At 35.7% G+C, this 114,197-nt stretch overlaps 10 protein-coding genes, 2 long non-coding RNA genes and 3 pseudogenes across 15 annotated transcripts; 8 read left to right on the top strand and 7 right to left on the bottom strand.

Moving 5' to 3' along the window:
- The first annotated feature begins 6,696 nt into the window (after positions 1 to 6,696).
- On the top strand, positions 6,697 to 9,558 carry LOC147550609 (3-ketoacyl-CoA synthase 11 pseudogene; annotated as a pseudogene). The gene is made up of 2 exons (XR_015238921.1): positions 6,697 to 7,258; positions 7,476 to 9,558. The product of XR_015238921.1 is annotated as a 3-ketoacyl-CoA synthase 11 pseudogene (transcript).
- A 168-nt stretch (positions 9,559 to 9,726) lies between these two features.
- On the bottom strand, positions 9,727 to 11,755 carry LOC147550608 (putative histone H2A variant 3). Its single transcript, XM_086672526.1, has 2 exons — positions 11,531 to 11,755; positions 9,727 to 10,253 (listed from the first exon to the last, which is right to left on the bottom strand). The coding sequence occupies exons 1-2, from the start codon at positions 11,627 to 11,629 to the stop codon at positions 9,957 to 9,959; spliced, it is 396 nt and encodes a 131-aa protein (XP_086528652.1). The 5' UTR covers positions 11,630 to 11,755; the 3' UTR covers positions 9,727 to 9,956.
- A 676-nt stretch (positions 11,756 to 12,431) lies between these two features.
- On the top strand, positions 12,432 to 16,570 carry LOC147550607 (26S proteasome regulatory subunit 8 homolog A). Of its 2 annotated transcripts, XR_015238922.1 has the most exons (10): positions 12,494 to 12,745; positions 13,092 to 13,189; positions 14,266 to 14,490; positions 14,585 to 14,647; positions 14,754 to 14,917; positions 15,071 to 15,227; positions 15,346 to 15,444; positions 15,898 to 16,008; positions 16,115 to 16,318; positions 16,368 to 16,570. XR_015238922.1 is itself a non-coding variant. In XM_086672525.1 (9 exons), exons 1-9 carry the CDS (start codon positions 12,589 to 12,591, stop codon positions 16,253 to 16,255), a joined length of 1,215 nt encoding a protein of 404 aa, XP_086528651.1. In that variant the 5' UTR covers positions 12,432 to 12,588; the 3' UTR covers positions 16,256 to 16,570. The 2 variants fall into 2 exon arrangements, 1 of the variants encoding a protein (XP_086528651.1); XM_086672525.1 differs by having other exon boundaries at positions 12,432 to 12,745; positions 16,115 to 16,570.
- An 18,137-nt stretch (positions 16,571 to 34,707) lies between these two features.
- LOC147550606 (26S proteasome regulatory subunit 8 homolog B-like) lies at positions 34,708 to 36,859 on the top strand (annotated as a pseudogene). Its single transcript, XR_015238923.1, has 7 exons — positions 34,708 to 34,901; positions 34,996 to 35,058; positions 35,167 to 35,330; positions 35,538 to 35,693; positions 35,812 to 35,910; positions 36,392 to 36,502; positions 36,608 to 36,859. The product of XR_015238923.1 is annotated as a 26S proteasome regulatory subunit 8 homolog B-like (transcript).
- Positions 36,860 to 39,494: 2,635 nt separating this feature from the next.
- LOC147550605 (uncharacterized) lies at positions 39,495 to 42,001 on the top strand. The gene is made up of 3 exons (XR_015238839.1): positions 39,495 to 39,821; positions 40,641 to 40,706; positions 41,774 to 42,001. It is a non-coding gene; the product is annotated as an uncharacterized LOC147550605 (long non-coding RNA).
- Positions 42,002 to 42,599: 598 nt separating this feature from the next.
- Positions 42,600 to 44,941, bottom strand: LOC147550604 (uncharacterized; annotated as a pseudogene).
- Positions 44,942 to 58,659: 13,718 nt separating this feature from the next.
- On the bottom strand, positions 58,660 to 59,744 carry LOC147550603 (uncharacterized). The gene has a single exon (XM_086668477.1). The coding sequence runs from the start codon at positions 59,742 to 59,744 to the stop codon at positions 58,848 to 58,850; it is 897 nt and encodes a 298-aa protein (XP_086524603.1). The 3' UTR covers positions 58,660 to 58,847.
- A 989-nt stretch (positions 59,745 to 60,733) lies between these two features.
- Positions 60,734 to 64,176, bottom strand: LOC147550601 (EG45-like domain containing protein). Its single transcript, XM_086672524.1, has 3 exons — positions 61,441 to 64,176; positions 61,042 to 61,345; positions 60,734 to 60,890 (listed from the first exon to the last, which is right to left on the bottom strand). The coding sequence occupies exons 1-3, from the start codon at positions 61,568 to 61,570 to the stop codon at positions 60,884 to 60,886; spliced, it is 441 nt and encodes a 146-aa protein (XP_086528650.1). The 5' UTR covers positions 61,571 to 64,176; the 3' UTR covers positions 60,734 to 60,883.
- On the bottom strand, positions 62,592 to 64,175 carry LOC147550602 (uncharacterized). The gene has a single exon (XM_086672523.1). The coding sequence runs from the start codon at positions 64,173 to 64,175 to the stop codon at positions 62,769 to 62,771; it is 1,407 nt and encodes a 468-aa protein (XP_086528649.1). The 3' UTR covers positions 62,592 to 62,768.
- Positions 64,177 to 65,174: 998 nt separating the features above from the next.
- LOC147550600 (potassium channel AKT1-like) lies at positions 65,175 to 70,558 on the bottom strand. Its single transcript, XM_086666541.1, has 11 exons — positions 70,073 to 70,558; positions 69,463 to 69,828; positions 69,245 to 69,302; positions 68,820 to 69,137; positions 68,074 to 68,319; positions 67,890 to 67,988; positions 67,695 to 67,727; positions 67,423 to 67,608; positions 67,107 to 67,301; positions 66,901 to 66,976; positions 65,175 to 66,345 (listed from the first exon to the last, which is right to left on the bottom strand). The coding sequence occupies exons 1-11, from the start codon at positions 70,249 to 70,251 to the stop codon at positions 65,486 to 65,488; spliced, it is 2,616 nt and encodes an 871-aa protein (XP_086522667.1). The 5' UTR covers positions 70,252 to 70,558; the 3' UTR covers positions 65,175 to 65,485.
- A 15,922-nt stretch (positions 70,559 to 86,480) lies between these two features.
- Positions 86,481 to 89,528, top strand: LOC147550598 (cytochrome b-c1 complex subunit 7-2, mitochondrial-like). The gene is made up of 4 exons (XM_086668964.1): positions 86,481 to 86,729; positions 86,840 to 86,997; positions 87,985 to 88,032; positions 89,196 to 89,528. The coding sequence occupies exons 1-4, from the start codon at positions 86,633 to 86,635 to the stop codon at positions 89,262 to 89,264; spliced, it is 372 nt and encodes a 123-aa protein (XP_086525090.1). The 5' UTR covers positions 86,481 to 86,632; the 3' UTR covers positions 89,265 to 89,528.
- On the bottom strand, positions 86,756 to 88,626 carry LOC147550599 (uncharacterized). The gene is made up of 2 exons (XR_015237555.1): positions 87,364 to 88,626; positions 86,756 to 87,158 (listed from the first exon to the last, which is right to left on the bottom strand). It is a non-coding gene; the product is annotated as an uncharacterized LOC147550599 (long non-coding RNA).
- A 2,525-nt stretch (positions 89,529 to 92,053) lies between the features above and the next one.
- On the top strand, positions 92,054 to 92,413 carry LOC147550597 (uncharacterized). Its single transcript, XM_086668476.1, has one exon. It carries the CDS (start codon positions 92,054 to 92,056, stop codon positions 92,411 to 92,413), a length of 360 nt encoding a protein of 119 aa, XP_086524602.1.
- Positions 92,414 to 105,831: 13,418 nt separating this feature from the next.
- On the top strand, positions 105,832 to 107,996 carry LOC147550596 (BIIDXI-like protein At5g11420). Its single transcript, XM_086670312.1, has 3 exons — positions 105,832 to 105,991; positions 106,646 to 107,143; positions 107,261 to 107,996. Exons 1-3 carry the CDS (start codon positions 105,898 to 105,900, stop codon positions 107,785 to 107,787), a joined length of 1,119 nt encoding a protein of 372 aa, XP_086526438.1. The 5' UTR covers positions 105,832 to 105,897; the 3' UTR covers positions 107,788 to 107,996.
- A 1,106-nt stretch (positions 107,997 to 109,102) lies between these two features.
- LOC147550595 (GTP-binding nuclear protein Ran-B1-like) lies at positions 109,103 to 112,119 on the top strand. The gene is made up of 8 exons (XM_086669551.1): positions 109,103 to 109,738; positions 109,843 to 109,912; positions 110,023 to 110,079; positions 110,168 to 110,285; positions 110,971 to 111,060; positions 111,200 to 111,379; positions 111,460 to 111,537; positions 111,853 to 112,119. The coding sequence occupies exons 1-8, from the start codon at positions 109,736 to 109,738 to the stop codon at positions 111,920 to 111,922; spliced, it is 666 nt and encodes a 221-aa protein (XP_086525677.1). The 5' UTR covers positions 109,103 to 109,735; the 3' UTR covers positions 111,923 to 112,119.
- Positions 112,120 to 114,197: the final 2,078 nt, after the last annotated feature.

Genomic DNA, 114,197 nt, shown 5'->3' with positions numbered 1-114,197 from the left:
TAAATAGGGAGGAAGAGAGAGATAATTAATGGTGGTGATGGTAGTAGAAGGTGGTGGACGGAGGAGCAGAGAGATTTGAAAAAAAAATTAAAGCTCGTTCGTAATGGAAGTTTACCACCGACCTTATACCGGCATGAAAAAGATATAGTCGACTAAAATCTCTATAATAATTAGAAAATGGATTGGTTTTTTGAAAAGTCCTTACATCCCGAAAAATACTCTTATTTTTCTAAAACGCTGGCTAAAATGAGGGGCAGCATAATCCAAATAAGACCAAATAAATAACTAGAGAGAATTGCAATCAACAACCCTTAATTGAGGTGATTATTAAATTGGTAAATTGGTTTCTACCATCTAGAGTTTACGTAATCTTTTTTAAATGTCGGTTTTACATCGGGGTGGGAATTTGTTCGGACGGACTGCCCACAGACACTTCCCCGTCGGACCAGACGGTTAAGACACCTAATCTCCTACCTGTGAGAAATGGCGGGTGGACTCGGACAAACAATTCACAAAATTTGAGTTTCTTTTTCTGTCTATGCTCAGCAAAAGTTACGGGCTTTTTTATTTCGGACATTCATGCGTCAGGCAAACATGGCCAAAACCCAATCGGTAGTGCCCATTACTACGCAAGAACTCCTTTATCCGGCCCATGCTCAGGACAAGGACCTGGGAAAAGGTTGAGAAGGTTTGGGGCAATCCACCAAAAATTGAACTCTCCCGACTCCCGGTGTGGAACTGGGCGTCACAAACCAACAGTTCCCAAAAGTGAAAGCTCCCCACCTGACTCTTGATACTAAAATTTATTGCGCCATGCACGTGGAAGACTTTGATGCGACTTATTAGTTCATTTTGCCCCTCAACAAGTTATGACTTATGAGTTGTGACTTCCTCAGCCAATTAAACGGTCGGACCCGAACAGTAGGCCTGACAACGTCTTGTCTATGTGTCCGTCCATTAATTTTAATTTGTCGCTCAAATAGTGTTCGTCTCGGACATCGAACTTCCACAAACTCAATCGGCTTCAGACGGTCGTGGGCAGATTCGGGTTGGCGCGCTTTTTTCTCAACCCTAGCTTTACATATGGCGTCAGATTAGGGGTGGAAAAACGGTCCGGGAACCCGGGATCCGGCCCGATCCGCCCTGACCGTTTAGACCCGCTGCTCGGTTGCTACCCGAGCCGGGCATACCCGGCCCGATGGCTCGGGCTTATAGGGTCGGGACTCGGTCAGGGACTCAAATCCGAGTCCCGGCCCGATAAACCCGCCCGATACCCGAGCCCGATGCCCGCCCAATACCCGAGTCCGTGTGTGAGTTGAGTCCCGACCCTTTACCTCTTATAAAAGACCCACAAAACAGAAACCCTAAGAAAGAAACCTAAATTCCTTTCTCTCCTCATCTCTCTTTCCGCCTCTCTAGTTCTCTCTGTCTCTCTCCGCCTCTCTCTGTCTCTCTCCGCCTCCTCTCTAACTCAAATAGATAAACAACTTTCAGATTTATAATAATGGAAGAACCATTAAACCCTCATCCCAAAACTCCATTAAACCTATGTTATATGTTGTTTCTTGTTTTCTATGATGTTATAGGTTGTAAAATAGATCTTGATTTAAGATGGATGATGATGATATGTAATGAGATGTAATTTTTTCTGTGATTGATGATGATTATTTTGTTTTTTGTTGTGGTTGTTTTTTTATTCATAGCTTGTTTTACAACAAAATCTCCCCATCATTTTGAGATTTAAAGTTAACAAATTACAGTATGTTTCTTGGTGGATGTTCAGTCTCATTTTTCATGTCTTATGATTTTTGTAACCTGGGAGAGTTAAGAGTGCTTGGTACCACAATAAAATAAATGAATGAATGAAAACATGATGATTGAAAATAGAGATGGATGATGGCAAGAGTGACTATAAAGAAAATGGGTGGTTGATGAGAGATGAGCCAATGTAGGGGTGGGATTTTGGCCCGGAAACCCGGAACCCGCCCACGACCGTCCGAATCCGAAGGGTCCGTGACCGTCCGTTGCCCGAATCGGTCAGTACCCGCCCGACCGAAAGATCTTAAGCGGACGGACGCGAGCATAGGTCTTTACCCGGTGGCCCGACCGAGTCCGCCCGCTTATATCGTCCGCCCGACCGAACTCGTCCACACTAGTCCGTTTATCCTACCCGTTATACCCACCCGCCTATATGATTGATTTTAAGCCTTTAGATTTGTAGAGTTAGCTACAACCATTAGATTTCAAGAGTAAAAATAAATAACCTTAGAAATCACTTTTCTTAATTTTGTCTCCGTCGTTCTACTTCTCTAGTCTCTATCTCCTCCAAAATCTCAATATCTCATCAATAACCCGAGAATCCACAATAAACAGGTCGTAATCCATGAGAAGAAGTATAGAAACCGATCATAATCCATGAGAAATCTCAATGCTTATCTTGCGATTTTGAATTCATTTACTTTTTAGAATTGTAAAGTGGGAGTTTTAGAAAGTTGTATTTAGCGACTAAACATTTTAAATTTCGAATAAAAGTTTCTTTATTTGTTCATTAGTGACCGGTGTCCGCCCGACCGATACCCCGTTTGCCCGACGATCAAAAGTCACGGACGGACACTTTGTTGGAGAAAAACCGAAATGTCCGCCCATTTTGTCCGGATGTCCGAGTGGACACTTAGGATTCGTGTCCGTTCCGCCCGGACCGGTTGAGTTAATGTCCGTTTCCCGCCCGTCCGGACCGATTCCCACCCCTAAGCCAATGTGATTATTGAAGAAAATTGGTGATTAAAGAGATGGGTAACTTTTCTTGTGAATGAACTTGGAACTTAGGGTTTTTGGAACTTAGGGTTTTTCTTATTTTTTTTTTAAATATTTTTGTAAGTAAAATTACCCGAGCCCGTCCGACCCGAGTCCGACAGAGCCCACTCGGGCAGGCGGGCTCGGACGGGCTACGGGCCCTGATATGGAGACTTTTGTCCGACCCGATCCGCCCGACACTTACACGCGGGCTAGGCATACTCGTGCCCGATCCGCCCGAGCCCGACTCTATATTGCCCGAGCCCGTCCGAACCCGCCCGATTCCCACCCCTACGTCAGATAATGATCCCTAAACTGTAGAGTTAAAAATGAGATTGGACCAATCGATGGGCAGGTGGTTCGTTTATTATACTTCATCATATCTCAAAAAGTTTTTCCGGGGTCAACACTTGGTTGCCCAAGTGACTGATGGTGTCGATGTAAACTCTAAAATCCTAGAAGTGCGAAGTTCGATTGCTAAAGAAATTGGAGCCTATCGTTATCGAATTTTTATTATTAAAATCTCTAGAAATATTCCTTACACTCGGGGGCATGTCACACGTATAGAACAAGTTAGGGAACACATGTGTCCCATGTGATCCGATCTAGCAAAAGTTGTTTAATCGACAAATCTCACATGTCCCAATAGTGAAAAGGTCATGTATGGAAGATGGGTATTAATGTGGATCACTTTTTTATTGTACTAAAAATGTCAGATATCTTTAAAAATCGACAACGGCCATAAAACATGGTAACCGTCGAGTCAATTATAACGATAAAATTTTAGGTGCAACATAAAAGCCAAAAGTTATACAACCCCCTTGGGGTAGCTTTAAGTCTTTATATACTCCTAGTCTTTTTTTTATGGCAGTTCATCGAGCTCATCCAATCTTCATGTTGTATTTACAATGTTGCATCGTACTTCTAATTTTTTTTTAATCTTCTCTTAGAACTTTCTTCTTTTTATTTATTTCTTAAAACTCTATTGAATTGACTTGCAAGTAGGGAATTCTTGACCGACTATTTGATGTTGAGTTACCTTCTCTCCATTCTCTAGGTTTCTCTCTTCTCCTCTTCTTTAACTCCAGAGAAGGGGGCAACGGAAGAAGAAAGAAAATAACCTGGTCTATATTCATAACCTATTTTCTTTAAGTGTTAGATAATTGTCTGCGGTAGTTGCACAGTTTATTAAAAATGTCGTGCTAGACAAATTCACAAAAACAAAATACCAAAACTTGACACGAAAATAAAGATCTTGAATATTTCGACACTTTTCAGGTTTTATAAAAGGGTGCTGCTAAAGGCCACGGCCAAATTGTTGTAGGCCCCCGGATTAAGCACAATTGTGCGAGGTCCCATGTGTAATCGGGGGAGTCTACAACATTTGGGTCTGGGGCCTTTAGCCCCTCCCTTTATAAAAAGATAAATGAAAGGACGATACTAGACAATGACAAGTGACTATGTTGGCCCACTACAACCCATGAACAGGTAATCTGTGCTGTTTTGGGAGGGTTCATGTGACCCACAGGCCCCAAGTAAGGAACCCTTCTGAAAGTTCGTTGTTTAAACATTCACAAGAACTGTGGTTACCTGTCAAAATTTGACAGTTCACTAGAAAAAAGCAAATGGTAGAATATGGCATATGGTCCATAGGCCAGTTTGGATTCCTCACTTTGGCTCAATTATCCCACAATGGTCAGTTTCCAATTATTCATTAACTTTCTGCTATCTATTCAATGTATAAGTGAAAGACAATTATAACCTATTTATAACAATAGTGTATTACTCTATCATTTTTCTACTTTGAGATGTTGTTACTGCTATTCTTTAAACTGCATTTGTGCCTAAAAATGTATTGATTTTACACCAAATGCATTTTCATTCCTTTCATTTTCAAGGTGGATTTTGACATTCACCCCCTATATAACATCAATATTTGTACTACACTTCTGTTTTTTTTGTAACTTTTGATTTACATTCTCTGCGTAGACGGAAAACATAAAAACATAAAAACACCGTTATGTTATGTTGATCTGTGTGAAACACACGTTTCGATTAGGACTAAAAATTTTAAGGGTGGAAATAAAGTAAACATGGTGAACCGAGTCTGCCAAAGGTGACTTGGACAATTAAAAGGTGTTTGGTGAAGTCAAACTAATGGTGGCTTTGATTGTTAGCTTAAGAAACTCAACTCTTTCCCATTACTAATACTTTGCATTATTCATTTCTTTATTTTATCAACATCATCATTTTCAATTCTAACTGATATAAGGAAGAAAGCAACCATCAATGTAGACTATAAGATACATCATTTTGTGGGGGAAAAGAAAAAGAAAAAAAATGTGATAAAATGTGTTTTCAACAAAAGAATTAAAAAAGTGGTAGAACGTGTTTATATATAGTTCCACCCGCATGTGACCAGTTCGCTATCTTAACTCTACAACTAATTTTCATGTGAGAAGGTTATCATTTTCTCTTCCACTTTATTCTTCGACTTATTTGTAGTCTCTCTTTTCTTTTTCATTAGTTGGGCTTTTAACAAAATATTAAAAAATATGGCAATAAAAATATGTTTTTTTGGTTTGACGTGGTACTGTAAGAGTCATTATATTTACAACACGTTGATACATTATAAATATAATATGGAATACATCATGGATTGAATGAACACTATAGCCGTTATCATTGAGACAATTTGACTTTAGACATTTAAGGCCATTTTATGGACTTTTAGCGTTATCCCAGGATCTTGAAAATCCATCTTAGAGAGTCTGAAAGCTCACTTGTTCTTACATTTATTTTATTTATCATCTTAGTTATATATAATAAATCTCGATAATAATCTATCTATATCAAAATCCGATCTCATGGCCTTATGGGTTTAAAAATGGGTGTCTTATCACTACACCAAATAGCGTTAGATTGTATTTTGTACAACCATTAAATGAATTTGAACTTTTTTATGTACTTTTTCTTGGGGTGAGTTGGGGACAGAATGTTGGTGGGGCTAAGGAAACCAATCATAGAAGGTGCATAGACACTAAATTAGAACAAATCCACCCTGTTTTTAAGGCAAAATATTGGACATAATCCCAACGTGATTACTCTCTATTTTATTATTTTCTCTCTTCTATCCTTTCACGTTTCTCCTTCCAATGTTTTTCACCTATTCAACCCCTTAGAGGTATTTGTTAATGGTTGGCATCATATCAAATCATGTTTGATATATGATACTAAGCTACTAGTACTTTATTTTAAAATTTATAGATTTTTGATATATGATTGGAGAGATGCATTTGTGAAAAAAAAAAAAAATTGAAACTAAAGTATTAGAATTTGACCTCTCTAGTTTTTCGGTTGAGTTTAGCTTCATTGTAATCGGTGGCCTTTTGGGGCATTTAAATGAAATTTTAATTCCAAAAAAAAAAATCACAATATTCGCATACAAGTATACAATTAAAGTGAACTTCATTTACTCATGAGACCTTATGTTCCGACCACAACTACCAACCTCACTACCAGAAGTTGAAGCACGTATAATCTCAATATTGACGAACTGCTTAACCTTGCAATTTTGATGAATTCTAGATAGGTGTGGTGTTGTGGTAAGAACAACCCATATAATTGCACTGGTTAAAAAACAAAATAGACATTTTTTGAAAAATAATGTATTTCTTTGTCTCAGACCCAAATTTACAAAGTGGTAACCATTCCAACTGATGACTGATGAGAGACTGTATCAACAATTCACTATAGTCATTACAAATGGTATCGTATCTAAAACATCTGATGGCTGGAACAAAATGGAGACCACATAGTGGGGGCCTTATATTTGACCCCATATATCCTCCAACAAAATATTAATATTTATATAATAAGAGTAGGTGGTAATCCATTAACTTCATTTTCTAAAACTTTACACAACAATTCCTCAACAATTTAGTCATCATCTGTTTTTCCATTCAATTGACAACTTGATGATTGTATTTAAACTTCCCTCAAAAAATTTGGGCGCCAATTTATAATTCTAAATGATTAAAAAAGAGTTGGGCATCTAAAACAATTTAGTAATTAGTAATTAACATTACTAGGAAAACCAAATACTTTAATTTGTTTCTTAATATTGGATTAGAATTTATAAACATCAAAATTAATAATTATGCAAAATAAACAAAAATCATCAGAACCGTTGATTTAAGTGATAAAACTTTTGTTCTGATTTTAGTCAAAATTAGCCATCCCACCGTCCATTTCTACCAATCCTTGTTTATCGCTTCTTAAATCACTGGCTGGTTTTACATATTTTACTCCGCACTTATAAATACCTCAAAAATTTTCTAATCAATTTCTCTCTCTAAAGGAAGACAGCCCCATTTGAAACCCAAAAGGTTTCTCTGTTTGGGTCTCTCTTATCCGGCGAGATTAACGCTACTCTTGTTTTGTGTGACCGGATTTGTGGATTAAGGTCAGTTTCTCTATCTGGGTATTCTTTCAATTTGATTTTAATTCAATGGGTTTTACTGAAAATGCTTCAAATTTTTGAAGTTTGGGTTTTTTTAATCTCTTCTTTCTGTTCAAGTTGTTTATTTAGTTTAGATCTGTGAAAAAAAGGGTTTTTTAGAGTTAAGATTATAGAGAGAGAGAGAAAAAAGTTCCAACTTTGTGTGGTATTGATTTTGCAGGGTTGTTCTTGTTCTTTTGGATCTTCTCAACTTTTTTCCTTCATCTTTGGATTTTGATTATGACTCAATGTTGTTGAAGATTCATTATTTTTGATCTCAGAAACCATAAATCCTTACTAAAACAAGAAAACCCACTCTGAATATCATCATTAATCATTCTATTTCATCTCATTTTGTCATAAATTCCTGGAAAAATGACAGACCCAAAACCAGATACACCATTGATTGATCCAAAATCTTCCAGAAAGCTTCCTGATTTTAAACAATCTGTTAAACTGAAATATGTCAAACTTGGGTATCATTGTCTTATCACTCATGGGATGTATTTGTTTCTCTCTCCTCTGGTAGTTCTAATTGCAGCTCAAATTTCAACATTCTCCATTAAAGACCTTCATGATCTTTGGGATCACCTTCGTTTCAATCTCATTTCTGTGATCCTCTGTTCAACCTTACTTGTTTTCTTATCTACCCTTTATTTCCTTACTAGACCTCGATCCGTTTACCTTGTCGATTTCTCTTGTTACAAACCCGAGGATGATAGGAAATGTACTAGACAGATCTTCATGGAGAGATCAGAGTTGACAGGTTCTTTTACTAAAGAGAATCTTGAGTTTCAACGTAAAATTCTCGAAAGATCGGGTCTTGGTGAATCGACTTATCTTCCTCCTGCTGTTCTTCGAGTTCCTCCAAATCCGTCAATGGCTGAAGCTAGAAAAGAAGCTGAAATTGTGATGTTTGGTGCACTTGATCAACTATTTATGAAAACTTCGATTAAACCAAAAGATATTGGAATTCTTATTGTGAATTGTAGTTTGTTTAATCCCACACCATCTTTATCTGCCATGGTTATTAATCGATACAAGCTTAGAGGTAATATAGTAAGTCATAATCTAGGTGGAATGGGTTGTAGTGCTGGTTTGATCTCCATTGATCTAGCCAAAGATCTTCTTCAAGTTCATCCAAATTCTTATGCTTTAGTGATAAGCATGGAGAATATCACTTTGAATTGGTATTTCGGGAATGAAAGATCGATGCTTGTTTCCAATTGTCTATTCAGAATGGGAGGAGCTGCGATTTTGTTATCGAATAAGAACTCTGAAAAGAGAAGAGCTAAGTACCGTTTGGTTCATACAGTTCGAACCCACAAAGGAGCAGATGATAAATGCTTTTCTTGTGTTACTCAAGAAGAGGATCCAAACGGAAAGATCGGTGTTTCTCTATCGAAGGATCTAATGGCTGTTGCAGGAGATGCTTTAAAAACCAACATCACTACTTTGGGGCCTCTTGTGCTTCCCATGTCTGAACAATTACTTTTCTTTGCTACTTTGGTTGGGAAGAAACTCTTTAAGATGAAGATCAAGCCATATATCCCGGACTTCAAATTAGCTTTCGAACATTTCTGTATTCACGCAGGAGGAAGAGCCGTTTTGGATGAATTGGAGAAGAATTTGCAGTTATCTGAGTGGCATATGGAGCCATCAAGGATGACCCTTTACCGATTTGGAAACACTTCAAGTAGTTCACTTTGGTATGAATTGGCTTATACAGAAGCTAAGGGAAGGATGAAGAAAGGTGACAGAACTTGGCAGATAGCTTTTGGTTCTGGTTTTAAGTGTAATAGTGCAGTTTGGAAAGCTCTAAGGACCATAAACCCGGCGAAGGAGAAGAACCCATGGATGGATGAGATAGACCACTTCCCTGTTGATGTTCCAAGGATCGCGAGAATCTAATCTCCGACGTAATTCTTCCACCATTATTAAGCTGTTTGGGTGATTGATCTCTTGACTCCCTCTCTCTCTATACCTGAATATCGAAATCTTATTTCTATCGTATGAAACTAGTACATGAGTTGTAGTAGTTATTAGATAGAGAGATGGTCTTAGGAACTATCAGCTTTGAAGGAGGTAAGTTTCTTGTTTTTAGAGTAGAAATTGTTGGATTATGTTAGGGTTGACGATTCATGGTGGTAATTTTATTTACTAATTGCATTCAGTGTTTTTTCCGGGCGAATTTCTGTATTTGGGAATTTGAAATTGGACTCATTGTGCACAAATTTGATGATTTATTCAGACTCTTTTGTTCACTTTGGAATTGAATGATTATTTGATCCAACTTGTTTATTATATATATGACTATGACTCTGGTCTTTCTGCATATTCAGGACTAAATTGATAACATCATCACAAATTATAGAAAACCCGAAGTTCAAAACAGAAGCAGAAAACTGAACAAAACCAAAGCAATAATCCCAGAAAAACAATAATTCAAAACCTTCCCATTATTACCATAGAAAAATCTGTTAGGTTTCCTAATGAATAAAAAATGGATAAGAGGAAAAACTATACGGTTTTTCTCTCTTATTCGCCTGAAAGTGTATTAAACTACAAGAGATTAAATAAAAGAAAGAAACCCTTTACCCGACACCCCACAAGTTCTCCATAGAAGCTTAGAAAGTGCGGTGGGTGTATTAATACCTGCAAACTACTCTTTGGTGGATTTGTTGATGAGTGATTTATGGATGTGAGGAATAACACCTCCACCGGCTATGGTTCCTTTGATCAATGTATCAAGTTCTTCATCTCCACGGATAGCAAGTTGTAAATGTCTTGGTGTAATTCGTTTGACTTTAAGATCTTTACTGGCATTACCTGCAAGTTCTAAGACTTCTGCAGTTAGATACTCTAAAATGGCTGCCGAATAAACAGCTGCTGTAGCTCCAACTCTTCCATTTGCTGCAATCCGTGACTTCAGGAAACGGTGGATACGACCTACTGGAAACTGCACGAAATTGTATATGAGAAGTTGTAAGTTTCATAGAAATATAATCACGGGAAAGTTTTTATTCTAAGCATAATTGGCACAATCCATACTGCTGATTTTAAATTTTCAGAAAATAACTGACGCTACTTATATGGATTTTAATATCAAATATAAAGAAACTAATGAGTACATTTAGTAATCTAAACCACATAAAGCAATTCATCAATCTCATAGTGGTCAGAGAAAAGGATTGAAAACTTTGGGAGTGAAGGATTTGGTTTTATCGACGACCGTCACTCTTAAGCGAAGAAATTCTCGTTACTCTACCGTTTTCTGATCTACAAAAAGTTCAAGCCTTCTTGTAGATGCAAAAAAAAAAAAGTTCTGCAACAAGCCGACAACTTATGGTATATTCTGAAATTCGTGAATAAGGTTAAGGCCTAAGGGACGACGAACAAACATATGAAACCTCAATCAAACTCTCAAATCCGCAAGCTACATTCTACATTCATGAATGAGTACACCACTAAACCTCTTAATGACATTAGCGCTACCACCTAAAGAAGCCAAGTTAGCATTAGAAATACAAGTTGAACTCAAGATAGGGAAACCAACGGGATTACTAGTACTAGCCTTTGCCTTTGTCAGCCAAAGCCATGTTCGGGCCAGTGCCATGGCATGTTAGATCAAGACCTTGCATGACGAGCAAACCAAGGCCCTTGCTTTCTCGGCCTAGGTCCTGCCTCGCTCGATCAAGGCCTTGCCATGCTTAACCAAGACATTGTCGTTGCGTTTTATGTCTAATATTATTTTTTTCTTTTGTACCCATCGAAGACCCTTTATGGACTCAGGGACTGGGTTGTTCTCTTTTACAAACTAACTACATAATGGGTTTTCTTTCAACAAAAAAAAAAACTACATAATGGGTTTCCCATTAACAAACTAGATTGAATTTCAGGGAGGTTAGGCATAACTAATATGTTAATAAGTTAGGGAAAAAAAGACAAGTTTTACAAGCTTTAGTTAAAGATTGAATAGCTACCAAGATTAGGTAATACTAAAGATATGATCACCCAAAGATAGAATATATCAGATACAAGAGATAAGAGAAATCAAAGACCAGTTATTCAGTCAAAATTCTGATAACCCATATCTTCAATTGCTTTGAAAGGTGAATTGGTCAAGAAAATCAATTATAAGCTAACATCTATAATAATCTAGATCCTCAAGTATAATCAATCAAGCAATCAATCTGAAAGAAAGAAAGAAATAAAAGAGAGAAGAAAAAATGGAACCTGAAGACCAGCGCGAGAAGAACGAGAGATGGGTTTCTTCTTATCCTTATCTTTATTTGCTTTTGCAGTGATCAAACCTTTCGCTCCTTTCCCTGACATCTTTCCCTCCAAAAAGATTTCTCAGATTAAGAGATAAAGAGAGAGAAACTTATAATCGCGGAATTGGTTCCTGAGCAGGAAGAGGGGTAGTGAGAGAAAGAGACTTAAATAGTTGGTTGGAGATACAAGGAAGAAAATCTCATCTTTCCATTTATTTTTTGGAAGTACGGGTTAATTCTATTTTGGTCCCCTAAATATAACCGACCCACCAAACCGCCCCATAAAGACTACCATGGATTTTTTTTTCTTTGTACCCTTCCGTTTGAAAGTACTAAGATACCCGACCCGATCTTTCTTTCCGAGAAGGGATCATCAACTCACACCTAGTAGTTCGACTTCCATTTAAGTTGAAGTGTCGACCCTAACATTTAGAAGGTCTCAGTTAAAAATGTGGACCCTGAATGTTAGAAAAAGATAAATAAAATTCGTTAGAGTAGTACTTAAGGAAGGATTTTGAACTCTTGGACTTCTTCCACATGATTTTAATTCTTCACCGCTAAACTACAACTTAAATCATGTTGCAAATCGATTTAGAGTATGAATTCCAAAATATGAGGACCTCGATGAAAATAAGAAGTGAACTTTATCGCACGAAATTTTAGTTTAGGATTTTGAAAATTAGTTACCCTTAAGGGAACGTTTTAGTGAGTTGGTCATATTTAGGGGCCAAAACAAAATTAACCTTTCTTTAGTTGTTTTCCGTCGAGATCTATAATAGGAAAGCACTAGATCCAAGCCCATGTCGGAGCCCAAGCCCAACTTTGCTCTCCACCATATCCAACGGTTGATAATCAATCACCTCACCCGTATGGGCGCACTACCGTACCGTAACCCGGTATCCAGCCCGGCCCTCTGGTTTACTCTAACAGAGGCGGTGAGCAAGAAGCGTTCCGCTATAGAACCGAATCGAACCCCCAATCAACAAGAAACCTCTCTAACTTTCTCTCTCTAAAGTTTTAATGGCGACAGCAGTAGTGGAGAAGACGATGGTGAAGCAAGGTGAAGGTCTTAGACAGTACTACTCTCAACATATTCATGATCTTCAACTTCAAGTTCGTCAGAAGACTCATAACCTCAATCGTCTTGAAGCTCAACGTAACGATCTCAATTCTAGAGGTGATATTATACCCCATAAAACCTAACCCTAAATTTGTTTTTTTTTTTACTTAGGGTCTCTTTGATTCAGCTGAGGTCAATGAATTGTGACTCGAATATTGAAATCCCTTTGTGATTTCCCTTTCTATCCCCCTTTTATGACTTGGATAAAATTGGGTTTTTTTCGTAGTTCAATAGATTTATAGGGTTTCAGATGGAAAAGATGTATTTTTGTTGAACCTAGGTTACTTAGTAGTCATGTTGTTTACGTCTTCCCCTTTGGTTATGTCTAATTAGGTTACAATTTTTTTTTTGTTTGTGCCAAATTTGATTGAAATCTGATGCTGGTTGTTGTGACATTGAGCAGTGAGGATGCTCAGAGAAGAATTGCAACTACTTCAGGAGCCTGGATCATATGTAGGAGAAGTAGTTAAAGTGATGGGGAAGTCGAAGGTCTTAGTTAAGGTAAAGTAGATGAGTTTTAGTTATCATTATTTTGCACTTCTTTTGTGCTATCTATTGCTCCAAATTGTTCTTGTTGATTGTGGATCACACTTGGTGGCAGTATGGCACTGCTTAAGAGGGTCTAGTTTCTTTATGTTCTTTGAGTTTGTTATGAATTTGGTAGTCTTTATGTTCCGCTTTTTCACTTGTACCGCGTGGGCCTCTAGTATGAATCTCTATTTTTGTGCATATCGCTTGCCATTTATGTCCTCAAGTGTTGTGCTGGCGGCAGGCAACAAAAACTGTCGTCTGGAGCCTGGATGGCGAATGCAGTTTTTGTATTGAACCTCGAATGTGTTGTTAAATGTGAGTAATGATTGTAATTTATATAGATAGAGGTATTGGAGTAAATGAAAACCAATGAAAATAATGCACACGTAGGAAGGAGAAAATACATCTGGGTTGCCTTATCCACGAGCCATGGTGCTTGTTATGTGAGGCCAGAGTCTCATTGCCTCGCCTCGCCTTGCACCTCAAAAGGAAGTGTTCCATGTACATTAAGCATAACAACTCTGTGATCTGATGTTTGTTGAGGCCTGAGAGCATCTTGAACATCTTGGCTGGGAAGAAGTCAGTCTGGCACTCTGGCTAGGATCAAACAGTAATGGATTTCCTAAACTGTTAATGCTTTCTTATTACTTTCCCCGCACCCATGAAATACAGCAAGTCTATCTTTCTGATACACATTAACTACTGAGTTTTTCTGGTGTGGATGTGGAGTAAGCATGACGGTCTAGTTGAACAAATACGATGATAGGATTACTATCAGCTTCATGGTTGTGGTCTTTCTATTTTCTTGGCTCCCATAGAAAATCTCGATATCCTTTGGATTGGGTCATACTCATTAGAAGGCCTACTTTTGTAAATTTTATAAGCTAAGCCAACACAAAAGGACATTTAATCACGTTAATTTTGGATCAAATGTAACGATTATTAAATTTTACTCTTCTTCATTTATTAATATCTATGTTTTTTGTGGAGTTCATTCTTTTGTCTTTTGGTTAATTTGCATGGGGTTCCTTGCTTTTGTCATGTAGGTTCATCCCGAAGGGAAGTATGTAGTTGATATTGATAAAAGCATCGATATCACAAAGATTACACCATCGACCAGAGTTGCTCTTCGTAATGACAGCTATGTGCTTCACTTGATTTTGCCCAGCAAAGTAGATCCTTTGGTCAACCTCATGAAAGTTGAGAAAGTTCCAGACTCTACTTATGACATGATTGGTGGTCTTGATCAACAAATTAAAGAGATAAAAGAGGTGTTTGTTCCTACGAGTTCTATCTTATGATCTACTCTTCATAATCTCCTTACGAATTTGTGCTTAAGTGAGCCCTCTTTCTTATGATCTCCAGGTTATTGAGCTGCCAATCAAGCATCCTGAGTTATTTGAGAGTCTTGGAATAGCTCAACCGAAGGTAATTAATTGCCCATGGATGTATTCTGTCTGTGATGTTTACCATCTTCATAATCGTTGAGTTTCTTACTTATTGTGATTTCTTCTTTTTCTTTAAACTATACTAGGGAGTCCTGCTTTACGGGCCACCTGGTACAGGGAAAACACTGCTTGCCAGGGCAGTTGCTCATCATACTGATTGCACCTTCATCAGAGTTTCTGGTTCTGAGTTGGTCCAGAAGTACATTGGAGAAGGTTCTAGGATGGTTAGAGAGCTTTTTGTTATGGCAAGGTATTTCCTTAATATTAAGTCGAAACTTGACAAAATTACCGTACGATGCACTTAAATCTTTAATTTGTATTTATCTTGATATGATGACAGAGAAGATTCATTTGTGATTTAGTGTTGCCGTTTATTTAATATATGCTTCGTCATCTTTCACAGGGAACATGCTCCTTCTATCATTTTTATGGATGAAATTGATAGTATTGGATCTGCTCGTATGGAATCTGGCACTGGTAATGGTGACAGCGAAGTGCAGAGAACCATGCTTGAGCTTCTCAATCAGCTGGATGGATTTGAAGCATCAAACAAGATCAAAGTATTTATATTAGTTCTTAAGTTCTTAAATTGGTGGCATTGTTTATTAAAGAACAATATATAAGCTGGAGATTCTATAGAGTAATGTGCTTACTACTTAACACTTGTTACCTTTGCAGGTGCTCATGGCTACAAATCGGATTGATATTTTAGATCAAGCTCTACTCAGGCCTGGACGTATTGACAGGAAGATTGAGTTTCCAAATCCGAATGCGGAGGTATTCCCCACATTTTCCATAATACGTGGTCTTTTTGAAACATATACCGAGTCACAACTATTCTTTGATTGCTGCCGATGTTTTTCAAACTATTCTGAAGCCTCGAGACATTTTGCTTTGGTAGAGGGAATAGTTTCCCTGGTCCAGGCTCAAAACCAGATATATAGTTTTCCCACCTTAAAACTGCTTATTATGTACAAAGCACACAAGTAATGACTAAATAGAGAAAAGGAACAGTGAAACAACAATCATTTAAGGCAATATGGAGGCATTATCGATCATCACCGTCCCCTTGAACACTTACTTAAATATTGATTGCCCTACACATTTCATCACTCCTTGCTGTTTTCACAGACTCACCCCCTGCTTGTATTGTCCGGTTAGACCCTTACAGTATTGCTCTCTCTAGGTTCGGCGCTTTGCTAATTAAGGGTGTTTTTCTGCATTTATCAGTCTCGTTGGGATATTTTGAAAATTCACTCAAGGAGAATGAACCTGATGCGTGGAATTGATTTGAAAAAGATAGCAGAAAAGATGAATGGTGCATCTGGTGCAGAGCTCAAGGTTCGTTTTAGCGCGTTTCTAATCGCTTAAATCAGGTCTCAACATTTATAAAGCTCTCATCCCTTTAATGTGTCTAACTAACAATTTCCGATGTTCCTAATTGCAGGCTGTGTGCACAGAAGCAGGAATGTTTGCCCTAAGGGAGAGGAGAGTTCATGTAACCCAAGAAGATTTCGAAATGGCAGTAGGAAAGGTGATGAAGAAAGAAACCGAGAAGAACATGTCACTAAGGAAGTTGTGGAAGTAGACAGACTCTTTGAATTGCTTTCATTGTTTTGTCTTCTTTCGTTCTTCAAGTTCTTTAAATCGGGTTCAAGCATGGAATCAATATAAGTCGGTCTTCTCGAAATGTCTACTAGAAAGACCTTTGAATTGCATTAATGCTACAGTTCCATTACGATTGGACCAAGAAAAGCTTTATTTAATTGAAACCAAGTATTGTATGTTTTAGAGCTTCATTAGTGAACTAATCTATATGTTAAATACCTAAATCTGGTACGATTAACTCGACAGTAAGATATGATGTAATCATGAATTGGTTGAAAAAGATTAGTTTGAAGAACTATGGGCTTCTAATTCATTCACTATACCTAAATCTAGTCAGTTGATTTAAATTCTTGACCATCTTCAAATTATTTGATTGTGATGTGGTTGGAATTTAGACATATTTCTTAGTGTTCACACTTGCAATTATATTGCCATGTGCAAGTGACTAATTTTTCTTTCCTATATGGTTTACAAGGTCTAAATGGCATGATGTTGATCTTAATTGTCCTAAAGAGAATGGTTATGAATAATGGATTCATAAATAGACTTGTTATCTAATATTCCATATACCAGAATATTCTATTATTCAATATTTTGGGTAGAGATGGGTAGATTGTTCTCCCAAAAGTAGTCTGCTATATTTGTTTTAGTTTGATCACATTGTGGAGACCTAATGTTTTTTAGGTTTTAAAATGAGTACTGCCCGTAACATTGATTGTATCTCATCCAGAAGCTTAGTAAGCTTAGTTTCAACAGATTGTCGAGATCTGATGCTTTTTAGGTTTTGAATAGCCTTTCTCATCGAGAGGACGAGAAGTATATCGTTAGGTATTATTTTCCTCCTCTAATTGTCTACCTTATCAGAATCCTATTGATATATTTCTTGCCCACATTAAGGTGAGAAATAAACTCTCTAATTATTCAAAGAAAAAAAAGAACATGGAAGCTAGGAATGAAGAATATATTATATATACACAAGGTAAAAATAAAGAATTGTTCATCTATCAGATGTTGTATGCAATCCGATCAAACTCCAATCTTAAGGAGTGGATAAAATTATTTGTGAAGTATATTTAAAATTTATTTCCTTCTTTTCTTCCAAATCCACCTTTTTAATCAAATTAAACTCTGCACATTAAATATCAAACCCGATCAACTCCTACACTTATCATTGGAGTGATTATCAAGTTGGTTCTCACTCTCGAAGTTGTTAGAAAAAATAACTTAATTAACTTGTATGAAGATAAACTATGTGAATGTCAAAGCAGAGACACCAAGATAATTTAACGTGGCAAAAAACCCCTCCAAGATAGAAAGTAAAAAAAATCACGGGACCTAGTCTAGAAATCTTCCACTATAATAATAATAATGGGTTACACAATTCTACCCTAAAACAATAGGGTATTAACCAATTCTTCAAGATGTGTAAAAACACTCTTGGATACACCAAAAACTATGGTGGATAAACTGAACAAAGAAACAAAGAAATAAAAATCTCTTACTCCTTAGGATTTGAACAAATCCTAGATTACCAAAGGCTGAAGAAGATAACCACAAACAGAATTGCTTCAGAAGATTAATAATCTTATTTTCTTCAAACCAAGGAATGAAACTTCGGTTTCGGTGGAAATTTCGGTCGGTCCAAAAGTGGAAACGTTTCGATCTGTGTGGAAATTTTACAAATTTGCAAAATTGTTAATATCCTTATTAACGTCTGTTTAGTGTCTTATATGAAATAAAATAGTTAAGTTAGGGCCCTAAGTTGAAACCTTTTACCCTTAATAACCCTAAAACAAGTAAGTTAGGGGTTAATCTCCAATAAAACAGTTAACTTAGGGTGTAAATTGCATTATATTTTAACTATTCTGTTAGTTTCGGGGCTATATTCAATTAAGAAATTGTTTAGGAGTTAACTAAAAAAGATAATTTAAAATAAAAATAAAAATCAGATTTTGTAGATTCTAAAAAAGCCCCTCAAGAGTATTACTGGCACCCCAGCAGGGCAATGGGATTGTGGGGGAGCGGGTGCCCATAATCTGTTGCGGGGGTGCCTTTAGATATTCTTTTAAAGAGTTAGAAACCCTAGTCTTATACCATATAACATACTTGTCTTATTATGTCAATATTGCTCTTAGCTAACCTCATATGTCAGCCCTCTTCGTATTAAAACTTAATCGGATTATTTTGTACTTTTGTAGATTTGTAATGGAAATGAAGGGAGTGCAGGCAAACATGAATCACTTCAGCAGTTGCTTGAAGTTTCTATGGTTAATGGGCTAGTATATTACTGATTAGGGCACCCATTAGATCCTGGACTTTATATTGGACCAACAGTCTTATCTCCCTCAATTTCGCAATCTTAGCCGTTGATTTCGTGCAAAGTCCTTGTTGGTCTTTTCCCAGAAGGCCAAAAACCCTAAACTACACTATTTATTAGTTCATTTCCAAACTCTAGATTTCTTTCACCTAAAAAAAAACCCTAAATCGACATCTTCTATGGCTACTCCACCTAGTTATCCCAGAATTGTCTGGGAACTCGACTGTTTCATAAATACTACACGCGTTAGATCAATTTGTTTAATTGCAAATAGAGTACTGTATGTTCATTCTGTTATGTTTCAACAAGAGTTCCCCGAATGGGGGTTTGAATTTCAACGAACATCACTGAAAGAGGTGGTTTTACTGAACCGAAATATGAGTTAGAGATCCGGACTCAGCCTCACCGATTCTTTTACCATCAACACTTCCATGATGGCAGCAAAAACTATACTGGTGTTACGAAGAAGAACAAAAAAAATATTCCCCGTGGAAGTGTTTACATGGAACCCCCATGTCGTTTTTATGGAGCCACAAATCCGGTTGGACCTTTCGGAATGGTGGTTCCCATCGGGCCGCCGCTTCCCATCCAGGGTGATAATGATTTCAACTATGGTAAGGAAGAAGATGAAGCTCCACGGGAGTTACAGCTTGGGGGTCATACTAATGGTTCCAGCCAGAACAATCCTAATGATGAGAATCAGGTTCATTCTAATGCGTCTAACCAGAACAACAACACTACCAATGGCAATGAGGATCCTCCTCGTCAAGATCCACTTCCTACTGGCGGTGAAAACGTTCATGTCGAACAAGATGTTGATGTTCAAACTAATGCTTCCAACCAGAACAACAGTACTACCGATCTGGTTCATAACCAGAACAACAACACTACCAATGGCAATGAGGATCCTCGTCAAGATCCACCCCTACTGGCGGTGAAAACGTTCATGTCGAACAGGAGATTGGTGTTCATTCTAATGCTTCTAACCAGAACAACACTAGTACTGATGAGATACCCGTTCATTCTAATGATTCTAACCAGAACAACACAACCAATGATAATGAATTCAACAGTTTTTATCTCTGTAAGATATAACCCAGAAGAAAGAGCTTCAAGTATTTCCAGAACACACTTCTGGCATGATATATTATCATTCTCAGACCCAGTCTCGACGTGGTACCCATTCTGACGAATGTCTTTGAAACTCAGCAGATTCTTCAGAGATCTGGTCGAGTACAAAGCATCCTCAGTACACGGGGCAATATTATAGTAGCTCTTCCGGAGCCTTCTATAAGGCTTGATGAGCCAGCGATAGTAATCGCATTTGCCTCACATAATTTTAAGGTCGAGAAATATTTTGTATTTCGAAGTATCGAATTTGTGGTCCCACTGTCTACTAGACAGATATCTTCATCACCTTTAGATATGTTTCTTCTGGAATCCGTACCTTTCATATTATAATATAAGATTCAAACCACAACTATTTATATTTATAACATAAACAAAACTATTACAGGTACATATAATATACTATCTAATATCTAACAGACAAAAGTTATTTTACATTATAATATAGCAGTATACTAGTTAAAAGAGTTAATACATTAAATATTAAACATATCATCAGTTTGATTTTCTCCTTCAGGGAGATAATCTCCAACACACAATGGTGGATCAAGTTCCATGTGGTTCATCTCTAGTGCAGCTTTAGATTTCAGAGATTCTTGGTATAGGTCCACCAAATGTCTCGCCGTACGTACGACAGGTACGGGACCAATGACCTTCCATACCACAACATTAACAAGCTTCTTCACGAGCTTTGGGAGGGGTATTATTTTTACCCTTTACTTTATCAGGCTTTCTCGCTGCATAATTCTTTGAATTTTCTCCCTTTTCCCACTTCCGGTGGTAAGGGGTTTGCATGTTTCTCTCCCATTTGTTCGTGCGGGATTCACGTTGGTGGTTTCTTCCGGAACCACGTTTTCCTTTGTAATTTTGTTTCCTACCATGATCATTTGACAATATCGCATGTGCTTCAGGCACAGGTACGGACCCAGTGGGTCGAGATTCATGGTTATGCAATAACAACTGGTTATTCTGTTCATCGACCAAAAGACAAGTCAGTAACTGGGAGAATTTAAAGAAACGTCGCTCTCGGTACTGTGACTGCAGGACAATATCTGAGGCATGGAACGTACTTAATGTTTTAGTCTGGAAATAATTTTACAAAGGCTGGAATTATAAGCAGAAATGGAAGAAAAATCTTGTAGTCGAAGATTTATAAAATCATTTCGAGCTTTTGGAAGGATGACCATCTTCAGGTGATCATATCTATCTTTTAAGGTATTCCATAAAGTCAAGGGATGTTCCACATACAAATACTCTGACTTCAGGTCATCATGTATGTGACGTCTCAAAAAGCTTAAAGCATGAGCCCGTAACATTTCATCTGCATTATTCCCTTCTTCAATAGTGTTTAGGAGATTTTTGTATTTTAGATTCAGTCTAGTTTCGATTGCCCATTCCATGTAATTCTTACCTGTTATATCTAGAGCTGCAAATTCAAGTCTAACAAGTTTAGACATTATGAAATATGAATGAAAATATTATACCTTTCACCAGACCGAGTAGCGGCTTAGTTTGTTTGATATTCTATCGATGTTGACTTCGACAACGGAGCAGAGTAACGGCTTATTTCAACTGGCTAGAGACTCGTGCTGATAACGTGTTGTAAATTGTCGGTCTATTTGCTTCAATTTGTATCGATATTTACATACAACTTAATGGAATTAAAGGAAGAGAAATAGATAGAGATATTAAGATATACTAAAACAAAAGAGATAAACTTGAACCAAACTTTATTAGATGAATTCTTTCCAAACCTTTTCCATCTCTTACCAATTCATTTCTTACGAACTCATACCAACACTACACCATGTAGATCTATTTATAGGGTGGGAGAAGTAATAGGAAGTTGACACATAACCTATGTGTTGTTAGTTGCATGGTGTGTTGTCACTTAACCACATACACTTGTCATATGGAGCTACCATAAGGTGACACTACATCAAGGTGGTATTGTAGAAATGGTAGGTGGCTATAAATATAAGTTGGATAAGAAAAGGTATATTAAAGGCACCCAAGTCCCCTTGCATAGCCCAATGATTATATGGGCAGCCACATACCATATAACATACTTGTCTTATTCTGTCAATATTGCTCTTAGCTAATCTCATATGTCAGCCCTCTTCTTATTAAAACTTAATCGGATTATTTTGTACTTTTGTAGATTTGTAATGGAAATGAAGGGAGCGCAGGCAAACATGAATCACTTCAGCAGTTGCTTGAAGTTTCTATGGTTAATGGGCTAGTATATTACTGATTAGGGCACCCATTACATCCTTATATTGGACCAACAGTCTTATCTCCCTCAATTTCGCAATCTTAGCCCTTGATTTCGTGCAAAGTCCTTGTTGGTCTTTTCCCAGAAGGCCAAAAACCCTAAACTATACTATTTATTAGTTCATTTCCAAACTCTAGATTTCTTTCACCTAAAAAAAACCCTAAATCGACATCTTCTATGGCTTTTCCACCTAGTTATCCCAGAATTGTCTGGGAACTCTATTGTTTCATAAATACTACACGCGTTAGATCAATTTGTTTAATTGCAAATAGAGTACTGTATGTTCATTCTGTTATGTTTCAACAAGAGTTCCCCGAATGGGGGTTTAAGTTTCTACGAACATCACTGAAAGAGGTGATTTTACTGAACCGAAATATGAGTTAGAGATCCGGACTCAGCCTCACCGATTCTTTTACTATCAGCACTTCCATGATGGCAGCAAAAACTATGCTGGTGTTACGAAGAAGAACAAAAAAAAGTTTCCCCGAATGTCTCGCCGTACGTACGACAGGTACGGGACTTATGACCTTCCATACCACAAAGGTAACAAGCTTCTTCACGAGCTTTGGGAGGGGTATTATTTTTACCCTTTACTTTATCAGGCTTTCACGCTGCATAATTCTTTGAATTTTCTCCCTTTTCCCACTTCCGGTGGTAAGGGGTTTGCATGTTTCTCTCCCATTTGTTCGTGCGGGATCCACGTTGGTGGTTTCTTCCGGAACCACGTTTCCCTTTGTAATTTTGTTTCCTACCATGATCATTTGACAATATCGCATGTGCTTCAGGCACAGGTACGGACCCAGTGGGTCGAGATTCATGGTTATGCAATAACAACTGGTTATTCTGTTCATTGACCAAAAGACAAGTCAGTAACTGGGAGAATTTAGAGAAACGTCGCTCTCGGTATTGTGACTGCAGGACAATATCTGAGGCATGGAACGTACTTAATGTTTTAGTCTGGAAACAATTTTACAAAGGCTGGAATTATAAGCAGAAATGGAAGAAAAATCTTGTAGTCGAAGATTTATAAAATCATTTCGAGCTTTTGGAAGGATGACCATCTTCAGGTGATCATATCTATCTTTTAAGATATTCCATAAAGTCAAGGGATGTTCCACATACAAATACTCTGACTTCAGGTCATCATGTATGTGACGTCTCAAAAAGCGTAAAGCATGAGCCTGTAACATTTCATCTGCATTATTCCCTTCTTCAATAGTGTTTAGGAGATTTTTGTATTTTAGATTCAGTCTAGTTTCGATTGCCCATTCCATGTAATTCTTACCTGTTATATCTAGAGCTGCAAATTCAAGTCTAACAAGTTTAGACATTATGAAATATGAATGAAAATATTATACCTTTCACCAGACCGAGTAGCGGCTTAGTTTGTTTGATATTCTATCGATGTTGACTTCGACAACGGAGAAGAGTAACGACTTATTTCAACTGGCTAGAGACTCGTGCTGATAACGTGTTGTAAATTGTCGGTCTATTTGCTTCAATTTGTATCGATATTTACATACAACTTAATGGAATTAAAGGAAGAGAAATAGATAGAGATATTAAGATATACTAAAACAAAAGAGATAAACTTGAACCAAACTTTATTAGATGAATTCTTTCCAAACCTTTTCCATCTCTTACCAATTCATTTCTTACAAACTCATACCAACACTACACCATGTAGATCTATTTATAGGGTGGGAGAAGTAATAGGAAGTTGACACATAACCTATGTGTTGTTAGTTGCATGGTGTGTTGTCACTTAACCACATACACTTGTCATATGGAGCTACCATAAGGTGACACTACATCAAGGTGGTATTGTAGAAATGGTGGGTGGCTATAAATATAAGTTGGATAAGAAAAGGTATATTAAAGGCACCCAAGTCCCCTTGCATAGCCCAATGATTATATGGGCAGCCACATACCATATAACATACTTGTCTTATTCTGTCAATATTGCTCTTAGCTAACCTCATATGTCAGCCCTCTTCTTATTAAAACTTAATCGGATTATTTTGTACTTTTTTAGATTTGTAATGGAAATGAAGGGAGCGCAGGCAAACATGAATCACTTCAGCAGTTGCTTGAAGTTTCTATGGTTAATGGGCTAGTATATTACTGATTAGGGCACCCATTACATCCTGGACTTTATATTGGACCAACAGTCTTATCTCCCTCAATTTTGCAATCTTAGCTGTTGATTTCGTGCAAAGTCCTTGTTGGTCTTTTCCGAGAAGGCCAAAAACCCAAAACTACACTATTTATTAGTTCATTTCCAAACTCTAGATTTCTTTCACCTAAAAAAAAAACCCTAAATCGACATCTTCAATGGCTACTCCACATAGTTATCCCAGAATTGTCTGGGAACTCTACTGTTTCATAAATACTACACGCGTTAGATCAATTTGTTTAATTGCAAATAGAGTACTGTATGTTCATTCTGTTATGTTTCAACAAGAGTTCCCCGAACGGGGGTTTGAGTTTCTACGAACATCACTGAAATAGGTGATTTTACTGAACCGAAATATGAGTTAGAGATCCGGACTCAGCCTCACCGATTCTTTTACTATCAGCACTTCCATGATGGCAACAAAAACTATGCTGGTGTTACGAAGAAGAACAAAAAAAAGTTTCCCCGAATGTCTCGCCGTACGTACGACTGGTACGGGACCAATGACCTTCCATACCACAACGGTAACAAGCTTCTTCACGAGCTTTGGGAGGGGTATTATTTTTACCCTTTACTTTATCAGGCTTTCTCGCTGCATAATTCTTTAAATTTTCTCCCTTTTCCCACTTTCGGTGGTAAGGGGTTTGCATGTTTCTCTCCCATTTGTTCGTGCGGGATCCATGTTGGTGTTTTCTTCCGGAATCACGTTTCCCTTTGTAATTTTGTTTCCTACCATGATCATTTGACAATATCGCATGTGCTTCAGGCACAGGTACGGACCCAGTGGGTCGAGATTCATGGTTATGCAATAACAACTGGTTATTCTGTTCATTGACCAAAACACAAGTCAGTAACTGGGAGAATTTAGAGAAATGTCGCTCTCGGTATTGTGACTGCAGGACAATATTTGAAGCATGGAACGTACTTAATGTTTTAGTCTGGAAACAATTTTACAAAGGCTGGAATTATAAGCAGAAATGGAAGAAAAATCTTGTAGTCGAAGATTTATAAAATCATTTCAAGCTTTTGGAAGGATGACCATCTTCAGGTGATCATATCTATCTTTTAAGATATTCCATAAAGTCAAGGGATGTTCCAGATACAAATACTCTGACTTCAGGTCATCATGTATGTGACGTCTCAAAAAGCTTAAAGCATGAGCCCGTAACATTTCATCCGCATTATTCCCTTCTTCAATAGTGTTTAGGAGATTTTTGTATTTTAGATTCAGTCTAGTTTCGATTGCCCATTCCATGTAATTCTTACCTGTTATATCTAGAGCTGCAAATTCAAGTCTAACAAGTTTAGACATTATGAAATATGAATGAAAATATTATACCTTTCACCAGACCGAGTAGCGGCTTAGTTTGTTTGATATTCTATCGATGTTGACTTCGACAACGGAGCAGAGTAACGGCTTATTTCAATTGGCTAGAGACTCGTGCTGATAACGTGTTGTAAATTGTCGGTCTATTTGCTTCAATTTGTATCGATATTTACATGCAACTTAATTGAATTAAAGGAAGAGAAATAGATAGAGATATTAAGATATACTAAAACAAAAGAGATAAACTTGAACCAAACTTTACTAGATGAATTCTTTCCAAACCTTTTCTATCTCTTACCAATTCATTTCTTACAAACTCATACCAACACTACACCATGTAGATCTATTTATAGGGTGGGAGAAGTAATAGGAAGTTGACACATAACCTATGTGTTGTCAGTTGCATGGTGTGTTGTCACTTAACCACATACACTTGTCATATGGAGCTACCATAAGGTGACACTACATCGAGGTGGTATTGTAGAAATGGTGGGTAGCTATAAATATAAGTTGGATAAGAAAAGGTATATTAAAGGCACCCAAGTCCCCTTGCATAGCCCAATGATTATATGGGCAGCCACATACCATATAAAATACTTGTCTTATTCTGTCAATATTGCTCTTAGCTAACCTCATATGTCAGCCCTCTTCTTATTAAAACTTAATCGGATTATTTTGTACTTTTGTAGATTTGTAATGGAAATGAAGGGAGCGCAGGCAAACATGAATCACTTCAGTAGTTGCTTGAAGTTTCTATGGTTAATGGGCTAGTATATTACTGATTAGGGCACCCATTATATCCTGGACTTTATATTGGACCAACAGTCTTATCTCCCTCAATTTCGCAATCTTAGCCGTTGATTTCGTGCAAAGTCCTTGTTGGTCTTTTCCGAGAAGGCCAAAAACCCTAAACTACACTATTTATTAGTTCATTTCCAAACTCTAGATTTCTTTCACCTAAAAAAAAAAACCCTAAATCGACATCTTCAATGGCTACTCCATATAGTTATCCCAGAATTGTCTGGGAACTCTACTGTTTCATAAATACTACACGCGTTAGATCAATTTGTTTAATTGCAAATAGAGTACTGTATGTTCATTCTGTTATGTTTCAACAAGAGTTCCCCGAATGGGGGTTTGAGTTTCTACGAACATCACTGAAATAGGTGATTTTACTGAACCGAAATATGAGTTAGAGATCCAGACTCAGCCTCACCGATTCTTTTACTATCAGCACTTCCATGATGGCAGCAAAAACTATGCTGGTGTTACGAAGAAGAACAAAAAAAAGTTTCCCCGAATGTCTCGCCGTACGTACGACAGGTACGGGACCAATGACCTTCCATACCACAAAGGTAACAAGCTTCTTCACGAGCTTTGGGAGGGGTATTATTTTTACCCTTTACTTTATCAGGCTTTCTCGCTGCATAATTCTTTGAATTTTCTCCCTTTTCCCACTTCCGGTGGTAAGGGGTTTGCATGTTTCTCTCCCATTTGTTCGTGCGGGATCCACGTTGGTGGTTTCTTCCGGAACCACGTTTCCCTTTGTAATTTTGTTTCCTACCATGATCATTTGACAATATCGCATGTGCTTCAGGCACAGGTACGGACCCAGTGGGTCGAGATTCATGGTTATGCAATAACAACTGGTTATTCTGTTCATTGACCAAAAGACAAGTCAGTAACTGGGAGAATTTAGAGAAACGTCGCTCTCGGTATTGTGACTGCAGGACAATATCTGAGGCATGGAACGTACTTAATGTTTTAGTCTGGAAACAATTTTACAAAGGCTGGAATTATAAGCAGAAATGGAAGAAAAATCTTGTAGTCGAAGATTTATAAAATCATTTCGAGCTTTTGGAAGGATGACCATCTTCAGGTGATCATATCTATCTTTTAAGATATTCCATAAAGTCAAAGGATGTTCCACATACAAATACTCTGACTTCAGGTCATCATGTATGTGACGTCTCAAAAAGCGTAAAGCATGAGCCCGTAACATTTCATCTGCATTATTCCCTTCTTCAATAGTGTTTAGGAGATTTTTGTATTTTAGATTCAGTCTAGTTTCGATTGCCCATTCCATGTAATTCTTACCTGTTATATCTAGAGCTGCAAATTCAAGTCTAACAAGTTTAGACATTATGAAATATGAATGAAAATATTATACCTTTCACCAGACCGAGTAGCGGCTTAGTTTGTTTGATATTCTATCGATGTTGACTTCGACAACGGAGCAGAGTAACGGCTTATTTCAACTGGCTAGAGACTCGTGCTGATAACGTGTTGTAAATTGTCGGTCTATTTGCTTCAATTTGTATCGATATTTACATACAACTTAATGGAATTAAAGGAAGAGAAATAGATAGAGATATTAAGATATACTAAAACAAAAGAGATAAACTTGAACCAAACTTTATTAGATGAATTCTTTCCAAACCTTTTCCATCTCTTACCAATTCATTTCTTACAAACTCATACCAACACTACACCATGTAGATCTATTTATAGGGTGGGAGAAGTAATAGGAAGTTGACACATAACCTATGTGTTGTTAGTTGCATGGTGTGTTGTCACTTAACCACATACACTTGTCATATGGAGCTACCATAAGGTGGCACTACATCAAGGTGGTATTGTAGAAATGGTGGGTGGCTATAAATATAAGTTGGATAAGAAAAGGTATATTAAAGGCACCCAAGTCCCCTTGCATAGCCCAATGATTATATGGGAAGCCACATACCATATAACATACTTGTCTTATTCTGTCAATATTGCTCTTAGCTAACCTCATATGTCAGCCCTCTTCTTATTAAAACTTAATCGGATTATTTTGTACTTTTTTAGATTTGTAATGGAAATGAAGGGAGCGCAGGCAAACATGAATCACTTCAGCAGTTGCTTGAAGTTTCTATGGTTAATGGGCTAGTATATTACTGATTAGGGCACCCATTACATCCTGGACTTTATATTGGACCAACAGTCTTATCTCCCTCAATTTTGCAATCTTAGCCGTTGTTTTCGTGCAAAGTCCTTGTTGGTCTTTTCCGAGAAGGAAAAAAACCCTAAACTACACTATTTATTAGTTCATTTCCAAACTCTAGATTTCTTTCACCTAAAAAAAACCCTAAATCGACATCTTCAATGGCTACTCCACATAGTTATCCCAGAATTGTCTGGGAACTCTACTGTTTCATAAATACTACACGCGTTAGATCAATTTGTTTAATTGCAAATAGAGTACTGTATGTTCATTCTGTTATGTTTCAACAAGAGTTCCCTGAATGGGGGTTTGAGTTTCTACGAACATCACTGAAATAGGTGATTTTACTGAACCGAAATATGAGTTAGAGATCCAGACTCAGCCTCACCGATTCTTTTACTATCAGCACTTCCATGATGGCAGCAAAAACTATGCTGGTGTTACGAAGAAGAACAAAAAAAAGTTTCCCCGAATGTCTCGCCGTACGTACGACAGGTACGGGACCAATGACCTTCCATACCACAAAGGTAACAAACTTCTTCACGAGCTTTGGGAGGGGTATTATTTTTACCCTTTACTTTATCAGGCTTTCTCGCTGCATTATTCTTTGAATTTTCTCCCTTTTCCCACTTCCGGTGGTAAGGGGTTTGCATGTTTCTCTCCCATTTGTTCGTGCGGGATCCACGTTGGTGGTTTCTTCCGGAACCACGTTTCCCTTTGTAATTTTGTTTCCTACCATGATCATTTGACAATATCGCATGTGCTTCAGGCACAGGTACGGACCCAGTGGGTCGAGATTCATGGTTATGCAATAACAACTGGTTATTCTGTTCATTGACCAAAAGACAAGTCAGTAACTGGGAGAATTTAGAGAAACGTCGCTCTCGGTATTGTGACTGCAGGACAATATCTGAGGCATGGAACGTACTTATTGTTTTAGTCTGGAAACAATTTTACAAAGGCTGGAATTATAAGCAGAAATGGAAGAAAAATCTTGTAGTCGAAGATTTATAAAATCATTTCGAGCTTTTGGAAGGATGACCATCTTCAGGTGATCATATCTATCTTTTAAGATATTCCATAAAGTCAAGGGATGTTCCACATACAAATACTCTGACTTCAGGTCATCATGTATGTGACGTCTTAAAAAGCGTAAAGCATGAGCCTGTAACATTTCATCTGCATTATTCCCTTCTTCAATAGTGTTTAGGAGATTTTTGTATTTTAGATTCAGTCTAGTTTCGATTGCCCATTCCATGTAATTCTTACCTGTTATATCTAGAGCTGCAAATTCAAGTCTAACAAGTTTAGACATTATGAAATATGAATGAAAATATTATACCTTTCACCAGACCGAGTAGCGGCTTAGTTTGTTTGATATTCTATCGATGTTGACTTCGACAACGGAGCAGAGTAACGGCTTATTTCAACTGGCTAGAGACTCGTGCTGATAACGTGTTGTAAATTGTCGGTCTATTTGCTTCAATTTGTATCGATATTTACATACAACTTAATGGAATTAAAGGAAGAGAAATAGATAGAGATATTAAGATATACTAAAACAAAAGAGATAAACTTGAACCAAACTTTATTAGATGAATTCTTTCCAAACCTTTTCCATCTCTTACCAATTCATTTCTTACAAACTCATACCAACACTACACCATGTAGATCTATTTATAGGGTGGGAGAAGTAATAGGAAGTTGACACATAACCTATGTGTTGTTAGTTGCATGGTGTGTTGTCACTTAACCACATACACTTGTCATATGGAGCTACCATAAGGTGACACTACATCAAGGTGGTATTGTAGAAATGGTGGGTGGGTATAAATATAAGTTGGATAAGAAAATGTATAATAAAGGCACCCAAGTCCCCTTGCATAGCCCAATGATTATATGGGCAGCCACATACCATATAACATACTTGTCTTATTCTGTCAATATTGCTGTTAGCTAACCTCATATGTCAGCCCTCTTCTTATTAAAACTTAATCGGATTATTTTGTACTTTTTTAGATTTGTAATGGAAATGAAGGGAGCGCAGGCAAACATGAATCACTTCAGCAGTTGCTTGAAGTTTCTATGGTTAATGGGCTAGTATATTACTGATTAGGGCACCCATTACATCCTGGACTTTATATTGGACCAACAGTCTTATCTCCCTCAATCTTGCAATCTTAGCCGTTGATTTCGTGCAAAGTCCTTGTTGGTCTTTTCCGAGAAGGCCAAAAACCCTAAACTACACTATTTATTAGTTCATTTCCAAACTCTAGATTTCTTTCACTTAAAAAAAAAACCCTAAATCGACATCTTCAATGGCTACTCCACATAGTTATCCCAGAATTGTCTGGGAACTCTACTGTTTCATAAATACTACACGCGTTAGATCAATTTGTTTAATTGCAAATAGAGTACTGTATGTTCATTCTGTTATGTTTCAACAAGAGTTCCCCGAATGGGGGTTTGAGTTTCTACGAACATCACTGAAATAGGTGATTTTACTGAACCGAAATATGAGTTAGAGATCCGGACTCAGCCTCACCGATTCTTTTACTATCAGCACTTCCATGATGGCAGCAAAAACTATGCTGGTGTTACGAAGAAGAACAAAAAAAATTTTCCCCGAATGTCTCGCCGTACGTATGACAGGTACGGGACCAATGACCTTCCATACCACAAAGGTAACAAGCTTCTTCACGAGCTTTGGGAGGGGTATTATTTTTACCCTTTACTTTATCAGGCTTTCTCGCTGCATAATTCTTTGAATTTTCTCCCTTTTCCCACTTCCGGTGGTAAGGGGTTTGCATGTTTCTCTCCCATTTGTTCGTGCGGGATCCACGTTGGTGGTTTCTTCCGGAACCACGTTTCCCTTTGTAATTTTTTTTCCTACCATGATCATTTGACAATATCGCATGTGCTTCAGGCACAGGTACGGACCCAATGGGTCGAGATTCATGGTTATGCAATAACAACTGGTTATTCTGTTCATTGACCAAAAGACAAGTCAGTAACTGGGAGAATTTAGAGAAACGTCGCTCTCGGTATTGTGACTGCAGGACAATATCTGAGGCATGGAACGTACTTAATGTTTTAGTCTAGAAACAATTTTACAAAGGCTGGAATTATAAGCAGAAATGGAAGAAAAATCTTGTAGTCGAAGATTTATAAAATCATTTTCGAGCTTTTGGAAGGATGACCATCTTCAGGTGATCATATCTATCTTTTAAGATATTCCATAAAGTCAAGGGATGTTCCACATACAAATACTCTGACTTCAGGTCATCATGTATGTGACGTCACAAAAAGCTTAAAGCATGATCCCGTAACATTTCATCTGCATTATTCCCTTCTTCAATAGTGTTTAGGAGATTTTTGTATTTTAGATTCAGTCTAGTTTCGATTGCCCATTCCATGTAATTCTTACCTGTTAAATCTAGAGCGGCAAATTCAAGTCTAACAAGTTTAGACATTATGAAATATGAATGAAAATATTATACCTTTCACCAGACCGAGTAGCGACTTAGTTTGTTTGATATTCTATCGATGTTGACTTCGACAACGGAGCAGAGTAACGACTTATTTCAACTGGCTAGAGACTCGTGCTGATAACGTGTTGTAAATTGTCGGTCTATTTGCTTCAATTTGTATCGATATTTACATGCAACTTAATTGAATTAAAGGAAGAGAAATAGATAGAGATATTAAGATATACTAAAACAAAAGAGATAAACTTGAACCAAACTTTATTAGATGAATTCTTTCCAAACCTTTTCCATCTCTTACCAATTCATTTCTTACAAACTCATACCAACACTACACCATGTAGATCTATTTATAGGGTGGGAGAAGTAATAGGAAGTTGACACATAACCTATGTGTTGTCAGTTGCATGGTGTGTTGTCACTTAACCACATACACTTGTCATATGGAGCTACCATAAGGTGACACTACATCAAGGTGGTATTGTAGAAATGGTGGGTGGCTATAAATATAAGTTGGATAAGAAAAGGTATATTAAAGGCACCCAAGTCCCCTTGCATAGCCCAACCACATACCATATAACATACTTGTCTTATTTTGTCAATATTGCTCTTAGCGAACCTCATATGTCAGCCCTCTTCTTATTAAAACTTAATCGGATTATTTTGTACTTTTGTAGATTTGTAATGGAAATGAAGGGAGCGCAGACAAACATGAATCACTTCAGCAGTTGCTTGAAGTTTCTATGGTTAATGAGCTAGTATATTACTGATTAGGGCACCCATTACATCCTGGACTTTATATTGGACCAACAGTCTTATCTCCCTCAATTTCGCAATCTTAGCCGTTGATTTCGTGCAAAGTCCTTGTTGATCTTTTCCCAGAAGGCCAAAAACCCTAAACTACACTATTTATTAGTTCATTTCCAAACTCTCGATCTCTTTCACCTAAAAAAAACCCTAAATCGACATCTTCTATGGCTACTCCACCTAGTTATCCCAGAATTGTCTGGGAACTCTACTGTTTCATAAATACTACACGCGTTAGATCAATTTGTTTAATTGCAAATAGAGTACTGTATGTTCATTCAGTTATGTTTCAACAAGAGTTCCCCGAATGGGGGTTTGAGTTTCTACGAACATCACTGAAATAGGTGATTTTACTGAACCGAAATATGAGTTAGAGATCCGGACTCAGCCTCACCGATTCTTTTACCATCAGCACTTCCATGATGGCAGCAAAAACTATGCTGGTGTTACGAAGAAGAACAAAAAAAAGTTTCCCCGTGGAAGTGTTTACATGGAACCCCCTGGTCGTTTTTATGGAGCCACAAATCCGTTTGGACCTTTCGGAGTGGTGGTTCCCATCGGGCCGCCGCTTCCCATCCAGGGTGATAATGATTTCAACTCTGGTAGGGAAGAAGATGAAGCTCCACGGGAGTTACAGCTTGGGGGTCATACTAATGGTTCCAGCCAGAACAATCCTAATGATGAGAATCAGGTTCATTCTAATGCGTCTAACCAGAAAAACAACACTACCAATGGCAATGAGGATCCTCCTCGTCAAGATCCACTCCCTACTGGCGGTGAAAACGTTCATGTCGAACAAGATGTTGATGTTCAAACTAATGCTTCCAACCAGAACAACCGTACTACCGATCTAGTTCATAACCAGAACAACAACACTACCAATGGCAATGAGGATCCTCGTCAAGATCCACCCCCTACTGGCGGTGAAAACGTTCATGTCGAACAGGAGATTGGTGTTCATTCTAATGCTTCCAACCAGAACAACACTAGTACTGATGAGATTCCCGTTCATTCTAATGATTCTAACCAGAACAACACAACCAATGACAATGAGAATCGTCAACAGGATCCACGTTCAAATCCTAGTTCTAGCCAAAATCCTAAACTCCAACTATTTGACAGTTTGTCCGAAAAAATTCTTAGGATGAGTGGTGAAATCAACCAGTTTGCTGAAGAATCCCAAGATCTTCGTAATGGGATGATTGATGTTTGCAAACAAATGTCCGAGTTGTCTGTTATTTTGCACAGCGAGTGAATATGTCTGATCATAATTTCTCACATCTTATAGCTGCTGTTAGCATTACTTTTTGTTAGTTGTCCTAGTTTCTTGACTTGGCTTATTATGTTATGTGATTGAAGCTACTTTGATTTTGATATGTATAGTATTTGTTTAGGGCTCCCTTGTGGTTGAGCATTATTGGTAGTAGGTAACTTTTTGTGTTTACTAGTGTGGCTGTGGTTCAGATATTGTAACCAACTTTTTTTATCCTTTTGAACTCTGGTTGTAAGTTGTGTTACTTGTTTCTAGTAATTTTCTCCTTCTACTAATATTACTTGTTTCTAGTAATTTTCTATTCTCTTGTCCTTCAACTTATTTCTTGAACTGTAAATGCTTTCTTATTACTTTCCCTGCACCCATGAAATACAGCAAGACTACCTTTCTGATACACATTAACTACCGAGTTTATCTGATTTAGATGTGGAGTAAGCATGACAGTCTAGTTGAGCAAATATGATGATGGGATTACTAAGCCAACACAAAAGGACATTTAATCACGTTAATTTTGGATCAAGTGTAACGATTATTAAGTTTTACTCTTCATTTGTATCTATGTTTCTGTATGGAGTTCATTCTTTTGTCTTTCGGTTAATTTTCATGGATTCCCTTGCTTTTGTCATGTAGGTTCATCCCCAAGAGAAGTATGTAGTCGATATTGATAAAAGCATCGATACCACAAAGATTAAACCATCGACCAGAGTTGCTTTTCGAAATGACAGCTATGTGCTTCACTTGATTTTGCCCAGCAAAGTAGATCCTTTGGTCAACCTCATGAAAGTTGAGAAAGTTTTAGACTCTATTTATGACATGATTGGCGGTCTTGATCAAAAAATCAAAGAGATAAAAGAGGTGTTTGTTCCTACAACTTCAATCTTATGATCTCCTTCTCATAATCTCTTTATGAATTTGTGCTTAAGTGAGGCCTCTTTCTTATAATCTCCAGGTTATTGAGCTGCCAATCAAGCATCTTGAGTTATTTGATAGTCTTGGAATAGCTCAACCGAAGGTAATCAAATGCTCGTGGATGTATTCTATTGTGATGTTTACCATCTTCATAATCGTTGAGTTTCTTATTACTCATTGTTATTTACTCTTTTTCTTTAAACTATACTAGGGAGTCCTGCTTTACGGGTCACCTGGTACAGGGAAAACACTGCTTGCCAGGGCAGTTGCTCATCATACTGATTGCACCTTCATCAGAGTTTCTGGTTCTGAGTTGGTTCAGAAGTACATTGGAGAAGGTTCTAAGATGGTTAGAGAGCTTTTTGTTATGGCAAGGTATTTCCTTAATATTAAGTCGAAACTTGACAAAATTACCGTACGATGTTAATCACAAGCCTTCTTTCGCTTTTAACTTTACCTATCTTAGATTCGTGAGCACTTAAATCTTTAATTTGTATTTATCTTTGATATGAGGAAGATTCGTTTGTGATTTAATGTTGCCTTCGATTAATATATGGTTCGTCGTTTGTACGTCTTTCACAGGGAACATGCTCCTTCTATCATTTTATGGATGAAATTGATAGTATTGGATCTGCTCGTATGGAATCTGGGACTGGTAATGGTGACAGCGAAGTGCAGAGAACCATGCTTGAGCTTCTCAATCAGCTGGATGGATTTGAAGCATCAAACAAGATCAAAGTATTTATATTAGTTGTTAAGTTTTAAATTGGTGGTATTGTTTATTAAAGAACAATATATAAGCTGGAGATTCCATAGTGTAATGTGCCTTACCACTTAAAACGTGTTACTTTTGCAGGTGTTCATGGCTACAAATCGGATCGATATTCTAGATCAAGCTCTACTCAGGCCTGGACGTATTGACAGGAAGATTGGGTTTCCAAATCCGAATGCGGAGGTATTCTCCACATTTTCCTTAATACGTGGTCTTTTTGAAACATTTACCGAGTTGCACAACTATTCATTGATTGCTGCGATGTTTTTCAAACTATTCTAAAGCCTAGAGACATTTTGCTTTGGTAAAGCGAATGGTTTCCTTGGTCCAGGCGCAAAACCAGATATATAGTTTTCCCACCTTAAAATTGCTTATTATTTTAGAACTTTTCCCTTTTGATAGCGTCATGGTCTAAAAAGATGTACAAAGCATACACATAATGACAAAATAGAGAAAAGGAACAATGACACAACTAAGGCATTATCGAGCATCACCGGCTCCTTGAACACTTACTTAAATATTGATTGCCCTACACATTTCATCACTACTTGCTGTTTTCACAGACTCACCCCCTGCTTGTATTGTCCGGTTAGACCCTCTTGCAGTATTGCTCTCTCTAGCTTCGGCGCGTCAGTAATTAAGCGTGTTTTTCTGCTTTTATCAGTCTCGTTGGGATATTTTGAAAATTCACTCAACGAGAATGAACCTGATGCGTGGAATTGATTTGAAAAAGATAGCAGAAAAGATGAACGGTGCATCTGGTGCAGAGCTCAAGGTTCGTTTAGCTCATTTCTAATCGCTTAAATCAGGTCTCAACATTTATAGAGCTCTCATCCCTTTAATGTGTCAAACTAACAATTTCCGATGTTCCTAATTGCAGGCTGTGTGCACAGAAGCAGGAATGTTTGCACTAAGGGAGAGGAGAGTTCATGTAACCCAAGAAGATTTCGAAATGGCAGTAGGAAAGGTGATGAAGAAAGAAACCGAGAAGAACATGTCACTAAGGAAGTTGTGGAAGTAGACGGACTCTTTGAATTGCTTTCATTGTTTTGTCTTCTTTCGTTCTTCAAGTTCTTTAAGTCGGGTTCAGGCATGGAATCAATATCAGTCTGTCTTCTCGAAATGTCTACTAAAAAGATACTTTGTTTGAATTGCATTAATGATACAGTTCCATTAAAGATTAGACCAAGAAAAGCTTTATTTAATCGAAACCAAGTATTGTATGTTTTAGAGCTTCAGAACTAATCTATATGTTAAATACTTAAATCTGGTACGATTAACTCAGACATTAAGATATGATGTAATCATGATGGTGTTGAAAATTAGTTTGAAGAACTATGGGCCTCTAATTGATTCACGTGTTCTCCGTTTGCATATGATTGAACTGAGGAATTTTGCTCAAATGCCCCGATTTGGGTGCATTTGAGCAATTCTTTTTTGAAGTTTTTAACTTTTTCCATTCCTTTTGTACCCTCCTATATATAACATATCTAGAATTTTAAGATATCTGAATTTTATCTCAAAATTCCCAAATCAGAAGTAAACTCCCGTGTTTTTCGTTTCTTTTTCTCTTGATTCCCTCTAGTAGCTCGAAATTCCTCGAAATCCCTCAACCGAACGGCCAATTTGTTGCTCGAAATCAGTAAATCTTCTCGAACTAACTCGATTGATCTCCATTTTGATCTCCCACGAAGTTTCTCTCTAGGTCGAGCACTAGATCTTGGGGATCTTTGTTTAGGTAAGAAGATTCATGAGAGAGGTTTGAATCAGATAAGTTATAGAGACTTCATTGATCTGTATGTATGAAGATAAAATTATAGAGACTTCATTGATTTGTACGTTTAGAGATAGATGTAGTTTAGATTATGCATGACAAGTGTTTGATAAAATTCTTATGAGAGACTTAGTTTCTTGGAGTTCAATGATTTTAAGTTATGTTAGAAATGAAAGACTTTTATGTATGTCTATTGAGCCACTTCAACCATTTGGTTGTTAATTTGCATATGTAATTTCTTATGCTTCTGGTCGAGTAATCACAAGTAATATGGGTTGAACTCATCCATCTTTCTATCTTGTTTATGCGTTTTTCTTGTTTTTCGGTAATTTTAACTTTTTTGGATCCTGGTTTTTGTTAGGCCGCGACTTTGGGGAATAAAAGAAAGTCTCGGGGGGATAAAGACCAAGATTGATTTAGGGGTAATCTTTGTTTTTAACTCAAAATTTTATTAAGTTGTACTTTTCCCCCTCATCTCCATCTTCCCCCCCCCCCCCCCCTCCACCCCCCCAATACAACTTCCAACTACCACCACTATTCCGACCACGTACCGATCACCACTGCCACCTCCTAACCCTTTCTCTTGTTTAGTTTGTGATTGGATTAGCAAAACAATCATCCTCTCTTGTTGATATTGTGGGAAATCTTGTTGAATTTTGGATGTTTTGGGAACCCTAACCAAACCTGAAATGAGAGTCAAGTCAGACACTTACCTTCGCTAAAGAGATTTTTCTAGGGTTTCACTTAAACTATCTCTTCTGTGTAATTATCAAGGAAAAGAAAACGAAGCAGTTATGTTGGTTAAAAAGAAAATAAAGTTATGTTCTTTTTGATGATGATGATGACCGCTAGAATTATGAGACTGATGGGTTTTGTTTTAAGGCCGCGACTTTGGGAAATAAAGAAAATTCTCCGGAGAATTATTTGTTTGTCTTTGTAAATCTTCACCATTAACATGAAAGAGAGAGAGAACAAGCAAGAGAGAGAGAAGGAGCAAAAGAGAGGAGATGGAGAATGGGGTACAAAAAGCAAAGAGATTATTTTTTGGACTCAAAATGAAACTTTTTTTATTCCCCTGAGACTTTTTTTTTATTCCCCAAAGCCGCAGTCTTTTGTTATTGTTGCCAATTCATTTTCTAGTTTGCAGGAGCTGCACAATCTCTTGGAGTTGGAGCTATCCTTGTTAACCCATAGAATACCACAGAAGTAGCAGCTTCAAGCATTGATAACTGCCATGGTTTGAAGATGCTTGTGTGAGAAACAAAGGGAAAGTGGGTGAGTGTGTTTGATATTTTTGAGTTTGCTTTTCTTTTGAGTTTCTAAATGAATTATCATCCGATTTTGACTAATGAAGAATTTGAATATAATTGGATTAGATAATATATTGGCAAACTTTTTTCAAATGAAAAACTTGTGGTGCTTGTGTAAATTAAGGTTAATTCATGAGCAATGAGATCAAGAAGAGGTCATACTTTAGCGAGACGGTAAACAAATAATAAGCACTAGAATGGTTTGTATCGGTGGCTCCATGTTGAGCTCTTTCAATCCAAAAAATCGGTGGTTTTATGTCGATCCTCTTCAAATGAGTTCGACATGAAGCCACCGATATCCACTCCAATAGTTTGCCTAGGCTACTGGAGTTCAAATCGGTTGCTTGATGTCGAAATTTCTAGAAGGAAATCGACACGAAGCCACCGATTTGAAACAACTACCTAAATTATGGTTTCAAGTCAAGACGGCGGCTCCATGTCGAACTCACCCGAAAACAATCGGTCACTTCGTGTCGAACTCAACTCTAGTAGTTTTGCTAAGCTTTTGGAGTTCAAATCGGTGGCTTCATATCGATTCCATTTTAACGGATTCGACATGAACCAACCGATTTGGACTCCACAACCCAACTATAGTAACCCACGCAAATTACTGGAGTGCATATCGGTGACTTCATGTCGAACTCACTTGAAGAGGATCGACATGAGACCACCGATCTGTGACATCCCATATTTTTAAAGTTAGTTGAGGGACTATTTGACATTTGGGTCAAATCAAAAGAGGGGCGAAATCAGCAAAGAGTGCAATTTGGGGGGTATTTTGCAATACGGCCAAATGCAGGGACTTAATTGAAATTTCGGCTATTTGGGGGAAAACTCAGAACCGACTTCTCTTGCATTCTTTCTCTGTTCGATTTTCATGAGAGGGTTAGGGTTTGAGTGAAAGAAAATCGAAAACCAAGTGATTTGGGTTGATTTTCAAGGAGGATATCTTGTTTTTGTTGAATTAAAGTGTTGGGAAGTGATTGGAGCTAGTCTTTATGGATAATTTGGTAAGTAAAATTCCCTTTCTCTCTCTAGACCGAATTTCTTTTGAATTTGGTTGATGAAATCTTGTTTCTACTTCGAATTTATATTAGTTGCGATGAAATCATGAACAAGTAGAGTAAGAACAACTAAATCAAGTAAGAAATTATGGTTTTGATGATTTTATTGGCTTGTTCTTAAATTCTAGGGTTTGGGGTTTATGGAATTTTGGGTTTTCATGGTTCATATAGTTCTAGGGTTTATATGGTTGGGAATAAAGTAATTTTGGTGTATAAGTAACTTTAGAGAGATTATGTGATATAGGTTATCGATCGAACGACAACTCGAGGGACTGAATTAAACCTACTGTCCGAGCCAATTTGGGATTGATATGTTGCTCGTACGTACTTTCATAAACACGAAAGTCGTAGCTTAGGTTGTTAGCTTTCCGAAAAGGTATGGTACAAGTCATTTCGATATCGGACGAAAGAATTATGACTGTTTTACCGAACAGTGCGCAGTTAGGAAAAAATTCTGCTTTGTTGTTCGTATTTTTGCAAACTTCAAAGGTGATTCACTTGGATTTTGGGGAATACATCTAATGACTAAATGTTAAGGTTATAAGTCAGTTCAAACAGTGATTGATCGACCCCGATTGGGCATGGTATGAAAGATAGAAGATCGATCGAAATTCGGTTAAGTCGAAGTCTTCCAAAGTTATCGTTTTGTTTTTATGTTATGAGTTTTCATTGTTTTGTTTTATTTATCGTTTTTGTCGTGCAAGGTTCTTCGTTTAGAACCTAATGTTTCTATTCGGTGGTTTTGGTTATTCTTCCTTATCTCAGAGTATGCGAATGAGGAGGAATAAGGTCGTCTGGTAGGCGGGAGGTCTTTGGTGAGCAAGGACTGAGGTAGGGGTTCTGAATCCATTTCTCAGCATGGTTTTATAGATAATGAAATATTTTAGGTCCTACAGTTATATATGCGTCATTATAACTAGAGTTTAGGTAGCATGAAACTCGATTTATGTGATGAACTGAAATATGGTTGAATGGTTTTACTGCGATATGAGAAATGTTTTCGAACTGTTTTGCGATGATTGCGAACTACTTGGGATTTTGTTGTATGTACCCGACTGCGGATTATGTCAACCTACGGGCACGTAGCCATTGAGGGTAGGATGACATGTGGACACGGGTGTGACCCGTGTGAGACCGGTGAGGTGGGCGACACTAGTCATGAGACCTGTGGGAGTAGAGTGCTTCACTTGCTGGCCATTGGTGCTCGTGCCTCCAGTTCGAGGCTCAGGGACGTACTCCTGACCGCTCGTCTGGGAGGTGACATTGATTGGGAATCCCTCTGCTTTGTGTGTGATATGGCTATTGGTTGTTCCACTTCCGTGTTTGATAAGATAATGAATATGAATATTAGTTTTGAGATACGAATGTAAATGGAACTGATTTTGAAAGATTGCATTAGATGCATGACAGGGTACCGAAGAGAATGAAGTTCAGGTCCTTCCATGGGTATTGGGGGACGGCTCTCTTATTCGAACTCGGTGATCAAAAACGTATTTAGATACTTAAGATATATATGTATCATGAGGTAAACTCTTCAATGATTGCGGAGTCCCTTAGTGGGAGAGGGGCTTACCGGCTAGGGGTAAGTTTCTTTCTCGAGGAGACGTAGTGCATTAGCTAGTGCCATAAATGGGCTGGTACTATCTAACGCACTCTAGGTTCTCCTGAGGTACTCTCCTCTTATTGGGAGCGCACCATGGGTGGGCAGCTAATCACTGCTATTGCTTGCTAGATTAAGGAAAATGGTTTTGTATATAGTATATATGGTAACTGGTTTGATAACTCGATTTGTCATGATGTTTACAACTTATTAAATGAACTTTTGAAAACGTGATGGGTTTTGGATTGGTCTTCTACCAGACTAACTCGTGTCGATGAGTATTCTGACCCCCTACCAGTTGTCAGTGTGCAGGTTCTTGGTTGTAGCCTCGAGGCAGAGTTGTATTCCAGCCAGTGATCTTGTCTAACGAGGCTAGAGGTGTTGCGTCGTTTTCTTTGGTTTTTGCTTATATGGTTTTTCGTTATTTCCAAGTTATGTATTTATTGCAGAAACCAAACTCTAATATGTATATACATAACACTTAGAGTTGTTTATAGATTGTATCGTTGTTTATGAGGCTTTTATATTTTTGTGGTTCGGGTTCCGACCCGAAACTGAGTTGAGTTTGTTTAGCTTCCGCTCGATAGTTTATCTCTTTGTGTATGCGAATGTATGGTTTGCATGACAGGTTTACAAGTGCGACCGGTTCGATTTACAGAGGAGACTCTGCCGGATTTTAGTCTCATCTGTGAATTGCCGGGGCGTGGTCGTGTCTATTTTGGGGCACGGGGCGTCACACGATCAGGCCTGAAATATCTCAACATGAAACCAGCCATTTAGACAAAAAGAGCTCAACATGAAAGATAATATAACCTGTTTTTCTTTTTTATAAAATGTCAAACAAAACTCCCAAGTCACACTTTTCTTTTCCAATACAAGGAACTACAATATTTATTACCTTGTCAAATATAACAAACCTAACTAACAACTTCAAGTTTCAACCCTTTCAACAAAAAAAAAAACTTCAAGTTTCAACCAAAAAAAATAACTAACAACTTCAAAAAAAAAAAAAAAAAAAAAACTTAATGACTACAGAAACAAAACCCTCAAGAAAAAGAAACGTGCAACTCCTTTTGTCTTTTTCATGAATCCTACTGCTGCTACTACTGTCTCTTCAACATGTGTCACAACTTGAATGCCCGAGCAAGCCTCCCACAACTGCTCTCGACTCTCAAAATCTCCTTTGGCACATACCCTTCACTAAGCATCTCATCAAACACAACAAGAGCATTCTTGACATTATTTTTCTTACAAAAAAACCTGAATTAAAGCATTCTAAGTTGCCACAGAAGGAAGACAACCTTCTTTAACCATCTGATTAAAGACTTTCTTAGATTTCTCTATCTCACCCACAACCCCAAATCCATGAACAACAGTAGTATAAGTAATCACATCAATTTCACAACCCCTTTTCTTCATCTGCAAAAAAAATTCCCAAGCTTTTTTAATCTGCCCAGACCTAAAAAAAACCTTTGAGCAAAATATTATAAGTAGTGAGTGTTTGTTCAATTCCTCTCTCTACCATTTCCTTTAAAATCCTTAAAGCTTCTGGTGTTCTTTTAATCAAACACCAACCATTAGCAATTATAATATACTACTAATAAGGTCAGCTTTAAATTTACCTCTAATAGCTTTACAGATATTTAAAGTTTTTTCGACTAGATTCGACTTACAAAGAATATCGAGCATGGTATTGAAAGAATGTAAATTTTGAAGGCATCTATGTTCATGCGGTGAGAATAGTCTCACATGGGAGAATGGGTAACTAGCAACCAAGAATATAAAGTATAGGTCCTCTCCACTCATTGCTAATTGGTTTTGAGTTGGATGACCACAAATTTAACATGGTATCAGAGCTAGGCCCACACGTGATAGGCTTAAAAGGCACACGTGCTCCACGTCACCCGTAAAGAAAAAAAACAAAACACACGTGTTAGGCTCAAAGAACCCCACACGTGAGGGGGCGTGTGAGAATAGTCCCACATGGGAGAATGGGTAACTAGCAACCAAGAATATAAAGTATAGGTCATCTCCACTCATTGCCAATTGGTTTTGCGTTGGATGACCACAAACTTAACACATGCATTGATAATTAAGGTTTTCCAGCAGATACATACCGTTCAAAAATGGTTGCGAAAGTTTTAGGGGTTGGACCAATTCGTCGTTGACACATTCGATTAACGAACCTCCATAGGGTTTTGTAGTCTTTCAATCGACCTGCTATGTCAATTGCGTTATCAAAGGAAGATGATGAGTGTTTGTATGTTGGGTGGTGATCGAGAACTCGGAAAAAGTTTAGGGCAAAATTGACTGACTGAGAGAGATGAAGAGGAAAGTTTCTCTGATTTGGGGTTAAACCCAAGATCTCTTCATTTAACTTTGTATGAAGGGTAGAAATGGAAGCAAAAACGAGAAAAACTCAAAAGAAGAATTTTTTGCCAACATTCTTCGAGTTGGGGTAAAATTGTCCAAATACACCCAAATCGGGCCATTTGAGCAAAATCCCTATTGAAGAAGGAAATTGCACGTAGTCATGTAGAAATGGTAGATACCTGTCTAGTCAACTTGATTTAAATTCTTGACCATCTTCAAATTATTTGATTGTGATGCGTTTGGAGTTTCCACATATTTCATAGTGTTCAGTTTTTTTTTTTTTTTTTTGTTGAAATGATAATATATATTAAACAACAAGAATTCTATTACAATACAAATTTGAAATAAAGTACGGGATATTCTTCCATGATTGAGTTTTAGACCTTTTCCTCGCCCACTTTGCTAGCTTATCTGCAACTCGATTGGAGTTCCTGTTTACAAACGAATATTTGACTGCTTCTGTAAGGGATGCAATTTCTCTTATTTTTTGAATGTTCCTTTTGGTTTGCCATTGTATTTCATTTTTATTCTTTTGAAGATATTGAATTACATTGATATTGTCGTTTTCTATGATGATTCTCCTGTAATTGTGGGCCACCGCCCATTCCATTCCTTTTAGGATGGCTAATGATTCACATTCCTCTGCACTTCGGCTTCTGGTGGTTGTAACGTAAGCTTCTATGGATTCCGATGCATGGTTATGAATAACAATTCCAATCCCTGCATTTTCTTTTATGTTACTGAAAGATGCATCTACATTTATTTTAACCCATTCTGGTAAAGGTGGAGTCCATCTAACTGGGGCCACCTTCGTTCTGATTTGAGGAGTCTGTTTATACTGAGGGAAGTTTGTAATGATTGATATTATTTGTTCTAAGGAGTTGATTTCCTGTTGAAAGCAGTGATCGCATCTAATTTTCCAGATGATCCACAATATAGTGGCCATGTGAATGCCATTATGGTTTTGATTGAGTTCAGGGTTTTGTTCCCAAGAGAAAATCCAGTCTCTGATCGAAGGAATCTGTTCTGAGATGATGTTAAAGTAAAACCAAATGTTTTTCGCTAATGGACAGTGTAGAAGAGCATGATCCATTGATTCCACCACGTTACAGTTGGGACAATTCAGATTATTGTCAATATATTTTCCAATCCGCTCCCGGACCGGGAGGGCTTTAACACAAATTTTCCATAAAAAAAGTTTAATTCTAGGGACTACTTGGATGGACCAAATAAAATTCCAGTTCGGTTCTTTTTTAGAAGGTGAGTTAATGTTGGTGGAGAGATGTCTATACATTGATTTAACCGAGAAGTTGCCTGACTTAGTGAGGGACCACCTGAGATGATCCTCATTATTACAGTCTATAGGAATAGTAAGAATTAAGTTTTTGGTGTTTTCATCGAAGGTTCTATTGAGCAGTTCTAGGTTCCATTGGTTCTGTTCTATTAGTTGAGAAACTTTAGTGATCGGAGAATTATAAATATTCTCCGGGGGATTGTTAAGAGAAGGAATCCAATTATCTTTCCAAACCTCTATGTTTTTCCCGTTCTGGACCTCCCATAAAGAGAGTTTGTCTATATTATACAAGTGTTTACTGATGTTTTTCCAGTGCCACGAGTGATGGGTCTTAGCTATGCTCGGCTGATCGCTATTATTATAATATTTAGACTTCAGGAGTTGGACCCAAATAGCTTTAGGCTCGGATTTGATCTTCCAAGCTAATTTGGTCATCAAGGCTTGATTGTCCAGCTCTGTGTTGTGGATTCCTAGCCCCCCCATGATCTTGGGGGAACAGATGGAAGACCAACTTTTAGTACAAATACCCTTTGACTTACCCCACCAGAACGACTTTTGCAAAGTCGAAATGCTCTTGCTTATGCCTTTAGGAAGGGCAAAGCATTGCATCTGGTATCGGGGTACAGCTGCCGCAATTGTCGAAATGACAATAGTGCGGCCTGCCTGAGAGAGAAAGTTATAATTCCATTTATCTAATTTGCTCTTTATTTTCTCAATGAGGTCGTTGAAGACCTTCTTCTTCTGAGCTCCTATGAACAATTGCGCTCCTAAGTATTTTTCCGAAGTGGAGGCGTATTTAACTTTGAGGGTTTTTGTTATCATTCTCTTGAATTTCGGGTGAGAATTTTTAGAATAGAAAATGTTCGATTTACTGTAGTTAATCATTTGACCAGACGAGTCGCAAAATATTTTAAGTATGGATTTAAGAGTGTGGATATTATCTAAGGTGTTCCTCCCAAAGATGATACAGTCGTCGGCGAAGAGGAGATGCGAGATGTTTAGGCTGGGGTTGTTAGTGGGAAATCCCTGAAAGTTATCCCCTTCGTGGTTTGCATTGATAAGTCTACTAAGAGCTTCCATGGCGATGGTGAATAAGAATGGAGAAAGTGGGTCACCTTGTCTAATACCCCTTGACGGGTGAAAAATTTGACCTGGACGACCGTTCACCAAGACCGCCATAGAGGAAGTGGTGATACACTGAGTGATCATACGAATCCAATGACTCGAGTACCCTAGTTTAGACATGATATCAGTCAAGAATTTCCATTCTATTCTATCAAACGCTTTGGACATATCCAACTTTAGTCCAAAGTATCTGGTGGCTCCTTTTAACGTACGAAGCGAGTGTATGATCTCCTGGCCTATAATTATATTGTCCGTTATCTGCCTACCAGGAATGTATGCTGCTTGGAATGGAGAAATAATATTATTTAAGGTAAACTTAAGTCTATCAGCTAGAATCTTAGTGATGATCTTATAAGTGGTGTTGAGGAGACTTATAGGTCTAAAGTCGGCTGGGTTCTGTGGCGTCGTAGTTTTTGGGATGAGGCAGATATGGGTATGATTGGTGTCCGGAGGGAGCACTGCTGAGGTGAAGAACTCTTGCACTAAGGTCAGAGTGTTTTCACTGACAGTGTCCCAGTTTGTCTGAAAAAAGAAAGGGGGGTATCCGTCCGGACCCGGCGCAGCCTCTTTTTTAAGGCTTCTAATAGCCCTGTTAATTTCTTCTAGATCAGGAATTTTGTCTAGCTCTCTACTCTGGTCCTGTGTGATTGTGTTGGTGAAGAGATCTAAGATTTTTGTGTTGGGTTTATCTCCAGAAGAGGTACTAATGTTGAGCAAGTGCTCAGTGAAGGCTGTCTGAATATCACTCAGGTCCTCGCACCAGTCTCCTGTTTTATTTTTGATTGCTCTAATTTTATTGTTCCGGCTATTCTGGATCGCCTGAGAGTGGAAGAATTTGGTATTCTTATCACCTAACTCGAGAAAATAATTCCTCGACTTTTCTTTCCAAAGTGATTCTTGGAGATTATAAATCTCTTCTAGCTTTTTATTTAACCTATTGTATTCGTTTCTGTCTGTTGTCTTATTAATTTGCTCTATTATATTTTTAATGTTGTTATCTATATTACCAAAGACTTCTTTGTTCCATTTGGTAAGATGTCGACTTAGTTTTTTAAGGTTTACTTGAATATTTTTATGATTAGTCCAATTTGTAGCTATGAAATTATGGCAGTCTGGGTGGGCCATCCAAGTGCGTAAAAATTTGAAAGGTTTAGGGGTGGTGTAGTGCACTTCATCTGCAGAGAGGAAAATAGGTAGGTGATCCGATCCTACAGCTTCTAAATGTTTCACACTGAGGCTCCTGTTCTTGGAGAACCAGGGGAGGTTCGCTAGTGCTCTATCTAGTCTCTCCTGGATGAAGTGTTCCCCAAATTGTTTGTTGTTCCAAGTATAAGGGTAACCTTTGAAACCTACATCTAAGAGATTAAGTTTATTGATATAAGATAATATTCGGGGGATATGAGAGTTAGTGGCCAAAGAGCCACCCTGTTTGTCTTGACTATCTAGAATCGTATTAAGGTCCCCTATCAAGAACCACGGAGAGTTTTTGTCTATATTCAAATTGTCTAATATTTTCCACGGCTTGCATTTGTTTTTATGGTGAGGACAACCATAAAAACCGGTAATCGAGTAATGGGAGTTATTACTGTTGTACTTTATGGAGGAGTGAATAATATTATTGTCCGAGTACTCTATATGTAAATTTAAGTTATGTTTCCAGTACATGACGAGACCACCCGCTTTATTAATGGGATCAACATAATGGCTTTTATAGTGTTTGTTAATTTTAATGTATTTATTTATATTTATCGCTTTGGTTTTAGTTTCAGATAAAAAAATGATATCCGGGTTATGCTTATTAATCAAGTTCATCAAATATTTCCTAGTAATGAACGACGAAATACCCCTAACATTCCAGCTTAGGACTGAGATATCAAGATTGGAGTCGTTTGCCATTGAGCAAGACTCTGGGGAAGTAAAAGTGAGACTAAGTCTATAGGCAGACCCAACGGTCTAGTCACTAAAAATCCGCTCTTAAGGGCGCTCCTATATGCGATCTCGAATATAGGCCTCTAACACGCCCTTAAAAGGCCCTAATCCAACTGGAGACGCTTGCTAAAAAAGATTATTGGGGCACCTACTATAGTGGTTTATACTCGTTAGATGTCAGGCTCTAAAGTTGGATTGATTGTTAAGTTAAGAGCTCCTCCTACAGGCAAAACAGAGAACCAAGGAAGCTTATAGTTTATTCACTAATGATTTGCTTTTAATGCTCTTCACTTACCACTATTAACTAGGGTAAAGAAAACCTACACAGATGTAAACCAGGATAATACTAACTATTTTAAGCAAATGGGAAGAATACTATCTATTCAAGCAAAAGAGAGTTAGGACTTAACATAGTATCTTATAACCATAAACACCATTAAAACATAAAATGTACTATCAACTTCTATCCTTTAAGCAGGAAAAGAAGATACTCAAAACAAGATAAAAAGTAACAGTCAAAAAACAAGATTAGTACCACTTAACAGTGGCTTAATAGACTAACTATGCTGTAAATTAAAACTAGTTAAAAACTTAGAATTAACCAACTGGGCTAAGAAGCTAAAAACCAAGAAAGACTACTCTTGATCACCATCACTTTCCTTGTCGACTGACATACCCTTGGATTCAAGCAGGGAATCGGCGAACTTATGCCTACGCCTTTCTTCAGCACTATCGATAGACTCTGGAGGAGGAGTATACCAACTGGATGGACCATACCCAGTGAAAGAGGACGAACCAGAAGAATTACCTGAGTTCCAACTATGCTGACTGCCCAAAAATGGAGAGGAAAAGCTCTCTCTATAGTCCTTCAACCTCTTACTCATGAGTTGTCTCCTGACATCTTCTTCTATTTTGACCTCGACTAACTTATCCAAATCCTTCCTTTTTCCTGTCTGTCTGAAAAGTTCATGAGGTGGAATAGGATTGGAATGAGCCTGGGAGGGAGGGACTATAGTGAGAGCCCAATTATCTGCAGGGCCATGGGCTGCGAAATTAACCTCCATAGGGACACTATCCGTATGATCTCGAGATTGAATGCATGGAGTAACTGGATGTTCCACTATTCGACATTTGTGGCAGATAGCTTTAGGGAACTTAAAATAACTGAAGTTTACAGGCTTTCCTCCGTCTGTAAATATCGAGTTGAGAGTAGCTAGGAGTGGGGTACGCACATCATATAGGAATTGTATACGGATAGTTGAGTTAGTGACCTTACTGAAGTTTTTTGGTTGAATTTGAAGAATGAATCCCATGCAAGAGAATATTATCTCCAAGTCGTGTCTATTCTGGATGGAGGAAGGAAGCCCTGAAAAACTACACCACATGGGTTCCTGCATGAGAGCAGGAACCTCTCCATGAAAGGGAAGGTCTATTTCTTGCATGACTATTAGGTATCCCCTTATGATCCATGGACGACCTTGGTTAATTTCATTCATGGCTATAAGGTTCCTGGGTTTAATCATGAAATGGTTAGGACCGGTGGATGAGGGGATGATCTTACTTTCTCGAAAAAACCTAGACTGGGCTGATAGGTGCTTGCGTATGAATCCTATTCCATAGTCGTACTGACAGCAAAGACGAGCCAAGAAACCAGAAGAGATGATGGGGAGTTCCTTATTTTCGGAGGGTTTGGGGTAGTTGATGGTGAGTTTGCCGTAATCCGACATACTGAGTTGTATCGACATCAGTTGAGAGAGATTGTCTATGCTATCTGATGGGTTGATCGACATGAGGAGAAGTAGAAGGTAGAGAAGAAGAAAGATGGTGCTGAAAACCCTAACTATGTCGCTCTTAAGTAAGAGGAAGTTGAAGGGGTTAAAAGATAATATGGACCCTCTCTTCCTGTTTCTCTCCACCATAAGGAGAAGGTCGACTGATTTCTCCACGTGTGCGAAGAAGACTGCCTTAGTCGAGCTTTCTCGAATTTAAAGCTCTAATTACTCCACTTGGAGTAACCCTAGAACAGACGTAATGAGGGAAGGCCGAACGTCCGATATCCCTATGAATCCGGCGCATGCGTGAGGTTTACAGAGTAGCCCTTCTCGGTTATGGAGTTAGTTACGCCACATGTTGGTTAATCAAATGAAAATACTACAAATGTAATTAATGAAGGAGAAAGAAGATTACCTTCTGGATAACCGCCGTATAATCTTCTGCTCGCTCCTTTCCAAGATCCTTCTCCAGGCTTTCTTCTCTTCTCGAGGAGAATAAGTGTTTTGGTTTTCTCTAACTTTTCTTTTCACCTGTCTGACTCTTAGATTAATAATGGTTCAAGGAAAGCTTGAGTTTGTCGTTTCCTTTCCTGTCCTATCTTTGCATGAGTGATTTAAGAGCTTAATGATAACTATATTGATACTTTCATAGATGAGGTTGGGTTTTGGAAGTGAAAAGGAGGAAGAAGATGGTCGGTCGCCTTGCTTACGTCAGCCGGCACCTTCTCTCTCCTCAAAAAACTCTCTGCGGGGCTCACCCTCGTCGGATGTTACTTCTTTCATAGTGTTCAGTTGTTCACGCTTACAATTATATTGCCATGTGCAAGTCATTAATTTTGATGATACGATGTTGATCTTGGGGAGGGGAGGGGGGCAAGACTTTCGTGGAGATTTGAGAGTCCGCGAAAATCTGAGGCATTCAAATCCAGACATTTGAGAGTCCACGAAAGTTTGAGGCATTCAAATCCAGATATTTGAGAGTCTATGAAAGTCCGAGGCATTCGATTGTAGACAAAATATGTCCCAGACTTTGGTGGACTTCATAGTTTGATGGATTTGTGAAGGATTTGGGACAAATTTGGAAGCCAAAATGTCTTTGAAAAAAAAGAGACATTTGAAGTCCATCATGTGATCAAACAACAATAATAATATTAAAATAATAAATGTCTACCAAATGTCTACAAATATTCACAGATGTCTACGAAAGTCGAAAAATATATTTTTGAAATGTTAGTATAAACATATTATTTCATGTGATTAAACAATAATAATAATATTAAAATAATAAATGTCTACCAAATGTCCATCAATGTCCACAATATTTACAGATGTCTACGAAAGTCGAAAAATATATTTTTGAAATGTTAGTATAAATATATTATTTCATGTAATTAAAAAATAATAATAATATTAAAATAATAAATATCTACCAAATGTCCATCAATGTCCACAAATATTCACAGATGTCTACGAAAGTCGAAAAATATATGTTTGAAATGTTAGTATAAATATATTATTTCATGTGTTAAACAATAATAATAATATTAAAATAATAAATGTCTACCAAATGTCCATCAATGTCCACAAATATTCACAGATGTCTACAAAAGTCGAATTTTTTTTTATTAGCACAAATATAATATGCATTACACATTTTGTCAGTGGACGCAAGATCTTAAAATGTCCCCAGGACATTTTGTCTATGGATCAAATGTCTTGAAATGTCTATAAAGACATTTTGTCTACAAACTCTCAATGTCTTGAAAATGTCTATGAACACATGTTGTCTATAATAAGTCATCCGAAATGTCTTGAAATGTCTACGGGACATTTTGTCTATGAAAGTCTGTGAAAGTCCCGCTCCACTACCCCCTTAATTTTTTTTTTTGTTGAACTAGCTTTGCATTAATTTATAAAAACGTTATTACAATATTTATCAACTAAAATACAAGGAACATTCTTCCACGTCTTGCTTTTGTTTCTTTTCCTTGCCCATTTCGCTAATTTGTCTGCATTCGAGTTGAGTTCTCTCCTTGTGTATTTGAATTGGACCGCATCGAATTCTTTTCTACTTTCTTGAATTCTTCTGATGTGGATATGAGATTGCCAGCTAATTGTATGATGTTTGTTGTGAAGGTGTTTGATGAGATTGATGTTGTCACTTTCAATGATTATTGATTTATGATTCTTTGCTTTCGCCCATTCTAAACCGAATAAGATTGCCATGGCTTCACATTCTTCACTGTTTCTCGCTCTCGCTGATTTGACTTGCGCTGCTATAAATTTTGATTCTACATCATGAGCAATTAAACTGATTCCCGTATTGGATGTTACATTTAAGAACGATGCATCTACATTAATCTTAATAAAGTCATTGGTCGGAGGCTGCCATTTTTCTTTGGTTTTTTGGTTGTTTTTCTCGGGTTTTTTGTTATATTTCGGAAAGTTTTCTATCATTTTGATAATTTGATGGAGATCATTGATTTCATGTTGAAAACAGTGGTCACATCGTATTTTCCATAAGATCCATAGGATAGTAGTAAAGTGAATATTCTCTTTCGTATAACAAAGGTCAGGATTTTCTTCCCACGAGAAGATCCACTCCTCAATGGACGTGATATTCTCTGAGATGATATTGAATTTGAACCATATATTTTTCGCTATAGCACAGTGTAATAGAGCATGCTCAATAGATTCAGTGTTTATGCAATTTGGGCATTTAGTGTTGTTATCAATGTATTTACCAATTCTCTCTCTAACAGGGAGAGCTTTGTTACAAATTTTCCATATGAAGATTTGGATACGTGGAATGGTCGGGAGAGACCAGATGAACTTCCAGTTATGAGAGCTAGGATTCTGGGTGATATTATTGGTGCTTAAGTGATGGTACATAGATGCAACAGTGAATTTACCCGATTTGGTGAGCTTCCATTTGAGTTGATCTTTACCTTCGTTGTTCACCGGGATGGCTCTGATGAGGTTCTGAGTATTGGAATCAAAGTTGGCATTGAGTGCATCATTACTCCAATTGTTATTCGTGATAAGCTGAGCCACTTTGGTTAGATTGGAGTTGTTGTTGTTTATCAACGTTCCATTTATTTCAGGGATCCAGTTGTCAGACCATATATTGGGTTGAAATGACAAGATTGTTTTTTTAGACAATCTTGTTGTCCTCCGGACAGTAGTCTTCTCTGCATCATATATTTGTTTTAGTTTCATCACATTGTGGACACCTAGTGTTTTTTAGGTTTTAAAATGAGTATTGAATCTATCTCATAGAGCATTCTAATGGGACACCTAAACTCTAACAGTCAGAGTGTCACTTAGGAATTTTAGAGATTTTGTTGAAAAAAGTTTTTCTAACGGGACACTCTACTAGACATTCTATGATGACGTGAAACACTTATTAATAGAGACTCTCTCGGTGTCACTTTAGAATTCTAACAAATGAAAACTCTTGCTTTTAAACTGCTTTTTATCTATTGAATTGAAGAGTGACGTGTGCATTAAGCAGAGGTATTTTAGAGATCTCAATTGGAGAAAAACGAAATTAGAGTGTCTCTATATTGACGCTTAGGAAAGATAATCTTTATTGACACTTCATAACTAGGACTTTTAGAGTGTTTGTTAAAGTGTCCCATGGGAGATGCTCTTAATTTCAATAGATTATCGAGATCGTCCATCACCCTTTGGTGTAGTGGTAGGTAGGGGTGGGAATCGGTTGGGCTCAGACGCCCACGGGCAATTTTATTTCAGTCTCGGGTGGATCAGGTTCACATACTTTGAGCCCGTTAATGATCTTCGGGCTGGTCATTTTCCACCTTTGAGGTGTCCGCAACCCGTTAGTGCCCGCGAGCCCGATCGAGTTTTGGCAGACGCGGGCAGACCGGACTCCGAGTAACCTGTGAAATTTATGGTTTGAACTTGAGTCTAAAAGAGTGAAAAAAATTTAGGGTTTTTTAGAACTGAGTCAATAGAGATGAACAAATATATAGATCTTGACTTTTACAAATCTAGTAATAGAAGAACAAGTTTGTAGATGGACAATACTAGGGTTTTTCTTTTAAATGAATTAATCAATACATGTCCAAATCTGCTTTGTAGATGAAATGAATAGATTAACAAATGATATAAAGAGAACCATTCATGATTTCAGCAGATTTGTTGATTCATAATATATGTGTTGATTATAAAGAGAACCTTTCTAGAGTTGTAGATATAGAAAGAGAACAAAGAGTGAGAGAGAGAGAGAGAACATATCTGTTGATTTCTTACCATATGTTGGTTAATATTAGGGTTATTTCCCAAATGACCCCCAACTTTGTGACCAGCTTCCTGCATGACCCCCTACTTTAGCAAAAATACCCATATGGCCCCCTTTTTTCAGTTATCTTTAACTTTCCGTTACTCTCTCTCCTCCATCTCACTTTCTCTCTCTGCCACATCATCGTCTTCACCAACAGGATCGCCGGCCGGCGACCTTCAAACTTTTTTTTTCTCTCTTTCTATTTTTTTTTTTAAATTCTCTCCCCCCTCTCTCTAAACACTCCGGGGAAGGGAAACCCTTAGCCGAAGTTCGAGTTGTTCAAGAACAGACAGATCTGTTATTGAACAGACGGTGAAGGTCTGTTTTTTAATAGATCGAACTCCGGCGAAGGATTTCCCTTCGCCGAAGTGTTTAAAGAGAGAAAGAGAGAGAAAATGAGATGGAGGAGAGAGAGAGAGTAATGGAAAGTTAAAGATAACTGAAAAAGGGGGTCATATGGATATTTTTGCTTAAGTAGGGAGCCAGACAGGAAGCTGGTCACAAAGTTGGGGGCCATTTGGGAAATAACCCTTAATATTATCAGTTAACATGTCTTTTACAGAAAAATATATAGAGAGAGAAATAAAAAATCGCAGATAAAAATACACTTTGGATCATTATAGGGTTTAGGCTTTAGAACTTCTTCATCTTCGGATCATCTTAGGGTTTAGGTTTAGAACATCTTCATCTTCGGATCATCTTAGGGTTTAGGCTTTAGAACTTTAGGGTTTCGGTTGGTTTAGGAGATTAGGCTCTTGGTTGAAGAAGAGAAGGGAGAGACCAGAGACGGAGAGAGATCAAAGAGAGGGAGGAGGCGTAAATAACTCAGAGAGAAAGAGGGGCGTTCTAGGGTTTTTAACATGACGCCCCTTCTGATCCAACGGCTGAGGTCTCCCCCCGATTCCTCGGTCGTTGGATCAATCAAATAATTTCGGGTTATGGTCGGGCGAACTCTGATTAGGCAGGTTTACGGGTTCAGGTAACTAACGGACGACCGGGTGGACGGTCGGGCGGACGTTAAACCGGCGGTCATATTAAGTCGGGACTCGGGTTGAGGGTCTTGTCCGAGTCCCGCCCACTATAACCCGAAGGAACGAGCCAGGTATGCCCGACTCGAGTCCCATTCGGTCTTCGGTACTAACGGTCTGGATGGATTGAGTCCGGTCTCGGGTTCCTGGACCGTTTTCTCAGCCCTATTAATAGGACATCCTTCTTGAGCCTATGAGGTCTTGGGATCGAGTCTCAGTGGAAGCAGTTTATCACCAATATTTATTCCATGTAATTTAGGCACTAAATAAAGTAGATGTTGTCGGACTTTAGGCCTCTTTAATTATTGGTTTAATTTAGGCGGTTTTCGTGCTTATCACATCTTAATGACATATCAATCACTTGTAACAACTAATCGTAGTGGATTTCTCAAAAATAAAATAAAAATAAACTGTGGAGATCTAATGCTTTTTATGGTTTGAAGAGCCTATCTCATCCACAAGTTTATCATCGGGTATTATTTTCCTCCTTGAATTGTTTTCTTCTTTGAATTGTCTATCTTATCAAAATCCTTCATGTCTTCCCTATCCTCCTTGAATTGCCTATCTTATCAAAATCCTTCATATATTTGCTACCCACATTAAGGGGAGAAATAAACTCTCTAATTATTCAAGGAAAACAAAGAGAACATGGAAGCTAGGAATGAAGAATTCATGTAAACAAGGTAAAAATAAAGAATTGTTCATATATTAGATATTGTATACAATTCAATCGAACTCCAATCTCAAAGAGCCACAAAATTATTTCTGAGGTACATTTATTATTGATCTCCTTCTTTTCTTCCAAATCCACCTTTTTCATCCAATTAAACCCTGCACACCAAATATCAAATCCAATTAACTCCACTTTCAACAACAAAAATAAACCAATCAACTTCTACAAATATCGTTGTAGTGTTTATCAAGGTGGTTCCCACTCTCTTAAGTCTCGAGTTCGGTACATAGATATTGTATTACTTTCTCCAAAACAAAGAAGTGAGAGATAGTGAGCAAGAATTATTGTCTAAATTCGATGTTGATCTCGATCGGTGGCCCAGAAACATCAGCAATCATTTTAAATGCAGATTCACAAAGAGCCATAGTTGAACCAGGGACCGACGGACGGGAGACGGAAGTAGCTTGACGGTCAAAGATACCCACCTGATTAGAGTCAAAAAAATTTTAATGGGGTAATTAAAGATACCCCTCATCACTAATGTCCAATTAGATATACCTTTTTTTAATTGAATATCAGGGATACCTCCTTTTTCGGATTTAAAAGTACACAACTACCCTTATTTTTATTGTTTTTTTTTCTTTGATCTCTTATACCTCTTCGATGTTATGCTTATCAACTTATTTTCGTTTTTCATAGTTTTTTTTTTCTCTTAACCATTTTTTTTCTTAATTTATCAACAACATTTATTGAAACTTTAAAATTGATAAAGATGTGATGAGGTGGCGTAACAGATGATGTGGCGTGAGTTGGCAGAGAGAGAAAACATGATGGAGGAGAGAGAGTGACGGTGTTATAACGGAAGGGGGCCATATGGGTATTTTTTGTAAAGTAGGGGGCCAGGCGGGAAGCTGGTCACAAAGTAGGGGGCCATTAGGGAAATAACCCAATAAAATAACACCTATAAAATTCATTCTTATAATCTTCGAACTCCTTGAAATGAACTAGGAAGGATTGCCCGTGCCCATAGGGCATGGCACGGGTTATACCTAGTCTAGTTTAATTTAAAGCATATAAACAAATCAAAATAAATGTTGAACCTTAAAATCTAACCTCTCATTTATCAAGCTCAGATAGAATCCAATTTTTTCGCTCATCTATATTCATCATGGTAAACATCATTTTCTGCTCTGGTGTTTTTAAAAATTTTGCCCCTTTCATTTTCATCGAGTAGTCCAGATCAGGAATATCATAAAGTGCTTTACACCAATCATTTGCACTTTTCTGAACTAGTTCTTCAAGACTCGAAGCCATTCGTTCACTAACATCATCTTGATGTGACTTTGCTCGTTTTCGTTGGACATGTAGTTTGCTTTTATTAGGTTGTTGGAATCCACAAGTATTATTCCTCGCGATTAGAGGGTCGTTATAGTTTGAAGTTAGGGAGAAAGAGATGTGAGCAGAGAAGTGTGAGATGACTAAACGGGGAAGATGAAATATTCGACTATTTGAGAAGATGTAATCGTTTGACATGAAGATGAGAGGAAGGATGACGATAAGCTGCCATTGAAGGAGGTGAAGGAGATGATAAGTATTTGTTGACATTACACTATTCAAATCTTTTTTCTGCTGAAAATACACTATTCAACTTGCCTATGGGAAATCATTGACTTCTCTCTCTCTCTCTCTCTCTCTCTCTCTCTCTCTCTTATACTAATAGATGCTTATGGACGTTTCAAAAAGAAAATAGATGCTTATGGGGAACCATTGCAACAAGAAAAAGATACCTACTATCCTGTCTTTACTTAAATATGGTATCTTAGACTATTCAAACATAGAGATAAGGTTGTTCGAAGTTGAAGGATTCTCAAGTCTATCTAAATGGTCCCTCATTTAGGTCTGTCATTTGGTATTATTGTGACCATATTGAAATCCAGTGAAAGAACATTATTATTTATTTTTTATATTGACTGCAATAGTTTATTACGAAGATATTGATATATCAATACGGTGTCATAAGCCCTCTAAAATTTGACTAGCTTTATGTGTGACTTCCTAAGTTAGAAGAAATGCCAAAAATTGTTCTCTTTTTGTGTTTCTAGGTTTGGGCAAACAAGTTAGCTTTAACTTTTCAGTATTGTCTTTATATCTTTTTCTGCCCTAATGAATTGTCAACATTTGGTCGTGACGAAGATGGAAAAAGGTGATAAAGAAGATGAATACGGTGGTTGTTGTCAAAGAAGGCGGTGGTCACCAGCCCCAATCACTGCTAAAAATGTTGAAAAAGAAACGTTGGGTATATAGTTTTAGATCCTCTAATTTGGAGCCCAAAATTAATTTACTTACTCTTTTGTCCAGGTAAAAAGTATTAGGATTGACGGGGGATAGGCCCAAAAATATTAAAATACATAATTCCGGAGGCTTGCTATTACCTCTGGATTTGCTATTACCCCTTTAAAGGGGAATCCCATTCCGGCAGAATATGATTCCCACGCTATGAGAAAACAAGTGAGCAGGTAATTTACAAGGAAAGCTATGACTGAGAAAACAAGTTAGCAAGTATTACAAGGAAAGCTATGAGAAAACAAGTTAGCAAGCATTACAAGGAAAGTTATGAGAAAACAAGTCAGCAAGTAATTTTTTTTACACACTCAAAATTCCAAGATTGAAATCTGAGTGGAAAATGAGAAACTTATGAAATGAATTGCTTCTTCCTCATCATATGCTCATTGAGGTAATAATTTACAGCTCTAGAGTCTAGACAGCAAAAAAATGTTATCCAGTTCATCTAGAAAATCTCCTTTTGATCTAGAATTACACGACAAAACTTGAAAATGAATATCCGCCTAATTTTACACGAAGCACAAAATCGCTAAGCTTTTGTACTTGAATTGAACTTTGAGTATCTATTCTTTAAATCTGCAACTAAATGTCCCATACCTGATTTATGAAGATCCTTCATTACTTTGATATAAATCGGAAAATTGGGTTTAAGTCCCTTCTCGATCATAACGACAAGAAGCTCTCGAGCTTCAAGCAATCTTCCCTTTTTATGATGAAGACTTGCAAGTAAACTGTAATTCACATTACCCGTATACCTATATTTAGCAGACATATCGATAACATATTTATACGCCTCGTGAAACCTATTAGAGTGAAAATAACCCTTAATGAAAGCTGCATGAGTCGTTAACCGAGGTTCTAGATTTCTATAGATCATCTGATTGAGGAACTCAATAGCGAAATCCAATCTCCCATGTCTACTAGCATGATATATGAATATCTCGAAGGTTATTGCATCGGGTAGGTATCCACATTCATCCACTTTATCTACTAGATTACAAGCTTCACTGATTTTTCCATTTTTACATAGGCTACCAAGTAAGTAATTATAAGAGTTCGAATTCGGGTCACACCCAAATCTCTTCATTTCATCGAATAACTCTTGAGCTTCTTCAAATTTGCTATATCGACATTTAGCCCAAATAAGAACGTTATAGTAAGAAGTTTTACTCGTTGTCTCTTCCATCACATAGATAGCTAAATCAAAGTAATTCAAAGTACAAAACATCTTAATCAAGGCATAGATGCCGGAACCACGAGATGAACCTCCAGCCATGTTTAATGTTTCAATGACTTTCTTCACATAAACCCTAAGTTCAAATCCATCAGAACAAGAAACAGGTAAAAAAGCAAACCCTAAGTTCAAACCCATTGAAACCGCCATAAGCCTAAAACCGCCAATTGCATTTAAACTGCCGATTCCCATTTGAAATCAAATTGTCATCTAAACCGCCTCTACCAAAAACTGCCTCTTACACTTTATTTAATCGAAACCAAATATCGTATGTTTTAGAGCTTCATTAGGGAACTTATCTATATTTTAAATACTTAAATCTGGTACGATTAACTGACATTAAGATATGATGTAATCACGATTGTGTTGAAATTAGTTTGAAGAACTATGGGCTTCTAGTTCATTCACTGTACTCTACATCAACTCTCCATTTGCATGATTGAATAGGAAAAAATGCACCTAATTAATCATGTTGAGATGAAAGGTACCTTTCTAGTCTTTTTTTTTTTTTTGATGAAAATACCTTTCTAGTCAAATGATATTAAATTCTTGACCATCTTCAAATTACTTGGTTGTGATGTGTTTGGAATTTTCACACATTTCAAAGTGTTCACACTTGCAATTATATTGCCATGTGCAAGTGACTAATTTTCTTTTTCCATTGGTAACCTGTCCTATATCATTGACAAGGTCTAAATGGTATGATGTTGATTTTAGTAGTCCTAAAAAGAATGGTTATGACTTATGAATAGTTGATCCATAAATAGACTTGTTATCTAATACTCTTCTATATACAAGAAAATTGTATTATTCAATATTTTGGGTAGAAATGACTTGGATTGTTCCTCCCATCCTTAGTCTCGCTATATTTGTTTTAGTTTGAACACATTGTGGAGACCTCACGTTCTTGGGTTTTAAAATGAGTACAGCGTAGTATTGAGTCTATCTCATCCACAAGCTTAGTAAGCTTAGTTTCAATAGATTGTCGATATTTGTTGTTTTTTAGGTTTTGAAGAGCCTATCTCTTCCAGAAGTATATCATTAGGTATTATTTTCTTCCTTCAATTGTCTACCTTACAAAAATCCTTGATATATTTCTTACCCACATTAAGGGGAGAAATAAACTCTCTAATTATTCAAGGAAAAGAAAGAACATGGAAGCTAGGAATGAAGAATTCATGTAAACAGGGTAAAAATAAAGAATTGTTCATATATTAGATATTGTATACAATCCAATCAAATTCCAATCTTAAAGAGCCACAAAATTATTTGTGGAAGTACATTTATAATTGATTTCCTTCTTTTCTTCCAAATCTACCTTTTTCATCCAATTAAACCCTGCACATCAAATATCAAAACCCAATCAACTCCTACAATTATCATAGGAGTAGTTACCAAGTTGGATCCCACTCTCTGAGTCTCAAGTTCGATACACAAATACTATATTAGTTTGTGGGGGAAAAAAAAAGTGAAAGAGAGCGAGGATTACTGTCTGAATTCGATGTTGATCTCGGTCGGTGGCCCAGAAACATCAGCAATCATTTTAAATGCAGATTCACAAAGAGCCATAGTTGAACCAGGGACAGACGGACGGGAGACTGAAGTAAGTTGACGGTCAACGATACCCACCTGAATCGTAACGCCCGGAATACAATTTCCTTGCGAGGTACTAAGACATTTAACTAAATATTGTCTTCCACAAGAAGCATTATTATCCCAAATTCCTTCACTGGCAGCTGCAAATTGATTGTTCACTGGAAACTGACTCACATCATTCCCATAACAAGCGGTTGCTAAGATAAGAAAAGTTAATAAATTGTCAAGATGGATAGAATACGGAACAAAATTTGTTTGATTTATTGAATTTGGGTGTGTGGGTTGCACTTACGTAAATATGGGGAAGTATAGATTGAAGCGGTTCCGAGGTCAGCGATAGAGAAGGAGATGAAGATGAGAGGAAGGATGAAGAGAAGCTGCCATTGAAGGAGGTGAAGGAGATGATAAGTATTTGTTGACATTACACTATTCAGAAACCATTGACTTCTCTCTCTCTCTCTCTTATACTAGTAGATGCTTATGGGAAACCATTGCAACAAGAAAAAGATACCTACTTCCCTGTCTTTACTTAAATATGGTATCTTAGACTATTCAAACATAGAGATAAGGTTGTTCAAAGTTGAAGGATTCCCAAGGCTATCTAAATGGTCCCTCATTTAGGTCTGTCATTTGGTATTATTGTGACCATATTGAAATCCAGTGAAAGAACATTTTTTTTTTTATATTGACTACAATAGTTCATTACGAAGATATTGATATATCAATACGGTGTCATAAGCCCTCTAAAATTTGACTAGCTTTATGTGTGACTTCCTAAGTTAGAAGAAATGCCAAAAAATTGTTCTCTTTTTGTGTTTCTACGTTTCGGCAAACAATTTAGCTTTAACTTTTCAGTATTGTCTTTATATCTTTTTCTGCCCTAATGGATTGTCAAGTAGATCTGGCTTTCGGCAAAAGAATAACATTTGGTCGTGACGAAGATGGAAAGAGGTGATACAGAAGATGAATACGGTGGTTGTTGTCAAAGAAGGCGGTGGTCACCGGCCCCAATCACTGCTAAAAATGTTGAACAAGAAACGTTGGGTATATAGTTTTAGATCCTCTAATTTGGAGCCCAAAATTAATTTACTTAATCTTTTGTCCAGGTAAAAAATATTAGGATTGACAGGCGATAGGCCCAAAAATATTAAATTTCATAATTCCGGAGGTTTGCTATTACTTCTGGATTTGCTATTACCCCTTTAAAGGGGAATCCCATTCCGGCAGAATATGATTCCCATGCTATGAGAAAACAAGTGAGCAGGTAATTTACAAGGAAAGCTATGACTGAGAAAACAAGTTAGCAAGTATTACAAGGAAAGCTATGAGAAAACAAGTTAGCAAGCATTACAAGGAAAGTTATGAGAAAACAAGTCAGCAAGTAATTTTTTTTACACACTCAAAATTCCAATATTGAAATCTGAGTGGAAAATGAGAAACTTATGAAATGAATTGCTTCTTCCTCATTATATGCTCATTGAGGTAATAATTTACAGCTCTAGAGTCTAGACGGCAAAAAAATGTTATCCAGTTCATCTAGAAAATCTCCTTTTGATCTAGAATTACATGACAAACCTTGAAAATGAATATCCGCCTAATTTTACACGAAGCACAAAATCGCTAAGCTTTTGTACTTGAATTGAACTTTGAGTATCTATTCTTTAAATCTGCAACTAAATGTCCCATACCTGATTTATGAAGATCCTTCAATACTTTGATATAAATCGGAAAATTGGGTTTAAGTCCCTTCTCGATCATAATGACAAGAAGCTCTCGAGCTTCAAGCAATCTTCCCTTTTTATGATGAAGACTTGCAAGTAAACTGTAATTCACATTACCCGTATACCTATATTTAGCAGACATATCGATAACATATTTATACGCCTCGTGAAACCTATTAGAGTGAAAATAACCCTTAATGAAAGCTGCATGAGTCGTTAACCGAGGTTCTAGATTTCTATAGATCATCTGATTGAGGAACTCAATAGCAAAATCCAATCTCCCATGTCTACTAGCATGATATATGAATATCTCGAAGGTTATTGCATCGGGTAGGTATCCACATTCATCCATTTTATCTACTAGATTACAAGCTTCACTGATTTTTCCATTTTTACATAGACTACCAAGTAAGTAATTATAAGAGTTCGAATTCGGGTCACACCCAAATCTCTTCATTTCTTCGAATAACTCTTGAGCTTCTTCAAATTTGCTATATCGACATTTAGCCCAAATAAGAACGTTATAGTAAGAAGTTTTTTTCGTTGTTTCTTCCATCACATAGATGGCTAAATCAAAGTAATTCAAAGTACAAAACATCTTAATCAAGGCATAGATACCGGAACCACGAGATGAACCTCCAGCGATGTTTAATGTTTCAATGACTTTCTTCACATAAACCCTAACTTCAAATCCATCAGAACAAGAAACAAGTAAAAAAGCAAACGCCTTTTCGGTTAAGCATATACCCTTTGAAGAAAAATCTTTCAATACAATTAGCATTGATTCATAATCTTCTATTCTACCAAGATTATCAATAATCAAGCTGCAAAACTCCGAATTTCGCTTCAAATCAAACTGAGTTTCGTTAATCCACCGAAAAAAACGTAACCCTGAAACTCTATTATGGTTCAAAATCCCAAATATCTCACTAACTAAAACGTAAGAGAGAGTTAAATCCATCATATATAACTTAGATTCAATATCAGTTTCCTCATTTTTTATCAAACCCACAATTTGAATAATCTTTTCCCTTTCCTCATTGTGTCTTAGATTATCAAATTCATGCTTAAATTTGCTTCTAGTTGGTCGAGATTTATCAAAATCACAATTTTCTCTATTAACTGAAGTTCTAGGAGGGAAATTAAAAGGTGAAGAAGTTGAAGAAGATCGAGTACTGGTTCTTTTAGCTGGAGACAACGAAAATGTAACTGAAGACACTGAAATCGATTGAATGGAGTAAAGGGTATAACTGCGATGATGAATATTGATTTTTCTCCAAATGAGACGCGAAATCAAAGTCACCATTAAAGCTAGGGTTTTAGGGTTTGATGGAAAACAAAGACGTAGGACTAGGGTTTATGCTGGGGCAGAGGGTTTTTAGAAGAGAAAAGGGGGGAATAGACAGAAAAATGAAGAGAAGAAAGGAATTAGGGTTTATAGAGTACCTGTGATTGTTGTGAATGGTTGAAACTTCCATCCCACATATCCTCCAAAGTTCCAGCTTTTTTTTTTCTACAAACAAGAAAGTAGTAGATTTTTTTTTTGTTGAAAAAAGAAGAAGGTAGAGATGGTTGATAGGTTAAAATCCCTAATTGCAATTTCTTTTTTATTATTTGCAACAAAAATTATTTTTCTTTTACTTTAATCAATATCTTTTGAAATGTAATTACCTATGAATAAATGTTGTTTTGACAAAAAAAACATCTCTTGGAAATGTTATTTTTTGTCAAAAATGTTTCATTTAGTGAAGCTTCAAAACCTTAATACAAACGCACGGTAAATCTCCTTATAGTGTCGAAAAGAATCACAATTATTTGTGCTGAAATAGATTTTAGGCTTCATAAAAAAAATTAGATTTTAGGCAGATAGAAGTGAATAAAAAAATAAAATAGATACGTGTTCTGAAATAGATTTCAGACAGATAAATAACATACGAAAGATTTTAACCGATTCAATGTATAGATTGTTGAAATTACATTGTCATCTTAAAATTTCCACTATAACGATCAGTGTGAGCAATATGAAGGTTGACAAAGCATGAGTGTATTAAGTAGTTAAATATCTTATTGAACGCCTAATTTATGTTGTGTGGAGCTAAATCGACTTCTCCAAGATTATAAGACTTAATAAGAGTGGCCCTTCGCCAATTACAAGAATATTAAGAACTACTTAAAAGTAATTAGTATATAATATTTCTACAGAATATATTCCATGAAAACATTTTTATTTCGATGGAATTATTTATCTGATTTCAGATTCATAATATAGAGTAAGAAACACAAACTATTTGGAGCTTACTTTCGATTTATTTGTGAAACTCAAGTATCATGTATTTTTATTTCTTCTTTTGGATTCTTATTTACATTTCTCATCTTCATTGCCTTTTATCTTTTACAAGTAACTCAAAATGAAAATTTTTAGGATAAAAATCAAAAGCAATTGCACATCCTCCACTTGTCCAGCTCAGCTCGATTCTGGATAAAATATGGATGCCATCTGGCATAGGAATACACGTCAGGTTTGCCACTTGGCGTACTAGTCAGCTTGTCCTACCCGAAAACTTAGGATCTTGTTATCCATGCTTCCTCCTCCTACATTTTTATAGTTTCACTTGTTCAAAATGTTTCAATCCAATTATCACTAACAAGAACTAGATGATCACCATCTCTAATCAATCCTATATCATCAATTTCAGCTCTATCTTTGGTTATGACTCTGCTAGCTGAGAATCCAAATTTTGTAGAACCAACTCCAACTAATTCTTCAAGAGACTTCGGCAGAGAAACAACTTTAACTGCATTTCCACCCGTCTCAGGGCAACTTATAGTTACTCTAGCAGGATAAAGCCGGGGTGAATCGTGAACTGCATTTAAGGGACTACTTGGCGAAACTCGCCTGCTAATGTCACCTTGTTGGCCAGCTGACACAATACCAAATAGTGAATTATGAAAGTTGCTAGTTTTTTTCCTCTGAGGAGTTCCTCTTATAACATCCATGGGAGGAGTTATGCTTGCAGATGAGAATGGAGGAATTGTAGGTTGACTTCTATAGCTCGTAACGAGCTTATCGCCCGAGTCCACGGAAATTGCTGATTCTTGTTCGGGTTTTTGCTTGGATTGAAAGAGTTTTATGATTTCTTCATGAGATTGTTGAATTGCAAGTTCTCTTGGGGTCCATCCATTACCTTGTTGATCGATATCTGCTCCTTGTTCCAATAAAAACTTCACCATATCTAGGTTTCCTTCTGAGACAGCAGCATGAAGTGCAGTTCTTCCTTCTCGACTTGCGATTTTCAAGTCTCCACCATATTCGGCTATTTTCTTGAGTAAATCTAGATCTTTTTGTTCCACTGCTGTGCAAGCAAATTGTCCCACATCGCCAGAGAAAAGGTTTCCACCATTTTGAATTAAGATATCGATCACTGCCTCATGCTTACCTAGTATAGCTTCCCAAAGAGGAACATTCCCTTCGACATCTGTAAAAATAAGAATAGTAACCTGGTAAAATTGTAGGATGTAATTCTCGATAGAAACTTTTCCATCTTTTAATCAATTAGATTATATCAATCAAAGCCGTTAAGATGACATACTAGATCAGAAGAGGATTGCGTTATTAGAATAATTGCGAAAACAAAATAGTATATCGAATATTTAACAAAGTAATTATTAGTCGATCATTTAGAGAATCATTGAGGAAGGAAGTTGAAGGATTCATAGTTGACATTGGGAGATAAGTAACCATAAAAGTGCAGGCTTACAATTTAAAAATGGGATGTCAGCCTATAAAAATATAAAGTCGAAAAACATATGATGTATAAATAAAGTAAACACAGAGTGGACTTCATGAAAACAATGAGGTATTTTTATATGATAACGAAATTTAAAAATGGGGTTTATGATATGATGTATGAAGGATCATAGTTTTTGAAGAACGAATTATATAATGTAACATGAGAGCAATTGGGAAAGAATCAACCAAAAATGGAGATAAGGATTGAAAACTAGGTTCAAACTAAGACAAATAAGGATACCTCTGCTATTAGGATCAGCTCCATAATCTAGTAGGAGGACTACACAATTTTCACTCCCTTTAGCAGCTGCTATGTGCTGGTAATGAACAGACAGCAGATAAAATATAATGATTTAATTTTGTTTAAACATACAAATAAAAATAAAGAAACAAAAGATAAACATAAACAGAGAAATTATTTGAAAAAAAACAAAAAAAGTTACAAACCAGAGCGGTTCGACCAGTGTTATCGGACTCATTAGGATCTAAACCACGTCTTAGTAACTGATGCATCAGAAGATCATCTCCTCTAATTGTTGCAAAACATAAAGTTAATGGAAGGTCCATTCTACCCCGAGCAAGCATGTTCTCTGTTTCCGTCAAAACTCCTTTCATCTCTGGATCATCCATCTCTTTCAAGTGCTGCTCAATCCAATGACATTGTGTTCAAATATCTCAAATTTACCACGGTTGAGTAAAAGTGAATCTGTAACATTGATACTCCTTTTCAAAAAAAATGTACAAGGACTTGTTGGTTTTTCACCTGAAGGAGATTATTCATGATTATGGTCCCATCTCCAACATTTCCCTGAACAATGTTCAGGAATGTACTTCGGTTCAACCTAAGAAGTTGACTCAATCTTTTGGTGCGAACTGTGAAGAGTTGTGGTCTGTGACAAAGTACCCCAATCTCCCCACACAGATCCCCCTTCCTTGCTTCTCCCACAACCTGCATGAATGTTGATAATCTTAGGGAAAATACTTTGACCTTATATGATGCGGTAATTAATTGGAAGATTTAACAATTAGACTTGCCTGTTCTACTCCATTCTTGAAGACCAAAAATTCCTACAAGGAAGACTTATATTAGAGGCAGGTGATTTATTAGACCTCAAAAAACAGATCCCTCTGTGTAGACAAACGATTATAGTCTACAATAGTGAGCTTCAATTCTAAAGTTAGTGGCATCAAGGTTTCTGCAAACCCGAGAAGAAGAAGTTAAGTACTTACCACTGCACCTGTGACAAGTAGATAGAAGTCTGTTGGTGCTTCATTCTGTAAAATAACATCTTCTTTGGGAGCAAAATACTCGGGTTTCATCTCTGAGACCTTCATTTTAAAAATGAGGTGATGATGAGGTAAAGAGAAACATAAAAAAAAACACCGGTAGTTAATAATGTTAGGAGTGTCTTACTAGCTGGAAAAGAATATCGTTTGATACGCCGTTAAACAAATACGCCTGATCGACGAGAGTATAAAAGAGGAAGTGTGAAATACTTGATCGGATGGCTTTAGGTAGTGAATCGAGAGTCTCTTGCTGCTGCAAGCCTTCTGAATCAGTTCTAAATTTCAAACATAAATGAGAAAGCATCTGATCTTGAAGACGAGATGGAAGTTGGTGCCTTTGTGCGAAACCTGTGGCAGCATGAATGGTATCTCTCTATGTTTCCAAAAACAAATCAAAAGAGAAGATAAGAAAGGCATGCATCAAAAGTTAAAAAAATATGGCGTTATAAGCAAACTATATAGTAGATAACACCCACATAAAAACAGTACATAAAGAGTTCGGTTTTCCTAGTCCTGGTAATTCAAAGTTTTGATAAAGATTAAAAGATAAGCAAACTTTGTTGGTATTGTATATGTGTCATCAATATATTTGTTGTTAATGAGCAAGCTTATAGCATAGTACTCCTTTTTTTTTATTAAATGAAACATACTAAATATATAGCACGGGATGGATTTTTCATGACATCTAGGATGGGTAAGAGGGCACTGGATTCATGTGAACTGTAAAAAGAGTCAATTATAAGAGGCAACTGTACAGGAAAAGATGAAGTGAAAAAAAGAACCAATCAAAGTTCTTAACTCTTCTGCAATTTAATAGCTCTAAAGTTCATATTAGATGAAAAAAGCAACACGTATAGAAAAAACGTTACTTACAAATTTTCTAGTTCGACTAGTCCCGTGGACGACCAAATTGGTCATGTTTCCAATAAGATATGATGTTAAACCAAGGTTGAAGAGCATGTAAAAAATGTCAAAAATCATCTCCGAAGTATTCACAGGATGCAAATCACCATATCCAACCGTTGTGAGAGTAGTAATGGCCCAATAAACCGATGTGGAATAATGCATCCATATGCCCCGTTGCTGGAAGTCACTATATGATGAACCAATCCATGTCTTTAATGGGTCTTTACTGTGCGAAGCAATAAGAAATATGAAACACGCTGCACAATGAACTGCAAACAAAGTAACCTACAAAGAGAGTACACAACATTAGTAAGATAGCTAATCGCCAAGGAAATTTCGCCTTTCTATCATAGTTTCACGGAAATAGATTGATATTTCTCAAAGTAACTCACACCGATAAGCTTCAAACACCTAACCATAAAGTAGTTAAAGTTTTTGTCCTTCTCGAATCTGTGAAAAAAAGAAGAAGAATATCTACGATTCAAGATCACAGTGTATAATCGCTTCAAAATCACTAAACCAACTAATATTGAGTTATAAATTAAGAAACTGTATGTGCTATAAATTCTTTCCACATTGGTGTCATGTTCTTTCAACGTTTAGAGTTTACCTAGAGAAGAGAGCACTGACTCTACGAAGACGCCAAAGACGAAGCAAATTGGTATACCCAAAGTCCTTCATAGATGCAGGCTCCATCTTTTGAGCTAGTTCGGAGGGGATTGAAGATAAGACATCAAGTAGGAACCATGTTTTCAAATACTTAGAAGCAATTTTCTTTTGTTCATCGACGAGTACGTGATTCATTTTATCCAAATAAGCAACAAAGAAGGTGAGAATAATGTCTACTACAAAGAATGCATTAACAACATTATCTGCAATAGCAAGACCTCCCTTAGGTCTTCCAAGAAACCCGAATTCGAACGGTGATATCCAAGCTGTATAAAGAACAAGAATGACCAAAAATCCATCCCAAACTCTGCAACAAAAATTTGAATCTATATTACAACTAGGTGAAGGTGAAGTTCCCCTAATCCAATTCATATACAAAATCTAAAAAAGAAACTTTTAACCATATTTTATAGTACTAAGAAATTTGTTTGCATAAATAATCTCTAAAGTCAATATAGGGTTAAACTGAAACAACACGCCAAGAGGGGATGAATAATTAATTAAGATAAGGAGATTTTGAATAAGAGGAAGGTATAGAGAGAGAGAGAAACCTGTAACGACGATCATAAGGGGAAATAATGAATGGGCGGAGTTTAATTCGACGATTACTTCTAGCACCAAGAGATGGTAAAACACCATTAGAGATACTGTAATTACTTCCACCATCAATTGACATTTGCTCTATCTCTTGACCACACATTGCTACTCTACAAAACCCTCTATTCTCCATTTCTGCTCCCCTCAACCTATTCCCTCTCTCTCTCTCTCTTCCTCTCTCCCTCTCTCTCTTCCTCTCTCTCTCTCTCTAGCTTCTAGCTTCTTCTTCTTCTCTTCTTTCTCTCTCTATATATTTTGTCCTCAATGTTAGTCTTCTTCAGTTTTAATTCTCTTCCCCTTATATATAACAGAGAACTCCCTCCCGGCATAGACTTTGCCGATGTTAGAAAACCCTTCCGTCCGACCCCACACGATTCATCCTCAATTCGTAAAAGACAATGTTACCCTTCTATGATATTCAAGCAAACAATAGTCTACCACTTTTGGGTGCAGGCGTGCAGCGGTTGGATACCCCTTTTAAATTTATGAGGTCGTGAGATCGAATCTCGTTAAAGAAATTTGCCATTAAAATTTAGAGTCCATGGGTATATAGACCAAAATTAATTTGATAATAGGTCTATAGACCATTCTTCTTAGATTATGGATTTTTGGTCCTTTTACAAGAAGGGTATAAAGTATGGCTAATTTATTGGGTAATACCAAATGTATCCCAAATCAAAAAACCCCGGGTTTTTTGAATTTACGAGGGTTTTAGGAAACTTTCCCAAAACCCGTGGGCGTGATTTGTGGGGGATCTTTATTCAGCCGAAACAGATTGGATACCAATCTTCATAAAGACACTTTCTCTCTCTAAACCTACTTCATTTGGGATTTCAATCGGTTTAATGTACCTTGATTTTAGGATAAATTTAGGAAAAAACGGTTAGATTCTCACGAAAATTTCTCTCTCTTCTATAATCTGTTTAGAAACAAAATCTAAACTTTCCCAAATCAATTTTCTCTCTCTTCTTTACAGATTTAATATGAAGATTTATTAGCCAAAAATATGGAGATTTATTAGAAAAAAAAAGATAGAAACAAATCATAATTTCTCTCTCCTCTAAACAGATTTGGAAATCAAATTTTCTCTTTCCTATTATCTGAATCAATCTAGGATCAATTTAGCGTGATTTGGGGGTTAATATATATCACTTTCTCTCACTTAACTTTCAGTTTTGGAAATAGTATATTTTTCTGGGAACATTAAAGCAGCATTTGTTTTCATTTTTACTCATACATAAATACAAATCGAATACAAATTATGAAACAAATACGTAAATTATGTATTATTTATGACGAATAAACCATCATTAGTCAAGTATACAACGTAATTTATCAAATGTATTTGGGTCTTGTTCAGTAAATTACACATACTTTCTATTACATAACACATAATTTCTTTTACATTACACATCGTTTACATTCTGTTACCAAAAAATCGTTTACACTATATTGTCGAAGAGCATATGTAGTCTTGAGCAGGACAAACAACATTTACACTATATTGTCGAAGAGCATATCCAAATAATTTTGCACCACCAGGAAACAAATGACCAACTTCAGTAGCAAATTCCATAAGTAACAACAAAACTGCAAAAAGAAAACATATACATTTGTTAACAAAACAAACAATTTACTAGAAACGACATGTATAATGGAATAAATTATGCATACTGTTTGTTAAACTTCATAATGTGTTAGAAGACAAACATAACGTTAGTTCGAATCACAAGGTCACTGTTATGTGAAAAAATATGTATAATGTGCAATAAATTACATATAATTTTTGGAACATTTATTGTACTATAAACGGCAACTGTTTTGTGAAAAAAGTACGCGTAAAGTACATGTACTTTATATCCAGAGAAAACAATGAATCTGAATATACCGCAAATCTGAGTCCGTCAGTGAAGATGAATCTGATCTGAAAAAAACTTCAGTAATGATTAAACGAAAATCTTAAGATACATACCACGAAAATTGAAAGATATAGAACATACCTAGATTCAATAAAACATTAAATATGATATAAAGATCAAAGATTTCATTATTGATATTAAAATTTTAGAGAGAGAGAGAAGTTTAGACTTCCATTTCAGATCTATCAAAGATGGAAATATATATTATGAGAAAGATCTACAATTGAATCGTTTTTTCAGAAATAATACATAACAATTTGATACAGTTTAAAAAAATTAATTATTAGATCTTAAAAATGAATCTAAATACAAAACAGTAATATCAAATACATGAAAACAAAAACGAAATCTTACAAATGAATGTTCTCATTATGATTTTAGCAAAAATAATTACCTTCAAGAATTGATCTTCGATAAGTTTAATGGAGATGAATGTAGAGTTCTGATGTTAACAGTGGTTAAACAACTAGGTTAATGTTCTTGAAAATGAGATATACTATATTACGGTTACATATTAGATTTGTTAATATTTCTTTCATTATAATTCTGATTGGAGAGAGAAAGATGGAGACAATTAAGGAAATGATATATACATGATTATTTTGGCAAAAACGGTTACAAAATATATGGAAAGGTTATAATAGGTATTAATAAGGATTAAATATTATAGAGATTTGATATTTCTCTCGAGATGAATACAAATGGACTAGATCTCTTTTATGATGATTAATTCGGTTTTTAAATCCTTTTTAGGATTATAGAGGATTAAATCTCCTATTAGGACCCTATTTTTGGTCTATAGGCTCAAAAATATCTCATGAAGTCTCAAATAGGATTGAAAGTCGATGGCCAGTTTATGTGAAATTGAAGGCTAAACTAGAAGTAACATAGATGTGTTATACTTGTATTTTCTTACAAATGCCTATTTGTCTTCCTCCAAAATACTGTACTCTGTATCAAAGGTAATTTGTGAAAATGACAATAAATATTTTGTTGTCCTCTTTCTTGTACTATAATTTTTTATGTGTAACTAAAACTGACCGTTTGATGATTTTGGGTCCCACACCTAAACTAAATCAGTTATGGGTATATTGTGGGACCCATCATAAGTCTATTTATGATATACCCATGGTTGTTAGTTTAAGATGTATTAAACATCACATGCCTACTATTGAAACTAGGACCATTTATAAAATGACATAATATCATTAAATACAATACAATGGAATACATTGTCACCTTTAGAAGTTGACCATTTAATATAATTTTGCCAACACCAATTTGTCCCTCTTGTTAAAGTTGTAAGCCTTTCCTTAGAAATGGGTAATGGTTAAGGTCATAAAAGTAGTCTTTTTGGGATTTGAGTTTGATTTTCTAACAACAATTTCATGGGTGGTAATGTTGGCATTAGTAGGAGAGGTAGTAAATAATGTAAATGTTTATTAAGGTGATATGTTATATATCGTACGTTATGTAGTTTTATTAACTTCAAACACCTAACGGTACTTTCAAGAGGCAAGCCGGCACAATCACTCACGTCGACGTGAACACAGGGAAAAGGAAAAAAAAAAAAAAAAAGAGTGAAGACATGTGAGTATCCCTAAACATGGAAAAGTGATATGAACTACAAAGTGTGCAGTTAGAAAGCTCCTCTAATTTCTCAAAAAGGGAATGTAATTACTTTTACCAAAAGCATCCCTAGCTACTAACCATAAAGTTCTTTTAGCTTATATTTGGTGTCTTCATCACCTCTTTCTTGCTTATTTTACTGCTTAATTTAGTGCTTAAAAAGCAACTCACAAAATAATGACTTATAAATGAACCACCTTTTTTATAAAGATTAAACAAATATATTAATGGAACTAATTTTTGTTTGGTGGTTCCTTTGCCAAATTGTTAAATTTGGACTTACGCGAATAAGTGATCCACTTAACTTTTTGTAACTTGATTCTAAATTTCAGGGACGGAATTATAGCTAGGCCAGAGGGGGCCATGCCTCCCTCGACCTAGCCGTAGACCTGCAACGGTTACCGCTAAGACCATTTTTAAAAAAGTTATTATATAGAAAACGTAAGAAAAATCAAGTAAATTCTTTTAGGTATTGTGGTAATAGTCTTGGATTAGAATCCAAGTGACAAGGGTTCTATCCCACCATTAAACATTTATTTCTTTTTGGTTTAACATGTATTTTTCTTATGAATTTAGAAAGGTCGCGGCTTTGGGGAATAAAGAAAAATCTCTAGGGAATAAAGATCAAGTCCATCAATATTGACTTATGGAACATATTTATCTCTTAACCCAAAAATATACTTGATTGAAAACTGCCCCCTGATCTTCATCTTCTCTCTCCCTCTCCAAAACTTCCTACCACTGCAAATATTCCGGCCGCCACCATTTCCGACACACTCTCTCTATCTATCTCTCGATATCTCTCTTTCTCATTGTTTCACTCTTTCTCGCTTTCGCTCTCTAGATCTAACTCTGCAACACATTAGATGGGTTGATTTCTGGCGTTGATTTGTCTTGCAGAAAGTACTGTTTGATCCCCTTCTTTTTCAATATGAATTTGAACTTCAGGAAGAACAGATTGATTAGGAATAGAAGAAGAAGAAGAATTTGGGATCTTGTGTTGTACTTGATTAGTGTAACTAAGAATAGGGTTTTCGAAACAGAGTCATGATTGACGCCTAGATTTGGAAGATTTTCTATAAGTACAAGAAATGATACATGTACAATAAAGAATAAGAAGAATTACTGAGTCTAATACAAATAACAATCGAAATAAATACGGTAACTGTGTCTCCAATAGACATGGCTAGAGTTTAGAGAGAGAGTTTCCTGGAGAGAGAAAGAAGTAGTTGTTGGTAAGGGAAATTTGGTGAGATTAGAATTTGAAGGGATATCTAGTTGAGTAAAGAAGTAGAGTGAGTGTAATCATTCATCAATTATAGAAGTCCAGTCAGATCTGTCTTTTTTTTTAGTTTGTCCCACTACAAGTATCATGTATTCATGTCTGATGTGTTTAGTTTTAATGGAGGATCTATAAAGATGAGTTGATATGTCTTGCAGAGTTTAAATGTTGGTGTTTTGATTGTGGGGTTTTTTATTGGGTTGTGTTCATTGAAATGGATCTGAATGAGGGTGTATGAGGAGCCATTGGAGAAACCCAAGCAACAGATTCTACAAGTTTCTTAGGGTTTCATGTGAAGGGAGAAGATGAAGAGTAGGGAGCATATTTCAATCAAGTCAATTGTTGAACTAAAAAGTAAATATGCCTCCTTAGTCAAAGTCGGTTGACAAAATCTTTATTCCCTAGAGATTTTTTTTTATTCCCCAAAGCCCCCACCTTTAGAAAATCCTAACAATTTCATTTCTTGCAAACCTCATTTAATAATAGACGTTTTAATCTTCTTTCAGAGTTTGAGAAATAGAGCATTCATTCAAATGGATTAGACAACAGAAAAAAATTATGATTCTTTTAACAAAAGGTTTGTCTCAAATCTCTATTTAGAAGTCGATCTCAAGTGATGAAAGTAAAATAAAATTAACCAAAACCGTAGTTTTTGACCAATGGTACTACACATTTTTTCACATTATATACCAAAATCATTTCTTGTAAATGGAGTATAAATATAAAATGACCGAACAAAAATAACCAATTTCGTATTACATTGGCCCCCTTATTCTTTAATCCTGGATCCGTCCCTCCTGTTTAATATTTGAAAAACAAAAGAAACAAAGGGGTTGGATTAATTTCTTTTGTTGGGTAAAGATGGAATGTTGTGCCACTTAGTTTGGAAATGTTCTATTGTAATTTCAAACACATAATAAATGGGGTTTTACACATGTTCTTTGTTACATACCATGAAATACATGTAAATTTTGTTAGGGTGGGTGTAATATTTAATAAGGGTAAAAATGATACTTCAACTAAAAATTCCTATCCAAGATAGAAACCAAGAGAAATCTTCTCATATATTTTCAAGATACAGATAAACTAGAATTATGGATGTTTCTATATATGTTTCCACCTATTGTAATTTTTTTCTATTATAAATAAACATGGAGGTAGATGGTTTTTCTCAACCAAAACTTAAATCTTTCATGGTATCTGAGCCTAAAAGACTCTAGAGTTTTGATCCTATTTACTTTCTGCCCCACCGGCAGCGGTAGCCGCCTCTATGGCTATCGTCCGCCGGAATCACAGTTATTTTTTTTCTTCTTTATTTTCTTCTCTAGTTTTTTCTTTAATAACTTACTTCATGTTTTTAATAAATTTAGTCAAGGTTTACGGTTGATTTTTTAAAAGTCTTGCAACAAGGTTTCAATTGTGGAGATTCTAGTTGTCAATGTTATCGGTTATGGGTTTGAGAGGTTTTTGTTATTAATGATGGACGAACTATTTATAATGGGAATGGCTTGTTCAATCTTAATAAGTTTCGTGGATGGAGTTAAATTGGTGTTCAAAAGTTTAAAGTTAATTCATCATTGGTGCAAGAACGGTAAGAAAAAAAATGGTGGTGGTTCTGGTTTTTTGTTTCGCCGATCGATAATATTGGTCGTCGTTGTTTGTCGTCATTTGGAGTGCACGGTTGCTGCCTCGTCATCGGTGTTTTTTGTCAGTTTGTCTTCAGAAGACAGACGTCTCGAGTTGTTTCCATGAGCCTCTGAACCCACAGTGGTCATGCTTGTTCGTTATTATGTCATGTTTGTTCGTTATTACCGTTGTAGTATTTCTATCGGCTACACCAAAAATATTTGTTCATCAACCAATTCCATGATTGTCTTAATGAAGAATATGTCAAAGAATCATCTTATTAAGTAATTTCCAAATTGAACTTTCGGTTTGATCCTCGTTCAATTTGCGGGAGGGTAATAAGGGTAAAAGTGATATTTCACCCAAAGATTCCTACCCAAGATACAACAAGAGAAATCTTCTCATAAATTTTCAAGATACAGATAAACTAGAATTAGGGATGTTTCTATATTTACTTTATTTGTTTCCGCCCATTGTAATTTTCTTCTATTATAAATAAACCTGGAGGTAGATGGTTTTACTCAATGAAACCTAAATCTTTCAATATTTAGGTGTCGTTTGTTTTTTCCCCAAGTATGAATCGAAAATCTGAATCAATTTACATATATCTTACATGTATCATTTGAGTGTTTGAATGTGGTTACTTCTCCAATTAAGTCAGACCTTAAAACAACTCTTCCATGTCAAATCAGACTTGTTTTACAAACTGAAAATACATGGGTACAAATACTTGTTTTAAGATCTTACGATAAAAACAAGCAAAACAATTAAATTACACATAAAACTAATTAGATTTCATGTTCAAATTTGAAAAAAAAAAAAAAAAATGAAACCTAGTTTGACATAGTCTTGAGATTGTTCTCAAGGATTTCATGTTGAGCCTAATTTTCTACCTTCACTTTTTAAAGTCTCTATCATTAGTCATTAGTGGACTCCACACAATTGTCACACAACCTATCGTGTTGTCTTTATGATAGAAATTTATAGACATACCCTTACACTTGATAGACATACCCTTAAACTTAATGGGAAAGAAAAACCCTCCTTGCTAATGCATTGTTTATAAAATTTAAGGTTTTTTTTAGTATATGACCCCATTTATTTAGCTATATTAGGACTACGTCTCTAGAAACATTTTCGTTTAGGCGTTAACTCTCAAAACCCATTTTTTTCGTCAAATAATTGTTATGTGAGAGCCGTGCGAGTCACATGCTCGATCTCGGACCAAAATACCCCGTCTTAGTCCCACAGTTAGAAATATTTTTAGTATATAAGCTCCATTTGTTTAGCTATATTAGGACTACACCCCCGATCAAAATACCACTTGGAGCTTCACAACCACCTATTTCTCAAGTATCTTCTTCCTCTCAGCCATCAACTTCACAACCTCCAGTACATAGGGAAGGTTATCTAACCTACTTTGGGAGGAAACCAACTAGACCTATTGGTCAGGTGTTTAGGCCATCCAAGAACATGATGGGGTTGTAAACATGATAGATTTTATACATGGGTTTTATATGTCATGGTAGGAATCAGTCGACTAACACTTGCTTTTGCTTCCCAATATGTCCAAAGATTTCCAAGTGAAGGTGAATGACATGTCCTGGGTTTGGATTTTATAGACGATGAGTTATAACCGTTAGAGGGGGTGAAGGGCAATCCTGGAATGATGTTCTAACAGCTACAAAAAAGGGGGATTAGATCAAAACCCTTCATCACGTTAATTTCCTCTCAAAGTAGGTTAGACGATCTTTCTTATATACTGCAGGTTGTGAAGTTGATGTCTGAGAGGAAGAAGATACTTGAGAAATAGGTGGTTGTGAAGCTTCAAGTGGTATTCTGGTCGGGGGTGTAGCCCCAATATAGCTAAATAAATGGGGGTCATATATTAAAAATGTTTCTAACCGTGGGCAGGGCCGGCCCTGAGCCCAAAGCAGGCAAAGCCTCGCTTTGGGCCTCCCGAATTTGGGGGCCTCTAAACTAGAATTTTTTTAAATGCTTATACCTTCTTATAACAGATTTTAAGGGCCCCCACACATGTTAAAACAATAGGATGGGGCCTCACTTTTTGGCCCACTCCCATTACTTATTGTTTGGACCCAACAACATAATATGTCAAGTAAACCCTAATTTCAACAAAAAAAAAAAAGAAAAGAAAAAAAGTAATAAACCCTAGTATTTGCCCCAATTTCTATTCTCTCGCCCCTTATCCTTTCTTCCAACTCCGAGTTTCCTCATGACCAAACCCTAGACGATTGTTCAAACCACCTCCAAAACTTTTCTTCATTACTCTTCTAGTGCCAACAACAAACTACCAACCAATGTGTCAAATCATCCCACAACAAAAACAACTAATTCACTAACTCTTGCTATGTCTCTCTCTAATGGCGTGCAACTAATTAATTTTCTTTCTTAAGTGTTGCTTTTAAGCTATTTTATTTATGTCTGTAACTGTTGTTGTTGTTGTTGTTGTTGTTGTTGTTGTTGTTGTTGTTGTTGTTGTTGTTGTTGTTGTTATAAATAAGACTAGGTGAACACCGCACAATACGAACTCCGTAAATCTCTTTTGCTTAATATCATTTTTTTAAAATAGGTTAATATCATTATAAGTGTTAAAAGAGTTGGTCAAAGATAAAATCTATGTTGTTGGGTTCACTAGATAGGTCAGCTTTTTTGTTTTTGGGTTGTTTTCTAATTTACCTTGTGTTTTTTTATTCTTGGTATTCTTTTTTTTAAAGGGTCTGGTCCTATAGTCAGTTGACGAATTCAAATAAAAAGAAAAAAAAAAGAACAGATCAAATTCTCTTTTCTATCCTGTAAAAAACTGTCTGATGTGTTATACTATAATTTGTAGGATTATTATCATTGTTATTCTTAATTTGTTATCATTTGGGATATTAATATACATTGGAAAAAAAATAAGAATTTGGCTCAAAAGTATAGAAACAACATTTAGAATGAAAATCTGTTTATCAGAACGTAATAGGATTGGGACTTGTCACAATTCAAACTATGTATCCCTACACATATTTAAGCACAGGTCATCCGCAAGCAATAGTTGCAAATCTAATAATGACTTTAAAACCTTGTAAATCGAGTGTTTAACTGGAATCAACCTTCCTTTTTTCTGAGAAATTTTTTACTAAGAGAATGAGTGGATCAACTTGATCTACTCAGTTTGACACAAGTACAAAAATGCAATTAGTTAACCGTTAGATACATTATAAGATTTATTAAGACTCTGAAATGGTAATCAGAGTATCGTCACTTGAAATCAACAATAGATAATCTTCATTGCAGCCGAAAAAATCTTGTAAACATACGTTCGTTTAAAAATCATGAAAAACGTAAAGGGGCCACATTCTGATAACTCGCTTTGGGCCTCCAAAATGTCAGGACCGGCCCTGACCGTGGGATTCACACGGGGGTATTTTGGTCCGAGATCGAGCATGTGACTAGCACGCCCTCACATAACAACTATTTGACGGAAAAATGTACTTTGCGAGTTAACGCCTAAACGAAAATATTTTCAGGAGCGTAGTCCTAATATAACTAAATAAATGGGAGTCATATACTAAAACACCCTAAAATTTATTTTAGGTGAAACTATTCTCACATTGTCAGGGGCGGCCCGGGTCCAAAGCGGCCGCTTTGGGCCTCAACTTGTTGAAGGCCTTCTCGATTCGATAGTTTGTATGTCAACTTCCAAATAATATTTATATTCTTACCAAACTTTTAACAAGAATGAGGTTGTAGTTCAATTGGTAAGGGTTTAGAATGCATGCATTAGGTTAAGGGTTCAAATCCGCCTATCAACAATATTACAATTTTCTCAACAAAAAAAAAAAAAAAAACAATATTACAATTTAATTTTTTTTTTCTAACTTGTCTTACATAGGGCTCCCATTTTAACTTTGCTCGGGGCCTCCAAAATACTTGGGCCCGCCGTGCACATCGTTGTCTATATAATTATTACCGCCTCTTATTGCCATTACTTTTGTGTTTCCGTGTTTGAATTTGTATTTAACCAGGGGCTATATCACAAAGGAAGTGATAAAATATTTTGACCACTTTTTTTATTACTCATTATAGGGTAGAATGGAAATTGATGCAAGAAAAAGGGATGAAACACATGTATTGACCCGTCTCCACTTATCTTTTCTAGAAAATGGCCTACCACTCGCCCACGTATCCCTATATACACATTGACAAACTTAACACGACACTTTCATCAAAAAAAAAACTTAACACGACATACTTTCCGACACGCTGCGAAATATAATATTGATTTATCACACGGTAGATGTAGTACTTTCAACTACCAAAACAGTAACACAATAGTCAAATAATTTTATAAATACCTTGTCAAGTAAAATCTTTCTCCTAATTTGCAATGATATAATTATATTGAAGTTATTTTTTTATCTTGGAGAAAAAATGGTCGACATGGGAACATTAGAAAAAGGATTTGAATGGGTTTTGTCTGGGGGGTGGTGGGTAGGAGCGCCTAAAGGGGACTAAAATTGTCTGATTTTGCATGTGAAAAAAGTGATCATAGATTTTGACCATTTTAGAGAAATGGGGAGTGCATATGGTGATGGTTTTATTCACATAAATCTCTCAATCTAAACATTATTTTGTTGATGGACCATGTATTACAAATGTGAAGGGTTTGGGATCCATTATTACAACTCTTTTTTTTTTGTTTACTACCATTATTACAACTCACTTTTCTAACTTTTCTCACATATTTTGTGATCGTCTTCTCTTTCAAATATTCTTTTGGGGCCCCATCAATGGATTCTCACTAAAGTTGTTCCTAATGTGAGGGAAAAATGAAATCTATCATGGGTCCTGGTTAGAGTTGGAATTAATTGAATGGAAGTCAGATGTTGAGAGAGTAATTTGCTCTAGTTAACCTACCAAACAACAAAAAAAAAAACTCTCTAAAAGCAATGCCCTTATAATTAAATATGAATATTGCAGCTTGTTTTTATTAATTTAATTATCTAAACAACACAATAAAGAAAAACAACAAAACAATTGGTGGTTAAGTGGTTTCAGAGTTATGGGATTGAATTCGATAATTGGTGTGTTGATATTTTTTGCCGACTAGTATGAAATATTGGAATTCCACTATGGTTGAAGAAACTTTTGATTGAACTGATTCGAGATAAATAAGCAATTTCTTGTTCTTAATATGTTATGTCATATTTTCCTTGAGTTTGCAGTGCTAATTTATAATAATAATAATTACTCCTATGTTTAATAGTTAAATCAAAAAAAAAAAAAAAACTAACTTCCTCTTCAGATCTGCGTTTTTGTTTCCTCCGGCGAAGGGTCATCCCTTCGCCGTATCCCCTTTTTTCTTTTGTTTGTTTAGGTTTTTCCTCCATTAATAGTTTTTAGGGTACCCTATCAAAACCACAACATTCTTCATCTTCTTACTCACAGAGAAGAAGAAGAAAGGAAGAACCAGATATGGATTTACCAGAGAAGATGAAGAAATGTCAAGATTATACACATACATGCTTACCCAAAATCCAATCTTGCTTTATTCTTTGCTTTATTTCTTGCTTCATTTATACCATTTCTTAAGATCTTTTCCCTACTTATACCAATTACCCAATCAAAAGAAAGATATCTTAATTATGATTCAAAGGATTTTGTTTGGTTAAATCAAACTATGGGTCAATATAATCTCTCTTGAGTCTTGGGCAGGGAAGAAAATTTGGAATCATCAAATGGTTTAACTTCTATGGTTTTGTTGATTGACCAATTCAAACAAGATGAAGAAGAAGATAAAAATGAAGATGAAGATAGAGATGGATTACTGTGCGTGGTTTGTTTGTGTAAGTTAAGAAATGGGGCAGTGAGTGGTTGCATTGACGGCGGTTCCCTGTGGTGGTGGTGGTTCTCCGGTGATGGGGGCGATTCTCCGACGATGAAGACGGTTTTCCGGTGATGAAAACAATTTTTCCGGTGACGGCTACGACTTTCCGGTGACGACTACGGTGGTTATTTTAGTATTTGTATTTGTATTAGCATTACTTTTAGTCGACCTATAAGGTCTTTTCATTCGCGACCTTTAGGGTCTTCTCATTCTCGACCTTTAGGGTCATTTTATTAAGTCTGTGTCTAGTCCCATTTCTTTCTCTTCATGAGGCACTTTGCATTTAAAGGTATGTAACTCTCATGAAGTTTTCAAAGGAGAGAAATAAGAATGATGTATCATCCATGTAAACAATGTGATTTTGTCACTTATTAATGGAAATGGTTTCCTTGGCTTAAAAAAAAAAAAAAAATAGTTAAATCAATGTTCTCTACTTTACGAGAAAGAAATAAAGAAGAGTGTGAACAATGAATTATTGTTTATTTGTCCACTCTTGCCATTAATACAATATATAAATATATATTATTATTATCATTGTTTCGTTATATATTACTGTTATATTACCGGAATTCAGCCTGAAGACGGGTCAGGCAGAGTCCCATTTTCAGTATATTTTTTTTAAAATCCTAATAAGTGAGAGTTTATTATCCGCTCTCCATTTTTCAACAAGTGGTCATGACAGAGAGGCTGCGTGCGGTCACAACTCTAGCTAGTCTATGAGATTTTTATTTATTTGCTCTTTTAAGATATTATTGATTTTGTTTTCCTTGTTGAATAAAGTTGACCTCCCAATTAGTTGAAAATTAATGAGGCATATCGGGTTAGGGGGACAATGAGGGCTGAGGCCAAGTTGTCTAGAAACGACCCAGAAAACTGTCATACCCTCCTTGCCCTATATTTCGGTGTCGTAAAGAAGATTTCGCAAATGGTTCCATTGAGTATTAAACATATTTTATATTTATAATTGTGATTTAATACTTGCTAGTTACTATTGTGATTTAACACGACCCTTTGACATTTTGACATCTAATTTGTTTCTCTTAGTTTATAATAAACTTGATTTTGGCTTTTCATGATTAAATAAATTTACAATTATTGATGTAAGTTGGCCTTGTTTTATCTACTTATTTATATTATTATTATTATTCTTAATAATTAGTTTACAAGCATGTTGTCATGCTCCCAAGGGTTTGACAAAAATTTCTTGAATAATGTTAATAAACTCATCTAATTTTTTTCTTATAATAGTATGTTTTTGAGAATGTATGGTTTTGGATATGGAAAAAAAAAATACTTAAGTCATGTATTTCCAGTAGTACGATTTTGGATAAGATTCCCTATTTCTAATTTTGGATAAAATCTTTAAGAGTCAAATGTTATTCAAAAGTTTTGATAAGGTTTATTTTAATGGAATTGCTTTGCCAAATGACCTTATAGTTGTTCCAATTTTTTTGTTATAATTTCTCGTTTTATATGGATCAATATGGAGTAGTTATTTTCCATTCTATTTTGGGAAAAATACTTTATCTATATTTGAGAACAATATTATGAGGTGCACTACAAACTTTTTCGTTACTGTTAAGTAGAAATAACCGAGATGTTATCAGTCTCACCATCCACTTGACAAAGATTTTTCTCATCTTACAAGTTTGTGCCGTGATTCTTATCCGTTCTTTTTATACAAAAATTTAGAAAATGGTATGTTGGATTTTAGACAGCGCAATGTCCTTTCACAAATGGTCCATTGGCTCTATGCTACTATATGCAACTTCAGTTTTGCTAAGGACAACTATTAAACAAAAATAACTAAATAAAATTAACTAAAAGTGTGTCCTAAATTGCTAACCAACACCAACACCACAAATCAAGTATAACCGAATCTCTCCTCCATTCTATACACAACTTTAAAAAATTATTACACAAAATAACTAAATAAATTTAACTGAATTTTGTCTTAAATTGCTAAATCCAACACTAAAAGAAAAAAAATCAAATGTAATCGAATTTTTTCTCAAAATTCAAATTTCTATTACCATAATTAATTATTCATAAATAAATTTTATTCGAGCATTAAACTAGAAAGTTAACCAAATATTAACAAATAAAAAAAATATTATAGTTCAATCAGAGCATTCCATGCTGTAATTTGAGGTAAAATCCAAAGAAAAAACATCAAATATAACCGAATTTTTTCTCAAAAAATCTTGGGTTCAAATTTTTATTACCATAAATAATTATTCATAAATAAAATTTATTCGAACATTAAACTAAAACTTAGTTTAAACCTTAATAATGAATATTTTTAAGCTTAGTTTAAACCTTAATAATGTATATTTCATAAAATCATATAACATAAAAATCATACTACATAAAAATAATGTATATTTTTTTAAAACCTATAACACGTTTAAGTATTTTTTTTTTTTAAATATTAGATAACACTAATACAACCAATTTTATTTTTGTTTAATAAGTTAATAAAAGAAAAAATGGTGTCTAGTAAATAATTTTGGGAAGTTAAAACATAGTTGTATTTAGTAATCTAAGATTCAAAAACATTATTTGCTAGAGAAAACTAATAAATCGATCTTTGGTGTTGTTTAGCAATTTAACAAAAAATAAATGGTTGTGTCTAGCAAATAGCTTTATGAAGCAATTATGCAGCTTCGTTTAGCATTTGTCGGCTCTAATGAGGTTTCCTTTTTCTTAATATCTTTTTCTTGTTGTCTATTTCCTAGTTTTCTTTTTTATTTTTTATTTTATTTTTTTTATGAAAATAGTTTTCTTTTTTATTTGGAAGGTTCAAGTGTAAAATTTGCTCCTTAAGGGGAAAATGAATGTAAAATACATGAAACCACAAACCGTTGTACACCGACAGAAAATTTTAGATGAAATTGGCGTGAAAATAGATCCAGCTGCTATCAGTATTTCGTGATAATTTAGTTCTAAATTTGCTCATCCTTAACCGTTTTTGTATTGAAAACCTTGACTTGCAAGGATAATATCTCACGTCTTACATTAAGAGGGTAACATTCTCTTTTTTTTGGGGGGAGTACCGTCAAAATTTAATGGGCTCTTTATGGTGGCAATAGTAGGTAGGGTAGACATAAAATTTGGTATTTCAGTTTGGTCGCTTTTAAATATAAAAAACGACTATTTATACAACTGAATTGCAACAGGTCTGCAACAAGATCTTTTATGGATACAATTTTCTCTCATTTATATTTACTAATGTTATAATTCCAAAACTCGATAAAAACAATTTGAACTACACGTCTACACATAGTGAATATGTCAGTGTAATTGTTGTACTAATATAATCACACTCAAAATATCGAACACATTGGTGTTCTCTTACAGACAGAGAACTACTGTGGGTGGTCTAGGGAGATCAGGAATGTATGTATTGGGAGTTAGTTGCCCTTCACTTCAGGTAAAAGGCACCTTGAAGCACCTTTCACTTGAGCCCATGAGTCCACCCAAGTGAAGTGGTGCCTACTTAAACGGACTCCAGAAGTTATGAAGATATGAAGTTAAGAAGCCTAACCAACAACCTTTGGGTGGAGTGGTCATGAACTCGGTTTGCCCTTCAAGTCTAGAGTTGGAGGCATTACAGGTTTCATATTCCATGAAAGTATAAAAAAGCAGAAAAAGAAATTTGAAGCATACATTTTGAAGTGATATACATGTTTCATACACCATGTGTCTGTGTCTAGTCCAATTTATTTCCCTTCGTTAGGCACTTTGCATTAAAGGTATGTAACTCTCATGAAATTTTCAGATGAGAGAAATAAGAATTATCGTCAATGTAAAATCGTGATTTTATCACTTATGAATGGAAATGTTACCCTTGGCTTAAAAAAAAAAGTGTCTATAATTGAAAGAGGGTGCCTATAGACTCGGTTGATGGGTTTGTTTGTTCAACCTAAATGAGGCTCATAATTTCTACCCAACAAAAATAGGGCCCATGCATCTAGCCCATAAATCCATTTAACATGTAACAATGAATTACAAACCGTTGGATCTATGAAATTGGTAAAAGGATTAACAGCGAAGTTCCGGGAGAAGTTGGAAAATAGGTATACACTAAAGCTGGTGATTATTCTAGATTTCTAGAGAGAGAAAGTTAAGAGAGAGACAGAGAGAGAGAGAGGTGGTGGAAGCCATGGCGTCGTCGTTGATTCAATCCTTCATCAATCCATCGAAGAACTGGTTCGCTGCTCAACACATGAAGGCAATATCAAATCGCCTTAAAAAATACGGTTTGTTCTTTCGATTAATTTTTATCTGTTTTGATTGTTGAAAATCCCTAATTTATACGTTCTTCTGTTGTTCTTATTACTGTGATTTTGAATGTACTCTACATTTCTAGGTCTCCGATACGATGACCTCTATGATCCTATGTACGATCTGGACATTAAAGAAGCCCTAGCTCGTCTTCCTCGTGAAATCGTTGATGCTCGAAACCAGCGTATCAAGCGTGCTATGGATCTCTCCATGAAGCACGAATATCTATCCGCTGATTTGCAGGTCTCTCTCTATTTTGCTATCTTCATATCTAGATTCACGATATACAAGTTGAGTTTTTTTGTTCTTGCTAAAACATGGATCTGTTAATTTTGAACCGTTATCTTATGATCTTAGTTAGCTCAGTAGACCCTAGAAACCTGTTTTTTTGGTAATCTAACAAACTTTTTTTGTGAAACGAATGATCAATCAGTTGCTATATGAATTGAATGTCTGCTTATTATGACACATTCAACAAAACAGCGGGGGGCTAGTTATCGTGACGAAGGAGGAAAAAATGCAGTTTTTCTATGTTCCAATAATGTTGCAGTTGTTAATTATACCTGTTTAATCTCTTCACTTATTTTCTCTGTTCCCTGTTTCTGTGACCTGTGTGAGAATAGTCCCACGCGGGAGAAGGGCGATCTACTAACCAAGAATATAATGTCTAGGTCATCTCTACGCATTGTTATTTGGTTTTGAGTTGGATGACCACAAACTTAAACACCTGAAAGCTACTAGAATGGAAATTGGTATAAGGTATTTGACTGCAAATGAATCGTCCTAGAATTTACAGGGTTTTTTGAAATTTGAAGAAAATATGAGGCTTTTTATTCGTATAACGATTCTCTAATGAAACATTTCACATTTTTTCAATTAAGTATTGACCAAAAGAAAATTTTATCATTTATATATGGACAGTAGTACTTCCTACATCTTTATTGCCCATGGAACAGAAACATGTTTATTGAATTCTTACAGAGACCACTAAGTAAATTGTCACTTTATCAGATATTCTCAAGGTAAAGATTACTTGTGAATGATCTTCCTATACTCGAGTTCACCAAAAGAAAACTTTGAAGAATAGATTTGATCCAATTAAATTAACACTATGATGCTTGTGTCAATTATTCTTTTTCGCAGAAGGAAACTGAAAGAGATTGATTTTTAGAAAAAATCCTGTATTTTTGTTGACTATAATAATGAATAATTTTCTTCATTTCATTCCAGGCAAAACAGACACCATTCAGGAGCTACCTCAATGATATGTTGGCTCTTGTAAGATCACCTGACCCTTCATTTTACTTGTGTGATTGCTGAATTTGATATCTTTTACTCATCTGTCACTTCGTCCTTAGTAAGATGAATGAATAGTACAATACTCGTGGTTAACCCCAATTCCGTTCAGTAGTTAACAGTTGGAAATCTTTTACCAGAGCCTTTTTCCATGATTAGTGTGAACAACTGTGCATTTTACTCATCGGATTCGTATTTCTTTCTTGCAAACATATTTCCGATGTACGAGGGTCTGAGGGATTCTATGTTTAAGTGTGGGTAGAATACTAGCATACTAGCATGAGTATATGTGGAGTCTTAAAGCAAGTCAAGATTTCATGGTTTAAACGTCTAGAAGCAAAATAAAATAAAGCAAAGAAAGGTCAACGGAGAAATAGAAAGAGAAAAAGAATTCAATGCCATGATGAACTTCGTAACTTGTTATGGGCTCAATAGTTCGAATCATGTTTTTCAGTTAGGATATAGAATTTATACTATACGGCGGTTTAAGGGTGTCTGGATATTTCATTCGTTCTCATTCTAATGAACTATTTGACTTCCATATTTAGAGATGCCTTGTTTGTTTAGGTACTGCTCAAACGGTACAAAGGGTGCCAAGATTCCCCTTTATCTCTCCTTGTTTGTATGTGAAGTGGCAATTGATGCTTTTGCGCTACAATTCCTAGTTATTACCTACTCATCCCAAACTGAGGAATAAGAAAGCGAAACGGTTACTTTGACACCAACCAATTTGGGATGGCATTTAAGAGGGTTGATCCTCGATCCCATCAGATTTTAGCCAAGTAACTTGGCCTAGTTTTGATAAGTTTTCAGTAACGTCTTTACTCAAACATACACATATACAACATATATATGTATATATATATATATATATATATATATATATATATATATATATACATGTCATATTCATTTATACATAAGCCCCAAAATCTCCTCTAATAATTCCAATTACACTCCGCTGCGAAGTTCCATAAATATCAACTAACTCGATGGTTTGGCATGAAATCTGCTCGGGCTACCTCCAATCTTGACCCTGTCCACGAGTCTTGGGTGGATAGTTCGTTTCGAACTAGTATTGTTGTCTAGACATAGTCTTCCGTCGAAGTCTGAATAACAATGCTCTTACATTGTTCTTTTTGCAGGTAAAGCGGGAGAATGCAGAACGTGAGGCACTCGGAGCATTGCCTCTTTACCAACGAAGCATTCCATAGTTTGAGTAACTCAATTTCTTTTTGTGCTTCTCCGTCTGAAGATATGTCTTACAAAGAAATAAGAATGTTATTTGAGAACAGAGAGAGTTTATCATGCTAACTCAGAACTTCGGTATTTTGCTTTAATCTTCGATCTCTTTTTGGGTTTCATTGTCATCATTAATAATTCAATGTTCAAAGGAAGAATGGTTTGATTCCATTTTGAAGTACTCTTTTAGTCATTCCTGGTGTTTTCTGTGAAAGCTGAACACTTTTTACAGCCAATCAGCTAACCATGGTTCCAGTTATCCGATTAATTATGTCTTTTAACGTTAATATTCGTGTTCATCTGTTGCATTGACTAGTCTATATCTAGTCTCGTATGGCTAAATGGTTTCTGCAGTTCTACCACTTTAGGATCCTGAAAACCTGATATTCCTGATTAACAAACAGTCTTGTGAAGGTCTGATTGGGTGATATGGAGCAAGTTCTTTTTCTCACCAAGTAATTTTGTATTCTATACAAAACTAAATTTTCCTTGGTAGTACTGTTTGGATCGTCCTGACTATTTACCTAAACTAACTTGTGCCAAGACTATTATAGTCCAGTCTCTTATTTGTTAGTAGTTGAGAACAATCCAATTAGTGGTATAGAAACAACCGTGTAAGACAACAAAGGTCATTTTAAACGAGAGAAAAGATTTTGGTTTGGTCATTCATGTCTTGTGTATTCTGGTGCAAAGTTTTAATTTTAATCTTTTAACCAATCAATTGTTGTAAGGTGGAATTGATAAGATAAGATGACGGAAATTACTTTTACTGAAAACTTGAAAAGGAAATAAATATGTCATCTTCCACTCATCACCAATTAGACTCTCACAGCCTGGTTGTCTTAATAATTGAGATGATGTGTGACTGTGTACTCCAAATCGCAACTGACTTGTGAAGAAAAGCTAATTAAACTCAGTCTAGATGTTTAAATAATTGAGATGATGGGTGATTCTGTACTCAAAGAGTCATAACTGATTTTACTTCTGTAGAGAAGCTAACTAAAGCAGCAAATTTGGGGCTAAACTCAAAGTTGATAAAACTATGTACCTAAGGAATATCTAAATTCGAACTAATATCTAAAAAAGATTTTGATAATCATCGATCAATTGAATGCCTGTGTGGATCTAGTGTATAGACGATGAACCATATAGTCTCTTGATTGTTGATTCAATTCTATACAAACAATAAAGTGTGGACGATCAATATGAAAGAGAGGTGATTTTCCCTACTCTTTGAAAGGTTATATGAGAGAGGTCTGTGGTGGTGGGGATGGTAGAGAGAGAGAGGAGATGGCAAAGAAAAAATGTTCAAAGGTCACCGACATTGGCAATCTGCCAGTGTTCGTTCCCCAACTGAAGGGGAGTGATGACTGTAGAAAATATTTACGACTTTTCATCCATCCATAAATTTAAAGGGGAGTTCAGAGTATAAGTGTTAAAGGTGTTACTTAAGGCAAATCTAAGAGACAGTTTAGATTGGGGCAAAGAAGACACCTTTAACATTTTTTCTACTGACCTACCATCTACATTAGTCATTACATGGCATTGATACATCATCCATATGTGATAAGCACGAGAATCCAACAACATATTTAAGAGCTAGAAAGCCTAACAAACTTATTCCACTTCTTGTCGGAATCGAACCTGGAATAGGGTTTTGGAGTTTATCCCAACAAACTTATATTTTTAGTAACTCAAATTCACTGACTATTGATTCCACTTCTCGTGACTAGGGGTGTTCGTTGGTTCGGTATCCGGTATTTTGGTGTCATCCGTTACCAAACAACTCATGGTTTGGTTAGTGATTTTTCAAACCGTTACCAAACTGGCTAGTGTTTGGTTCGGTTACTAACCAAACCATCATAAGCGGGTTGGATACTACTGGATACCAAACCATCCATAAAACGCAATTTGTTCTGCATGAAAATCGGCGAATCGAGTTACTTTCTTCATACATTGACGTATAAAATCAAGACAACCCTCCTGAAAAACCTGGAGAAACAATCAAACTAACATAATGCATCGAAAAAACATTTGAAACATGAAAGACATATGCAGGCCCCCCCGAAATATTATATAGTAGTTAGTAACATTGATGATACATGAATTGTTTTAATCTAATACTAGCTAGTAAAATTATATTGTAGTGTTGTTGTTTTGTATAGGTAGTAGTTATTCTTATTTATAGCAACTTGATGAAAGATATGTATTTGTATGAAATTATATAGATATGATAGATGTATTCTAGAAAAAATTATGTAAATATATAATTATATATATTAATTGAACTTGACTGGTTCGGTTTGGTTTTAATGGTTCCTAAAAAGTGCATCCACTTACCGAACCAAACCAGTTGGTTTTTGGAAATCTACAACCGTACCTAACCACTCGTTGTTTGGTTTGAAAACCGACTTGACCGGTTTGAATAGGTTTGGTTTGATTGGTTCAGTCTATTTTTGCACACCCCTACTCGTGACATTTTTAAACTTCTAAAATTTGAATTCTCGAGACTTGCCCTTTTCATTCTCTAACGTAGGTCTTATACACCTACTTTACATATGGACGAATCCGTCAATATACACGTAACTTCCCGCTCTCTTCGGTACCTTCCCGAATACGGAAATAAACAGAGGGGAAAAAGGCGTGCGTGTTTCAATCTTATCCGTTTACTCTTTTTTTCCTTCATAAACCTCCAAACCTTTCCCGTCAACTCCCATTCTTTCTTTCTCTCTCTCTCTCTCAACAACTTTCTCTCTCTACAATGGCGTCGAATATTCTTACCTTTCGTCCAACCGGATTCCATACTTGTACAGCTTCATCTAGTAACCGGAAACCTGATCCAGACCGCCGGAAAAATCAATCAGTTAACTGGTGGACTCCACTTTTCGAATGGAATTCCGGTCCTGATTACATTGAAGAAAAGGATGAGAAATCATCATCACAAGTGAACAAATCAAACTCCGATTCTAAACCTCGATTCATGCCTGGTTGTTTCACAGAAGAAAAAGCTAAACAACTCCGGATGAAGACAACCGAATTAGCTACTTTTCATGATATTATGTACCACTCTGCCATCGCTACTCGACTAGCATCAGATATTCCGATCAGATCTAAAAACTAGTAAATATCTTCGGTTAATCTCCGGTATGTTTTTTGTCGCCGATAGTGTTTCTGGCAAATTAGGGTTTAGGATTATCATCTCTCTTTCTATTTCTTTTTTTTTGAACAAAATCTGTCACATAGATAATGATGTGTTCTTCTTTTAGTATGTAAATACATAATTTGGCATTTGACTTTGATGTTTCTATTAATTTAACAAAACCTAATCTTGATTCAATATTTGATTTACAGAGTTTGATCTTTTAGATTAAAGTCATTAATTGCAGATTTAATTAGATTGTGCTTGTAATAGTCTAGTGATATTTATAACTTATTTAATGTATCTTTATAATTAAGAGATGATCGCAAACTGATGAGACCAAGTATTAATTCTGATCCAACTTTACTTTATATTTAGGTGGGTTTTTTTTTGTTGACATCAAAAGTATTCTTTAATATAAAGAATTAAATATATTAGGATTGATTTTAGGGGCAATTTTATACGTGTCTTCTGACCACCAGTATAACTTTCAACCACCATTCACCACTCCACTCTCGATCACCACTCTTCTTCTCTCCTCTTTTCTCTCCCTCTCGTCTCTTCTCTCTTTAAAAGACAAATGCTAAATGAAGCTGCATAATTGCTTCATAAAGCTATTTGCTAGACACAACCATATATTTTTTATTAAATTGCTAAACAACACCAGAGATCGATTTATTGGTTTTATCTAGCAAATAATTTTTTGAATCTTAGATTGCTAAATACAACTATGTTAACTTCCCAAAATTATTTAATAGACACAATTTTTTCCTTTATTAAATTATTAAACAAAAATAAAATTGGTTGTATTAGTATTATCTTAAAAAAAATAATGTTATAGGTTTTAAAAAAATTATACATTATTTTTATGTAGTATGATTTTATAAAATATATATTATTAAGGTTTAAACTAAGCTTAAAAATATACATATGGTGTGTTTGGTTGCAGGATTCCTAAGTAGGATTCCTATAAAAAGTGGGATTTGGTAGGAATCATGAATCCTTGGTCTGTTTGGCTACCCAGAATCCTAGGACTCTTGAATCCTAAGGATTCCTAATTCCAAAATTTGTATTGGACCAAAATCCCACCCTACCCCCGAGGATTTGCTAGGATTTTGGATTAATAAACCTAAATTTCAAACTTAAAATCAAAAAAAAATTATTTCCCTTCAACAAAATAATTATTTTTTCAAAAATCATTATTTTCTTAAAAAATCATTATTTTTTTCAAAAATCATTATTTTCTTAAAAATTATTATTTTCTTAAAAAATCACCATTTTTTTCAAAAATTATTATATTTCTTTTAAAAATCATTATTTTTTAAAAAAACATTATTTTCTAAAAAAATTCATTATTTTCTAAAAAAATTCATTATTTTTTTCAAAAATCATTATTTTTTCAAAAATCATTATTTTTTAAAAAAAATCACTATTTTTTTCAAAAATCATTATTTTTGAAGAATATTGATTTTTGAAAAATAATTATTTTGTAGAAGGAATAACTATTTTTTGAAAATAATAATAATTTTTGAAAAAAATATTTTTTTTCTAAAAAATAATGATTTTGAAAAAAATAATATTTTTAAAATAATTATTTCATAGAAAGAAATAACTATTTTTGAAATTTTCGTGAAAAAAATAGGTTTCATAAAATTTCAGTTACCGGAAAAAAATAGGTTTCATGAAATTTCAGTTACTTAGAGACAATATTTGGATGAGATTTTGTTTTTGGATATTATTCATGAATTTGAATGATATTATTTTAATTAGAATCTTATTTTGTAAAATCCAAATATAATAGACAAACAAACCAAAGGATTTTAAATCAATAATCCTAGAATTCTTATTGGTTACCAAACAAACCAAAAGAAACCATTTGGATTCATGAATCCGTGGAATCATGAATCCCAAGGACTCATGAATCCGTGGATTCATGAATCCTGCAACCAAACGCACCAATAGTGATTTTATGTAGTATGATTTTATGAATATCCCATGGGATTTTTTGTGTTGTTGAAAATATAACTGTTGGATTTTTTTTGTTAAACAATATCCGTTGGATTTTTTTTTTTTGAAAATATATATATTTGTTTTTTTTTGTTATTTGTTAATATTTGGTTAACTTCTTAGTTTAATGTTCGAATATATTTTATTTATGAATAATTAATTATGGTAATAGAAATTTGAATTTTGAGAAAAAATTCGATTATATTTGATTTTTTTTTTCTTTTAGTGTTGGGTTTACCAATCTAAGACGAAATTCAATTAATTTTATTTAGTTATTTTGTTTAATAATTTTTGTAGAGTTGTGTATAGAATGGAGGAGAAATTCGGTTATACTTAATTTTTGGTGTTGGTGTTGTTTAGCAATTTAGGACAATATTTTTGTTAGTTTTATTTAGTTATTTTTGTCTAATAGTTGTCTTTAGCAAAACTAAAGTTGCATATAGTAGCATCCCTTTAAAAACCCTAATTTATACAAGACATTGATACATAATGAAGATGTAATAAGCACGATAATGAAGATGTAATAAGCACGATAACTGCTTAATTTAAACCAAGAATGAAAGAGGCCTAAAGCTCAACAACAAAGAGGCCTAAAGCCCAACAACAAAGAGGCCTAAAGTCTGACAAATTAGTACATTATTTATAGCCTAAATTACATGGAATAAATCTTAATCGTAAACTGCTTCCACCGAGACGACCTCATGAGCTTAAAAGTGGTGTCCAACCACTGCACCAAAGGATGGTGGACCTTGATTATTTCATCCCAACTTACTTCTCTTTATATCCTTTTAACAGCAATAAAAGTGTATAGTGCATTCATTTACTAGTCATTCGAAAAGAATGTAAACAAAATTTGACACTCTAAAAGTAGTAGAACGATGAGATTCTTGGTAAGATCTCTATAGCATTATCATGTAATTTCACATTGTTTTTATCTCTTGATTAGCGGAGGGGTTTCCTTCGATCCAGAGCCAACATATCTTGCTACCATGGTTCGATCTCGGCTCTCTTATATCAAACTTGAGTGTTACACTTGCCTATATTTCAATTAAAAATCAATGCTTTTGATATTGTAGTTACAAACCTAGATGACCTAGATCGGTGCCCATAGACACTGTCGAATGCTTTTAGCTTTGAACCCTAGCTCTTAAGTTGATAAAGTAACTTCTAAAAGCAGTAGGGTTTTCTGGTAGGCGCCTTTCTACAGCCAAAGTTTGTGGATTTCATGTGGAAAGAGGTGTCTTTAGCAATATAGCCAACTTCATCAAAGTAAGACCTCCTCTCGTTTGGGTGCCCCATCCATACAACTCAAACGGGAAAGTTTAAACACACACCTTTTTGTTATTTACAAAAATTGCCCTTAACTTGGCGGTGGAGATAGTGGAGGTGGTTGTTGTGGAGATGATCGTGGCGGTGGTGGTTGTGGAGATGATGGCGGTGATAGTTGTGGAAATGATGGTGGTTGTGGAGATGGTGTAGAAGAGAGAAGGAACTTTTTTTTACGAAGATCTTTGTCAGATGCTTAGCCATATTTTGTGGGGGATCTTCATGAGACAAAGAAGGTGGACAAAAATATGTATGGTGTGTGTTTATCAAATCAACCAACTTAAATAGGATAGAACCTTCATTGACCAAAACTAAAGGCACTCAAAGCTGTCTATAGAGAAACAATGGTGCCCATAAAATTACTGTTGTTAATTTTTTTTCTTTTGGGATATTGATTACGATCTACGTTAGTCGTTACAAGGTTTTGATACAGCATGAAGATGTGATAGGCACGATAACCGCCTAAGTTAAACCTAAAGCCCAACAACATGAAAGAGCCTTAAAGCCCGACAAACTTACTACACTATTTATACCTTTAATAACCCGAATTCAATAACCATGGATTTCACCTCCTCTGGAATCGAACCTGGGACCTCCAAGATTTTGAAATTTATGTTAATACTATCAGCTACTTGGGCAACTAAATGTTGACTAATTAAATTTTTTTTTTTTGTTAAAACTATGGTATGATTTAACAATTTCAGATTTACATTTTTGTTTTTATAGATTTCAAATATATTTGTATAACACAAATTTGACTAGCAAAATTATAGTTTTGTAGACCAAATTAGAGCATATGAAACATAAATTTTATAGTTCCTCTCATAAAATTGGGACCAAAATTGGATTCAACTCGTAACACTTTGCTAATACAATTCAGGCATAGATTATGTATAGCAATAGAATCAAATTATGTCATCCATCATATTGAATATATGTTGTCTGATATCTTCAGTAGAAAATGTGAAGTAGACTGCCCTCCAAATTCCCTGAAAGTTATACCAATTGGGTAGTTCTCATCCTACTTGTTTCTTTTTGTGGTTTTTGTCATCCTCCCTATATATATATAATGGGTGAAGTGCTTCCTACCATCATCGACATAACATGTGTATAGTTTCGAAAATTATAGAAATTTACGTCCCTATACTACGCCGTCAGATTGACATATTCGAAATTTTTCTGGATCTATCGGGTCCCTATAGCATTTATGTTATTTCCCCTCTCCCTCTTTAAACGGCTATTTTTCCCCTTTTCTATATTGCACTATTCTAACTTTCTTTGGTAAATAAAGGTTATAAAGAAGACACGAGTATACGAGAAATACTCCATATTATAGTTGGGAGTAATTAAACACGAAAATGTAGATGTGATTGAAACCCAAGAGAAGAATAGTTTGTCGGATAATAATTTCATACACCAAATATGCATGGATTTAAATTATTTTTTTCCCCTGCATTAGACATTCACATGTGACACCCCCACCATTTCTTTAATGAAGAGATAAGAAGTAATTAATATTGGTATTACAAATAATAAATACTATGAAATTCGGAGTTTTGATTTGATTGTTTAATTAAAGTTTTTATTTCTTGCACGATCTAATTATTTAACAATTATGTATCTGTTTAATATGATGAATCAGATTGATAAGATATAAATCCGATTGTAATTTTGACGTGTTTGGTACCTCATGTATGATAAACTGATATTCGGTAATATAATGAATAGTAGCAATGTAGCATATGCTCCATATCCATAATTTATCGGATTAACTGTTGTAAGACGGCAAGGCGAGATGTATGAGGACTGTGACGGACTAACAAGCGGGCTACTTCGTTTTCATGAAAACAATAGCTTTAAATTATAGTAGATAAAAGGTCGAATTAATGGCAGCTCTGATTTGACCCGACCTACATTCTCCCATGGGCGTTTAATTGGAATTAAAGAGTAATTTTTGAATGATTTACTAGCGTTCTGTTGGCCGCATTATTTAATGGTATATTTTGTGAACACGTTAAGACTTTCTATTTCCATAACAAAATATCGAAAACAATGCATTGATCTCAACTAAAAAAGAAAACAATGCATTAAATAAAAATAATTGGATTATGAAAATAGTTCTACTATTCTATATAACAAATGATACTCTTATCCGGAAAAGTATTAATATAGTTTTCTAGTTAGGTTTATATGTGATAGACCCAAAGGGTGCACGTGTTTTACATCTGACATTGGCAAACGCCAATTTCGTGACCTATAATATATTATATGCATCTTTTTCTATATTGTCCACTGGTTTTGACTTAGATGTTACAAACTTAACATGATATCAGAGACATAATCACAATTCACAAATACATCACGACACTAAAAGAATGAAATTGGCAAGGTTGGAAACAGGGGCAAAACCAAATTTTAAAGTTAAGAGGAACTAACCTTAAATTACTAGAAAGTAAAGTATTACTTAAACTTATATTTACTTGGAAAGTATTACTTAAACTTAAAGTAAAGTAAAGTATTACTTAAACTTATATTTACTTGGAGTATAATGGAAAACATTTTTTTGAATATAAACTATTGGATATCATAATTTCATTATACTAACTTAAATTTTAATCTTCAACAAAAAAAAAAAACTTAAATTTTAATTTGGATGATTTTGAAAAGTGTACAGAAATAAGGACACACTAGAGACAAGGCATCCGTTTGTGTTCAAGATGCACAACACCCCTTCATTTCGCAGATTTAGATGAATAAATAGTGCATTTGAATTTTCAAGACTCGCACAATAATAAAGTTTCCAATTTTTCTTGCTGATTATGTGGATAACTCCAGTTTTAAGTGTCCAAGGATATGCAACTAACTACCGAAGTTGTTTATTGGAATTAGTACCTAGCTCAAAAATTATTGAATCGGTATTTCCGAAATATGAAGGATATAGAATTATCTAAATCTCGAGTAAGACGTCTTGTTGGACTCGTCTCATTGGGCTCTTCAATTTAGATCTAAAGTTTGTCCAAATCCGATTACGTATGAATGACTTATTAATAAATTAGTTTGGAGCATCTCCAATGCAACACTCAACTTGAAAAAATCAATTTGACACATAGGATTACTTGAGTTTTTAACAAAAACACTCTCCAATTATGATGTGGCAACAATAAACGTTGAGATACTCAAAAGAAAACTCAATTGTTAGTGTACCTCAATTAGTCTACTGTTGGGATTTACACCCTTCTACTAGTGTTTATAGCGGAAATATGACATCTAATGTCTACACTAGTATTCCCAGGATCACATGCAAAACTAGTAATTAATCTAATGGAGATAGTAGATTATCTTAATCGCTTTTCCCTTGAACTAGTTGAATTGATTGAAGAAGACCAAGAGCTTCAAGTGTAGCTCCTCTACTTGGGACACGAGCAATCAATTTGATCTCCCACCTTGTTGTATAGCTAGCACACCAATGGTGGTTGGAAAAGAAGAACACCTTCTTCTTTGACTAGATTGATAGTAATGGGAATTAGCTCACTTTCTCCTCTCTACTTGATGTGGTAGAGTAAGAAAGCTTAGAGAGAAATTCCACACCTTATTCTCTGCCCTAAGAGTGTTTATATAGAACCCTAATAAGAATCCACCTCCTTTTAGGTTTCCTAAAACACCCTTTAGAATAAGATTTAGGGAAATAGTCGAAAATAGCAACTATTGGTATTTTCTCAATTCCCTAAGGAGGAGGTGCCCAAACATCACGAAAATTGGCAGATATAATGTTTATTATATCAGCAACTAACCCTCCAAAATTCAGCCCAATCCGAGTCCTAGAAGTACCCGAACCGGTCTAGGCCCAAAACCCTGTTTTTGGCCTTTTTGTACTATCTTTGCCTAATTCCTTTTAAGGCCTGTGAGATATGTTTATGGGACACTCCCATGATTATATCTCACTCCCACTAGTCATATCCTAGATCAATTTGTCACTCTTATGTGTAACCCGTTGTAGGATCCGATCGAAGTTAGCCGCGAATTACTTCGTAATTCGACGATCGTAGTTGGTCTCTAGCTACAACTCTACGATCCCTAAATCAATCGGACTTGATGATCTTCCACATCAATTGTCCTATCCGACAAATTGTTCGCATTGTCACCTTGGTCGAAGGACATCTCCTTCAACTCCTTCATCTACATCATCATTTTATATATTAAAACAATAAACAAGAGTAAATTTAAAGTAGATGGTGAGTTTTTTTAGTGTTGCATTAGAAAGGTACTTTGAATTGAGGATCTCAATAGTATATCAATTCATACTTAACACATTGGACTAGTTGAGTTTTTGTTGAGCTAGCGTTGCAGTGGAGATGCTCTTAGTATGAGAACAACTAACTTCAAATAAAGATTTTGAGTTCAACAAGTCTACATGACCCGTCTCTTCAGACTTCCACTTGAACCGCCTGTGAGGAGTATATCTGATAAAATCCGACAATCAAGAGGTGGAGTACCCTTTAAGATAGATCCACTAAAGATCTAAATATAGGCGCTCAGGTCACAAGATCTAGATAGATCTGTTGAGATCCAATGGTCCAACTCACACCTGAATGTCAATAGTCAAATACGACTGTCGGGAAGCATCCATTCGTCTACAGACACCCATTTGAAGTGTTGTCAATATTCCTATAAATATCAAACATAATCAAACAAACAAAGTAAGAAAACTTTAGCATTCAAAGTTACATGAGCATGTGGAGTTTTTAACAAGTCAAGTTTAATTATCATTCTTACTGCTTGCTCAGGTACGCTTTTAGAAATTCAATGTGCTTTTAGTCGTCAAACTGAAAGGTACAACTATTGTATCCTGGGCAACAAACACCTGATTGTTTTGAGACAAGAGACAACTCGACTCGACTTTTCCCCTCTCTTTAACCGTTTAATTTATGTTTTAAATTATATTGTTTTGATTAAAAAGTTTCTGGAATTAGTTCCAGAAACATTAAGAATTCTAGAAAAACATGCAACAAGTTGATCTCTGAATTTTAAGAAAGACACTGCACAGGGTATCTATTAATCAAGACTAGGAAATCAGATTCTTGATTTTCATAATACCCGAGAACAATATAATTTAGAAGCTTAAGTAATGTTAGACAATTGGGTACGAGAATAACAATAAATTTAACAATTAGTATTTCTTAATGTAAAAGAATAAAAAGGAAAAGAAAGCGCACATACTTTTCTAAAATATTATTGAATGCTTTTCGAAACTTCATAAGATCAGTAGTGATAGGGTTGAAATCCTGATCGCGCCAACTAAGAAAAAATGATTGAGATTTCAATTTTTTTTATAACGAGATAAAAGGTTGACGCTCAAATTTCATCCGTCTATTTTGTTCGAGTTTGGATCGGCCTTGACTATTCGTCCCCTTATCATTTTTGTTATCAATTTTGAATTTGATGATACATTTTATATATACCAATCTTGACTCAAAGAGAACTAAAATGTTGTGGAGAGTGAAAGTGCAACAAAGTTGGTCTACTGTTTTGTATCCTTCGTCCTATCGCCTGGATATTAAATTGGATTTAATATTCATCACCAAAGTAGAATTTGTTAAGTTAGGGCACTAAATGAATTTTGATGTCCGGAGAAGATGATGATGAGGTGGCGAGAAGGTTAGGTGGCAGAGAGAGGTGATGAGATAGAGGAGAACTTTCAAAAAAATGTATTTTGTATTCCCTATAAAAATTTATTCCCCGGAGAAGTTTAAAAAAAATCTTGATTCCCTCGAAAATTTATTCCCTGGATAATTTTCTTTATTCCCCAAAGCCGCGGCCATTTGATATGCTCAATCGAAACTATAGTCTAGAATCTGGATTAGTCTCCAAATAGTTCCACTCATGAATAAAGGCCTTCTGAGAATAATCATACAAACAAAATAATAACAGGAACAGTAACTAAATTAAGGTTTTTCAACTTAGTATGATTTGATTTTGAGTTTGATGAATACAAACTTAACATACTGGACCACATTGGTCAAGCCAAAATAGGTGGGTTTGGAAGCGGGGTCTCATATTTTAAGTGTGAGGGTCCCATGTTTTAGAGTTTTCACTTGTATTCAGCCCAATTTCCATAGACCCGTGTGGGTCCAAAATACTTATCCTACCTCGTGGTCTGTCTTTCTACTTCCCTCTCAGTCCAGCCTCCACCCGTCCACCGTGTGAAGTTGACCCAAATTAAACCTTCCATTAGTTATCTACTGTAATAAATTTGACCCAACACTCATTAGGTGATTTTCTTGAGAAATTAAGATTAATTTAATCATTAGTGAAACCTAGTTCATAATTCTCACTAAAAGTTAACAATCACTTTCTAAGAAATAAGTCATCAAGACCATCTTGGACAAATGACACACTTGCCTATTAGGAAATGACATGAATACCCTTTAAATTCATTCATAGTCATACACTCATACTAGTCGAATTCATACTTCACAAGATGAATAGTGGATTAGAATTTTCATGGACTCTTATGGAGTTCCTGTCCACTAAAATTTTCCAAAGTCTCTTGTTGACATCGAGGACCTCTTTCAAAATGTCGGCACACTTTATTGATATTATTGAGTCCGTACAAAGATATCATTGGACATCCAAAGAGACACTTCCATCGATATTCAAGGAGACACATTTCATTGTATTTTGGAAGATATTTCTTAACATGGGAAGTGGATTGGGACTTTCATAGATTTCATGCCTATGGACACTATTCAAAAATTTTGTTGACATTGGAGCGTATGACAATGTTTTTGGACATTTTATAGATTTTGAATCTATTGTTTGAGAGACACTTACATTGACATTGTGGAAAACATTTCATGACATTCTTAGAGATGGGTAGTGGATTAAGATTTTCATGAATTACTCTTATGGCTTTCGTGTCCATTGGGATTTTAAACAAAATGATATATTTATTTATAGTGAAATAGATAAATTGTAATAGAGATTATACTATAAAATAGACAATAATTAATAATTACTATTATATAATTTATATATTTTTTTTGAGAAATCGACTACGATCTACGTTAGTCGTTACAAGGCATTGATGCATCATTAAGATGTGATAAGCGTGATAATTACTTAAGTTGAAAAATTAAAAATTAAAGAAGCTTAAAACCCGACAACAAAGAGTCTAAAGTCCGAAAACACCTACTTACCATCCCCCTCCCCCTAGTGCTTAAATTACATGAAATATATTATTTAATATAGTAAAATTAAATAATAAAATTTATTACCATTATATTATTATTATTTAATTATATTACTAAAGTGGTTATTTATTTATTTTAGTTGTTAGTATTACAATTATCATATTTTGTCTTTATCACCTTCACCCAATCAATATTTCAAATGTCATCCCTTTTTTAGGGACATTATCTCTCCAAATTTATACTAGAGAGGGGCTTTCCCTAAACCTCTGTGTGCACGGGGTAAATGCTTTACCACTAAGCTATCTCTTGCTAGTTGCTTATACCTTGCTAGACATTTAAAACATTCTATCTCTGGCTGCCTTAATAATTGCTTATACCTTAGAGAAGCATTCTACAATTCTCTCCCTGGCTGCAGCGAGGGATAGTATCCACTACGATCCACCATTGCCAGGAAATACTTGAACAATGTCCGCTAGTAATGTTCTCTTATAATGTTTTAATGAATTTCAAATCGACTTAATTTCTTTTTTTTTTTTTGGAAGTCGACTACGATCTACGCATGTCGTTACATTTGGCACTTGATACATCATAGATGTGATAAGCTCGATAACCGCCCACTCAAACACTAACAGAACCGGGCCTATAGCCCAACAAGACATGGCCTAAAGCCCAACAACATTATTTACACTCTAATAACCCAAATTCAAATAACCAAAGATTCCACCTTCTCTGGGATTCGAACCTGAGACCCCCAGGGATTTCTGGAGTTTATGTCAACACCTTGGAACCACTTGGGCTACCAACTGTTGACAAATCGACTTAAATTGTATGTACAATAATTGATTTTTTATACATTTACTGGGGTTATATTGGCTCAAAGCAACCCACCCGAACAACACATTTTATATTGTTGGCAACTATTATTCTAAACATGTATACGTATATTAGTAGGCATATAGTCGAGCTGTTAAAATATATAGTAGTCGTGTGACTAAGTAATATCTACTGTCTCTATATTCAGTTCAAACAAAGTTCTTAGGTTGATGTACTCGATATTATACCAAATTTAAACCCTCAGTTTCGAACTTATGAAAACATATTGCAAAATAGATAAATAAGAGTTTATAGTTTAATTACAATTAACAATGAATTTGAATTGGATGTCCACAAACCTAATAACCTGGAGTAGGTCCATCTATGTTCCTAACTTTACAAATTGCAGAAGATCCATTCATGGTGATGATCATTACTAACAGGGCAAAATCAGGCAGGACATCAGATATAACTTCAAAAGCTAAACCCGACCTTTTTTTTTTAAACTATTGACTACAAGTCTACAATGCTCATTACAAAGACATTGATACATCGCTACAATGTGATAATCACGATAACTGTCGGATTGTTAACAACCTAAAGTCCGACGAATTAAATGACCTAAAACTTACATAAATTACTTTATTTATACCCAAATTCAATATTCCTGAATTTGCACTTCTATTAGATCGAACCTGGAACTTCCGCATTGCGGAATAGATGCATTACCTGAAACAGAATTATTTAATCGGTGTAGTAGATTTGAATCTAGTTCAGAATTTTGAGTTAGACCCTAACTGATTGAGTGTAGACTAGGGTTTCTGAGTTATTTTTTTCCCCAACTATCATAAGCATATCTATTTTGGCCAGGACCAATCAATTCATGTAAATTCTTTGTTACACCTCTCTCAGGTCATCTATCACTTAAAATTAAGTAATGGTGGTACGAATCTCTTTATATAAAAACCAATACGTGCATGCCACATTCTGCCTAAAAAGACAAGCTTTAGAGTTAACAACTAACTTGAGTTGGTTGGTTCAGTTTTTATAAGTGGCACATGGGGTGCTCATAACAAGATCTAACACACATCTCATTTTTCAATCTGATGTTGACTCTTAACACTATCCCTTATTGTCTAAGGGTAAAATAGTCATAATGAGTTCTTAATTACATTTCCCTCCTTTAACCCCACTAATTGACATTTTAGTTTTAACTTTCTATGTTTTAACAAAATACCAATAATCTTATCAGTTACCACTACCATCGATCCCCGCCCAACATTATAGATGATAGTCGATGATAATATCCTATTAAAGATGGAGGCTCCACCTGTTTCATTAAAGATCGGTCATTGCCATTCCACGCCATGTGATATATTATGTACAACAAATGTGTAAGGTATCCTCAAGTGACTAAGGTTTCATTTTTCTTGCTAAAACAAGTTACAAATATACATGGACTAAAAAACCATACAAATCACTGAAAATTGTTCGTTGTGATTCGTATTTGAACGAATGAATTTTTAAAAAAACACATAATGAACTAATTATATAGCATGAGGGTATTTTAGTACTATTCTAATTCTCCAGGTGTATGTTTAGGATGGACTGTCATGCTACTAAATAAGTGTTTAATCTCATTTTTAAGGATATAATATAAAGATTAAAATTGATATCAGAGTCGGCATTACCTCTATGGTTTGGAATGACGAAAACACCCTTGAGCGACAGGGGTTCCGTTGGCTTTGTTTAAGCATTAAAACAGCGGGTCCGAAACCATGTGATTTTGAGATAGAAACAAAATAAGGGTAAAATAGTCATCTTACATAACCCATGTGAGAATAAGATAATTGTCTCTTTTTCATTATTTTTTTCTGTTAAAATCTCACCTCCCGATAAATTCCAATCTTGGAATTAAATCGTGATATTTTAAGTAAACATAGTTAGTTGTTAACTTAATTGATGAAGACAAACGAAATGAATGGCATTTTTGTCATTATATCCAAATCTGAGGGTAGTTTTACTGATTATTATGCTTATATAGAGTTCCATTACCCTCTGGTTTCAATCATCATCTACTCCTCCTCTCACTCTTTCTCTCTCTAAAACCCACTCTCACTTTCTCTCTCTATGAACCTAACTGAGAGAGCAACCATGGTGGTCGTCGCCATTTTAGCAGTGCTATTGTGCGCCAGCTGCTCCGTCACCTCAGCTTTCATCGACGGTAAGCTCATTCTCCATTATCATTTTTACCTTTTAGATGCATTTTCCACCGTTGATCTGTTTGACTGTTTCCAGTGCTGTTTTTGACTTCATCAATCCATGGGGAAGTGTGTATTTTGTGTTTCTTAGGGGAAATGTTTTACTAGCTTCTTTAGTCAGGAAATTAGTCTAACTGTGATTAAGGGGTAGTTTAGTAATATTAAATATTAAAGTATTTCATAAATTCAAATTATGAATTTCTTGAAATTTGGTGGTAAAATTCTCTCTTTATTAAATTCAAATTCTTATTCTTTTTTGGGTATAAATTCAATTTTCTGTTTGATCTCATTTATGATAAACAATATGATCCGTCAGATCTACTTTCATATGAATCAGATCTGAATTCTGAAAACTGTCACAAGGGACAGAGTAGTGACAGCTCTGAATTCTGGGAATATAAGGCCCCACTTTAATATATACAGGTGGCAGTTATTGATTGCTAAATAATAATTGTAATGGGCTGCACTGCCCAATTAGATCTGGCCCTTTTTTAATTTTCATGGGCTTAGGAATTTACATGGGCTTCTTAACTTACATGGGTTTATAACCAAGGTCGAGTAAGAAGTAAGAAAGGAAATGAACTAAATTTTGTCAATATAATGTCCACATGATGCAGGCCTTTTGCCGAACGGGAACTTTGAGTATGGGCCTAAATCGACACAAATGAATGGGACTGTGGTGCTCGGAAGTAAATCCATACCAAATTGGGAATCATCGGGCTTCGTTGAATACATAAAAGCGGGACAAAAACAAGGTGATATGTTGCTAGTTGTACCAGAAGGAGCTTTTGCAGTTAGGCTAGGAAACGAAGCATCGATAAAGCAGAAAGTGAAGGTGACAAAGGGAATGTACTATACATTAACATTTACTGCTTCTCGAACATGTGCACAAGAAGAGAAACTCAACATATCGGTCGCCCCAGATTTTGGAATACTTCCCATGCAAACTTTGTATAGTAGCAATGGTTGGGATTCATATGCATGGGCCTTCCAAGCAGATTATCCAGAGGTTGAAATCCTTATCCATAACCCAGGAGTTGAAGAAGATCCAGCTTGTGGCCCTCTCCTTGACTCCATTGCCATGAAGACCTTGTACCCTCCTAGGCTCACCAATGGTAAGTTTTAACATAGTCATAGACTTCATATTGGGCTAGATAGTACAAACTTATTTGTTTTACGGGCATAGGCCCATTTAGGTACCGTAAACTTATCTTCCTTTTGAAATTTTGCAGTAAACTTGTTGAAAAATGGAGGATTTGAGGAAGGTCCATACATTTTCCCTAACACTTCTTGGGGTGTCTTGATTCCTCCAAACATCGAAGATGACCACTCCCCATTGCCCGGATGGATGGTTGAATCACTTAAAGCAGTAAAATACATAGACCATGAACATTTTTCCGTACCACAAGGGAGGAGAGCAGTCGAACTTGTTGCAGGAAAAGAAAGTGCTATTGCTCAAATTGTCCGAACCATCCCTGGGAAGGTTTACCGTCTCACCTTCGCAGTCGGAGATGCTAGAAATGCTTGCGAAGGTTCCATGGTAGTAGAAGCCTTTGCCGATCAGCATACTGTTAAGGTACCATATGCATCAACTGGAAAGGGTGGGTCAAAACGTGCAGTTCTCCAATTTGTTGCTACTAAAACAAGAACAAGAATAGTGTTTTTTAGCACATTTTACACGATGAGGAGTGACGATATGGCTTCGCTTTGTGGACCAGTTATCGACGATGTTAAGTTGATTAGCGTTCGTAGGCCTTAAGTAGAATACTATTTCATGATTTATATGGTCAATTTTATGTATGGTGTATTTTGAGTTTTAGTATATACTTCTAAATATTTTTGTTGTATTGTGAAGCAAGAGTACTTAAATTTGAGTTTAGCTATAAGCTATGTTTAATGATATTTATAAATACAAATGTTATAAATATTTATTAAAAAAAAAAAAGTTGCTAAAACACATATATTCATGTTCAATTGATATAGTACATTCTTATTTACAAATTCCTCATTCTTGATTCACCACCACATGAATCTAAGAAGAGTAATTGTGTAATTGGACCTACCAGCTCTAAGGCTTGATCTGAAAAAATTTACAACCGATTTTTTATCAAAAATTCTAAGAGTAGAAACAAAAGCGTGTGCAAGAAGGAGACGCCAATGTCTAACCATTTGAAGCAAGCTCACAGGAGCTTTACAGTTTGCAAGGCAATTAACATTTCTACTAACATGATTACAAACGAAAACGTCAAAAGCTGCAAAAACATGACTTGGCTTCAAGATTATCGCCTTTGTAGCTTTTGAAAATCATCCTTGTGAGTCTGAACCCCAACTGCAACTCTTTCTCCAATATAACAACTTCTAAGAGCTGCTATGCATTTTACTTCATTGGTACTGTGAACAGTATGAACTATGAAGACGAAAGTAGAACGGATCTAGATGCAAAATAACTCCACTTGAGAGACCAGCCCATGATTTGCCCACTGGATGAATTTGTTGGCAACCCGTCCGTAATCATGTAATGTGAGAGAGATGTATGTACAAAGAGCTAACACCATGAGGGGGAGGGTTGTATGTATAGATGGGCAAGTCCGCTCGCACATGAGATGACGACTCAAGAGTAGCGCGCTAGTTGACTTTGTCTATAACCCGTCCAGTGCCTCTTAGTCTGAGAGTGATAATGCACATATGGGCTGGAAAAACAAACTTTACCATGGACACACCATCCATCTTTGACTGGTCGAAAAACTACCAAATCTTTGTGAACCCCACATACAAAAACGAAACATAGTCGTAAGAGAGGGAAATTTCTTGCCTAACTGCTCATCAAGGATTTGTTAGAGAGAGAAAGACAGTGGTAGTCAACTAGTCATGTTAGAGAGATCGTGGTGGTGGTGGTATGTTAGAGAATGTGGTGGTAATTGAGAGGGAGATTTGAGATCGGTGGTTGTTTGTTAGAGAGATATAGGAAATTGTGGTGGTAACTAGCCTTCTGGTTATTCTATTGGGCTTAGCAGTTCAGTATGATGCTACGGTTGACATTGGTAACATGATATATATGGTGTCATCCTAACAATGAACAGGTACACGAAAAATATAGTAGTACCGATGGTTATACACTTATACCAAATCACCGCTACGAAGCTACCGGTGGTTATGCACTTAAACCAAATCACCGCTACGAAGCTACCAGTGATTATATCAACCTACTTATGCAAAGCTACTGATGAGGTTACATGAAAGATTGTTTGATAGGTTTATGTTTTCAAGGCGAAAAGTTACTCCAACTCCATTAAAGGAGAAAGGTACTATATTGGGGTGTTAGAGAAAAAGTAGATTCAAGGTTTTATTAGAGAGATTGGGAGAGTTTTGTTGGGAGAGAAAGAGTCATAGACATAACAAGGTAGTGGACTAGTGGTGGTGGTGGTCGACCAACGCGAAAGAAATTGGAGATTGGTTGGCTCAAGAGATTGGTGAAGGAGTCTCGGTGGAAGCAGTTTACGATCAAATGGGCTGTCTTCACACTTAGGGGCCAAGTCTAGCGCCGATTACACGCAGAGATACAATATCTAAGGGTGATAATTGTCGCGTCATAAGAAAGCAGAGACGATCTAAAAAGAACCCAAAACCCCTTCCTTTCTATAAAAACTCAAGCCTCAACCTCTCTTTCTTTCTCTCCCTAAGAACATCGACGAAAGACTCGGCCAACAATGGTACTCTTTTTCACCTCTTCCAATCTCTTCCTAGCTATAAGGTTTAGAATTAGGGTTTTATTGTTATTTAAGGACATTTTTTTGATGATCATTTCTTCTTTCAGGCGCTTCCCAATCAACAAACAGTAGAATACCCTAGTTTTAAACTTGTTATAGTTGGTGATGGTGGAACAGGTAAAGAATCCTTTTCTTCTTTAATGGTTTTCTCGATTCTATGATAATTACAGATAGTTTGATAGTTATGATCATGTTTGAAATGGAGAGATCTGTTTGTATATATGCAGGAAAAACTACTTTTGTTAAAAGACATTTAACTGGAGAGTTTGAAAAGAAATATGAACGTAAGTATTAGATCATTTGAAATCTGTGATTTTGGTTTTTTGATAAGTTTGATGTTATTTGATTTCTGAAAGTTGTGATTTTGTGTAGCTACTATTGGTGTCGAAGTTCATCCATTGGACTTCCATACAAATTGTGGAGCAATTAGGTTTTACTGTTGGGATACAGCTGGTCAGGAGAAATTTGGTGGACTTAGAGATGGCTATTAGTAAGTTCCCTTCTTCTATTTTGTTTTATGAAAATGTTGTCACTTTCTGATAATCATCTTAAAGTTTCAATTTTGATGCTATTAGCTCTAGGGTTTTTGAATTTTTGATCATTTTGTCATTTGGGTATATTCTACTACTATTCTAGAACTGAGGAATGTTCTGTTTATTATAACCTGATTCATGTTGCTTCGCTTAGCTCCATTGGCTTATAACTGTTGCTGTTGTTGCATTGACTTCATTCCTTATTTCTACTCCTTTTGCTTGCTAATGTCAAAGAGCTGGGTCTGAACTTGCTGACATTGATTATAAATCCTAGAAATTATTGAACCCTAGCTTATACTTGTAAAAGGAATGGTTGTCGAACTTGAGCGATCTATTTCTTGTTTGTTATCCTACAATGGGTTCTTAATAGTACTAAAAAATGATGTGATTTAGTAGACATTATCATGAAATGAAGAAATTCTGATTGTTTTTGAGCATTTGAAGTCTTCAGTTCCAAACCATTGATAGTGTAGATGTTGAGTTTTCAAATTCACAAGGTTCAAGCTTCTTAAAGCACAGACTTCTAGCTTGTGGGTCACCTTATGCTCTTGACTTTATTGAAAAAAGTTAACATATCTCAAGTTTTGTTATCATGTCCTAGGTTTTGTTTTCCTTACAATTAACATAAGATTCTCATTTCAGTATCCATGGGCAATGTGCAATCATTATGTTCGATGTTACGGCTAGGTTGACGTATAAGAATGTCCCAACATGGCACAGGGATCTTTGCAGGTCCGTTATCCAAAGTTGGCTTCTTTATTTGATTACTACTGATTTTTTCGGTGGTTCGAACATTTTGCTTTCTTAGTTGGTTAAACTATGCTTGATTTATTTTTTTAATGTTTCTTAATTTTCATGGTTATAATTGTAGGGTTTGTGAGAACATCCCAATTGTTCTTTGTGGAAACAAGGTTGATGTCAAGAACAGACAAGTGAAAGCAAAGCAAGTCACATTCCACAGAAAGAAAAATCTTCAATACTACGAAATTTCTGCAAAGAGCAACTATAATTTTGAGAAACCGTTCTTATATCTCGCTAGGAAGCTTGCAGGGTACCAATTTTATCACTGCTTGCGCTTAAAGCAATCCTCATTCTTTAGGATCACATATCTAACCTAAAATGTTTCTACAGTGATGTTAACCTCCACTTTGTCGAGTCTCCTGCTCTTGCCCCACCTGAAGTTCAAATCGACATGGCTGCGCAAGAACTGTAAGCTTTTCTAGTTCTTCCCATTTTCTCTCGGCATCTGATTGAATTTCTTCCATGATAGTGCGAGATCAATTCTTTTCTAATATGTGACTAGACATCTGATTTGTATATGATCTTAAAGTTCAACCTCTCATGAAGGTTCTGTACTTGTTCACTTAAACCTACCTTCCTATTTTCGAGACATTGAAATGGAACCCTGAATGCACCAGACAGATACTTCCATCCATTCTAACACGATATGGTTCTTTCTTTTAGGGTTTAGGGTTTGTTCAGCCCATTGTAGAGGCTAACTCGAGCATGTTATATTTGTTTCAGGCACGAAAAGGAATTACTCCAAGCTGCTGCTCAGCCTCTTCCGGACGATGATGATGACGCATTTGATTAAGTAATTTGAGTGCCTAAGAGGAACATGTTCGGTTTTTTAACTATTTCCACCCTTACTGGAGTGATGGTTCATTGTGTTAGTTATAAGGTTCAGACAATGTCATCTTTTTTCGTTTCTGTTACTTGTGGCTCAGATAGATAGCTGTGATATTTTTTTTATGTTACATCTTCAATCATATATTGAACCTTTTGATCTTACCATTGATATCATTGCTTTAAATTTATTTTTTTTGAGAGTTCGACTACGATCTACGTTAGTCGTTACAAGCATTGATACATCATGAAGATGTGATGAGCCCGATAACCGCCTAATTGAAACCATGAATGAAAGAGGTCTAAGTCCAACAACATGAAAGAGGCCTTATGACATTATTTTACTTTATCTATTTTGTAGTTGATCAAGTTGTTGACCCTTCTAACAGCTGACTAGTTAGAAGTGGTTTAGTATCATCGTTTGCTTGTATGTTGTTCGAATAGGTGTATGCAAGGGCCTGAAAATGAAGAAGGGACAGACTCAATTACCCTCACCAAGTCAAGTGGGAAGTCCCGCATGGACATGGTGGTGATAGAAAGTTAAAAAGATGAATATGGGACAGAAAATTCTTCTAAATCATGCTGGTGTACTTTCAAAAAAGAAATGGTGTTGTTTTAAAATCTAAAACGAGGTGGTTCTTTCTCATGTCAAAATTTGTCAATCCGGTATTGGTCAGAATAATGAGACAATACCTTAGTCAACTAATAACTAATTTTTGGATCATCAAAAAAGATGCTTCAATCTTTTCTAGTCTTCTAAGTACTTCTTAGGCTTTTAACAAAAAAAAAAAAAAAAGTACTTCTTAGGCATTTTTGTATTTTTTTAATTGGTTTGCAAAAGGGTTGAATCAAGTTCTCGACAAGGGCGCAATTGGTTCTCAAAAGAATAAAAAACAAAGTTTACATTAATTGCATTGCATTTGGATTTTTTAACCAAATCAAATACAAATATTTTGATTTTTAACTAAACAAAATATAAATATATGGGAACTAAACAAAATATAAATATATGGGAACCAAACAAAATATGAATGTTTAGGTTTTTAAACGAAAAAAATACAAATATTAGGGTCTTCCGCCTAATTTATATTTCTTAAATGAAGAAAACAAACAATCAAATTATCCAAATTTACATCTGATCCAAATTTACATCTGATCCAATTTAGATTTCGGTTATGAAAAGATTAAACAACACACAACCTATTTAGATTTCAGATATGAAAAAATTAAACGACACACACAAAATACAAATATTTGGGTCTTCTTAGTGGTATGTATACTAGTTTTACGATATAAGGGTTGAACGGAATCTTAATTCAACGCTCTAATTTAATGATCTTCGACATATGTTAAAGGTTGTTCACCACTTGCAATATATAAAGCTAACTATTTCCTCATTTTACGACTATTATATGTAAATAATGGTTGGGTACTACTACTTCCAACTACAGTTGTTTGAGTAGGAGCACCCCTTCATGCTTAGGTTTACAAGTTTGTAAATGTCGTTTTAAAGTAGACGATCCTTTCGAAGGATCTCCGACATAGTCTCTTTTGCAAAACATACAAACCGCCCTCATACTTTTAACTCCTTTGACTGTCTTTCTTTCATTGTGAAATAATTCCATACATCGATTTCAATTTTCTTTATGATTGTTGGGTTCCGAGGGTATTAGTATTTATAGTTGATTCTTCACCTGACATTTGGACATTATTTTGTCCTAAGGGACTACCAAAATCACAGTTATCTATAACTAAAATAAAAATGGGAGGGAAGGAGAAGAGAAATTATATGTAAAAAATATAAATAGGTTGATAAGGAAGTAAATACTTATTATTATATTTTTGAACTAAGGCTAATGCATGCTTTTATTAGCTACTAGAGCAAGAAATAATGTTGGCAAAATCTGTCGCCAACTGACTTTTAGGAGCCTGATAAATCTCCATAGTTTGATTCATATTTAAGTTAACAGTATACTTTGCTAGTAAATGAGCTAAAAATTAGTTTTCCTAATAAATCTGTAAATACTTACTTGATACACTTAATTGAAATCTTCAATGAATGTTCACTAAAATAATTAATTGAAGTCTTCAATAAGGGTTAATTCCGTTTTGGCCCCCGATTTGTGACCAACTGGCCGTTTTGGCCCCCAATTGTGTCCGGCAGTTCGTTTTGGCCCCAAAAAATTCCTAAATGGCCCCAAATTTTGGGAAATTTTAAAAGGTCCCCCCGTTTTTGTTAAAAG

The sequence above is a fragment of the Eschscholzia californica genome, unplaced genomic scaffold, assembly GCF_041429995.1.
Source record: "Eschscholzia californica isolate CP2 unplaced genomic scaffold, dmEscCali1.0.p SCAF_3, whole genome shotgun sequence".
In the NCBI taxonomy this organism is placed as follows: Eukaryota; Viridiplantae; Streptophyta; class Magnoliopsida; order Ranunculales; family Papaveraceae; genus Eschscholzia; species Eschscholzia californica.
This window is presented reverse-complemented; position numbering and strand designations above follow the sequence as displayed.

Coding starts and splice junctions, on each gene's coding strand:
- LOC147550608 (XM_086672526.1), bottom strand. CDS start 11,629: ATGTCAGGGAAAGGAGCGAAAGGTTTGATCACTGCAAAAGCAAATAAA. Junction 10,254..11,530: donor CTTCTCGCGCTGGTCTTCAG/GTTCCATTTTTT, acceptor AATTTCGTGCAG/TTTCCAGTAGGTCGTATCCA.
- LOC147550607 (XM_086672525.1), top strand. CDS start 12,589: ATGGCGACAGCAGTAGTGGAGAAGACGATGGTGAAGCAAGGTGAAGGT. Junction 14,648..14,753: donor TTGGAATAGCTCAACCGAAG/GTAATTAATTGC, acceptor AAACTATACTAG/GGAGTCCTGCTTTACGGGCC. Junction 14,918..15,070: donor GAGCTTTTTGTTATGGCAAG/GTATTTCCTTAA, acceptor CATCTTTCACAG/GGAACATGCTCCTTCTATCA.
- LOC147550603 (XM_086668477.1), bottom strand. CDS start 59,744: ATGGGAATCGGCAGTTTAAATGCAATTGGCGGTTTTAGGCTTATGGCG.
- LOC147550601 (XM_086672524.1), bottom strand. CDS start 61,570: ATGTCAACAAATACTTATCATCTCCTTCACCTCCTTCAATGGCAGCTT. Junction 61,346..61,440: donor CTATACTTCCCCATATTTAC/GTAAGTGCAACC, acceptor TTCTTATCTTAG/CAACCGCTTGTTATGGGAAT.
- LOC147550602 (XM_086672523.1), bottom strand. CDS start 64,175: ATGGTGACTTTGATTTCGCGTCTCATTTGGAGAAAAATCAATATTCAT.
- LOC147550600 (XM_086666541.1), bottom strand. CDS start 70,251: ATGGAGAATAGAGGGTTTTGTAGAGTAGCAATGTGTGGTCAAGAGATA. Junction 69,138..69,244: donor GGTGTTTGAAGCTTATCGGT/GTGAGTTACTTT, acceptor CTCTCTTTGTAG/GTTACTTTGTTTGCAGTTCA. Junction 67,989..68,073: donor ACGATATTCTTTTCCAGCTA/GTAAGACACTCC, acceptor TTTAAAATGAAG/GTCTCAGAGATGAAACCCGA.
- LOC147550598 (XM_086668964.1), top strand. CDS start 86,633: ATGGCGTCGTCGTTGATTCAATCCTTCATCAATCCATCGAAGAACTGG. Junction 86,730..86,839: donor AAATCGCCTTAAAAAATACG/GTTTGTTCTTTC, acceptor CTACATTTCTAG/GTCTCCGATACGATGACCTC. Junction 86,998..87,984: donor ATCTATCCGCTGATTTGCAG/GTCTCTCTCTAT, acceptor ATTTCATTCCAG/GCAAAACAGACACCATTCAG.
- LOC147550597 (XM_086668476.1), top strand. CDS start 92,054: ATGGCGTCGAATATTCTTACCTTTCGTCCAACCGGATTCCATACTTGT.
- LOC147550596 (XM_086670312.1), top strand. CDS start 105,898: ATGAACCTAACTGAGAGAGCAACCATGGTGGTCGTCGCCATTTTAGCA. Junction 105,992..106,645: donor CACCTCAGCTTTCATCGACG/GTAAGCTCATTC, acceptor CACATGATGCAG/GCCTTTTGCCGAACGGGAAC. Junction 107,144..107,260: donor CCCTCCTAGGCTCACCAATG/GTAAGTTTTAAC, acceptor GAAATTTTGCAG/TAAACTTGTTGAAAAATGGA.
- LOC147550595 (XM_086669551.1), top strand. Junction 109,913..110,022: donor AGTTGGTGATGGTGGAACAG/GTAAAGAATCCT, acceptor GTATATATGCAG/GAAAAACTACTTTTGTTAAA. Junction 110,286..110,970: donor GGACTTAGAGATGGCTATTA/GTAAGTTCCCTT, acceptor TTCTCATTTCAG/TATCCATGGGCAATGTGCAA.